Below are 144,179 nucleotides of genomic sequence, written 5' to 3' on the forward strand. Positions count from 1 at the left end.
TCATGGGGGTTCTCATGAGGATTCAATGAAATCAGTTGTGCCCAGCACACAGAGGCATGAGAATCTGCCAGACTCCCTTCCCTTCCTAGAACTCCTGTCTCTAAACTGGGGGCCCTGGTGAGAGCATGAAGGTGATGAAGGCAGAAGTGTGTGTGTATGTTAGGGGCCAGTGTCCAATGACTGAAACATCCCATCAGGTCCTGAATAACAGGACCAGAATCTGTGCAGACTAAGAGGGGTGATCTCAGAGCCACCTATGTGACCCACTGGACTGTGCACATTTCTCCCTACCAACCCTGGCAGGAAAAGGGGCACTGGGTCCTCCACCCTGCCTTTCTCAGCCTACTCCCAGCTGCCAGCCTACCAGGATCCTTGATGTCACCAGTAGCTACACTGTCACCAAGAAGGTGGTCCATAGTAAACAGAGCAGGATTAAGAAGCCTGCCTTTTCAGGCTACTGCCCTTGTCCCCTCTGGAGACTCAAGGTAATTGATTTTCCCTTGATGCCTCCCCAGCATAGAGTTTGGGGGAAGATTCTTTCCCAAAAGACACCAGGATGGAATCTAGAAAGTCTTCTTCCTTTCAGCCTTGGGTGCTTCAGAACCTTTTCAGAGCTTGTTCTGCACCAAGCATCAATCCCAAAAGACTTTGCCTTCATCATCTCCTTTTATTTCCTTTGTTGCATGGGACAAATGAGAATCAGAAGTTAGGCAGCCAGACACGGACCTGGTCAAGCTGGTCCTGCCTTCAAAGCCACTTCAACTTGCAAGTTTTGGCCACTCAGCCTTTCCTATCTTTCCTCCTTCCTAGTGGCCTTCCTGATTTTGCCTCTCAGGGTGTGAAAAAGAAATGAGCTAACTAGTGTGACCACCTCTGCCTAATAGCTTTGGGACTCATTTACTCACTCGCTGTTATGACTCATTTTTCTCTTCCATAAATAGGATCTCACCTCCTCAGCATTCTCGGTGGCCAGCGCCCACTTGTTTGACGCCAAATAATCTAGGTTTGAACCCCAACAAGGCCACAAATACCGCAGCAATAGGGCCCATCCTCAAAGCGGGAAAACAGAAATCTGAGCAGCTGGGACAGACGAATCAACTAATTCACCAAAAGCACTTACTGCCCCGCGAGCGGAAAGAAAAATGAAGCGTTAGATACGGCGCTGGTTGCTCAGGTGCAATGATTGGAACACAGGTTTGGAGAAGTGCAGCTGGCTGAGAATGAGAAGTTGCCCCCAGTCCCTTATGGAAACTTCTGAGGGTTTCTGACACCTCAGATCGCTAGTTATCTGGAATTCAGGGGCCCCCTCTAAAGGTGCAGGAGATTTCGGGGCTGCCACCCTTCCAACGCCTTATAGTCCTCCTTCTGGCCGGGCGGAGACACGGAGCTATTAAGAAAAGGAGGCGGGGAGAAAAGCGGGCCACACTCGAGCTGGGGCATGGTCTCTCCACGGTCCTGCTTTTCCAAAACGCAGAGTAGGCTCAGAGAGGGACCCAAGTGAAGGGACACGGTGGGACAAAAGTTGAGCCCAGGAGAAAGAATCCTTTGCCAGACAGGGAGGCAGTGACGCGGCCCCAGCGAGTGCGCACAGAAAGCGCTCTTACAAATAGTTGCGGTTCCAGTGACCTTCCTCCAAATAATACTCCGCACTAATCCGAGACATGCTTTATTTTTCTTTTCACATTAATATCCTAGTCTCCTGCTAGACGGTGAACTCCACCACAGCGGGACTTTTCTCCTGTGAAACCTTGGCAGAGAGTAGGTGTCCAAGAGATATTAATGAATATCCGAACAAATACACAAATGAGTGGGAAAGGATGAAGGAGAGAGGGGAGAGCGATTCCACAACAGAGATTCTCCCCCCCCCCCCCCGCCATTTAAAAGCATCTCTAGTTTTATGCTTCCCCTAGGAGCGAACAGTTTAGATTCTCCTAGGCCCGGCAGCTTCTGAAGACTCCAGCCAGCCTCCGCAGGCTCTGAGTCTCTTTCCCCGGCCGTGCTGGGGCTGGGCGCTCCACAGGACTGAACCTGGCAGGCGGGGCTCCGCTTTCCTCTAGCCAGAGGACCAGCATGGCCAGGAAGTGCCTAGCCACAGGCAGCCTTGTGTGGACGATTATTGTAAATCCAATAAATACAGACATCTTAAGAAATAACTAATTTTAAAGGAGTTCTGCAAATTCTTTTGAACAGACAGAATGCATTGGAAAGGGAAGTTCCCCTTCGATGCATTATATATATATGCCTGTATATATAGATAGGTATCTCTACACACACACACACACACACACACACACACACACAGAGAGAGAGAGAGAGAGAGAGAGAGAGAGAGAGAGAGAGAGTGTGTGTTCTCGCTATGGAAACCCAGAGCCTTGTGAATACACTCTTCCATTAAACTACACCTTCAGTCCCCTATTTAATTTTGTTTGTTTGTTTGTTTTTGTTGTGTGGGGGATTGAGCAATTGCACTTAATGAAATATACATATCCCTCACTTTTTTGTTTGATTTTTTGGTGCTGGCATAGAAACCAGGGCCTCCTCCTGAGTGCTAGGTTGTTTTTAAACCACAATTGCAAATGCAAAGGATGTGAGAAACTTGTTGCTTTGTAAAAGATTTCAAATGGAGGTTAGATTTTTTTTTTTTTGGTTGTTGCTGCAATCGCTCAGTGCTTCCTGTCCATTCTTTACCATCTCTATAAATTGTTTAAAGTGGCACCTATTCCTCATTTAGCTTTGCAAACTTATCAACTAGGCTATACTTATCTAGTAACACCAGTTACTCAAGGAGCATGTGATTCATTCACAGCACATCTTTGGGGTAATTATTTTCCCAAGAGAGTAGTGCTCCCTGAGGTTCCCTGAAAGCCTGGCTTCAAAGCCAGTAGTTGTGCACATGGGAATTTTCGGGATGAATAGCTCACTGCCTTCCCTCTGGAGGGCCAAGAAGACACCTGACCTGAATCTCTGGATTGTTTTTCCAAAGGATTGCTCCTAGCCAAGTCACCAGCTTCTTGGCTCCTGTGACCTCTCATGGAACCAGACCCACCTGTCTGGAGCTTAAAAGGAAGTGTAGAGGAGTTGGTTCTTGAAATGTAAAAAGATCTACTATGTAGATCTTCCATGTAAAAAAAAAATTGAGTCCTCAGTGTGTTCCAGGCCCTACACTGGGAATCCAGAAAGCATGGGCAGTTGCTGAAAAGCAGCTATCCCAATAAGGTGTTTTTTTGTTTGTTTGTTTGTTTGTTTGGTGGAAGAGACCTCCAGGGATGGAACCCAGCCTTTTTTATACTTTATTTAGAGACAAGGTCTTGCTTAATTACTGAGGTTGGCTTTGAATGTGAGATACTCCTGCTTCAGCCTCAAAATCACTGGAATTACAGGTGTGTGCCACCACACTCAGCTCCCAATAAGTCTTTTGGTCATGGCCCCTACCCAGCACTAGATATGAGCCATGTGAACCTGAAACAAAGGTGTCTGGACAAAGGTACTCTACTAGGACCCTCTAAAGTCTATGCTCCCTAAGGGTACTTCCCACCATCTGATTGACCACTGCTACCTCTCTCAAGGTGTCTTTATTCCCAGTCTCTGAACTCTGTTAGCTAACTGGCTCATACCACACTGGAGCATCTGTCTAATTTCAAAATTGGACTATTTTCCTCTATGACAGGGAAATGAATAGGTTTGTTTTTGTTTTTGTTTTGTTTTGTTTTTTCAGCCCTTAGTCTGATTTTCCAGCCCTTAGCTAGTTTGGAGAAGTTAATGTGCATTTCGATATGTCCAGGTATGAGATAGAGGATGGAATGTTCAGTCCAGTTTGCTGGGTGAAGCCTGATGACTAGACACCAAAAGAGTCTTAATTGCTGAGGCTGGAGCACTTGACCCTAAGGCAAGCCCAGCTCTCACACTAGGTTTTTGCCCTAGAACCCATGCCCAGCTGGCAGAAGGAACAAGAGGGAGGGTTGGGCCTGGCTTTGCAGAGCCCTCCTGGCCCTGCAACCCCCTTTGCCAGTCTCCCAGGCACTGAGAGTCTGAGGTGGGAAGAGTTGGTTTTCGTTTGCTTGCTTTGGTTTTTTCCGAGGACGAGGACCGACAAGGGGAAATCTGGAGGATCCTGGTTCTCATTCATGAGTCTTTTCAGTACCTCTTTGAAGCCAATGAGCCTCAGGCCCACTGGTAGACGCTAGAGCCACTCCAAAGGCCCTCCCAGTCTTGTCTTCCCAGAGGTCGGCCGCACAGCCACTCACAGATCATTTTATCCCTACGCCCAAGTGGTAAGAGCCCGGACTGTGGACCTACTCAGGAGGAAATTTGAATTCAAACTTGGTGTATGGGGGGACCCAGGGAAGATCTGAGAAAACCGCGAAGAACTTGAACTTAACCAGGCAGTCTTCTTTTCAACCCATGTCCCCGCAGGCTCTCTTTTCTTTCTCACTATCTTTGTATGCTGTGTTTTTATCTTCCTTTCCCACGGGCCAGGGGTCCAAAGGTACCTGGATGGGGGAAGCTTCCAACCCCTTTCCCACAGGTCAGTCGCCCAAATGGCAGGTGTTCCTGGCTGCCTCCTGACACTGTTAGGAATATGTGGGACACAAGCTGGAGTGGAGGTTTTACTATTTGGTTTTCGCATCCTCAAGAGGACCGATTCCTTTGAAGCCTTAAAAAAAAAAAAAAAAAAAAAAAAAAAACAAGCATAAAGTTAGAGTGGGCCCACAGATTCCTCAAAGCTAGGAGGACAATTTGGTACCACCCAAGCTCCTCGGCCACCTTTGAATCCGCGCGGACTTCTAACCTGCGGTCCACACAGAGCGAGGCTGGATGGATGCGGGACGGGGAAGTACGGAGTCGGCGCTGTGAACGACCCCAGCGGTTCCCACGAGACGAAGCCCCGCGGTACTGAGAGCCTGGCACCCGCTCGCTCACGTTTGTGGGTGTGGATGCGCAAAAATTCCAACGGCGCAACTCGCCGAGCCTCCCAGGGAGGCCTCGGCGCGCACAAGGGAAGGCATTCAAAAATGTTAATAAGCCCATTAAAATGAGCAGCTTTACTGGCTGTCGTTTTACAGGGAGCCGCCCACCCTCGCTTTCTGGCTGACCGAGAATGCAAAAGTACTTGTGACATTCTCCCCCGCTTAACGCATTTTCCATCCAAGGACAAGGTACTCTCCGCAGTCCAACGCGGTCCAGAGGTGGAATAGCCTCAAGTCTCCTCCCTCTCTGAGCGCGGTGGGTGGGGAAAAGGAAAAGCTGGACTTTTCCAAAACAGCTGACCACTCAGGCCATGAAAGGCAAAGCAGAGGAGGTCCAGATAATGACATTCCAGCGGAGGCCTGCAGGGCAGCAACTCAGAACACCTCAAATCCCTAAAACAAAACAAAACCTCCTTCCTAAACGAAAACCAAAATTGCTCTGGAAGGGAATGATTTATTATTTAAAGTAGAAAGGCGTTGTCCTTTTACCTTTTTTTTCCAGCCAGAGCTGATTGTGGATTCCAGTTACTTAAGGGCCTTTCAACTTAAAAAAAAAAAAAAAAAAAAAAAAAAAAATCTTTAAGATTCTGCAACTCAGCCGCAGGCCTGTAGAGTCCAGACCTCAGGAAGCCTTACTGTATGGACTAAGGGAGCCATTGCGACTCCACCTGCCTCCCACTCTCCTGTGTGCAGGACGCCTAGTAGTTCTTATCTCAAGCATCTTCCACCTGACATCAGGACACACGTCCAAGTCCTAGAGAGAGAGCTGAGGCCTTACTGGTGGGTGGAACCAGAAGAACTCATCTAGAAGCCCCGCACAGAACCTTGCACTAGATCTTCATTTCTGGGGGTTTAAACATGCAATTCCAGGGCTGGGGATGTGGCTCAAGCGGTAGCGCGCTCGCCTGGCGTGCGTGCGGCCCAGGTTGATCCTCAGCACCACATACCAACAAAGATGTTGTGTCCGCCGAAAATTTAAAAATAAATATTAAAAAAATTCTCTCTCTTAAAAAAAATAAAGATGCAATTACAGAAAGTACTGGGCTCACAGGAGCCCCTGAGGTCTTATGCAGAGATCACCATGCTGTTGTCCCTGGGGGCGCACAAACCGCTGGGCTTCGCCCCACTCCCGGACTACGGGTTGGGACAGGAAGGGGAGAACAGTGTGCTTGTGCGAAGGAGCGTGGAGAACCAAAGAGCTCACTATGCACACCCACTCAAGCTTGGAGGAAACGTTTTCAGTTGGGCATCTAGCTTACCAGAGGCTCCAAGGAAGGTGATGCCCTCGGTGTCAGGTGACGCCCCCGCAACTCACTTGCTTTCCCTCTGAACTCGACATTCAGACAGAACGAAGAGGTGCACAGATTCCAGCTGTGCGAGTCCAAAGTCCCCGCTGCTGCCTTTCCCTGATGGCCTCAAAGCAAAAAGTCTTCCTCTGGACGAGGGGCTAGGTGCCGGCCCGCAGGTCTATTTCCCAGTTCTCAAATAGCCAGTTGCCCTTAATATAGACTTTTCCCGTTTCCTTCACAGGAAGTGGAGCTAGCCTCACACATACACTCAACAAATTTATAAAAAGTTATTCAACTTAAACTTGTACCCTACACAGGACCACCCCTGCTTGCAGTCTTTTCTTATAAATGCTTTAATGATTTTACCAAGGCAATTTATTTGAATAATTCCTATGTGCCATTATAAGAAAAAAAAACAACTTATTATTAGATGATGTAACCGCTTATAATAAAACAATTTTTTTTTTTTTGCAATCCTGCCTTGGGATTTTTCCATTTTTAAAACATTTATATCAAGAGACCAAAACCTCTGACAGACCCTAAGTTCAGCAGACCACAGCGCACTTAGACTCCCACCCTGGAAGTATGTAGGAATTCAGATCAGCAATTCAGCATTGCACAGAGGTAGTAGTAGTAGTAGTAGTAATAGTAGTAGTAGTAGTAGTAAATGTCAATAATAAAAACGGTCCTACCAGTCGTACAGTACTTAATGGTTTTCAAAGTGCATCCACACTTCTGTGATCCAACCTCTAGAGCCAAACCAGGGGAATGCCAGTGCTAAAGAACAATTCATCTATTCGACTACCATAAATCCTAAAGCATGATTTGAATCCTATAATAAGGGCTTTGAATGACCTTGACTCCACCTCTTAGTGGCCTATGATGATAGAAAAGTCACATTGCCTCTTTGAGCCTCGATTTCCTCTTCTGTGAATGGAGGGCAGGTTCACTAGGCTACAGGCAGCTTCAGTGAACCAGAACAGGATACAATTTGGAGGCACTTCTTCATGTATAAAGACAAATGAATGGAGTTGTTGTTGTTTTGTTTGTTTGTTTTAGCTGTTATTGTCATTCTTCTAAACATTGTTAGGTTATTCCTTTATTCCTTGTGACTTCCTTGGATTAGAAGCTCTGCTGTTTTCTTCATCATGGCTTCTGCAGCAGCAGAGTGCCCTCCCTGAGTGCGTGCAAACACCCATGCTACAGCAGTTCTTTCTGACTTACAAAGTGCTTTCAAGCATTTGCTGCCTCTCACAGTTTCTGCATAGCTCTGTGCCATTCCCAATTAAAATAGTTGGCAGAGTGAGATTGGTGGACTACAAGGTTGAAGCCTTCGAGCCCCTTTAGCAGCAGACTGGGCCCCAGCACCAGTCTATTTTGCTTCCCCCTAAAGAGTGCTGCCCCATGCCCCCTGATTGTCCTTTGGAGCCCAGGGCCTCCTCCACCACTTTCCAGGTTTCCAGGAAATATCTGATTCTTCCTATAGCTTATGCTCTGTTGGTGATGGCTTTCTCTTGAGCAAAGCAAGAGGCTTTCTGTAAGTGGGCTGAATTCTGTGGACTTTGCAGGTGGAGGACAGATTCTACATTTCCCTCCATAACATCAACAGAAACTTGGGTAGAGAAGAGTGGATGTTCAGCTGGTGACTGGTCAGGAAATTAGAGTCACAGGACCCTTTCCTGGAGGGAGGTCTGCAGGTATGGGATGAGGTTCTCTTTCTCTGCAGTATTGGCCTGTCATTGCCAGGCTTTGCTCCAGAGGCCCCCTCCCTCTGACAGGAGGGGACCAGGAACTAGGACCAATACTTCATCCTTCACTCCTCAGAAACCCCAGCAGACCACTCCTCCAGCCAACCCAGTCTCTTTAGATTCAGGTCACAGACACTCCTGAGTCACTGCTTGGAGGTGTCAGGACATAGTGTTGGAGACCATTTCCCACTGTCTCCAATGACATTAGATTAGCCATCACCCTCTCCCCTTTCTCAGTGTGGAGGTCATGCAAGGATGCAGAGATTCACTACAGCCAGTAAGCCATTTGTTTTTGAAAACAGAATCCAACCTCAGCTCTGCCATATCCCTGTATAACCAAACATTCTATAGAGAGGCACAGAAACCTAAGCTCTTGGAATGGGACAAAGTTTGAGATAAATGAGGCCAGCAGACCCAAGTGCCTTCCTTTCTCTCCCCACCCCCCACACACCAGCAAACTTGCTGCCACAGTGAGATCTGTGGGTCAACCTTGATCCTTGGGACTCGTTTCAGCCCCAGTCATAGTGAATTCTGTCTCCTTTCCCAGCTATTCCCCTTACTTTGGTTTATCTATCTGTAAAGTGGGCAGGTGAGTCCTGAAGATCCCCCAAGGCCAGCTCTAATGCTCACTAAAAGGCAAATGGACAGAAGGATGAAAAAGAGGAAGAACTCAGGCTCAAGTTGCAACCCTGATTGCTCTAAGACAGGCCTCCAGAAGGAAAAGAGGGCTTGGAGCAGCATGTTAGAGAGTAGTGAAGAGTCCCTGGAGCAGTCAGCAGGGTGTCAGGAGCAGGGCTGTTTTCCAACTAAAAAGGGGAGTGGGTAGGAAAGGGTGGGAAAAAGTAATAAAGTAATGCCCCAACAGAAATCGCATCTGAAGCCTAAGACACGGGTAAAGACACCGGTCTTGTGTCTGGAAACGAGATAGGAAATCTTCCTAGATCTAGCAAGATTCAGAGGTTGCCTGGACTCCCGACCTCAGAGCAGTCCCGGGGCAACTGGAAGGGAAATTGCTACAATCCTGATCAAACTGAATTCTCTTGAGTCTTTCACCCGGCTGCTCCAGTTAGTCCAAAAGGGCCGGCCCAGGCGGGGAGTGCGGGAGTGGGAGAGGGAGAGAAGGGGCGCCGCCCCACCCGGGTGGGATGGGAAGGGAAGGCTGGTGCGCGGGCACGAGGGAGCTGGGGGGTGGGGGTGCGACCCTGGAACTTCGTTCGTTCCTTTTTCTCTTCGAAACTTCCCGATTGTTTCACCTACAAAATTTCCCTCTTGGCACGCAGCAACAAACTACTGCCATTTTCAGAGAGAGCGAGAAAAAAGAGAAAAATCAATCTCCCCTTCCTTAAAAACCCACATTAAACTGAGCTCTCTAGGGAAAGAAAAGGAGGAGATTGTAACGTTATCGGAAACGTTCCAACTTTCTACAAGGAAAATGCATTTATGATTAATTATAAAATTAAAGTGTAATTTTAAAATATTTCAAAAAGAAGCAAAATGATTGCAGGAACCATCTGGAAGGTCGTTGGGCTTGGAAGGGAGAGGGCGGGGTGTGCATTTTCCGAGGCCCTTTGCCTTTCACTTTTCGCTGTTCCCGGAAGGGAAATCTTTTGGTAAAGCACTGGTCGCCACGCTCCTCCTCCGCTGGTACGAAGGGTTGAGGGACTCTTTGCTGCGGCCTTCCCAATACACAGGGAGGCCGGGAGGCTGGGGAAGATTGTGGCTGGGGAATGGCGCAAATCAGCCTTTCCCCTCCAGGTGAAGTTGAAAGAAGCCGAGGCCTGGATTTCCGTGCTTCCGGACTCTGGAGCACCGGATCGAGGCCTGGGCGCCTGCAAAGTGGCATTAACTCTTCCTCGCTCGCCCGGGACCTTGCGGGAGGGCGGAGCTGAGACAAGCATTTTGCTGTGGTGAATTGGGTATTGGGGAGTCTGGAACGCCTGCGGGGCCTGTCCATCTGTAACGTGGAGTAATAAATAAACCTCGCCCAGCCCATCTTCTGCTCCCCCAATGGATTTCGGTACAGAGAAAAACGACGACATGTCATTGAAGGAGCAGAAGCGCTTTGAAACACCATTGAGCACTATTTGCTCCCAGCAGAGAAAAATGCCCAAGGTGCTCCTTCCCTGGAGAATTGGTTCAGACTTTCAAGCTGAAGTGTTTACTAGCCCGTTTTGGGAATGAAATAAAAACTGGATCACTTAAGAGAAATGCTCTGAAAATCGAAAGCAAACAGGATAGCGGAGGACTCGAAAATGTCCCCAGATTAGAGAAGGGCATGGAAATTGGCTGTGCGTTCAACTATGCCCTGGAGAAAATAAGGATTCCTAGAATTGGCTAGGGGATTCAGTGGGATTCACCCGTGACTCCTACAACCCCCCCTCCTCCAAAGTGGCGGTTCCCTGAGCTGTATGGATTCAAGCCCTTCCTGCACGATGGGGGCCGCTCCTGGGGAGGCAAGACGTCCCCAGTCCAAGAGGAAAAAGAGTCTGGGAACGTGAGCTCCAGCCACTTCCAACCCACATTGTTGGTTCCCCCAAAGCCAAAGCCGCACCGAGAGTTTCAGAGAAAACAAGGCGTCAAGGAGGGCAAGTTAAACTAAAAGTTTATAAATAAAAAAAAAATACAGCGAATAGTTTCCAAACTTCACAAATCTTTTTAAAGATAATATTCTAGTTGAGTGCACAGTGCCCTTAAGGAGGCGAAAAGCGGCGAGGTTGACCAGACAGGTAGGATCACCTGTCTTAGGAAGAGGTGAGGAGTAAAAAGGGGAGTCCTGAGCCAGAGCGCAGAAGTCCCGAGGGGGTCTGGTAGAAACCAAGGGCCAAGCGGCTGGGCTGCGGAGGACGCCATGGGAAGGCTGGCCAGGGATATTCACATTGAATACAAAAATAACCGTTATTTGATTACAAACAACTGAAAAGTGCTACGAGTCTTAACCTCCTTTGAAAAATAAAAAGAAATAAAGGCAAGTTTCTGCGAAAGGCAGCTCAGGGTGTGCTCTCCTCCCATTAGGGGCTCTCACGCACTCCCCATTTGGGCACGGCCCTGAACTTCGTTGGGAAAGGGAAAGTGTGGGGGCTTCCTGACCTGCCCCACGAGTAGAGGTTCCTTTTCTTACATTCAGCACCCTATAGGGCACCCCTGTCCGTGCTCTGGAGGGATGGGCGGAGGCCCCAAAACCAAACCCTTCACAGTTCAAATCACCCCCTGGCCTGGGGCAGCCAGGCTTCCGCACTCCTTTGTCACAAATGCAATTTTCAAAAATAAGAGTTATGTAGATACACATAGATCGGTAGCATGGATACCATGAACTAGTGTGGCCTAGCGCACGAAGCTCTTGGCAGGCCTGAATTTCTGGGGATTCAGGCTTTGTGGTCTCCAGGAGTCCTCTCTGCTCCAGGGAAACACCGTCCCCAGGGGAACACAATCCAAATCCGAATCCAAATCCACAGTCGTGGTAATAAATAGTGTCCCGGGGCTTACAGGCAGGTGAGGGGCAAGTAGGGCTCCTAGGCCAAGGGGTGACTCTGTTCAAATTAGAAAAAAAGGCGCCCCCTCTGGGCTTAGTTCAGGTCACACGTATTGACTGGCGGAGCCAGAGCTGGACTTGATCCTGCACTTGCCCCTTGGGTTGAGCGCCCCTGCACAGAGTACAACCTGCACAGAGGTCGGCGCTAGGGCGCAGGAATCATTGGGTGATTCCAGGCGGCTCACTGGGTGCCTGCAGCGGCGGCGCACGTGGACAGCGCCCAGCCCGGGAGGCAGTAGTAAGGATAATAGTAGGAGGGCTGAAGTGGCAGAAGCGAAGGTGGCCTCAGCACCTCGCCCGGCAAATACTGTCTCTGGTCGTCACGCACCAGCACCTTTACTGCCACCTTCTTGGCTGCGGGCGCCGAGGCCAGCAGGTCGGCGGCCATCTGCCGGCGCTTGGTCTTGTAGCGACGGTTCTGGAACCAAATCTTCACCTGAGTCTCGGTGAGCTTCAGTGACGCTGCCAGGTCAGCGCGTTCGGGCCCGGACAGGTAGCGCTGGTGGTTAAAACGACGTTCCAGCTCGAAGACTTGCGCGTGGGAGAAAGCGGCCCGGGAGCGCTTCTTTCGGGGTTTGGGCGCAGCGGGCTCTTCCTCCTCCTCTGCGCCGCCCGCCGGCCCGCCGCTGCCTCCGCCGCCCGCCCCACTGCACAGCCCTGGCAAGCGGGCACCTCCGGGGCCAACACCGTCATCCTCGGCTCTCGGGCTGCGGTCGCCTGCAGACCCCGAAGGAAACAAAAACAAGAGGCCGTCACATTGATGAGATTATGCCACTACGAATATGCCACTATGAACCACACTATTCTATTATGCACTAGTAAAAAAATTCAACAAGAGAATGACAGAGTCGCAGAGTGAGTCTGAGTCTCAACTGCAGGGGCCACCCAGACTAATTGGGGCCGGAAATACACTTTGATCCCACCAAAACGGAGGTGAAGTTCCGGAATCCGTAGGCTCCGGACCGTGTCTCAGAAGCCTATGCCATCCGCTTCTCGCATCTAGGCCTCTTCTGGTGAGGGTAAACGAATCAGCAACTGTGCCAGCGCTGTGTTTCCCGTGCACTCTGAGCTCCAGGTTCCCCTTAGTAACGTGTCCCCTTAATAACGTGGGACGCTGGGCCTGAGCATCCCTGCAAGACCTCGGCTCTCAGCAACGAGCCTTGGAGGTCTAGACTGAGTTTCTGTGTCCCTCCTCGGGCTCACCGCCGCCCCACACTCACACTCACAAATGTGTGTTGTCACAGCACACACGCATTGGCTACACGTAAAGGGAATGTCGGGGGAACAGATCTTGGAACCAGAGGTAAGTGGACTGTTCTTCCCCGATTGCCTTGGATTGCAGCGCCAAGGCTTTAGGTGGGTTTTCCGACTCTCTTCCCGAGAAAATGAGAAGAGGGATTGAGTGGTGCAGCGAGGTGTCTTTCCCTGGCTCCGGTCCTAAGTTTCTTCTCCTGCTCTCCCTGGAGCACCCCAGTACAGTGGTCTACTGTGCTTGCCTGCTTTGAGCCAGGCTAGGCCTACAGTAGCTTGCACCGGGGTCAACTTCACACCAAGAAATGTTTCAGCTTCTGGCTGAGGAGTCTCCTCTCCTGGGTGCCTTAGTTCTGACCTCAAACTCACCCTCTTCCTTCAGGTGGCTACTGAGTTTGCTCCCAGCTCCTGCTCTCCCATCCCTAGGGTTGAAAAACTAAATCAGCCTTCCCCACCCCCCCACCCCAAAGCCTCTCTTTCTTTATGTCCTGGGCTCTGGCCCACTTGGAGGTATCCTTCACAACTTATTCGGATTAGGAAAAGGTTGAGTCGTGGGATATCCAGACGTTAGGGTATTGGGCCACCGCCAGATCACTGTCTACCTGAGGTCTCTGGCCCCCTTTTGCTGACTTTGAGGATTTGTGGACAGACACAGCTAAGGCACTGACGATGAACTCCGCAGAGCTCTCCCAGGGCAGATTGCAACTGTTTACTTCCTACCCGGTCCAGGGCACACCGCCTCGAGGAAGCAGGGCTTTGAGGAGTTCCTCAACCTCTGGGGGTTCCAGTTCCCAGAGGGTCAGGGAAGTCCTCGCCAATGTGCAGAACCTTGGGACCTGGCCAGAAGCTGAGCCCCCAGGCTCAGTTTGCCGCCGCAGGCCCACCCTACTCCCCACAGTGACCTCCTTGTTCAGCCCCCTTCCCCCAAAGCCAGCAGACCTGAAACGCTGGCTGACATCTCGCTGTCGCTCCGGCCCGCGGCTTCCTCCTCCAGGTCCTTGGCGGCGTGCAACTCGCAGACCGGCTGGTCGAGGCCCAGGGTCCCCCCGGCCACGCCGGCCCCGCTGGCTGCCGGCACGTCCGCGCAGCGCCGCCTGTTCTCGTTGTCCTCGCTGAGAGCAGAGTCCGAGTCCCAGCCTCCCGGGGTCTCCGCAGTCTGCCCCGCAGCTGTTCTGGCCCGGGCAGGAGACGCTAGCAGTGAGTCCTCGGCGCCCCCCAGCGAACCCGCGTCCGTCTCCCCAAAGAGCCGCCAGCAACAGACAGCGGGCGCTGCGGCCACCGCCACCGCTGTGCTCCCAGGCGCCGAGCGCCCCTCCAGCACAGCCACCCCGCCGCGCTCCTCTTTCTTGTTGAGGATCGCCTGGATGGAGAAGGGCGTCAAGGTGTTGGCGCCGCGCACAGCCATCTGCGCCGCGGGCCGGAGCGGGCGGCCGGCCGGGCGGGCAGCTGGGGCGCGGGGCAGCTCCGAGCCAGACAGAGGACGCCAGCAACCCGAGCGCGAGTGAGCCGGGCGCGCCAGGCCCTCGCAGCCCACTACTGCGCAGCTCAGCAGCCCCCGCCTCCCTCTATCCAGGATCTGCTCCGACCCTCGCCCCCACCTCCGAGGCCCACCCCGCCTGGAGACCCCCGCCCCCTGAATCCAGCGCCAGACGCTCTCCTTTCCCCGCTCAGCTGGATTATCTCTTCGCCTATCGCCCTTAGGGGCGGGCCAGGGTTTGCCCCCTCCGGGGAAGTTGGGGAGAATTGGTGGGGCCCCCTCCGCAGCTTCAGTCCCTAGTTCCTCCGGGGCGCACGGCCCAAGTCACTTTTCCTTAGCGCCTCCGTCTCTTCCCCGCCTGCAGGATCGCACTCCTGGTCGGTCCTCCCTCTTCCCCGTTGGGCTGGCTCTTCCGGAGCCCACCCCCCTGGCGCGGCGGCGGCGGCGGCGGCGGCCTCTGGATTCCGAGAGGAGCGGGACACCTTTTTACCCTCCGCCCTGGTTTTATCTGTTTCTTCTCTCCTTCCCCAGCGTTCCACCGAATCCCCCTCCCGCCCGGGTGTCATTCCTCAACGCTGAGTGACAGCTTCAGGTCACACCCCTTCGCTGGGCTGTCCGGAGCACTCCGGGCCGTCGATTGGCTGGCTCCAGCAGAGAGACGTTGACTGGAAGAGGCAAAACTGGGCCCGTGGAGCTGCTACAGAGAGAGTCGGATTTAACCTCTTCTCTCCTGAGCCTGGTCCTCGAAGCATCCCCCAGTAACGAGGAGGCTCACCCATCCCGAAACTCACTTTGGCAGATGTGACCACCTACTCCAGGGCTCTTATGGAACACTGATATGAAGTTCAGTCAAAATCTGCGGCGAAAATCCAAGATAATGCAGTTTCATAAATGACTCGGAGTTTCTGTTCTTTAGGAAGGATCCCAAAGTCGGGGGAAAAAAAAGTATCCATAAAGTATCGCTGCTTCCTCTGTGCTAACGCTATTATCTGAAATAATCAGTTAAAATCGTTTTGGAAATATTTTCCTTTCCTTGTCGCCTTTGATTTGGCTTGACTTCTATGGAGGAATTGATTTTTTAAATCATATAGTTAGAACTAAAGTCAGGCGGGAAATTGGAAGGCATCTTTGGGAGAGTTTCTGGAATTGTCCAGTCACTTCTTTGGGCAGTGAACACTGAATTTAATTGGAGCTTAAGTTTTACACCAGGAAGAGAAGAAAACCTTCCAATTTGTTCTTTAAATATTTTGTTACTTGTGAATTTAATAGAAACAGATAAGTGTTTGTTTGAAGGAATATCTGGGAATTACCATAGTAATGATCCAGAAGTGACAAAATTTAATGCTGTTTAAAAAATAAGAAACACATTGTTTTTGGAGTAGAAGAAGCCAAGTAAGAAACAAAAATATTGTGGATATATTAAAACATGTTGTTTTTATTTTTAAATAAAAACTTGTTCAAGAAACATTTTACTGTCTTCTACAAATTATACCAGAGGTTTAAGAACATCAAATACACAAACTTGAACCATTAAATACATTTAAATAACTGTGATTTAATGATTTGCTGGGATTTATGTTTTAAAGCCATTAAAATAAAAATAAATTCCTGTTTATTTTTTTAATTGTCTTGTTCTGTTTTGCAGGAAGAGGTACATGTACAAGGCATAGTTTTCAGACCCAGAATGAGGTTTCACATTATCTGGACTTCAGCATTTTATGCACATGATTTTTTTTCTTTGTTCAGAATCTGTCATGTACCTTGGAAAAAATTCCCATTTGAAGAGACCATTGCCATCTATAACTTTTTACAATTATGTCAGTTTTGAAGGAAAGGTCTTTAAATTTGATGTCAGGAATTTGCATAAAAGCCAGGGACACTCTTCACCTCAGGGAGAGAACATAACAGAATGCTTGCAACGTTTCTAAAGAAAGTGACCTTTCCCTCCCTACAAACTTTCCCCATTTAAAAAAAAAAAAATGCCACCCCTACTGCCCACTCTAGTCAGGGGTATAGGGAGTACATAAAATTACTGTTATTCTTTCGGAGCAGACTGAGGACGAGGTTGACGTAGGTTTCCAAGACGGTAGGAGACGGGCAGGTGTAGACTTTGTACCCCATGGCGTTGTGAGTTTGTGGACTTACGTCTTGGTTGGACAAGGAGTAGAATGTGTTTCGGACATACAGGCGGGCCGAGATGTTTGGAAGGTGAATGTCCGTCTAATAGATAAAATTGAGAGCTATATACTTACTGGAAAATAAGAACTACTATTTAGTTGACCCCAAAAAAAATCTTTTAAAAAATCCATCAAATCTCGGTTGCCACAGATTTGGGAAGAGGTTTTCAAAGCATGAAAGATGCGTTCGGTGATCTTGAGTTGTAGGGGCATTTTGTGTGCCGGGAGTAGAAGAAAGTGCCTGCATTCCGCGTCTCAGCCGCCGCGACAGAGGCTGCCGGTGTCATCCAGGGCAACTGCGGCGGTGAGTCGATCTTTAGGTTTGGTAAGTGATTGCAGGCAGGCCAGGGAAGTGGGCGTTTGGCCGGGAATAAATACACAGATCTGGAGCTACAACCAGAAGCTGCTCCTAAAAGGGGGTTAGGTGGAAATGAAAGGCTTTTGGGGACCAAGAGTGGAGGTAGTCGGATACCCAGAGATACCCTGGGGTCTATCTACAGAGTCACAGAGTCGAGGCCGAGAGTGAGGTATGCGACTAGAGCTCAGGAAGTCAGCGCGCTTTTTAGGGCCGTAGATGCTGGGCACCGCCGAGCGTAAGAGCTGTTGCGCCGGGAATCCCGCTCCGAGCCCAAGGAAGGTGACTTCCTCCAGGAGCAGCTCTAAGCTCCGAGAACCCGCAGACGGCGGTGTTGCCTGCCGTTTTGTTAGCGCCGCGCTGCGGCCCGCGATGGCCGGGAGTCGGCGGAGCTGGGGAGCCGGGCTGGGCGGCCGGCGAGGCTTACAGGGGGCGTCCAGCTCGCTTGGCGCCCGCGCCTTCCTCCCGGGCCGCGCCCCCTCCTCGCCCCTGGCCCCGCTCTTCCCTAGTCTTCTCCTTCGCCTCCCTCTGCTTCCTCCTCCAGCGGCCTCCTCTCCTTCCAGTTCTTCCTCCTCCTTTGCCCTCCTCGGGTTCCCCCTCTGCAGTTCGGTTTCTGCGCGCCTCCTACGTGCTGCGCCCTCGGATCCTGGAGATGGCCCAGGCCTCGAGCGCCGCTGGGCGGTGACGCTTCCGCCTGCAGCGGTCAGAGTGGGATCAGGATGGGAAAGAGGTTGGGGCTGCCGAGCTGGGAAACCCGGCCTCCGGCGCGCGCTCAAGCTGCTGCGCACGCCTTCGCGCTCCCAGGAGCCTAAGTCCGCTGGGCATTTTCCTTCGGGGTCACAGTGCGACGCGTTCTTTCTGTCCGCCACCTGCATCCTCCCTTGGCCGCTTCGCTCAGGCGAATGGAGACCAACTTCTCCGCCACTAACGTCCGCAGGGCGCGCATCGGGAGCTACCCGGTTCTGCAGGCCTTGCAGGTCTCACCACTCAGTGCCGGCCTCCTTGACTGATGTCACTTGTCTTCCTTAGTTTTCACTCCTTTAAAACGAGGGTTTGGATATGGTGCCCTGGCCGCTGCAGAGCTGCTCCAATAAGGGGGAGTGGCGGGGGGCTGGCTGTAGACTTGCCAGAACTCCATCTAGGCAGAGGTCCTGCCCCGAATGTTTCGCCATCCCCAGACTCCTGAAGGCTCTCCAATCAGCCGGAGCATCTCAGGCGTCAAGCCACACGCTGCTTTCCCGCCAGCAGACACCGGCTCCTGCGTTCCTAAAATTATCAGCCTACGGCTGGGTTTTCGGTGTACATAGACCAGGTGTATTAGGGAGTCTGTAGGGAGAAGCGTTACTCTGACCTGCCACAGTAGTTTTTGACGGGCCAAGGTAAACAGTTACTGCTCGTCGACAATGCGCTAGAAGCCGAAGGCTATTCTGTTACGTCGAGTACACCAACCGCCCTGGGGATGCAATGAGTAGGAAATTATTCTCATTTTACAGACTTGGGAACTGTTTGGGTAGACGGCGGAATCAGAATTCAAATCTAGCCTCATCTAATGTCAAATCGAGTCGAATTTCCCCCTCTAACCGGTTTTTCTCATTAACGTCCAGGTGTATTCTCATTAAACGTTTTCCATCATCATTATTATCAGTTTCTAATTACTCGTTCATCAGAGAAAGAACTTTATTTGCATTTAAGGAAGTCAAAGAAAAAAAAAACGAAGCAGGCAAATTAACCATTTTTTCCCTATTCTGCGTATTTGAGAATAAAGCACTTTAAGGCCCGTGGATCGGAACCTAATTTCTCTCTAAGGAGAAACACCATTTTATTTTAGTCGATAAACAAAACCATGCGTTGAGGGAGGCAGCCAAGTGATGGAAGCTCATTGGGTTCAGAGGTCAGATTAAGTGTGTGAGTCCGAGATGTAGGGAAGCGACCTCAGGAAGACACTTTCCCTTCGGAGTTTAGGTTTCTTGCTTGTAGAAAGCCAGGGTGGGAGATCAGCTCTAAGGGTACTAAAATTAAAGCACCGGCTCGGGAACCCTCCCGGTACGTGGAGAACGGGCGCCACCTAGCGGAAACTCCTTCGGGATGCATGGTGGACCGATATAGAGAAGTACCGAACCTAAGTAGAGGAGAAAAAAAGAAGAGGTTGGTTCCCCAAAACAGAATATTTTTGCTCCCAGTTTTATGTTTCCACAGTCTTACGTGATCGGTTATCTAATAGCAGAGATGTTCGATTTTGAAAACTCGCCCAGACACAGAATTACACTTAAGACTGAGCTCATTCAAGGGTAGGGGGAAGGGATTGGGGGCAGGGTGCTCTTAGGTAGGAATCAGTTCCAACCCCGTGGGTGTTGTAGTGGGGCGAACCTAGAGACCTCTGGCCTCCTTTCTAACCCATCTTGGATTCATCTGTGCGAATCCCGCAGGCCTGCACAGCTGTGGGTGTTCACACCACTCTCCCTGGGTGATGATTTAGGGTACCTGCAGCTTCGGGTTTTATTGGCGCCATAGGGATTTTTTTTTCAGACTAATTTATTCGCAATACTAATGAGTTATTAACTCTAAATGGAGGAGTGTTCAGGCTCTACAAATCCCATCTTCTCTGCAGAGTATTATTTCTCATTTGGGTTGTCCATCAAAAGGTGGGTGGATGGAGATGCTATTTGGGCCAGGGGGAGGGAACTCCGAGGGGGAGCAGGTTTGAAACTATACAGAGAAAGATGTTTTGTACTGTTGGTTGTGCTGAGTTTGAGACGATTCATTGTGTTTCTGTCCCTCAGAAACTATCCTGGGGCCTCCCTGTGTTATACCAGGGTCTTCTTGGCAAGTCACCCAGCTCATGCCTACTCTCAGGCACTGTGTGTGTGTGTGTTTAGGTTCAAGGCCTTGGAAAACCCTACCTCGAACAGCTAGCATTCTCGTGGGGGGAATGCCATCCACAAACAAGTGTACTTAACACAATGGAGAAAACTTCAGGTGGTGAAAAATGCTATGGAAAAATTAAAACAGTGATGTGATAGAGACAGTAAATACTTTGTATGTAGTCAGATTCAAAGCAGAAATAGATACCTTGAAAAGACTGAGGAAGTGATTTTTCAGAGAGAGGGGAAACTAACATGGAATATTCAGGTGGGAACAATCTTATTGTGGTTTAGATGTGGTGTCCCCCAAAAGCTCACGTGTGAGACAATGCAAGAAGTTGGAGGAGAAATGATTGGGTGCTAGCCTTAACCTAATCAGTGAACTAATAACTGATGGGATTCATTAGTGGTAACTGGGGGAAGGTGGGGTGTGGCCAGAGGAAGTGGTTCATTGGGGGCTTGGCTATGGGGTATATATTTTGTATCTGGAGAGTCTCTTTGCTTTCTGATCACCATACGAGCTGCTTCCCTCCACGTTCTTTCTCCTTGATGTTCTTTCTGCCTCACCTGGGATCCTGGAGGAAAGGAGCTGGCCTGTGGATTAAGACCTCTGAAACTTTTCCTCCTTTACAATTGTTCTGGTTGGGTCTTTTAGTCACAGCAGTGAAAAAGCTGACTAAAACAAATCTGTGATGGTCTGAATTTTTGCATCACCCAGTTCATATGTTGAAACTGTACCCCACAATTGATGCTGTCAGGATGTGGGGTCTTTGGAAGGTAATTCAGTCATAAAGGTGGACCCCTCATGAATGGGATTAGTATCCCTGTGAATAGAGACAGGAGAGTGTTTGTTTCCTCTTTTGGTGAGTCTTTGTCTCTGTCTTTTTGCCATATGAAGATGTAAGAAGGCATCTGTCCCCAAACACTGGATCTGTTGGCATGTTGATCTTGAATTTCCCAGCCTTCAGAGCTGTGAGAAATAAATGTCTGCCATGTAAGCTACCCCGTATGTGAGATCCTTGTTAGAGCAGCCCTAACTGGTGGAGGCACTGTCCTAGTGTGCTCACAGACCCAACAGCATGCTCCTGTGGTCAGAGCACAGCAGAAGACAGGCAGAGTGCTGGGATCTCAGAGCCACCAGACCAAGCAGGGTTCTGTAAGCCACGTAGGGAGTGTGAACTTCACTGTAGATATGATGGGAAGCCATAGGAAGATTTTAAGCAGAGGTAACTGAATCTGTCTTACATTTTGAAAAAGAAGACATTGGCTGTTCCATGGCAAAAAGTTGGTAGGGGCAACCAAAGGAGAACCAGAGAGACCAACTAGAAGCTTGGGCAAGAATCTGAGCCTGGGTCAGGTAGCTCTCCTGGAGATGCAGGCGACCAACAGATCTGGTATCTGTCAGTCTTCTTAATTTTTAAAAAATAATTGTAGAATATACACAACAAAATTTACTATTTAAGTTATTTTAAAATACTCAGTTTAGGGCATTAAGATCCTCCACAGGGTTGTGACATCCTCACCACCATCCATCCCCAGAATGTTTTCACCTCATGAAACTGACAATCTGTCAAACAATAACTTCTCACTTCCACACCCCAACCCTCCATTCCACTTCCTCTGAATTGGCCTGCTCCATGTACTCCAGGGGTAGAATCATACAATATTTTTTTTTGTGATTGGCTTATTCTAATTAGTATAATATTCTTAAGGTTCATATATATAGTAGAATGTGCCAGGATTGTCTCCTGTTAAAAGCTAAATAATGTTCTATTGTATTTTCTTTATCAATCATCCATCCGTGGACATATGGGTGGCTCATACTTCTTGACTATCTAGAATAATGCTGCATTGAACATATGTGTATGCATATGTCTTCCAGATCCTGCTTCTAATTCTTTTGGATATAGACCCAGAAATGGAATTGCCAGATCATGTGATTATTTCATTTTTAATTTTTTTGAAGATCCTTCACTGTTTCCTGTAATGACTCCCAGCAATGAAGTAAAAGGATTCTAATTTCCCATATCCCTGCCAAACTTGTTTTTTTTTCTGTTTTTGTGATAGTAGCTATCTGCTGCAGTCCGGCTGCAGCAAAATAACGGGAGGGGGGGGGTGTGACAAGCAACTTGTGTACATTGATACAGTAGGAGTGGGAGCCATTTATTGTAGGACAGGAGGGGTATTTATACATTCCACACAGCTTATCTTAATTAACATAAACTAGATACAGCAGTCAACCAATAAGAAATCTCCACACTTAATGTCTCGCTGGCGTTACTTCACAAACCACTCCCTCTGGCAAAATGCCAGGTGCCATCTTGACTTGTTTATAGACCCTAACAGCTATCCTGATGGGTGTTGAATTGTTTTGCATTTCCTTAATGATTGGCGATGTCAGAGCATCTGGTCTTGTGCTTATTGGCCACTTGTATATCCTTGGAGAGATGTCTAAGTGTTTTGCCTATTTTTAGTTGTGTTACTATTTTGTAGTTGAGTTTTAGGAGTTCTCCATATATTCTAGATATTTATCACTTTTCAAATGTATGATTTGCAAATTTTTTCTTCCATTCTGTGGATTTTATATTCATAGTAGTTTTAGTCAGCTATATCATCGTTGTGACTGAAGGACGTGACCAGAACAACTGTAAAGGAGGAAAGGTTTGTTTAGGGGCTCATAGTTTCAGAGGTCTCAACTCATAGACAGCCGGATTTATTCCTAAGGTTTCCAGGTGAAGCAGAACAACACGGCGGAATAGTGTGGCAGAAATAAGGTGATCACATGGTGATCAGAAACACAGAGAGTCATCTAAGATATTTCCTGGATTTGCACTTTGGGAACAGAAGTATCCAGAGGTAAAATGGTTCTGGAGGCTGAGGCAGGAAGATACAAATTGTCAGATACAAATATATACCCCAATGCCACACCCCAATTCCCACTTCCTCCAGCCACACCCTGCCACTTCAGTTACCACTCAGTTAATCCCTACCAGGATATTAATTCACTGATTTGGTTAAGGCTCTTGTAACCCAATCATTTCTCCTCTGATCCTCTGTATTAGCTCACATGTGAGCTTTTGGGGGACACCTCACATCCAAACCATAATAATAATTTTCTTTTTTTTTCTTTTTTGCAGGGGGAGGAGAGTGCTGGGATTTAATCCAGGGTTTCATAATACTAGGCAGGAGCTCTACCACTGAGCTCCAGTTTTAAAATTTTCAAGACAGGATCTTGTTAAATTGCCCAGGCTGGTTCTAAACTTGTGATCCTCCTGCCTCAGCCTCCCAAGTAGCTAGATTACAAGCCTGTGCCACTGCACCTGGCTTGTGTGTCACCATTCTTAAGAGACCCAGTGGTGGTACAGAGGGGAGGAAAAGTGAGTCATCTAAGATATTTCCTGGATTTGCACTTTGGGAACTGAATGTTATGGTTTGGGAATGAGGTATTCCCCCAAAGCTCCTGAGCTAATGCAGAAGTATCCAGAGGTAAAATGACTAGATTAGACCATGTGTGGTGGCACAGGCCTGTCATACCAGTGGCTCTGGAGGCTGAGGCAGGAAGATTGCAAGTTCAAAGCCAGCCTCAGCAACTGTGAGGTGCAAAGCAACACTTTTATTTTGCAAAATAAAATACAAAAAAGGGCTGGGGATGTGATTCAGTGGTTGAGTGCTTCTGAATTCAATCCCCCACTCCAAAAAAGAAATGATTAGCTGATGAGAGCTGATCAGTCCATCCTGGTTGAAATGTACTAACTGGGTGATAACCGTGGGCAGGTGGGGCTTGGAGGAGGAGGTTGGTTGCTGGGGTTGCGCCTGGAGGATTATTTGTCTTGTCCCCTGCCCCCATCTCCTCCTGTTCTCTCTCAACTTCTTGGCCTCCCTGAGCAGAGCAGCCCTCCTCCTCCACACTTGTTGGCCTTGATGTTCTGCGTCACCTCAGGTTGGCTGACTGAGGACTGAACCTCTAAAACCAGGAGCCAAAAATGTTTTTTCCTTCCACTGAGTTATTCTTGTCAGGTATTTTGTTCGTAGGGATGAAAACCTAGGTAACACACTGAGTGAGTCGTGATGCCATCGATGTAGGTGGAAAAGACCTGGTGGGGAGAGGGAAGAAGGAAGTTGTTCTCTTTTGGAGGTATTATATCTGAGGTGGTTATTAAAGATCCATGTCAAGCAGACTGACTAATAACCCGCAGAATAGGAGAAAATACTTATAAATCATTATTGGTAAAGGAATAATGTGTGAGGTGTGAAGTAAGCAGTGAAGGTGGCATTTCTTTTTTTTAATAGTTACTTTTTTAGTTGTAGGTGGACACAATATCTTTATTTCATTTTTATGTGGTGCTGAGGATCAAACCCAGTGCCTCATGCATGCTAGGTGTGTTCTGCCTCTGAGCCACAACCCCAGCCCCTAAAGATGGCATTTCAAGATGTCAAGCCAGGGACAGAAATTTGGGAGCTATCAGCTGAAAGGAAGACCTGGATGGTCCTGTAGGAGAGACTGGGCTGATCCTAAAGAACTCCAGCTGCAGCCACCTGGGCCCCTCAACATCTGCAGACCTAATCACTGAGGGAGAGTTGCCAGAGCCGGAGGAGTCCCCAGTTCAGTAGGAAAAACCAGGAGAAGTTGGCACTTGAAACCAGGAGAAAAAAATGTCACACATAAGGAAGTGGTGAACTGTAAAGTGTGCTGCAGTTTCACAATATGAGACAGAGGTATGGCCCTTGCATTTAGCAACATGGATGTCATCGGTCGCGTTACAGGATCATTTTGCAGGGTAATGGAAAGAGAGCAGATTGGAATGCATGGAGCACATGTCAGGGGGAGGAGGTGGAACTGATGGATATGGGTCACTCTGTAAAGAAGTTTGATGTGGAGGAAGCAGAGCAATGAGGCAGAAGATGGAGGGGATCCTACATCCAAAGATCATTTTTAGGTAGAAGACAGTAGGGTAAGTGCATATCCTCTCGTAAGTACCCAGCAGAGAGCCAGGACAGAGGAGGAAACTGCAGTGGTGTGAAAGGTTTGGCCTCTAGTCTGGGGAGCCAGTCCAGTGCCTACCAACTGGTAATTGAGGTGACAGAGAGTGTGGTAATAACAGGGCTGGCTGGCATTTACTGAGTGATGACCAAGGGCTTTAGGCACATTAAATTCTCTTTGCAATTATCTCAAGGAATATGAGGTCAGCTGAGCCATAGTACAAAATGTTCTTTTATACATTGGGAAAGGACGAGATTGGGGAAGCACGGTAGCATAGCTGAACACTATTGAGGGTGCATTCAAGCTTTACATCCATGAATCAAAAGCATGAGCAGATAGCACAGGTGTGTGCTTTTCTCCAGTAAACCTCCACCCCTGTGGTGACAGGTGAGTTTTGCAAGGTTGAGGCACTGCTGGGCCTTAACAGAACCAGACCAGTAGGGATTTAAAGCCATTGGACAGGGTGGAGGGTTTATTGTCATGGGTCCTTGGGATCCGAGGTGGATCTGAGCAAAATATAATGACATGAGGAGGGGATTGAGAAGAAGTAGGTCCAAGGGATTAGAAGTCCTGGAACAGTGTAAAAACCAACAAAAATAACAAAAGAACCAACCAAACAAAAGCAACAAAACTCGCCAGAGCATGAACACCAGGGAGAGGAGTTGGAAGGAAGGTGTTCAGAGATGCTCGGGACATCAGTGACATTGAAGACAATGGTTGACAAAATGAACAGAGAAACTGATTCCTGAAGGTGCACCTCTCCTGCCTCCCGACTCCTACCCCAGCCAGGCGATTCTCTGGTGCTTATGTGCTCATTTTACAACCTGGGCTCCTGCTTGTGCTGTCCATCTTGTCCAGCTCCTGCATGAGCTGTCCATCTTGTTTCTCATGTGGGAATCTCTGATTCGCAAGGTCTGGCAAAGAACTTGGACAGGAGCATGTGGCAGGGTGTGCAGTGCTGTAAGGGGTGACATTGTAAAAAGGCTCTGTCCTCTACCTCAGACTGATCTCACCTATTTGCTTAGCTCAGGGTCCTTCTGAGACTCCCTGACCCTTCCTTACTGTAATCCTTCCTTGAGCACACCCAGAGCTGTCGAGTGAGCTGCAGTGTGCCCAACCTGGGCATCTTGCCTTTCAGCAGGTTGACCAGTGAGGCAGTTGCCGGCCACTGCACGATGACAAAAAAGATCCTTAATTCACAAGTGGAGCTTTTATAGAGTAACATGCCCTAAATTGCAGTCTTTGCACACCAACTTTCTACATTTTTGCCACCTGTATGTATCCACCTATCATCACAATGTATTTAATACCTTTATTTAAATGACTTAGTTTTTTAATGGTACAGAGGATCAAATCCAGGGGCACTTTATCAATGAGCTATATCCCAAGTGCTTTTTACTTTATTTTAAAAATTTTGAGGCAGGGTCTGGCTGAATTGCTGAGACTGGCCTTGAACTTGCCATCTTCCACCTTCAGCCCTGTTTTGCCCTGAGTGGCTGAGATCACAAGTGTGAGCTACCACATTGGTATGACTCTTGTTTTAAAACTGTGAAAAAACTTGTTTTTGAAAGAACCTCTGTATAAATTATGTGTAGACAATATAAATATGTTTATAAATATACAAATAAGTGGAACATTAGTAACCTTTTGCCATCTATAATCTTACCTATGTATTTTGCAGACAGAGCCATGTTTAGGAACTAGAGCCATGTTTAGGAACTCTAGCTAGATGCGGCAGGATGAGGTTGGCTCTCTGTTGTGAGGACACATTGACAAGGGCCAAAAGAGAGGTTACAGCATGCTAATGCAACCTAGGACTTTCTGGTTTAATCAGGAAGACTAAAGGGAATGGACCCCACAGAAAGGCAAATAAATCCACCAAGAGGTATACCGGAATGTTCATAGCCATTATATATATATATATATATATATATATATATATATATATATATATATATGTATGTATAGCAGCCATATGGATGAATCTCATAAACTCAGTGTTTTGAATGACTCACTGTAGTGCCCCTAGTGCGTGGAATGGTCCTGGAACGTGGTAGACTTGTAGAAAGTATTCACTGAACACAACCCTGTGAGATGAGCAGGGCAGGCATCAGAATTTCTCTTTCTAGATGAGGAAACTGAGACAGCGAAGCCTAATAATTTTTTCTGGGTCACTCAGAACACGGCTGCTCCCTAGGATGAGTGCTCCAACAGCCTGCTCCGCAGGACGTGTGCTGGCTCACCATCACTCCAAGTTGCATAGTGGTTCCCTTAGCCTTTTAGCACAAATAACATATTTTAGTTTCTTATGTTGGTGTTAAATCATCTTCTGAGACCTAACTTGGTGATGTTTGTTTCCATTATGGGATATTTTGGACTGGGTTCTGAAAGGGAAAGGGCCGGAGGGCTGTGGTTCCAGTGAAAGGGGCTTAAGGTAGGGGAGAAAGCTCTCTGGAGAGATTTATGTCAAGGAATTACAGCAAATGCTGTCATTCTGTCTGAATAAGTGTGGCTAGAAACAGGAAGGGGAAAACAGGATATTGTGGTAGCGAGCCGGCTTAATGGAATGTCAGAAGAACAGATGGGACTCGATGTCCTGGGAACTGTCAAAGGAAGTAGTTTGAGGAGGCTTCAGAGGGATCCCTGCACAAAGGCAGGTGAACTAGGGATGGAGACATGTGTTTCCTGTAAATTCCAAGTGGGTTGTTAGTGAAACATTAAAAAGACAAGCAGAGGCACCTTTTCTTCAGGTCATCTCTAGAATAAACCCATGTTCAGGTCAGAAGGAAGCGGGGGCCCAGAGTGAAGGGAGGCATATGTATCCAGGCATGGCTTTTGCTGAAAGGATAGATGTACTTTTTAATTTTAAGAATCTAAAGTGATCAATTACATCCTTTTAAACTCTTACAGTGTTTACTGGGGATTTTTTTTTTTTTTTGGAAGGGTCAGAGGACTCCAAATGACAGAGGTGAAATTAAGAATATTTGAGGTTTTTGGTTGAAAGAAGTTTCAGTTTGACTATTTAGAGCAAGACTTTTGGAAGATCAACAAATTGGTTTCCACAAACAAAAAAAAGTTCTATCTGTTGATAGTAAACTTGTTTTGAAAAGGTGCCATTTTATAACAAGATCATGGCATTTGCAGGGAAATGGATGGCATTAGAGCAGATCATGCTAAGTGAACTTAGCCAATCCCTAAAAAACAAAGGGCGAATGTCTTCTCTGATATAAGGGGGGTGACTCAAAATGGGGTAGGGAGGAAGAGCATGAGAAGAAAATTACCACTAAATAGGGAAGAGAGGTCAGAGGGAAAGGGAAGGAGAAGGGGAATTGCACAGAAGATGGAAGGAGACCCTCATCGTTATACAGAATACATGTATGACGATGTAGGGGAAAAAATAAAAGAAGTGTGTCACATTTGATTGGGTAGAGAGAAGTGATGGGAGGGGAGGGGAGGGGGGATGGGGAGGATAGGAAGGAGAGCAGAATAAAATAGACACTAGTATTGCTGTATGTATATACGTGACTGTATGACCAATGTGATTCTGCAACCTGTACACTCAGAAAAATGAGAAATTAGACCCCATCTGATTCAAATGTATGATATGTCAAGATCATTGTACTGTCAGGTGTAACTAATAAAACAAAACAAAACAAAAAAAATAAAATAGCAATAGTGAACAAATCAAGATGTTCTATAAATAATTTTATTGTAATATGACAGGAAGTCAAGATTAAAAGTCCAAGTTAAAAATAAAAAAAATATATATTCTAAAAAAAAAAAAAAGAAAGAAAAGGTGCCATTTAAAAAAAGGATTCTGCTGGTGGTCACAGGGGAATGCATTCATTAAAAACTGACTCAGCCTGATCCTTTAGGTAATGGAAACAGAAAATGAGAACATAAAATTTCTTCAAAGAATCTGAAAAATTGTGCTTAGTTTCTACTTTGGATAGTATGTCACACTAGGAATCTATAAAGGCCCTCCTGCAGGGTGACTCCCAAGTGCCAGGTTAACTACTTGTTTGGTCAGCCTGAAGAGCACTGCTGAGCTTTTCAGGGATGAAGGGAAACCCAGTAGCCATAGTGGTTCTTGTTTATTGAAGTTTAAATATCTAGAGGAGGTGAGATGGATGTAAGGGGTCAGAATGTGACTCATGCCAATTATGAAGCTATTATCTCTTGCTTCCAAGTCCATCTTTCTTCCTATATTCTGTTTTTCAGTGGCAGTTCAGGGTCTCTGGGTCCTTATGAAGGGTTTCTCCAGAGAAACGGAATGAATTGGATGTATATAGAAAGATGAGAGTTGCTACACGAGGGCATTAACTCATGTGGTGCTGAAGGCTGAGTCCCTTGACAGCCTGTGATGCAGGCTGAGGACCCAGGGATGGTAGCAAGGCTCAGTCCAGATCCAAAGGCTTCAGAACTAGGAAGGCCTGAGAACCTAGGGGGCTACTGGTGCAAGTCCCGGAGTCCAGAGACCAGGGAGCCAAGCACAAGAGATTACTTCCCAGCTTGTGGAAATCAATAGAGATAGCCACCTTTTCTGTTTTTATCCCCTACCCCAGTCAACTGGAGGGTGCCTTGCTCAGATGGAGGGTGGATTTTCCCCACCTAGTCCAATCAGACTGACATGCAAAACTCTTCTTAGATATACCTGAAAAGAATGCTTTGCCAAGTTTCAAAGTTTTACTTAATTCAGTGAAATTGTAGTACCACTGGTTATCCGTGACGATTTCTGCTCCCTCACATGTTGAAATCTGAGCATTAGAGAAGCACGCCGAAGGAAGCATATAAAGCAGGGTTTATTTAAAAAGGTGAAACATATACTTCTCCTGGGAGGGAAAAGGGGGCCTGTTGAGATGGGCAAAATATGACGTCTGCAGTCAAGGGGAGAGATAAAGAATGACCACATGCTTTTGCCCTTTTCAACGTTTTTTCACTCAAATCACTCAATACAAATTCACTCTGTAGGTTCATAATCAAGGAATGACAATCCTTAATGCTGGGCATTGCAATAAACATGATCAATTCAAAGCAAATGATCCTAAGTTAGGGTCCTAGGAGCCATGAACCTTGGCCACAGGACACGGTAATACTAAGCACTGCAAACACACTTAATCATGACAGACGTATTGCAGACATTCCCTCTGCATGCTAAGCTTAATTGCTAGATTTAAAGTCTCAGGTCTCAAGTCCAGCAGATGCACACTCACTCAGACCACAGTGATCAAGTCAGCAATGGCTGGAGGCGGCTTCTGGAGTGAGTTGATGGCTAGTTGAGGAGATGGTCATAAGGAGACACTGCTGTTCTCACCACAGTCAAGAGGCTGCTGTAGAGTTTGAGAGTGGTGAGGATGATGCAGAGGATCAAGCAGATGATGAGAAGTGTTGGGATGTCAGTCCAGGTCCTCATCAGGCTCTTCGGCATCTGGGCATCAGTGTCGGCTGGCTGAGTGTCTGTTCATTTGTTCCATTATTTATACTAAATTTTGGGAGCTTCTCCTCACCCTTTGGGTCCCTATCAGCTGTTACCCGGCTTCTCAGTGACCTTTTACATCTTAGAAAGGACTTATGGTCTGGTAGTCTCCACCCTGATACCCTTCTGGCTCTTGTCAGGGTTGTGGAAAGTGACTGACTTTTATCATGCTATGCCTGATTGACATATTGGAGGGCTCTGTGGCTTGCCTGGCGAGACTGCAGGTTTATCTTAAGATGGAGTTTTAAAATGGAGTTGCTTAGGCTAAGGCCTAGGGCCATCCTTACAGGACCACAGCTGGTATCCTGGTATCCCAAGAAGTGTGAGTGTTCTGCCTTTTTATAGGTCTTAGGCTTCCTTTGCTCTCCTGCCTCTTCCCCTTATTTCTCTCCTTCCTGCATATGTGACTAGGCCCAGAAATGCTTGCTGGGGTGGCCAAAAGGTGAGAAACAGGTGGGCTGAAGGGGAAAAGCAGGATGGAGCAGCCCAGGACACTTAATCAACAACCTGGGACAGGTTACCTTAGCAACAGGTTGGAGCAGGGGCAGGTTCTTGATAAGGGTGGAGGAAGGGATTAACATTTCAAACCCTCAGGGGACAGTCTCCAACTTCCAGGACTCAACTCAAAACTGGCCTCCTTGATCCGACCTGACTCGACTTACCTATTTATGTTGACCGCCTATCTAATTCTGGCTTCAGTTGCACCTCATCAACCACCATGGGTCCAGCTGTCCTCAACTTGGCACCTACGTGCATCTCCTTAACCCAGAGTTGACGTACAGATGAAGATGACAGTGGGCCTCAGTCTCACCTAACAGGACGTAGCCAAGTGCACTAATCCCTCCCCAAGAAGAGGAGGTGCAGCCCTGAGGCGATGTTCGCTCAGCTCTTCTGATGTCCCATCACTTAAATACTGCGAGGTCAAATTAATAAAACTGAAATACTGATATGAAGCCAATAAATCTTATGTTACATGTAAAAGTACCAGGAGAGGAATGGAAACAAAGATATTTGCTTAATAGATGTGTAATGCACTGACACAAATGAATTCTTAACAAACTAGGAAGAAAATACTCAGACGACGTAGTCCTCATTTCTGTAGCCCTTCGTGTTCTCCTAGGAGCAATGAACCCTGACCACAGGACATGGTAATACTGGACATGCCCTAAGAGATCTCCTGTATTCCAGACCTACTCTTCCTCACGTCCACTGTGGAGAAGCAGCCCAACTCCCCCTTGGGAGTCTGGATCAATCACCCAACCAGCACTCCTCCAACTTGGTCATGCTGGTCATCTTTTGATCCGTGATTCAAAAAACGAACCAAACTGTTGGTGTGCTTCCTTACTTCCCAAGCTGTAACATGAAATATGGAATCTCTGCTCCAGTGGTGAGCCAGTACTGAGAAATTTGGCCTGATACCACTTTATGTTCCTCCCACCACCATAATCCTACACCATTAATACCCATTTCTACACAATGTAGGTCTGCCAGGACTCAAATCTAGTTATAAGTTTGGAAGCGAACAAGGGTGTTGGGTGGGTCCTGAGGAGAATCAACATTGCCATGTCTGGCAATTGGCGGGGGGTGGTGGGCATTACCATGGTCTTAAGCAAGGTAGTATTAATCCCCTCAGATGGTGGAAAAGCCACCACTACTACGGGTGAGCAGCCTCTGGCGGTCAGTATGGGAGTGAAGAGGTCACTTCTAACAAACAAGACTCATCAGAATTTAGGAGCTCCATGCCCATGGCCTCATCAGGGTCTTCCCATCCTCACTTGCAGGATCCCATTCTTTCCCAACCCAGGGCTTTGCTTTAACAGAAGACCCTCCGTAGCCTGAGTTCCATTTTGGTTGTATGTGATTCAGCCACATGAGAGGGCTTGGGTGTAATTTTCAGCAGTGTTAGCTCTGTGGCTGCTGGAGAGAAGATTCTGCCTCAAGGCAGGCTCAGAAATGCTGAGGTGATTTGTACGACCATAGCTCTGGGCTTGTCCATTTCCTTCCTCACTTTGCCATGCTGACACTGGGAGCAACCAACCAGCGATGTCACATTCCTCAATCTCCCACACATATTCTAAATGATCGGGTGTAGATCACCAAATTCCTTGCCTCCAGTGAGTGGCAACTTAGGAGTGACAAATGCATTTATTTTGCATATTTCTATGTGAGGGAAATGGAAAACTTCTTAGAATCAAAATGGCCTCACTTGTGTAAACCCTAACAATAACAAAAGGTAAATAAAGTCAGAAGGTTTTGAAGAAAGGCTGCTATGGCGATTGCCTGCAGTAACTATCCCAAAAGATTCTGCTGGACTACAGGTTTGCACGGAGGCCACTGCAACCTTATGCATAAAGCTCTAGTACTATCACATCTGCCCAGCAACTGTCTGTCTGACCTTGCATTGATACCACCCTTGAATTGTGGCCAAGGATTATTTTCAAAATTTTGAAGTAATCTTCCTCACTTTTGCCTTTAGAACTTTCCCCTTGCTCACCCTCCTTGAAGTACACAGAGTTCCCCGTGGCACACACATTCCAATGAAGTGCTCTGCTCTGCTCTGCTCTGCCCATTGCAATGCTTTTTTGAAATACTATTATTCTTTGGAGAATCTCTGGTTGATTTTTCAATTAACAAGTATAAAGTTTGGGGGGCTGGGGAATGCAGTTCAGGGGTAAAGTACCTCTGAGTTTAATCCCACATGCCCCCCAAACAAAACCACCAATATCAACAACAAAGCAGGCAAATGATGTGAATCAACACTTCTCGAAAGAGTACATACAAGGGCTGGAGATGTGGTAGAGCCCTTCCTAGTGAGGCCCTGGGTTCAATCTGCAGTACTGGGTCAGGGAGACATACAAAAGTACTTGACAAAACTGCTCAATATCATGAAAATACAAATCAAAACCATAATAAAATATCCTCTCATTCTGGTTAGAATGGTGATTATCAAAGAGAAAAAAACAATAGATGCTGGCAAGTATGCAGAGAAGGGGGAGGTTTTATAAACTGTTGGTGGAAATATAAATCAGTGTGGCACTGTGGAAAACAGTAGGAGATTCTTCAAAAAACTTCCAAAAATAGAACTGCCATATGATCCAGCAATCCCACTGTTGGGTATATGTTGAAAGGAAATGAAATTGTATCAAGCAGACACTCTTGTTTGTCTTGTAGCACTGCTCACAATAGCCACGATAGGGGATCTATCAAGATGTCCTTGCATGGGAAAAATGATTAGATAATGCAAATATGGTGTGCATGCACAATGGAATATTAGTTAGCCATAAGGAGAATGACATCTGTGACAACATGGGTGGGCTTTATGCTAAGTGAAATAACTCCAACACACACAGACCAATCATTTATGATCTCACTTGTAGGTAGGTGCCCAGAAGTGGACAGTACAATGGGGATCACCAGTGGCTTGAGGGTGAAGGCGTGGGGAGATGACTGTCCAAGGGTATGAATTTCCAGTTGTAGGATGAATGAGTCCTGGAGATCTACTGTTCACATGGTGACTACAGTTAATATTATTGTAATCTGTACACATATATTAGCTGAGTGTAGATGTTAGCTGTTTCCACCACACAGACACAAAATGGTAACTCCATGAGGTGATAGATGTGTTAATTAGCTTGGTTTAGGACATTTTGCAATGTTTACTATGTATTATCATCACATCATACACCTCAAATACATATAATTTTTTATTTATCAATTATGCCTCTCTAAATTATATCATTTTTTTTCCTGGGGGCAGGGAATAAAGTGGCTAGACGGCCAGATCCTCTGGGGAACAGGGGATTTCCTCAAGCAGCAGCCAACCTTGCCCTGCTATTGTGTCTTTAGTGTGCCTTATCCTTAGTGTGCCTTTTCATGTCTCACACTGTATGTGAACCATGACTTGAGTAAGTTTTGAAAGCTCTGCCTTACAGAAATTTCACAGAAATGTTCATAAAATTGTTAACCTGAGAGCAAGGCAATGACCCAGCCACAGGTGAATGGCTCAGTCTATAAGGTGTGTATGTGGAATACTATGTGGCAGTAAAAATAACCTATCTGGAGCTATATATCACAGATTAATTTCAAAATATAATATAGAAGAAAAAAGCAAATATTAAATAATTTGTATAAACTGACTATATAAAGCACAATGCAAAACTTCATGTTTGGAGATGTATACATATGTAGTAAACTGACAAATGCCAATAAAAAAACCCCTGTATTTAGAATGATGGTGGCATTGTGGGGAAGATGAGTAATATGACCGGATGGGGGAATGGGCGTGTCAGAAGTTTCATGGTGTTGGTATGTTCTGTCTTAAGCTGAAGGGTAGTAAGTGGGACTTCTAACAATGTGTAATATTTATCTTTTGGATATTTCATAAAATTATACATTATTTTAAAAAACAATACAGAAGGGTAGATATGTTAAATCCCCTATTGTAAAAGAAATCTATCTACATATTATATTAATTCAGAGACACAACTCTAGAATAACTGTCACTTATTCAAAGGTGTCTTAGAATTGCTGTGGAGCAGGTAGCAGTCACCACATGGTGAACCATGTGGTTCACCATGTTTGCCATGATGTATGAACTTGTTCAAAATTATTCACACTGATGTCAATTTAAAAGGCATCATGAGTTCTACATAATTTGATTTAAAAAACCAGTTAAAAGAGTGTACTGGGATGATGCTAGGATTTCCTACCTGAAATCCCTGTAACTTGGGAGGCTGAAAAAGGAAGATTGCAAGTCCAAGGCCAGCCTCAGCAACTTAGCAAAACCCTGTCTCAAAATTCAAAATAATTAATGAAAAGGGCGAGGATGAAGCTTCATGGTAAAGCACCCCTGGGCCAATCCCTAGCAAAAACAGCAACAAAGTCCATTGTAGTTTGGCACCAAAACAAAATTACTGCACACTCAAAAGCACAGATACCTGGCCGTATCCGCCCCCAACCCTCCCCAATTCCTGGTCTTCTACTGGTCTACCTTCTCCTCATTTCTTCCCATGATTTCTTTTTTTCTTTTTTGTAGTTATAAATGGACAGAATGCCTTTATTTGTTTATCTCTTTTACATGGTGCTGAGGACAGAATCCAGTGCCTCACACATGCTAGGCAAGCACTCTGCCACTGAGCTATGGCCCCAACCTGATTTTTTTTTTTTTTTTTTTTTTTTTTTGTGTGTGTGTGTGTGTGTGATGCTGAGGATGGAACTCACGGCCTTATGCACGTGAGGCAAGCACTCTACCAACTGAGCTATATTCCCAGCCGCCATGATTTCTTAATGAGTCAATGTACACAAGTTTTGAGTGTGAAAGTGCATCTCTTGGGAGGGGTTTGCTACCTAGTTATTACTATCTGTAGAGTTCTCCTCCAGGTTTCTGAAAGGTTGACTTGGTGTGACTTGGTGGTAAACATGGCACTCATGGTCTTCAGTCTATCCTGCTCTTCAGCTTCTACGATGCTCTCTTCTCCAAGTTCCAACCTTGTTTGAAACTCTATACCTATAAATCAAACATCCCCCACCCATCTTGTGTGCCAGGAGTTAATCCTGTGTCCTAATTTCTCTCAAAAGGTTATTTTCTCTCCCTTGCCATTTTCTGTGACCAGACACCAATCTCTGCTGCCCAGTTCTTTGCTTCTGTGGCTGTCATCCCTTGACACTTGGGTTCATATTTATTCCTAGTGTTGGGCACAGGGCTCAATAAATATGCATCTTTATAGGACAGCACTTTCAGTGAAAAAACTGTGGTCTAAAGCCATTTTCTATTTTATTCCTGATAAAAAGTGTTCCTGTCATTGAAATATGAAAAAATCTTGTTCTTGATTTAGTTACACAAAGATGCAGTAGTAATTTTAGAAAAATGTAAGGTATTCTTGAACTTAGGAGGAATAATAAATTATAAAAAATTAAAAAAAAAACCAAAAATAAGAAAGTAAACTCCTTCAGCATTTCTTCCCATTAGAATCATCTCCCCTTATCTCCCATCAGTTAGGTTTTACAAGTTGGAGAGGTGCTGGGGGCAAGCACCTACCTGACCATGGTCCTAGGTCAGTGAGCATGCTGTGGAGGTAGAAGGATCAATGCCTCCCTCCCAGGGGTAGCGGACAAACCCTCTGGGCTGCGCTAGAGACAAGAAACAGCTCAGGCTCAGCTTTGCCATCAGCTCACTGTGAGACCTGGCGGAGAAGGGGAGTGTTACCTGCTGGTCATTCTGAATTGGGGTGGATGTAGTGAGCCTTAGTAGGTTCTAGAATTTAACTCCAGTGGTATAAACCTGAGAAAATGGCCTTTCTCTGGGAATGGGAGGATGATTGTGTCGATTACCAAGTGAAGAGGAATTAGCCACCTTGCCCTGGGGTGTGGGATGGTCTTCTACCTTCAGTATGTCTCACTGGATTGTGGCAGCTTTGTCTCAGCTCTGTGATGAGGAAAGCAGATGGCTAGGGTCCAGTGTGCCCATTGAGAAGTAGTGAGGCAGTGGCAGTGGTGATGTCAGGAAAATGACAAATGTGGAGAGATGTTTCTCGGTGGGTTAGTGGGGGAACTCTAGGTTTGTCCCATGAACTGTAGGAGGATGCACATTCCTGACCTGTTTTTCTTCTAAATGCTAGCAGTATCAAAACATCATGTCAACCAAGAATTGCCCCCACACATTCCCAAGGACCCTATGGGAGGGACCTGCTCTCTACTCAGGTTCAGAACCACTGGAAGCTGAGTGGTCTAGCTGACTTCCCCACTTGGAAATTCTTCATGCAGTTCTATTTAGTTTTGATTTAATTATGAGGCAGCCTTTCCTCAAAAACCAACTACTGAGTCCCAACAAGGTCATGCCCCACAACAGGCATCTCTAAACTGAGGACAGTTTCATACTGAGAATGTATTTTCAAGTCTGCACTTCTACTAAGCAATCTGAAAGTGAGCAGTGCCAAGACTGTACAGGATCGAGAGCCTTGGAACCTAGGCAGACTTCTAACCTTGGCTGACTTTAAGACAATTCACTAGATTTTTGAGATTTGGTTAAAATTCTCCCATATAAATAAATAAAAATGAGAAACTCTCATGTTTCTGGTCTGAAGATTCCTTCTAGGTCTAAAATTCAATTCTATCGGCCATTACTGACTCATCTTTGAATATGAAAATTCCAATTACTTGTAGAGAAGACATGGTTTGCACAAGAAAAAAAAAATTCAGACACAGGAAGAAAAATTCTTACCACTCAAGTTTTAGGGAAACATTTTATAATTTATATATAAAATCTCAGTAAGAAACCATGTAAAATGACAGAAATATCCACCTTACATTAAGCCAAAAAACAAAACAAAAAAAATAATAAAAATCCACACATACTGAATGTAAATTTTAATTATAAAATAAGAATATGAACAAAACACTTTAAAATAATCTCAATTATTTGGCAACTCATCACATCATTGCAAGAGACAAATTTGACCTTAAGAAAAGTTTATGAAAAACTTAAATTGGACAGTTTGTTCATATGGGAGTTAAAACATGTTTAAAAAAGAATCTGGCAATAAAACCAGTTTCTATCCTGAAATAATTGTATATAAAACATAAAATCCTGAAGCTGAATAGATAGGAGTGATCTAACATTCAACGCATTTCTCTTCACTGAAAAAGATAGGGAAAGAATATTGGTAGAAGCTTTGAGCAGCGGGAGAGTGGAATGGACACCCAGAGGACCCCACTGCAGGGGTTGGGGGGGCATGTCACTTCACCTGACCCAGGATCTCCAGCATCAGCGGGGCTGGTGGTAAAGTCACGGATGCAAATATAATCTAAAAACGAGTTAGGTTCTTAAAAACAGTCACGACTGTGAAAAGAAAAGCAGTGGAGACCCTTCTTCAGCTCAGCTACTTTACTTGGATACATGCGAGCGCCTGTGTTTCCTGCCAGGTCAGGTTCACACAGTCATGGGGCAGGCAGAGTCCTAAAAATTTTCTACTAATGACTGCATAGCATTTAAAACCCTTTTTTTATTAAAAAAAAAAAAATAAAATAAACAGATATAGTAAAGTTCACGGATAAGTTTTCTCTGTAAAATAAATAAAGTGTTCATTGATTAGCATCATACATAGAGTAAAATACAACCTATTTTTTTACATGTTCATATACTATACACAGATCACCAGTAGGCAGCCTGGTGTCTGATGGCTGGAAGGGTTTGCATTAGTGATGTGTCACATTGGGAAATCCCAATTTTGAATGTTAAAATATACAACTCCTTTGTTTTGAGTTCAGATACAAAGTAAACTTACTTTCCTTTATCTGAAATAAATGTACATAATATCTTCTATGAACAATAGTTTATAAAGCTGTTTAAAACATAACAAGAAAAAGCTTGCACCTAGGAACTTAGAGCACATGCATATCCTTTTCTTGGTTGGGGGAAAAAAGCCTTCGGCCCACAAGGATGATCATCACCTCTCCACTGTGCTCCTCAAGCCGCCAGGGGAGGGTCAGGTTACCGCTTCGCCTTTTTCACAGGAGCTTCTTCTACTCTTTGCTGGCCTCTTGTCCGGGCCCCAGGAGGACTGACTTCTCTCTTGCGTTTAGTAGAAGGGGAGAGCTGTGTCTTTGATCTGCATTAAATAAAAGTCAAGGCAATAGTGAGTTAAAAGCGCTGCTTCAAATAATTTGGGAGACCTTCAAAAAAGGGTTTTTAATTGGACTGCTGAGAAAAGCCCAGTGGAGTTTATATAAGAAAAAGAGCTTGAGATAACGGGACACACTAACTCAGAGTACTAGAGGAGTGTGGAAGCCTCTGGTTTCTGCTCTACCACCCCTAGGTGCTGACCTGGGCAGGCTGGCTTCCTTCTCTGGGCCTCACTTCTAGTTCTGAAACAAAGAAGTCAACTGCTACTCCTACCAATACATACCCTGTCCCAAATTGAAACAACTACCAAGAAGAGCAGGACTGAACCCAGGGTCTATCCTAGTGCAAAACCATGTTTCACAGTACAGCAGGCAAAGGAAGAGCAGGATGATTGGAAGAATATGTTGACACTCACAGCATGTCCTCTAGTCTGCCATCAGAACTGTTAGGACTCCCATTAATCATGTTATTGTCCTTAGATGTATAAAATCCTTGTTGGCTCTCTGAATTTTCAGGAAAAGTTAACCAGAGTACAGTACACAAAATCTTATAATCAGCCCTCTAATATTAACAAATGTTTTCTTTACATCTTCATGCTTTGACATGATTTTTTTTTTTTTTTAAATCACCTTCTACCTCCCATCTGATCAAATTCCGTGGCTAAGGTCCAGTTCAAAAGCCACTCCTCTGGGAAGCCTTCTGTATCACAGAACAAGCTGTGCCTTCCTAAGAAACCCCACAGTACTTTCTATCTTCATAGAGTATTTGCCATTATAATTTATCTGTGGTGTTTATTAAAATTTCACGTTACAGTCAGTATTGTAAAGCAGCACATTAGTAGAACATATTAGAAAATACCACTGATATTAAATCTATTTCGTTTTACTCATGCAAACTTGCCTCAGCTTCTACAGCAGGAATGTTAGCACCAGATATACTGCAAAATATATTCTTACTGTGGGTTGTTGTCAAAAAAGCATTCAAGGGGCTGGGGCTATAGCTCAGTGGTAGAGCACTTGCCTAGCATGAGTGAGGCACTGGGTTCGATCCTCAGCACCACTTAAGAAGCAAATAAATAAAGCTATAAAAGAAAGCATTCAAAGTCTTACATATATCTTTCCCAATAGATTAGATGTTTACCCAGGTTGGATGTTAAGATTTATTAATTTTTCTAACTCCAGTGCTTAGTGCAATGCTCCACACAAGGAATAAGCAACACATTTCTGCCAATGAATGAAAAGACTAGGAAAGCCAAAACTGCAGAATAGGGAAAACTGGAACTTTACTGGAATAAAAAACAGTTGCTTATAAACTTTAATACTGTCTCAGACAATATGGTTCTGGCATATTTCCTACCCATGCATAGAGAATAAGAAGCAGTGTTTGCTGATAACTACTTCAAACTGTGTCCAGGAAAGACAATGATCACATGTGATCAGAGAAGAGCTGTGAGTCAGACTGCATCTTCCTTCTGTGGGAGCTCAGTAGGTCACCCACACCCTTTCTTTCCATGGAGAGTGTGGTCTGTGACCAGTGGCACTGGTTACCTGGGAACCTGTTAGTCAGATAATCTTAGCCTACCCAAGACCTAGAGTATTGCAATCTGCATTTTCACCAGGTGATTCCTCTACAAATTCAATTTCAAGAAGTATGCATCCAGATCTTCCAGGGAATAATGAGAAAATCTGCTTTCCTTTGTAAGACACAGGGATAAGAGCATAAACATGTATTACAAGTATTCTATGAAGATCAAATTGTGGCAAGAGATCAAAACATAGCAACACATTTGAACCATCTTTTGTTCTTAAATGCTATAGAGCACACAAAGTAAGATCTCAAGGAAGAAACAGCCCCGAGGGGGGAAACAATGCCATGTCAGCAACTGCCCAGTACTGACTGAAAGTGCAATAGGAAGGAGAGAAGAGAACAGGCTGAAGCATGTGGGGAGGGCACTCTGCAGAAGAGGGACCTGAAGAAGGGGTTAGAACCTTCTTACTAGGGGGACCTACCTTATCAGCAGTGGGGACAAACCTGCCAAGGCACAAGCTAGGGCAAAAAGAGAGGACTTGGCACAACCTGTGAAGCTGGGAGATCAACCAGGCTGCAGTGGAAGGTGCACCTGGCAGGTGGCTGTGTCTGAAAGAAGATGCTTTGTCACCTCTTAACCTCTGCAAGGCTCTGGCTAAGCAAGATGTATGATGCTCCACCACACAGTGCGGATTTAACCAAGCACCCAGACCTGGGGCCACTTGGAGAAAATATGCCTTGCCTTTGGTGATGGTAGATGGGAATCTACAACAAGACTTACAAGTGTAAAGGATGAGCCTGTGTAGCATGGCCTGGTGGCAAAACCACTGAAGACACCTTCTGTAGCCGTTCTTATTCTTCTTGGAAACCAAGGATCCCCAAAGACAGTTATTTGGAGAGACAAAAATCTTAAAGCAAATTTGGAACAAAGTATTACTCTACCAAAAATAGTCTTCAATGCTTAAACATGACTTGAAGCGTAACCAGGGAATCACCTTCCTAATGGGGGAGGGTCACTATTTTGCTGGTAGGTAACTTCTCTTTTGATAATTTTTGGTGATTTCTAGGAGAAACTGTTTCTGGGCTGCCAAGTTTGGAGGTTGCTCGTGTAGATGGCTCCCTATGATGCTTTCTGAAACAGATTATAGAAACACTGGCAGCACTGAATACTTCCATCCTTGGGACTATCTAGAAAGGATGAGGCTCTTTGTGCACAGGAGAGTGGGGAGGCAAAATGGGGATCAAAAGCAGAAAAACTGTTGGCTTTCCTGACCATCGCTATTAAGTAGACCTTGATGTCACCCAGGACCAACACTACTTGCATGGCTCTATCCTGGCTTTTACTGTGCATGATATTTTGTCATGACTTATTTTAAGACGAATCTGTGAAAAATAGAAAATATATTGGTTGATAAAATAGAGATACCAAAACAGCTCACTGGAGTAGAATAAGGGGCCTAGATTAATGAAAGCACAATTGAGAGGGCTAAGTGTTCAGGTCCCCAAAAGTCAACAGCATAAGAAAGAAATCAGATAATGGAAGATGAATTACCAATAAAAACTCTAAGAAAAAGAACTTGTTTAGGGGGGGTATGGTTCAGTCTGAGGCAAGTAATTTGTATGCATACTGAAAAACAGAATCCACAAGATGGGACAATCCTCTTCTGAATTCACTAGACCCACTTGGTGTAGGACATTTGCTTTAAAGAGACTACAAGTGGAAAGAAGAAAACAGGGATAAGGAGGTTTAAAACAAGAAGACCTGGAAGTTGCCCTTAAATACTTAAGAGAAAATACTACAAGGCCCCCAAAGAACTAGAACAGTAGAAGCTACCAGAATACCAGCTTCTACTGAACACAAGGAAGAGAATGCTAAGAAGGAAGTGACTTCCCCTGCCTGAAGTATGTGCAAGAAAAGGAACACCAAGAACAGAGAACTGCTCAAACAGTGGTTCAGCCACTGATAGCCTAGGACTCGAGCACCATTGAGAGCCCATCCCACCTGATAATCTAAAATTATGAAGATGACGCCACAGCCTTGGAACCAATCAACTAATGCCAGGTAATCTAAGCCAACGAGAAAAGAATCCACTTATAAACTACAAGTTCCTTAAGTACATTGGGAAGAACAGTGATAATCCAGGTGGTTTATCCAGATTATATAAGTTAAGTATGAGTTTTAAAGAATTACTTTTGGTGAGGGGTACTGGGGATTGAACCCAGAGAGGCATTACCATTGACTATATCCCCAGCCTCTTAAAAAACCATAAATAAATAAATAAATATATATACATAAAGGGCTAGGGATATGGCTCAGCAGGGAAGCACTCTGGGTTTAATTCCCAGGACCAAGAAAAAAAGGAAATGGGTTCTTCAAGAAGGTGCAGAATGGCAGAAGGGTGAGAACATGCGCCCTCTGCTGAAGATAAAATGAAAGAAAACTAAGAACTCTTTCTGGGTGGAGACGCTGGTGAAAGTGCCTGGCAGCTCTTAGCTGCCCCCATCACCTCTGAGCCTCTGATCTCGTGGTAGATCTTGTGGTGGCTCCAGGGGGCTCATCCTCTTCCTCTTCTTCCTCTTCCTCATCAGACTCCTGATCTTTTTTGTCCTCAGTTGCTTCAGAAACTGATTTCTGGCGTTTTCTTTCTGGCTCTGAGAATTCTGTTAAGAGAGAAGGATAACACCTGGATTGTACAATTCCCAAAGACACTTCCAAAGGAGAGTCATGGAGTGTAGAAGTTAGGATATTGGGGACTTGGAGGCAAAAGAAGTGGTTTTCCACTTCCTTTTAGTCTTAGCACTTGCAATTCACAACTGTTTAACTTAATCTCAAACACATTTGGGATAGTTTACTTATGCAGCTCACAGCCAACATTCATGAAAAAAATCACATATTCTGAGAAAAGCATCTGGGATGTACCATTTCTGACATGGGATCAGAGCCATTTCACACATATTTACACAATATTAATACAAGCTGTACCCCACTGGATTTTCCTTGTTCAAGGAAAAACTCTTAAAAAAAGGTGATTCTGAAGTATAATTAGAGACATACCAGCATCATCTGACAGCGTGAGCGAACGCTTGGGCTTCCTTCCTCTCCGACGTGCACTTGCTACGGTTTTCTCATCACCATCATCCTAGGAGTAATAAAATTAAAGTTGAAAGGATGGTCAACTGATCATTTAGTAAGGTTTTTCCTAAAGGATGCATCTTGATAAGAAAACTAACACTTACATTGCTTATACCTCTTTCTTGTAGGTTAGCTGTTTCTTTATTGGATTCATCTTTAAAAAAAGGAAAATCTTTGCATTAGTATTTTATTACTAAAAATTAATTTTAATAGTCTAGTTATTATCTGTTAATGCACCAATGCTATTTAATGCACTGTTATACAATTTATCATTATTTTATATCAGTTAGACAAAGCATCAGAACACCTAGCAGAAAGCATGTCAGAATGTAAGTTAGGAAAGCAAAGTTTTCATTTCAGATTTGCAACCTATAAGTTGTGATCGTAGCCAATTATTTACAATTTATGAGCCTCAATGTTTTCATATGTAAGATTGGAGTTGGGTTAGACTATCTTTATGGTTCCTTACAGTAAACTCATATGCTCTGAACCCAGAAAGGCAGGAAAAAAAGGTGTATAGGGAACCCCTAAGACACACCAGGAAATGCATGCAATCCAGGATCACATACAGGATAGGCGTTCCTTATCTGAAATGCTTAGAACTAGAAGTGTTTTCAGATTTCAGATTTTGGAATATTTGCATATACATAATGAGATATCTTGGGGATAGGACCCAAGTCTAAACATGAAATTCATTTATATTTCAAATATACCTTATACATACGTATATCCAAAAAGTATAGAATTTCATGTTTCTTCAAATAGCATAATATAAAAATGACAACAGAGAACAAAAAGAAGCATTGTAATTTGAGGATGAATTCCTAAAAGAAATGCCATCTTAATGCACAAATTTCTCAAAATATTATTTATTATAACTGGGGAAGACAATTTTATTTGTGAAGGCCATATTGATAGACACAACTATGCTTGTGTGTGGGTTTTTATTTATTTATTTTTTTAAAGAGAGAGAGATGAGAGAGAGAGAGAAATTTTTAATATTTATTTATTTTAGTTCTCGGCGGACACAACATCTTTGTTTGTATGTGGTGCTGAGGATCGAACCTGGGCTGCACGCATGCCAGGCGAGCATGCTATCGCTTGAGCCACATCCCCAGCCCCTGTGTGTGGGTTTTTAAAAGTGATAACATCAGGTGTATATAAGAAGCTAGCTGGCAGCTTTACTGGTATTTCTTTAAGGTAAGTTTTCACACTCTTTCTCCTTCTAAAGGTAATTTTATGCAGCATTTTTAGTGCACCTGTGTTTTGATTGTGATCTGTCATGTGAAATTAGGTGTAGAATTGTCCACTTATAATGTCATGCCAGCACTTGAAAACTTTTGAATTTTGGAGCATTTCAGATTTCTGATTAAGGATGTTAAGCTTGTGCATCTTTTTTTTTTTTTTAATGTTTATTCTTAAGTTTTAGGTGGACACAATATCTTTATTTTACATTTATGTGGTGCTGAGGATGGAACCCAGTGACTCATGCATGCTAGGCGAGCGCTCTACCACTGAGCCACAACTCCAGCCCCAAACCTGTGCATCTTTTAAATTTCAATGTAACTCTGTAAATTACAATCCTGATATAAAGTTTGGAAAAATAAAGCTTGTGTAATTTGATTTCCATAATTTGTTCAGAGTCATACAACTAATAAGCAGAGTGATAGTTGGAAAAGTTTAATATATCACAGCAATAAAAAAGTTATGCATTACAAGCCTTTTTGTAGGTTGTGTATGCCTATTCATGATGCATTTGTTTTTGGTAGATGTTATGATTTTCTGAGAATGTACTTTGGTAAGAAAAATGAAGATTAGCTCATGTACATGCTTTGAAGCTACAAATAAGGCATGTTTTTAGATGACAAAAACTCAAAGGTACTTAGTAGTTATGAAGACTGTATTAATTGCCTTTCTCTGAAAGTTCAATATATTATATTACAAAGAAGAGAAAAAGTTAATCTGATAACAAGACCAACAAAGAAGTCTGTTTTAATTTGGTCATTACTACCCAGATTCAGAAAACTACTGTCAAATAACAACCTCACAAAGCTTAAGTTGGAGTCTTTAAAGAACGTTCAAGTTATGAAGATTTTTTGTATGGATTTAAAATATTATATTATTTATAAATTAAAATTGGTTAAAAACCAAGCATAGCTGGGTGTGGTGATACATGCTTGTTATTCCAGATACTCAGGAGGCTTAGGCAGGAGGATCACAAGTTTGAGGCCAGTATAGGAAATTTAATGAGACGATGTCTTGAAATAAAAAGAGCTGGGGATGCAGGTCAGTGCTATTATGCTTGCCAAGCATACAGGAGGAAGAAATGAACCTTAACTTACCAAGAGACAAGAAAAATTGAAGTATTACACAAGCTCACACACAGTTGAATGTGGAAAAACATTTTATACAGGTATTATACTTTATCTTGCTGATCAGAATATATACGTTCCTAAATTAGCTGATATAAAATAGCTGTCCCTCTTATCCTTTTTGCTTATGTCAATGCTTTAGAGCCCACCAGTGGCTCTTCTTGCATAAAAATACAAAATTTTAAACCATGAAATCAACGTATACTCATTTTAAAGAATCTGGAAAATGTATGCAGCAGTAAGGAATGTAAACAGTAAGGAATGCTCTCCTTATTCTACCGTGTGGAGCTAAAGATTGTCAAGATTTTGGAACATTTTTTCTTCTTGGAATGAGGGCAAAAATATTTCTAACATTTTATCTCTTGTGTCCTGGGCTCTGGAAATTGAACAGGCTGCTTCAAAATTATGATTCCTCTGAGATCAGCAGGCTCTTGAGCTGAATGTGTGCCTTTCTGGTAACTGCCCAATCCCAGGCAGCTGATCTATTTCTTCCCTATACAAATCCAACACATCTGGTAGGATCCTGCAGTACAGGCTCTTCCTGTGGATGCAGTGCCTCCAGTGTTTTGCCTTCAATTGCTTTTACCTTCCTCTAGGATGGCCCTCCAGGGTTCTTAACACAGAAAGATTCAGATCAAAGAAATAGACCATAAGTATATTCTCTCATGCTATACGAACAATTATTTTTACTAAGCAGCCCACTCATTTTACTGATGAACAGAACGAAAGTCTAAAGTCTTTTCCAAAAGCTAGCCTTCCTGCTCACCAAGGGAAAAACATTTACTTAGGAAATCAGTTTGAAACTTTCTGTGAAAGAGGGGCTGGGATTGTGGCTCAGTGGTAGAGTGCTCTCCTAGCATGGGCGGGACCCGGGTTCGATTCTCAGGACCACATAAAAATAAAGACATTGTATTGTGTCCATCTACACCTAAAAAAAATAAATAAATAAAAAAAATTAAAAAAAAAGAGTTAAAAAAATTTTTCTGTGAAAGAACTGAAAGCATACCAATTCCTTGCAGCATACACAGAGCTAGGTGCTCCAGGTACATACCTGTTTGTATCACTTTCAGTTTGCTGCTAGGTGGAGATTGTTCTACCTAAGTTTAAATGAACAAAAAACCGAAACCAGGAGTTTATCACATAGAAAGGCAATTTATAATGAAAAGAAGATTTAAACTTCTACTTATTACACAGATAGAATGTTTGGGACCCATTTTCTGCAGCTAGATGCCCATGCTTCCAAACAGTCTTGGCAACCAGTCCTTTCCCCAGCCACCCTGCTGCAAGCTGAAGAATGGGTACTGCGTGAAACCACAGTGGCCACTGTGGTTAATATTTCCTAGAGTCAGCAATTCATTTTCCATGTTGGTAAATACATTCACATTGGTTCTCTGGTTTCTTTTCATCTTATTATAATTCTATGAGAAGTATTGCAGGTATCATTGCATCACTTTACAGCCAAGGAACTGCATTTCCAGAGGGTCCCCTGACTGGTGTGAATCACAGGTCTGGTATGATAAGTGGTAAAGCTGAGCTGGGCATTCCAAGTGTTCATGTTAGGTCAGTGGCCATGTGTCTATCCTCCTAATAGTGCTGTCACTAAACTGCATACAGTGAGATCTTGACACCATGATTTCAGTGTGCATACACTTTAGGGTCAAAGATAAAAAAAAATTCAAAAAGATAAACTATTGCTGAGAATTCTTCTGCACTGGAACCAGTATACATTTTAGTATAAAAATAATTCCACAGAAAGCAGTAAGATGGCAAGACATGTCAGAGATCTTCATAAAAAGTTACCATCTCAAAATCATAAAACAGCAAATTTCTATATTTTAGCTAAGGGTAACCATAAGAAGCTAAGTTCCAATATATAATTTTCACATGACCAAACTCTTTAGGGAGGAAGGAATAAAACCAAAGAACAGCTAATAAAACCCCATTTATATGACTCTGCTACTAGCCCAAACATTTAAATGGTTGCCCATGTTTAAGAAAATCTTTTAAAGCTTTTCAAATACTTAAAAAAAAAAAAAAAAAGTAGTTCAAAATACTAGATATTGAAGTGTGCCCATTCAAGGCCAAGAGCCTTGAAAAGTTTGTTTTTATGTTTTGTAGGTACTTACAGTGGCAATGCCAGTATCTGTTTTGGAGTCGTCTTCTAAAGAAAACAAAACAAAAACCAAAAATAACCATTTAACAGATGTGTTTAAGAATTCACCTGTGTATGAACTTAAAACACTCCAAATACCTACTTGTTTTTAATGCTGTTTCTACAGGGTATTTACGAGGTCTTCCTCTTTTCCTTTTAATAATTATCGGCTGATCTTCCTAAGGGAGAATTAAAACAAAACAAAACAGCAACAAAAGAACAATTTTATCCTCTATTATACAGTTTGTTTTCTCAACCTGAGACTTACAGTTCCCTCCTAAGAGTGTTTAAATTTCAACTTTGTGATGTGAAAGAGATGTGTTGGGTGTAGTGTTTATTTCTCTCACTGTAATTCCCTCACTGGATTCTGCTAACTGCCTTGGGATCCAGAGAGAGGTGAGGATGTTGAGAGGATGAGGTAATGGAGATAAGTGCTGGTGTCACCTCTTCTGTAAAAACTATATAAATCCCATTTGAATTGTGGTTTAGTTCAAGTTACTTGTGAACAAATTTTATTTCATATAAAAAAGAAAGGGGTCCACTGAATTTCTTATACGAAAGTATGAAAAAACAAAAGGAACCATTAAAAATGAGCAAAGTCAGCAATGGTTATCTAGACCTGGCTAGTGTACAGACTGTGTCCTGGGCTTAAGGAGTTCGGTCTCATAGGCTCCCTGAAACCTGATGGGCCTATATAGAAGATAGGGCTGATGTGGTCTGTCTGCTCCTGTATCCTCCCAGGACATTGCCTCATGAAACTGGGTCCCCCTTGGCCCACCCTGATGCTGTTCCCATTTCCACCTGGCTGGATTCCATGGATTTGGAAACCTCCTGCTGCTGCCCTGTCACCTGGCCTGGTAGTGCTAAGCTTCAGGACCAGAAACTTTTCATTGCCACTGATGTAGTGCTGGACTGGCCCTATCTGACCATGACAAAAGTAGGTCTTACAAAAATGTTCTGATGAAACAAAGATGAACAAAATTAATCATAATGACACTGATAAAATGCATGCTATGTAATGGTATCTCACTGCACTAAAAAAGTAAAGCTCTTTCAAAAATACTTAGGAAAAACCCTTGGTAACACTATTCTGCACATTCAATCTGGTTTTAGTACTTAAACAATTCTGAGCAAATAAACATGAAAAGCATTTCTCACCTCCTGTGATTTGATGCTATCATCTTCATTCTGCTCTGTCTTTTCACTAGTAGCCTCACTGCTGCTAAGTTCATCTGCAGAAAAGGCAGGGCTCAGTATAAGAGTCAGCCTTTACCAATGCCCACAGGGGTACTCACCCAGGGGACCTGCACTGTTGTGGCTGCACGCACACACACTTCATTTACATGCTTCCACTATCAAAATCAATAAGCCTGAGTTTGGTTAAGAGCAAAGCATCACACTTTGAGTAGAGCAGGATCAATTTAAAAAAATAATTCCCAACCTTATTAACCTTAAGCATGAGGTACGGTATTACACAGAGAAAGCAAATGAGAAAAATAGACATTTTGAGGGGCAAAGCTCAGTGAGAAGATGCCGGTTGCTTTGGAGTCTTAATCTCTTAATTTATCCCAGTATATGTTATAACTCACCTTTTTCTTCCACGGCCCTTGACGCACTGCTGTTTGTCTTGAAACTTGTTCTGGATAATTCCTCCAAGTCTCCAGAGTTTTCTTCCTATAGAGAAGTTAAACAAGAGGATTCATCTTCAAACAACTCTGCCTCCACTCACCCTTTCCAAAGTTTTCCTTTCTATTTAAAAAATAATTTCCTTGATGTTTTTTAGGACAATTAGTTGGAAAATGGCTTTTAAAAAGCAACTATTATTGATGCTAGTGAGATTATTAAAAAAGAAATAGATTCTGAAGGCAGAAAAGCATGAGATCAGGCTCAACCATAAAATAGCAAGGTTGTACTTCTTTTCCCCTGCAGAATGGAAAATGCTGTTCTCTTTCCTTTGAGAGAAACTACAAAGAAAGAACACATAGAAATTGGCAACAGCTTTTTTTCTTTGTGAAGTGGTGGAGGAAAGGATTGTGGGGAAGGGACAAATTGTAAGGTGCCAAAGGGATTTCTGAGTATTTCAAGGTGCTAACGTAGAACAGTGATCTCTCAATGATTAAATGATATACCCTTAACCACAAAAGGTTTTGAGCATGAAATACCAAAGTGTTTCATTCAAATAAAACAAATATAGTATGCAAACAAAACTATATAAAATAGGATGAGATCAGGATAAATTTAAAAACTAAAGCCTTAATTTTATTTAATAGTCCTTATAAATAATTATAAATCCTCATTTCTATTTATTATTATTATTATTATTATTTACTTTTGGGACTCAAACTCAGGGCCTCACACATACCAGGCAAAGACTCTACCCTTGAGGTTTGCCCCTGGCCCTCAATTACTTTTAATACAGTTCAGCCATTTCTCTTATGTATTTGTACCTGCATTATAAATGTTATTTTTGTCTTATGGTTTGTCTTGCAGAAATCTTCATTCTGTGTCTATTTTGGAATGGTCGGTTCAATTAAAACTAATTTTTTTTTAAGGTGGACACAATATCTTTTTTTTTAATGTGGCGCTGAGGATGGAACCAAGTGCTGCATGCATGCTAGGTGAGCACTCTACCACTGAGACACAACCTCAGCCCCTCAATTAAAACTAATTTAACAGACTCTGCAAATTCCTTCAACTGAGCATCTGTAAACTATTCAATCATAAAATGTTGAAAGTGAATAAAGAACTGAAGAAATTATTCTCAAGTCCTTTGTATTATGGAGCTCCCACTTTCCTTATGGTACCTTGAAAGTAGTACATTGCCAGGACCAAGACATGCAATTATGGTGCATGACTGACATGTAATATCAGAGATAATGTTGCTGCCAGTGAGGACATCAGGTCCAATCTGTACAATAAATATTATTAGAGATTTGTTTGTTTTTGAATAAAAGGCTGATATAAATAGTGGTTCTACCATTTTATCATACACCTCAATGGTTCATTCTACACCCTCCTTGGAAGGATATAGTTTAGAGAAAGGAATATCAGTCCCTAGGGAAAGCCAGAACTTTACTATTTACACTAAATGTGATATGAAATAAATGCTATTACAGACAGCAAATTATTTTCTCTGATCTTATAAACACTGACTAAGGCACATTATGATTTTCAGTCTAGAATTTCTTTAAGCAAGAGAGCAGGGATGGGGAAGAGTGAGTTTGTGGGCTGGGGATATAGATTAGTTGGTAGACTGCTTGCCTCACATGCACAAAGCCCTGGGTTCAATCCCCAACACCAAAAAAAAAAAAAAAAAAAAAAAAAAAAAGTGAGTTTGTATGCTGGGGGTTGGAGCAAGCAGGAATTTGGGGGATTCCTGCTTTCAGTGTAGCAAGAACACCTACAGTATTTTTATGTCCTGGGTTGAAGAAGTTCTGCCCAGAAATTTTCAAACCATTGAATGAACTGCATTTCAGTCCTTGAGGTGGTCCTTTTAAGACCCAACCTCTGGCCCCTTAGGCACTTAATCAGATCCTGAGGACATGCAAACAACTCACCTTTATTCCCTATTATGACTTCTCCAATGCCTACATTTTTTTCACATATTCAATTTCAGTCTTCTTTTAGTCTTGGCATACACATTTTAGAGTAATGATGTTATTCCTTTTATAAAGAGATACATTCTGATTATGTGGAAAGCTATAACAGGAATGATAAAATCACTCCCAACCTAGTATATAAAAATTACTATTAACACTAAATGTGATATGAAATAAATGCTATTACAGACAGCTTTCCATGTAAGAAAACATTCTAATACTGAAAATATTATCTGTGTACACAATTTTTGATGAGACAAGCTGACTTATTTTGCTTAAATTTAAAATTAAAAAACATACGTGAAACTGAAGGAAAAATAAAGAGATACCCTTTCAATCTGCATCTCTTCAAATTTAGAAGTATTATCTCACAATTCCTGTTCTGGAAAGGGCAGTAAGGAATGGATTAAAAGTTGTTTATTCCTTTGACTATAATTCACCAGGATTTATGAGAATAGGACATTTTCCTTTTTTAGTTGGTAAGTATTTAATAGTGATCTGACTTAAATACTTTTGTAACAAGGTGGAAGAAAATAGAGAAAGAGAGAGGAAAGAGAGGAGGAGATGGAGCTAGTCTGAATACACAATATAAAGTTTCAGAGTAACAAGTCTCAGAAATGGAAAAATACCCTAAATAAAGATATTGTGTCTAGCAGGAAGAGGGGAAATCTGGGCAGGAGCAGAAATAAAAATTTGTGAACTTCTCTTGAGTCATAAGAGAAAAACAGGACCCTAGGAAAAGGCGGTAAGGAAGCTGACCTTGGGGAAATCCCTATATTTTAGGGGCAGGAGGTAAGCAAAGGGAAGGTATAATATTAACATTTAAAGTAATACACATCACTGTATTTCAATATTTTGGTACATCTGCAATGAAAGCACCTGGAAGCCTTAAGAAATCAATAATATTACTGAGCAAAACCCCAAACAACCATTATTCTGAACTTTGACATTAACATAATCTTGCAATTTAAGAATTATAAAGTATAACATCTGCTCTTTTTTTTGGTGGGGGATTATTGTTAGGTATACATAAAGTAAAAGGGATGCAAGAATGAAACAATACTACCATAAGTATTCACAGTGATTTAATTAGGCTATCCCTAACTTAAAATTAATATGTAGAAAAAATACCTTTGTGTCTTGTGGTTCCGCTCCAGAGCACTGTCTCTGTGCTGTTTCTATTCTGGAATCCAGGACATCTGAATTATCATCTGTAAATCAGTTTAGACAGAATCACAAAGGAATAAAAGCTAAATGAAAAATGACATGCACAGTTCTATTTTAAGTCAGTTCGAAAGTTCTTTTTTAGGCTTGGGACACAATGAAGTAAAAAATTATTCTGAATGTATTTACAATGTCATGTGATTTCAGCATCAAGCATTGGCCTTTGGCCCTGGCAAAGTAAAATAAATAAATAAATAAATAAATAAAGCATAACATAAAAAATTCCTAAATGCTCACAAGGTATCAACAAAGCAGCAGTTCTATGGAGAGGGTTAAGTGCACACACAGTTCCCAGAGATACCTTAACTTTAATTTCCTGGATGAGTTACCACCTAAGAGGCACAGCTTAGTGGTTGGGCTCTGGAATTGGATTTGGTTGGTAGAAGTAAAGTTAGATTCTCAGAACCTTAATTTCTTCTTTTATTAAACGGCAACAATACCTAACTCACTGAATTACTATGAAAAATGGGAAATGTACAGATAGTACCTGAATATGAACTGAATAAATCACTATAAAATAGCTAAAAAAGCACTTAATTATCATTTTTTCTTATAGTCACTGAATAAGTATTTATTGAATTTCTACTTTGTGGCAGGTATTTGAGTAGAAAGGTCCCTATACTGGCCAAAAAAGTTAGTCACATGTAGCTACTAAAATTTAAAATTAAAAATTCATTCTTTTATTCACACTGATCACAATGATGTGCTGAACAGCTACATGTGACTAGTAGCTCCTATACTGACAAAGTAAGCATGGAACATTTCCGTCACTGCAGGAAGTTCCAGCTGATGGCACTGTTATGGAAATGAAAAAATCAACAGTCTGAAGCAGAGGAGCTAAAGTGCTTCACCAGCCTGTAGAGATCCTGGCAGTGTAAAGACACCATTAGCCTCCAGAGTTGTGAAGTAAATAGCTGATACTCTCAAGGATTCTGTTATTGGCTTAACTCTTTTGACTGCCAAATAATGTGATTTTTTTAAAGATGTCTAAAAGAGGAATATATATATATGTATATATATTCTAAATACCCAGTTCATCTTCTGAGGAAGCATAATGCTTCTTTCTTTTTCTTTTAGGAATATGCCTTTCTTCCTCTTCGACCTGGAATTAAGAATGATTATATTAAAGGCAATAGCATCTTGACCAAATCAACTGACATGGGGACATATAATATTACCATTCTATCCTTTGGAATAAATTTCTATATTAATTTTAAGAAAAGAACCTCAAATAACATTTTTGGCATCTAGACTTGAATTACACTAATTTTCTAATCTTCAGTCTTTCTGGTTTTGAATATAAATCCATATAGAACATTCAAATATGGCTGTGGTAACATACTACATTATTCAACAATTCTAAAATAAATTTTTAAAATTTTCTTATTTTATCATTTATGAAGATAAGCTATCTCTTACATCAATGGCAGATCATAATTTAATTGACAGTTTTCCTACTTTCTTAGTGGCCCATTAAAAATGGGCTTCTTGTGGTTGATGAAAGACAGCATATGAAGACAGATTTTGACTATATAACATGGATGTGTCCAAATAATCCTGAGACCTGTGAAATTACCTAAACATTTTAACAGCACACAGATACAAGTGATATGCATAACTTGTATTACATCCATTTAATATTATAAATAATTAAAACCTTTCTAACACTTTTCTTTATGTACAGATGAAAATATTACATTTAAAACATGAGATGCTTGAGTTTATTATGAAAACATACCTCTTTAGAGTTTGCTTCTGTGTTATCTTTCCCGCCACTGGATATCCCTGAGTGATAAATACAACAATGAAGAAAATATGTTAAATTCTTATATATTTTTCATTCTAACACTTATTTTAGGGGTATATGTGGGGGATAGGGTGGGGAAAAAACTGACTTGGAAATTTTACAGAGTAACAGTAATGTTATGTAGCACTGCTATAGTTCACATATAATTTTTGATGGTGTCAGGTAAGTTCCAATTTCTGCCATTGTTAGACATCAGTAAACTGGGCTCAAGGAGGGAAGTAACATGTCCAGGGTCACAACACTGAATTTTAACATAGTCAATGTCAAGGCCTTTTCCTTTCAGTTTGTGTTGCAGCAGCGTAATATCAGTACACAACCTGGACACAATTTAGCATACTCAGTACACTAGAGAGCTGCCTATAAGAGAATAGTACCATGCTAGAGACAGAGGTGCACTGCATATATTCTGGGGATCAGGCCCAACAGTAAGCAAAGCAGCATTCTCTGTATTTAGAAAAATAACAGAGAAACTAAATGCTACCAGCAAAAGAAGCAATAAATAACAATGGCATATGCTGCCCACAATGGAATAGTAACTAGCAATTAAAATAACTAGTGTTACACAAGTAAACAGGAAAAAAATCTCAGAACATATTGCCAAGTGAGTAAATAACATGGAGATGGTTTATATAATACATTACCATTCAACTAAACAAGGCAACATATGCTGCATATTGTTTATGAAACTAGAAATTCTTTAAATGCAAATAGTGCTTCCTGTTAGAGTGGGATAACAGGGAAAGACACTGTAACTGGGAAGGGGTGGTAAGGGGATTTTACTACATTTGTAACATTTTTAAGAGATGTGGAAATCAAATATGCTAAATGTTAACATTGATTAAACTAGGCTCTGGACATAAAGTTGCTTATAACTATCACTGCATTATTTTTGTTTTAAATGATATGCTATAAAATTTGTGTATGATGAACAGACCCTTCCTTGTTCCCCATTCTCAGAATGGAGAACCAATAAAATTCTATCTTGTGGTTGAGAAGAAAATAATCTCTCTGGAGTTGGGGCCTCTACACATTGTCTGCAATGAGACCTCTGGGAGAAGACCCACATAAATGTGATGTCCTTGATCGGCTACTACATTTGAGACTACCTATTAGAAGTTAACAAATGTTCTGTTGATTATATAGCACAAAACTTCTAGATTTCTATGGTACAACCAGAGGGGACTATGCATTTTGTACCTTGAGTCCATTGTGAGATTACTGGCAAAATTCAAGTAGCTATTTAAGGCAAGATACCACACTTCTAAGCTGTGTGGCTTTGAACAAGTCAACAAGCCTTAGTTTACTCAATGATATATGCAATGCTTAACATTCACTTCAAATGATTATAAATTTCAGTGAGAAAATTAGTGAAGTAACTATTACAGAGCCTGTCACATAGAAGGCTCTCAAAAACTGGTAAATATAATTAATTTGAAAATGACCACGATAAGCTGGATATAACGGCATATGTCTATAATCACAACTACAGGAGGCAGAGGCAGGAGGATTTTAAGTTTGAGGTCAGCTTGAGCAATTCAACAAGACCCTGTCCCCCCGCCCCCCCGGGCCCCCCCCCCCCCCCGTCCCCCCGCCAAAAAGAAGAGCCAGATATGTAGCTCAGTGGGTTCAATCCTTAGTACTCAGGGTAAGGGAGGGGTTGGGATGACAACTGTGAAATTCATGAACTCACCTGCTTTTATGTAGGATTCATTTTGAACTTCTTCATTTGCTCTTGATCCTGAATTTTCAACCTAAATATACAATATAAATGGTTACTTATGGATAGTCTCAGTAAAAGCTTAAAAACAAGAAAAAAAAAAAAGGTGGGTGTGGGGGATATTTAAATAATCTGGCTGTTTGTGCAAAAAACAAAAGGAACTGGATGGAATATATGTTCTTTTTAATTTATTCCTAAACTGTTTCAATTTAAAAGCTCTCATCTCTCAGTGTTTATTCTCCTATCCTTAAAATGGCTTTGGCAAAAGAGTAAAAAATAAAACATTTTCTGAATTCCCTTCTCTTCCAAAGAACTCTCAAGGTATTCTTTTTTTCTTTATTTAAAAACTCTGAAGGATTTTTTCATAATTATTTGTCTAGGTAAATCATGCCAATACCACTTTATTTATTTTAAACTGAGAGGAAGGTCTCAAAATATCCTACAATATTCCAAGTTGTAGCTACAGAATTTTGTGCCTGTGTAGAAGTTTTGCTCACCTGGGGACAGGATGGTTGCTAGGTCATGGGGGATGGACGACACAGGAGGGAGCACACACTGGCGAGTTCTGTGGGTTTCAGCCTCATTTAGAATCTCTGTAACTCTTGGAGGGCAAACCTAAAGTGTGCTAAGTGGGGCTTTTCTGTCTGCCCTTCCTTTCCTTTTCAGCACATTGCGTCTGAATGTTCAGTCACAGAACAGGAACATGTTATGATCCTATGAGGACTGACGGTAAGTAAAGCTCTCCCAGCTCCTCTAAGAGCCTTGGGAAGAAGGTGGCTATCAACAATTTACTAGTGTTTTAGAAAATGCTCACCTCTGGAATGATAATAAGGTTTTCTATAAATATGTTAAGGCAAAAAATGAAAACAACAAATGACACTCTTTTAAGAATGAAAGGGGATTATGAGCCACATCTGGGAAAAAATATGTATATATGGCAATTATGGTTTAGTACCTTCAGACAAGCTTTCTAAAATCATAAAGTGAACTTTAATTCTCAAACTAAAAACTGTTTGTCTATAGCACCAGGATGAATTAAGACATTGTGATACAATTTTCATTCCACTATAATTTTAAAAACCAGTAAGTTCAGATTTCTTTATCAGTGGCTATAGGTGAACAGGGAAAAGAAAGTAAAAAGCAGCTGTCAGTAGGTTGAACTTTAGTGGTAAGCATGTTACCAAATGGCCTCCTAAGTCCTCAAAAAATGCACAGACAACCCCTCCACTTGGTATCTATTCCTCACTCTCAAACAAAATGGAATAACTACCACCATTAAAATCAAAACCATTAGTTACTTACATTTAGGGATTCATTCATCAATGTAGGCTCCTTCGGTAGTTCAGCTGTTCAAAAACAAAAATGAGACATAAGAAAAATAGTTTCTGAATTACAGAGAAACAAATTTAAAGATTTTCAGGGTAATTAAGATCGTAAAATGGCCTTCATGAATTATAAAACTTTGACAAATTATTTTCTAGTACTAGAAAAACAGTGGAAATTAATGTTGCCTGCCTTTTTGTAATGATGGCAATGGTCCTTTAAGTCACTACAGTGATTTAACTATCTTGGTGATCTGAAACTTAGGAAAAAGGTGGAGACTTAATGCAACTGTTAAGCTGCAGAATAACACTGGTTCATTTAAAAATAATGGCATCAAATGACAAGTTAGATCCTATCCCTTCAAATGGCAATGGTCTGTTTATATTTGGAGATTTGAAGTATAAGGTCTGCTGTTTCTACTCAACAATGACAGAACACACATTTTTCTTTTAAACAACTTCCTTTTACGTAAATACATCTCTTACTGAATTGTAACTAAACACAGAAAAGCAGTCAGAAATATAACTGTGGGAACAAAGGATTTCAGAATTCAAAAATGTTATCTTCTCGATGATTAATAAGAGATGTTAATTATCTGAACTATGAAACATCTATATACATTTTAACTAATGTGTCTGTCCAAATTTTGGATTAGACATCTTCAGCATTAATGATATACCAAGTCTTCATGTGGTCTTCCAGGACTGACTGATGTCACCATTATTTGGAGACATGAGATATAAGCAATTACTTTAAATAAAACTGATTGATATCTAAAGAAAAACAAAAGCATATATTAAAAGTGAAACAGTAAGACCTGGTGTGATGGCACATGCCTATACAACCAGGTACTCAGGAGGAAGAGGAAGTAGAATCAACAAGTTTAAAGCCAGCTTTGGCAGCTTAGCAAGATCCTATTTCAAAATGAAAAATAAAAAGGGTTACGGATGTGCCTTAGTGGTAAAGCACCACTGGTTCAAGTCCCAGTACCGAAGCAGGGGGTAGGGGAGTAAAGACTGCCTCTAGACTGTTTTAAAAAATGATAAGCAAATTCACATAGCCTGTCAGAGTTTTACTATGAATCAGCTATTGATTTTAAGATGCAATGAAAGTAAAAACATATGTAAGGAAAAGTCAATATGAACAACTGCTAAAAGGAGCTTACCCCTACACACAGTTCCTGGTGCTGCCAGAATGTCCTGATGTTTCTTTTTCCCTGAAGGCACAAATGTCTAAAAAATCCAAAGCACCATAAAAATAAGTTAACTGAGGTTTTTACAACAAGGAGGTAAAACTTGCCTCAAGTGAATTAGATAAAAAACAAAAAACAAAAACAAAAACAAAAAAACAAACAAAACCCCAGAATCTTTAAACAATATAAAAACCCACTTTCAAGTTCATATAAAACTGAAAAATGAATATTTCAGCCTTTACAAACAAAGCAAGAAAGAAAAATCAATCTAATTTCATTTTTCACCCATCGATGGTTTTCCTACTGCTTTAAAAGTAAAGCTCCAACTTAGCACAACACTCAGCCTTCCTGATCAGGTTTATACCTCTCCACAGCTCACCCCAAGCCACTGAGAGCCTGGGAGGCCAGAGGCTCCCCCTCTGAATCTAGAACATAAACTCCCTTTGCCTGGAAGGCTCTTCCTTTGCTTTCTCTTATGGTGAGCATCTATTATACTCTCAGAGTTCCCACTCAAATGTCCTCTTGTAAGCCCTTCTGTCTCTGGCCCACTGTTTCTTTTGGGTAGGTTATGCTCCCTCTGCCCTGGTAACCCCTACATTCACTGTTTTCTTGTCATAGAGTTGGAGGGTGCCACAGAATCAGACTGGAATGGGGCATGGAGACTAAATTGTATAAGGTATCCAGGCCACAATTAGGGAAAAAAAGAAAAAAGATTTTGTTCTAAGTGTGATGTGAAGCCACTGGATTTTAAGCAGAGTAACGATAGGATTTGATTTTTTGTTTTTTTTCTTTTTTGGTACCAGGGATTGAACTCAGAGGCATTCAACCACTGAGCCACATCCCCAGCCCTATTCTGCATTTTATAGTTAGGGGCAGGGTCTCACTGAGTTGCTTAGTACTTTGCTTTTGCTGAGGCTGGTTTTGAACTCGCAATCCACCTGTCTCAGCCTCCCAAGCTGCTGAGATTATAGGCATGTGCCACGGCACCTGACTAATTTGTTTTTTAAGACAACCCACATCGCAGGAAATAGTGATGTACACCTTTATTCCCAGCTACTCAGGAGGCTGAGGCAGGAAGATCTCAAGGTTGAGACTAGCCCTGGCAACGTGGGAGACCTTGTCTCAAAATAAAAAATAAAAAGGGCTAGGGTGTAGCTCAGTTGTAGAGCACCCTGGGTTCAAATCCCAGTAGCTAACTCTTTAAGTTTTAAATTTGGGTCTGCATGAATTACAGACTGGAGGAGGGGCTAGAGTAGAAGCATAATGAGTGGCTACTGAGGCAGTGGCTCAGATGAAGGCAATAGCTATAGAAATAAAAATAGATGGTTCATGTTCTATTTGGAAATGGAATTTGTAAGAATTGGCAATGGAGTAAACGTGGTCGACAGAAACTGAAACTGACTCCTTCCTGGGTTTCAAGCTTGAGAAAATGGACTTAATGATGGTAATATTTATTGAGATTCTTAGCCATCCTTCCCCATAGGATATGACAATAACGGTACTCAGTGTCAGAAATACAGGAAGAATAGGAGCAATATGCTGCTTAGGCATGTATATATTTGATATGTATGTGTATATATACACATGTATACACACACATGAATATATGATGAAATGGCACATAACCACTAACAGCTCAAGATAATCAAATTATCAGCCATACCTCAGTTTTCAAGTTGATTGCCAGTTCTGATCCTCCCAAAACTTTTGGTGGAGACTCTTCATTATCTAATGAAATGCAAACCATTAAAATAATTTAAGAATTTGATTGCAAAATACATTCTAAATAAAAAACAAACAACAATATTATCTGGCAGACCTTACTTTGCTGGTTTACTTTATAGTAAGTACAAAGCAATAGAAAAGAATATGTTGAATGAAAAGGATCTGGATGAAAGGCAGGGTCATTTATTCATTTTGAGGTAGTAAAGCTTTCCTGCTTATATGGTAAGATGGCTGCTCAGAAAAAATGAAAAATATTATTTGTGGAGACATCTCATTTCCCAGTACTTTTATGCAGTCATCTTTATTGTTTGTTCTACACACACACAGACACACGTTATAAACTTCTCAATAAAGAAGGTAGGATTTATGAATAGATTCACTTTACTTGTATCATGCTGACACAGCAAAACTGATGGTAAAGTTAAAAAACTGAGGGGATTAAGGGGGAGACAGAGACAGGATGGTAAAAGGAAGAAACTGTGAGATAAAACTTACTAAATTTTGATATGTCCATATATGAATATATCACAGTGATTCTACTTTTATGTTTATCTATAAAGCACCAATTAAAAAACAAAAAACAAAGACCAGCGGACTAGAGGAAGGGGAACGAGAAGAGCGAGAAGAGCAGAGAGAGGGACAGAAAGAGGAAGTGCTAGTGAATGAAGTAAATTTCATTCCATGCATGTATGATCAAGTCCAAATGAATCCTGCTATCATATATAAATATAATGCACTAATAAAAACATAAAAAAAAAAAAACCCTGCAAGGCAGACAAAAAACAAGGAAAAATTTCTCAGGTGGAAACTCAATTTGACTCTGGGTCTTGCCTCTTTCTTTTCTGTCCCTGTCCTTCTGTGCCTGTGGTTTCTTCAGTTTCCTTCTCCGGCCTCACACATAAACTGCCAGAGAAACCTTTCTCCAAGAGTTTGCAGACTTTTTCTTGCTAAAAGTGCTTCTACTTTTTCTCTTCGGGGGTGGGGGGAGGGGAGGACAGAACAACAGACTAGCAGAGACTGAGTCAAAAACTTCCAGAGTATTCAATTTTCTCCAAGCTAAATTCAATGAAAAATTTTAAAGTTACTTATTTCAGCCCTTAATATCGCCTGTCTGAGTCCTTATAATGAATAGGACTAAACCTACTGGTTTCAGTTTCCTGAGGTTACATTAGATGATAGCTAAGGTTGGTTCCAGTTTAAAAGTCTAGGATGCTACAATTTATACAGCCTGAGTGAAAAAGAAGTCAGTATGCCCCGAGCCTTCAAGTCTAGCCCATGTGCTTTCTTTGAGTTCTCAGAACTTCACCGTATTCTATGTACTTGTCATCTCAGTGTCACTGACAACTTGGTAATGATATATGGCTGAATTTGTAGCTGTCTTCCCAGATTCTCTATTTATCTTTGCACGCCCAGAACCTAGAAAGTAGTATTTTGTATAAAGTATCTGAAACTGGATAGTATGATGAATGTCATAGAAATTACCTCTGAAAGTTATCAACTATTTCTACAAGACCATCATTCTCTGAAATCTGTCAAGAGGGAACATGTTTCCTTTCTCTTTCAAACATATTCTAAACAAACTTGAAAAGCAAAATCAGTTAAAAAATAACAGGGGCTGGGTGGAAGAGTGCTTGTCTGGTATATGCAAAGCCTGGGGTTCCATTCCCAGGCTTTCCAAAAACAAGTGCTCCCTTAATTAGGAGTAGGCAATAACTGAATCATACTACAAAACCTATAATTACTGTTATAGATTATAACTATTTCTATTTCCATTTTACACAACAGAAAGGCTCAGAAGTTCACATTTCCCCCCCCTAAGGGACCCCCAAGTGCCACACAAATTGTTTAAATCTCTGACCATATTTCTTCATTTGTAAAATGGGGGTGGTAAAAACATACGGACCTCAGAGGGATCTGGTAAGGCATTCTTCATTTTGATTGACAAGAAACCTGAAGATAGGGAGCTGAAGGTGTATTGCTCAGTGGCAGAACATTTTACTAGCATGAATGAGTTCAATCCCCAATACTGCCAAGTAAAAACGACAACAAAAAAGAAATCTGGATATAGAGGATTAGCAGCTTGCAACAGTCATCACGCAAAGAACACAGTTAACTGACTTTCTATACTTCAGCCTCCTGCCTCTTCTCTCCTGATAACATGAGGTATGGGTCTGTGGTTTTAAATTTTTAAACCTGAGTATATTTTTAGAGAAGCTCAACCTTCAGGTCTGAGAATTATTTAGCAACATTCTCACATGAGGAAAAAATATATTGAATTATCCTTCTTTTGGAATGGAACCAAAACTATCTTTTGGAAAACTGATTTAAGTGAACTGTTATACAACCATCTTTGTAAAATGCTAAAATATGCAATTACAAACATATTCTCACCTATGTCACACACATTGGGTTCAACAGAAACAGTGTCCTCGAAGTTTCCTTCCCCTTGCAATGACCTCCTTGTGCCATTACCACGTCCTGTTTTCTCAGCAGAAGCTTCCACAGCTCGCTTGCTATTTCGATCACTCTTTGTGGTCAAGTCCTTCTCACATGTTGGAGCTGATGACTGAGCTACGTGCCAGGCAGCTGGAAGGCTCACTGAGTGGGAGGAAGCAATTTTTGACCCTAGGTCAGTAATACATTTAGTGGTGGTAGTTTTCAAGTTGTCCTTCCTCCCCTGTTGGTCGGGAGGATTAGAAGAATACTCTGGGGCAGTGTCTTTGACAGGTAGCATGTCATCAGCTTTTTTAGCACCGGTATTTACTGCTGACAAAGAGCAAATACTGACAGAGATGTCTCCAGCCGTCTGCTGTGGTCCTCTCGGATGGATGGAGGAATTGGCGCTTTTCTCCACACCCCTTTCTGCTGGAGAACAGCTGGCAGTGCTACTGCCTCCCACTGTCTGTGTCTCTGGGCTTCTGTCTTCTCTCTGAATGGAGCTCAACAATACCTTCTTCTCTTCTACATTTATGAGGTGCAAAGTACTCTCATTTTGTCCTCTTGCTGAAAATGAGCCCTGAACAGGGCAGTCCTTGTCAAGTCTGTCTTCCTCTTCTGTAGCCATAGTCTTTGGCTGGTCTTGCTCCTTGGCAGGCTCACAGATTGACAGCCCATTGTGCCCTTCCTGGGTGCTCACTGCCAATAGCGGGCCAGCTTCTTTGCCTCCTGTGAATGGCCCAGGACACTGACAGTTATTCTCAGCAATGAGGCTTGGCATGGGGATCTCACCCCTGCTTACCTTTGTAGCTGGCAGGTCATCATTACCTTCTGGTTTGCTTGCAGCCAGCTGACTCTCCTTGGGTCTGTCTAGGCTGGTGACCATCAGCACACACTCCGCTGTGCTGGTGGAGATGACGGCAGCATCACCTGAGTCTTCCACTCTTGCAATGGTGGCCTGGTCTTCATCTGGGGGGACAGCACCAATCATGACTGCCTCCCACCCTTCAGAAGTGCTTGTGGAAATCATGGCAGTATCACTTGACTCTTCCACTGGTGTGATTAAGGGGCGGATTTTCTCCTGAGGGATGGCACTCGACACTGGGCCTTCACAGTCTTCCACAGAGCTTGTTGAGATAATAGCACTCCCATCTGTAACAGATCGTGCATTTTCACTTACACCAGAAATAGAGGCCTCGCATTCTTCTGCTATGCTGGTGGAAATGAGAGCACATTCATCTTTGTCTTCCTTGCTGGTTGAGGCAAGAGGACATTCAACTTCCGTGGGAGCACTGGGCATAGGAAACTCAAAGTCCTCAGTGCTTACCAACACTGGACCTTTAGCTCCCTCTTCAACTACTGCAACCGGCTGCTGACTTTCTGCACATTTGATGGTGGTTGCACTAGAAATAGGCATTTCAAACTCTTCCCTTATACTTGTAGAAATCATGGCACACTCATCTTTCTCTTCACAATTCCTAGCTGTGAGTTGGCTCTCATCACCAGAAACTGCACTGGGCATGGGGGCCTCAAATTCTTCCAAGTTTACTCTGGTGCCTTCCAAATTTTCCTCAGTTTTCTGGGCACTTGAATGCCCTTCTCCCATGTCTACAATTGTGCTCACTTGAGGGGTGTAATCATTTGTTGTACTGGTGGAAATCATCAAGCCTTTGCCTGGACTTTTACCCCCAGCTAAACTACCTTGGTTGGAAATATGGTCACCAGCTGTACTAGCCATGAGGCCATTACATTCTTCATTTTCTACAGAGGTGATGATGCCCTCATCTTCTTTCTCACTTGGTGATGTATGTTCAACTTCATATTCTGGGACTACCCCAGATATAAGAATATCACGACTGCCTCCCACAAGGCCAGTGGAAATATTGATATCTTCAACCTTTTCCTTCCGGGGGAGTTGATCACAAGTTGCACTAGTCATGGGATCCTCACAACCTTCTGGAACTGGCACCACTTGACCCTTTCCAGCAACTGCACTGGTCACACTGCTTTCTACAATCCCTTTAGCACTGGAGCAGATCTCTGTGTCTTTGATTTCCTTTTCAGCACCACTCATGCTATCAACGTTACTTTCATTTGCATTCATGATGCCTGCCCTAGCCTCAGCGTCCACATGCTCTACCGTAGGACCAATCTGACTGTCCCCTTCTGCACTTTCACAAATCAAGACCCCTTCACTTTCTTCTCCTATTCCCGTGCAAGTTGAAGCATGTCCGATTTCATTTCCTCTTCCAGTACTCGTCACAATGCCTTCCCCCTCATCATCCTCCTCTTTTGCGCCTGTGCTGGTCACAATGCCTTCATCATCACAGGGACCAGTAGCAACTAATGGTACATTAGTGACTTCTTTAGCTACTGTGCTATCCATTGCACCCTCCCCATTTTCTTCTGTTTCAGAACTTATAGCACAGCCTTCACTGCTGTCTTCTGAGCCCATGCAGCTTGCTGGCCCTTCTCCATCTTCTTCAGTTATGCCAGTGCTGGTAACTGCACTCTCACCTTCAGCACCATCATTCACAGAACCATCTCCTTCTTGGTTGGCACTTGTTCCCGGGGGTGTGTCATTATCTACTAGGACCACATCTGCCCCTGTAACCATGCGCTCCTCCTGGGGCCCTGCCTCAGTTACTGAGCAGATAACAAAGTTATCACTTCTGCCTTCTGCTCCTGTACAAGTCACGGTGCCCTCTGTTTCTTTCTTGGGACCCATTCTTGTCCTATTTCCCTGGGACCCATCAATTTCTTCACTGCTCACAGATCCCATTCTTATTTCTGTTCCGGCACTTGTAACTGCTCCATCACTTTCAATTTCACTAATAAAAGTACCAGTTCCTTCAACTATTTCAGGGTCTCTACTTGAGGAACCGTCACATTTTTCTTCGGAACCTGCACTGGTTACGGCATCATCTTTTTCCTCTGTGACAACACTGTTCATGCTGGCTTCGCTTTGAACTGTATGAGCAGCCACAGGACCTGCTGCCCTGTCTTCTGATTCAGCCACAGAACACTCTCCACTTTCTCCTTCCTTAGTACTTGTGAGAAAAGTTTCACTTGCTGCAAATCCTTCTGTGACAACACCCCCACCCTCTTCAGCTGCAGCAAAAACTGTGCATTCGCTGGCTTCTACTTGGCCCAGGAGTGGATTGTTTCTGGGGTCTGCATCTACTATGAAACCTTCATCTGCCTCAATGCTGGTGCAGGGGAAAGCCATCCTACAGTCTCCCGCTTCTGAAGAAGTGGTGGTGGCATCTCCAGCCTTTACTGGATTTAAGGTAAAGCCTTTGTCCTTCTCCTCAGTACTAGTGGCAACCGAAGCCCTTTCTGCTCCTCTAGTCCTAGCTGCCACACTCTCAGGTTTTCCATTTCTCTGCTGTAAAGCAGATGATGCAGCATTGCCCCCAGCACTGGTGTCTACCTCACTGATTTCACTCCTTTCAACATCAACTGGTAGAGTTTTAATTTCATCTGGGACTCTATTATGCTTAAGTTCCACAGTTTTAGCATCTTTTCCTGTACTCATGTCTGCCACAAGACTGACAGCAATGCCATCCTTCTTGCCATTTTCTACTGTAGTTCTGTCTGCCTGCTTTAAACTGGGCTGTGTACTTAAACCACTTTCTTGCTTGGTTGTGTGTATCAATCCACTTTCTTTTCTGAGATTCTCATTTTCCACAATCATGTCTGATGACTTGCTAGAAAGAGATGTGTTCACTCTTCCTTGTTTGCTGCCTAACGAAGTGGCCTGGTAACCTTCTGGAATGTGTCTTTTGCTGGCCACATTTGCTTTTGCTGGTGTATCTACAGTGGAACTTTTACCACCTTCTTTGCTATCACCTACCCTGGGGGCTTCTGATTTTCTAATAGTCAAACTTTGGTTAGGGATATCAGAGCGATCCACAAGGGAAGTGCTGGCTATGCTACCTTCTAAACCAGCTCTGTCAATTACAGGAATTACAGCTGAAATAAGAGATTCTTTTTGAGGCTTGACAGTCATTGAACTTGAAGATAATGAGGAGTCTAAATCTGTGGAATGTTCAAAAACAGCATCTCCTTGAGCAACACATTCTTTGGTGGGTCTGGCTGTGCTTTTCAAATTCTTTTGTGGCCTCTCATTTTCTGATGGAACACTAGGGAACATTTTCTGACTTGTTTTGGAGTCCACATTCACTTCGTGAGTTCCTCGAGTAAGCTCTTTCTCCCCAGGATTCGGTTTGGATATAGCACTTTGGATATGCATTTTCTTAGTCAATGTGCTTTTATGGTCAGCATGCTTTTCAGAATTGCTAGTAACTCCTGTTCCACGCCCTGATTTGCAGGCTGTACCTGCTGGCTTTGAATCTACTATGGAAGTTCTTAACTCATCCTTTAGAACCGTGGTAGTCGTTTTTTGTTTTGTACCATTTTCAGAGTCAATGTCTTGTTGGGAACTACTATTGCTGCTGTCCTGGGTTTTAGACACTTCTGATACATTTTCAACAACTGCCTCAGAATCAATTTCCATTGGCTCTTGCTCAGGGATTGATGTGGTGTCACCACATTTTTTTGGTCTCTGAAGGGAGGAACTACTAGGAGTACCCAGTGTGTTTGCTGCTAATTTTTCTTCTCCTTTAGTCATTTCTTGTGATAAGCTTCCTCTTCGATTTTCACACAACCTTCTACTCAATTTCTTTTCCAGGACTGAACCATTTCCTCTGGCCTTTTCATGATTACTGTCAACTTCTTTACCATCCTTGTCATCTGATTTATTTTCTTCTCTTTTTTTCATGTCTTTGCTGCCATGCTTTAAGCTTTTGCTTTTGTGCCCATCTGATAGCTTCCTGTCAAGTCTGGAGGAGCTTGTGTCCCTCTCCCCCTTAGGCTTCTCTTTTGCTAATGGTAGCTTAGCTCGGTGACTAGGGTCTCTTTGTGAACTGTGTGCAGAAGCAGCAGCACTCTCTGATACAGGTTCAACACCAGTTTCTTCTACAGGTTTTTCTTCAACTTTAGACTTACGCTGTTTTTCTGAGTCATTTTCTTCTGTGTTCTTCTCCTTATCTGGTTTTGGAGTCGTCATCTGTTTTGTGATGTTTTCTTGTAATTCTGTTTCAGCAATTTTTAATTGTTTGCCCTGACCTTTTGATTTAGACTTCAACACAAGTTTCTCTTCCAACAAATTCTTTGTTCTTCGCCTCTCCTTGTGAACCACCTCTTCTGGTTTTACACTGCTATCTAAATTAGTCGTGTCTGTATCACACTTATCTTCTGAATAACTTTCACTTCTTCTCTGTAAAGTGATACCATGTTGCTTGGAACCTAGAGAATCTTTCTGAATTTTAGAATCACTTGATCTTCTTGACTTGTGTTCTGCCTTAGTTTTCTCGGTGGACAAGTGTCTCTCTTTTTTGTTGTTGTCTTTCCGTACATTTTCATCTGTTTTTATAATATATTCAGAAACTGGCTTTCCATCTTTGCCTAAAACTGATAATTTCCTTTCATTTCTATGTTTACTTTTTCGTTCAGCTTTGTCATCTGAAGAAAGCTTTATTTGTTGACTTTGCTTTTGAGTATTTTCCTCTACTTTTAAACTTTTCTCCAAAGAGTGAAGTTCAGTCTCATCACTTGTTTTATGCATACTGTCACCTTTATATTTATGTTTTGTAGATGACTTCTCTTCTGACAGAGTTTTCTCTTTTTCTGGCTTCTCCTTAGAGGATTTCATGTCTTTCTTAGGTAGACTTTTCAAATGTGGTGTTTCAGAATCATCTTTCTTCAAATGCTTTTCATTTTTAAGTGTGCTCTTCTGTTTCTGGGATTCTTCCATGGCAATTTCTGAGCGTTCTCCTTGTCTTTTTCCATCTCTTGTGTCAGTTTCTTCTGGTGCTCCTTCCATTACCACAGGGGTAGATGTCCGTCTTTTATGTTCTCTTTCAATTTTAGATTCATTCTTGTTTTCATCAGCTGAATGCAAAGACTCTGAAAGTCTTCGGGCAGGTTTACTTGGTTCACTTTTTGCGTAAGCATGCTTCGGCTCCTTTGAAGAAGATGCCTTTTCCTTTTCACAGTGCTGTAGAAAATAAAGGTTAAAATGTGAGAAGTACCACAACCAATCTTTAGACTCAAATTTAATATCTGAGCACACTATATTAATATGTTGAGTGCTGGCACATATGTGATACCTCATTTAATCCTTGAAACAGCCTGTGGTAGGTATTATTAATCTCGTTTATGCATCAGGAAGCCTAAGCTCAGCATGACTCAATAACTGGACACTGAGGCAATGAGTACTTGTGCTAGCAGTGAATTTATTTGGTTTTGCTGAGTCTTGCTCTTCTCTACTGCACTGTGGGCAGATTTGCAGAGACTAGTTACTTCTCCTGAAATCTGCAATGCACTTAGGAGGCCTTCTTCAACTCTAAATTGTTAGAACTCACTAATGCTCAATAGTGATTAATAAATGTGAACTGAATGAATGATATTCCAATTTTCTTTTCAGTCTAAAAATATAATGCATGCTGATGAAAATATTTTAAACACTTTTACACTGAAATAAAAGTTTCTTATATTTAGAAACCCAAATCATTTAGAGAAAAGCCCTTCAATTTAGATTACTTGTACAATATTCTACTTATGAAGTTTTATATATACACGCTAACTCATAGCAATAATACCAAACATATGTATGTTTATGTATTTAGGGGCAGATACTAAAAGATAATAACATCTAAACCTTCCTTCCTACTCCATGTCTTGGCACTGAGTAGATTATTAATATTAATCAGTAGATGTTGACCAAACCCACTTCAATAAAGACCTGCTTAATACCAGCTATAATTATTTTTGTTCAAATAATGGGGCCAAAGCCCTGTCTTCAGAAAGTCATTTGTGTCTCTGGGTTAGTTTAATATGACAACTCTGCATGTTTCAACATAAAGGTTTATGTACTTTAACTAATTCATGGACAAAGACATAGGAAGACCCTAAGAACAGGAGTCTGTTATTGATCTGATTGTACAATAAATAACTTTAAACAATGTGAATGAAATTTTATAATCCCCCCCAAAATACACAAAATAAAATTAAACACTTAAAGACATGCCAGTAAAATATCAGGATGTACTTCTATACATGCCTCTAATTTCTAGATAAAGAAATATAAAATACTTATTGTCTATGAACAAATAATTTCCCCCGGAAATGTTAAGATGTTTCAGCTAAAGAACTGTAAAAATGGCTGAGTAAAGAAGATCAACGAAAGCCAAAGTTTGTCCTGAGAAAATAATCCAAAAAGGGGAAGAAATGTATTCACTAAATATAATTTTACTACTTAAAATGATCAAATCTCAGATACAACCTAAGTGCTCAAATATAAAAAATGCTTAAATAAATTATGATGGATCCATTTATTATACCACAATGAAATCTTAAATAATTACAAAGTTTGCAAGGTAACATCAAATGACTAAAATGTGAAAAACAGATTACTTCTACCCTAAAATATTATGTGTACATGTGATAAGGAATGAAAGAGTAAAATGGATTGTTATTTTAGTTATCTTCCCTCTTTATTCTTTCTCATTATTATTACTGGCAATTTTGTTATTGCCAATATAAGAAATAGTGAGGGGAAGGAAGAGGAATAGCTATTACTTATATATAAGTTCATATAAATCAACTCACCAAAATGAAGAATTCAGGCCATAATAGAATGAGGGTTCAAGACTGCTTAATGTGAGGGATTTTAAAATTTAACATGGAAAATATCAAATTACAGTCAAATATTTACTACAAAAGACTAAATAATCTACATCTAACAAAAGAGCACTTGAAATGGGGTGTTATAAAGACACACCTCATTTGTTTTGAGGGTTTCTTTGGAATCTTCTTCAGACTGCTGTTTCTTTTTAGAATTCTCTTCAACATTCCTAAGGGGGAAGAAAAGTCAAACATTAACTTTGAATCTAAGGTCAAAATTTCTCAGGAAGGTAAGAAAAAAAGCTTTCCTTTACTATAAACACTTGATCTAGAAATGGGACTTGCTGTACTTTAATTTAAATCCTATTCTTAGTCAACAGAGAACACAATCTGAAATGTGACATGAAATTACTCTTGGTGCTAAAGAAAAGTACAGCTAAAACAAAAATTCCTGATTTGTTGCATAAAGAGAAATAATGTATAGGCCACATTTACATTTCGGAAGTCTTACCAACTTTTGAGTCAACAAAGCATTCTTTTTCATTTAGATGAGTAGAATGAGATATAGTAATAAATCTGACAGCTGACTCACGAGTTTTGCAAATTATTGATGTAGTTAGCTCCAAGTCCATGATTAAGTTACATAATTCTGACTTGATAGAGCAACAGAATTGTAGCCCAGGGCTCACATGTCCTTATGGCTACTCTCAGAAGTTTCTCTGGCTTTCTCATTCTTATAGAATTATAATGCAGTATTAGAAAATAAATAGCTGGGCAGAGCGGGGCTGACTATAATCTTAGCTACTTGGGAAGCTAAGGCAGGAGAACTAAAGTTTGAGGCCAGCCTGGGTAACTCAGCAAGACCCTGCCTCAAAATAAAAAAAAAAATAAAGAGCTTGAGATGTAGCTTAGTAGTAGAGCACTTATCTAACAAGCATGAGGCCTTGAGTTTGATCCCTAGCACCACCTCCCCAAAAAGTAAAAATAAAAACTAAAAAAAGAATCTGGTTCAGGGTTTGGGTTAGGGGGAGAAGCATGGACAATGGTAAAAAGAACTGAATGAGTGCAATTATTGTAAGTAAGTGGCTACCAAATGCCCAGAACATGGATACTTCTAGAGTATAGTCATGGTGTCCATAAACTCTCTCAAACTCCAGGGATAATAGTATGTTTACATATGTACACTATTTTTGAGAGAAGCTTTAAAGCTTCTATGAGATTAGAGTAAAAGTACTTAAGATTAAGATACATTACTCTAAGGGCTGGAGATTTATGTCAGTGGGAGAGTATTCGCCTAGCATGCATGAGGCCTTGAGTTCAATTCCCAGCATCACACAAACATACACAAAAGATTCATTACTTTGAAATATTATAGATCTTAACACAAAGAATCACTCCTGAAGACAAAAATGAACCTTTAAGGTACTTCAAAACATACAGTGACATACACTTTCAAGGCACAACTCTTTACTACATTTTCAATGTCTCTCTTCTGAAACTATGCCAAGCAAGTGTTTGAATGGAACATGGCCAGAAAAAATACGCACCTTGAATCCTTTCTTCTTTTTTTGCTTAAGGCTACTTTTTTCTCTAAAACTTTCCGTTCTTTAAGGACTTCTTTAATTCTGGGGGCTTTTGGTTCCAAACTCTTTGCTGATGATTCTTCTAAGTCCGCAGGACTTTTCCCTAGGGAAGAAGCAATCAATAAAACATTTCAGAAAAGAATTTTATAAACAGTGTTATATTTCTATTTCATTAAGGTTTAAAATTACTCCAAAAATGTAAAATGACTTTAATATTCTTAAATGGTGCTGAAATAACATAACAGAATTCAATTTTGTTTTAATCAACATTCCAGATAAACATTAACTTAAGGAGCTATGGGTATAGCTCATTGGTAGACCATGTGCTCATCATTTACAAGGTGGGTTTAATCACAGCACCAAGAAGAAGAAAAAAAAAAAAAAAACAGAAAAAAAGTTAACATAGAGAATAGGTTAACCTCATTATTATCTGCAGAAAGACTTGATTACTTATGTGTCAATGACCCATTTTCCAGTTTTAATTCAATCTACCATTACTAGAAAATAAATTGCTAACACACAGAGGGCAACCACTGGTATCCTATGGAATGTTTAATTTACATATAAAATATAATAAAAGAAAAATAATTAAACACATCACATTAAAAAGGAAGGAAATCTTCTACACTTGAGAATATATTTTACATTATTATGTCACAATTAATTGAGCAATTAGAAAATAAGAGAGTACATAAGAAAGCTTAAAATAAAAAAAGTAACATCTACTATACCTTGACTTTTGGCTTTGGAAGACTTTGTCTTTTCTGCTTTCTGTTTTCGCTTTTCTTCAAGTTTCTCTCTATTAATCTGCCTTCTTAAAAGTCTCTCTTCTTTTTCTTTAGCCTAAAACCACAAAATACCCTGACAGATTATCAGGCAAAAGCAAAAATTACTTTGAAATAAATAAGAAAAAGTCTTAGTTTGCCCTCAGATTTCTTACAGTTTAATGGGCTTTGCAAAAACACATATGTACTACACACATATATATTATATATTATACACACACATACAGTATATATGTATGTATACAGATAATATACATGCACACATTTGTGAATGTGTATGTGCACATATGTATGGATGTGTATGTTTCAATTTGGAAGTTATCAGAAGAGACAGATGTAAAGATTTTCCTTTACTCTTAGGATGCCACTCGTTTACAAAATGGGAAAAGTGTAATTAAGATTGTTTAGTTTTACCTGGCAGTTTTAATTAAAAAGATAGCAATGAAAATATCAATAATTTTCAAGTAAATATAGGTAGGAAAAAGTTGGAATGCTGAGTTAATGGGTTGGTCCTAAACCGAGGTGACCTGATGGTTATACCCTTGGGACATAGACTTTGGATTTGAAACTTTTTTCTTTCATATTTTTTTTGTGGTGCTTGGGATCGGACCCATGGCCTTGTGCATGCAAGGCAAGCACTCTACCAAACTGATCTATATTCCCAGCCTTCTTCTTTCATATTTTAAATGAACAATTCATAATCACATTACTCTCACCATGCCTTTCTGACCAGAGTTCAAAGCAAAACACCAAAAGTCCTAAGCAGGGACAACTCCTGACCATGTAACCTTTATGAGACAAGCCTAGCTGGTCGCAGCTTGAAATCCCAGGGGTGAGGCAGGAGGATGAGGCAGGAGGATCATGAGTTCAAAGTCAGCCTCAGCAAAAGTGAGGCACTAAGCAACTCAATGAGACCATGTCTCTAAATAAGATACAAAACAGGGTTGGGGATGTGGCTCAGTGGTTGAGTGTTCCTAGGTTCAATCCCTGGCACCCACATGCCACCCCCCGCCCCTCCAAAAAAAAAAAAAAAAAAAAAAAAGAGACAAACCTGGAAGGAAGGCTATCCATTAGTAACACTTTAGTGTACTAACTTTTCATATTTTAATGTTTCTCACACTCTAAGCCAACTTAACCTGAAGCACACATACAATGAGACAAGAATTTTCTTTAGAAACCTTTTGTTAACTCAGTAGCACAGCTCATATTTGAAAGCATTTTCAAATCCAGGAAATATGTTGACTACATTTTTCTCTTAGTATTATGGTAACAGCTGCATATCATATTTTTCTATGACTTTATCCATACTGATCCACATTCCACACTATGAAACATTTAGAGTGTTACCAGTGTTCACTTCTATTAACAACAATGGCACAAACACCTCTGTCATATGTATACGTCTATGCCACCTAGTTAAAGGCAGAGTCAGATGTCTCTGCTCTAGATGTGCACCAGTACTGTGCACACAGACTATTCAAGTTTGTCAACCTGAAGCAGCAAGCTAAAACACTAACAAACCAACCTGGACTTACAATAGACTGTCGGCGTTGTTCTACAGTAAGCTCATCATCAGAATCACTATAGTACTTTGAATAAAGGTATGGTTTGTGAACATAAGCATGCCGTACACTTTTTGGTTTTCCTTCATTAGAATCACTAGTTTGAGTTTTTGTTTTGTTCTGTTTGTTCTTCTCTTCATCTGGAAGAAAGTCAATAGAAAAAGAATGTGTCTATGAATTAGTAAGAAAATCAATTTGTACAAGCAGTAAAAGCAGTATCAATATAGTTCAAGTGTACCTGGTTGTGAAAATTCAGAAACTGAAAATTTTACAAGTTATTATTATTCATCTAATTTCGTAACAATCATATTCTCACCAATAAAGGAAGGAAAAGAAAAATTAATCATTACATTTGCTTATGTTGTTAAAAGAAAAACTTCAGACAGATTAAATTTAACAGAGCTTTTTGTTTTTTCTGTTGTGGGGATGGGATTGAGGGCCTCATGCCCACTAGACAAATACTCTACCATGGAGCCACACCTCCAGCTCTTCATTCTATTTTGGCAAAGAAATTTCCTGAATCTGGCAAATTCAGAACCAGAAGAGGTTCAGAGAACTTCACTTTAAGCTTAAGAAGGCTTTTATAGATTGAATGCAGAAGCAAATAACTTACTGGATTGGTGACGCCCTTTGCCTTACTTGGTATGGTCAGATGGCAGTCCCTGGTAGAGGTAAGTTGGTGGTTTCTGATGGATTAAGTTTAAGTTTCATTTTACGATTTACATTGTTTTGCTCCTGCAAGAACCCAGAAACCTGAGGCACTGGAGTCATCTTAGCCTAATGCTTCATTCTTTCCCCAAGTTTTTAAAACAATGTTTTTTTGACAAATGGTTAATTCTTATTTGTCAGTGAATTTGATATGAATGCTTACCACAGTTAAGTTGAACAAAGTCACTTGAAGCTGTATTTTAAAAGAAAACTTGAACATGTATAAATATGAAATAACAAATACCATCAATATGTACAATTAAAATGTACCAATAAAAAATGTGGATTAAAAAAATTTAATGACCACTTTAGATTTCAAGAAGAGGCAAGAATCAATAATGGTTCATACACCAAGTATACACTACTCTGTCTACACTAAGAAGGTGATTTGCTTCCTTTGGCAAGAAGGAAAAGAATAAACAAAGTTTTTACTTCTCACCTCTTAGCCAAAATAGCCATCTTCTTACCTTTTAGACACATAAAATCTTTCTGTTTAAAAAAAGAGACTCCAAACAGCATCATGTATTAGAATCTTAGTTAGGATAGAGTAAGTGAAGTGTTCACAGAGAGCGCGGCATTCTTTCAGAATGGGCACTTTAGAACTGGTCTCATGAACACAGGCATGACAACTAGGAACACTGTTGTTTTTTTTTTTTTTTTAGATATGAAGACATAAATAAATAATGGGAAAGACTGAGAAAAATATCTGTATGGTTAGAAGGTTCTACTTTGTTCTCCTGATTATCTCCATAGGTATCCTATCCAAAGCCAGCAACAAATTTACCAGATGCTATCTATAGGGAATGGCAGATTTACTTCAGTATTTTTTTTTTTTTAAATCAACGTCAGAAGACAGACTTTAATCATGGGGTGAAGAACAGAACAAGGTACTGGTTAGAAGCAGTTTCAGGTTTGAAATCTGCATTGATGCTCACTAGCCATGTGACTCTTGACAAGACACACTCTCCCAGTGACTTTGCTTCCTCCTATACATACTTTTCAGGGTTGTGGCAAGGACTCTGGGAGTTATTACATAGAAGTACTGCAGTCCCTGGAATAAACTGAGTACTTCGGAAGGGTTCACTGGAAAACAAATCATATAATAAGGAATTCAGCCTCACTCAGAGAAGTTTGGCCTTGGTTTCTGGGAAGTAACTCTAAGTCTTAGGAATGTTGTGATTGACTGGAAGGTTTTAGTTTGCATTGCATGTGAGTCAAACCAAATAGTCTAGGATGTGGTTGAGGGTAGAACTTTGGGTCATGGAGTTTTACCTTGGACAAGAGAGGTCAGAGTCTAAGATCAGCTTCATAGGCAGTCAACTATGACTATATACTAGAGTTCCATTAAAAACTTTGGAAACCAAGAATCTGATGAACTTCTCTGGTTGACTATACTCTGTGTGTAGTATCAGACATGGATGTCAAGAAAGTAAGGCTGTTCAGAACTCCAGAGGAGAGGGCACTTGGAAGCTTCCTGTTTAGAATTTTTCTAGACTCTGCCCTGTGTACCTACTCCCTTGGCTGATTTTAATCTGTGTCTCTTAGTTGTGGTAACTGGTAACCATGAGTATACCACTTTTTAGTGAGTTCTATAAGACCTGGTAGTGAATTACTGAATCTGAGGACAGTCTTGGGGACCTCTGAATTTGCAATCAGTACCAGAGAGAAGGATGGTCTTGTAGAATGTGCTTCCCTAAACATCACACACACATATACAAAAAGCATCTTTATATACATTATCTCATTTGAATCTAAAGACAGACCTAAAGGATGGAGTTCAGAAAAGGAGAACCAAGGCTTATTGAGGGCTGGTAACCTTACCAAGCTTGCTCAGACAGTCAACATTAAAAGCTGGAACTAAGAAACAAATTTTCCAACAACAAAATCCCACACCATTGCCACAACACCACATTATTTCCCAGGACAAAGCCATCAGAATATGCAAATAGTTCTGGATAGAAGCTTCCCAGAAACATTAATAAGTAAAATGCTTTACCATCTGATGTAATCTCTCCTTCTTCCATGCTATCAGACATTACCACTTCTTCCTCAGTGTCTTCTTCAAAAGACGAAAGGTCACTGGTATGGACAGAACTAACTGTGATGTCTGTAAGTCCATCCACGTCAGAATCTATCAAAAAGCAATCTCCAAGAAGAGAATAAAACAGAAAATAAATCACCTCATTACAAGAACATACTCAAAGCCCAATTCCTAAATTTCACTTAAAATTTGCTGCTTTAAATACATGTCAAAGAAATTAAACCTTCAAGTAGAGCTGTTTCCAGAAAATAAAAAGGCAAACTAGTACACTGTAAAAAATGACTGAATATTAATTTATAGTGTAAATGATAAACACAAAAGTAAATTTTAAGTAATTGTACTAGACACCTTACAGCAGTTAGGATGTATAACTATGAATTAAGTTGCTTGGAATAATGCATATGATGAAAGTACAAGACAAATTACAAAATTATAGTTTTTCTGATACTTTTCTGTAAATACATTAATATGAAAAAAATACATAAATGCTTATTGCTTTCTTTTAGCAAAGGGAATAAATATATTCATAGTTTTGAAACAAGTCTCGAAAAACTAAAATTTGGAGGCAAATTTGATACTCCCCTTCCCCAATCGATGCTGTGTCTATACACTGCTGCAGGTTTTTGCAAATTCTCAAGTACCTTCTCTTGCCCCTTCAACAGTGTTGGCTTTGTTACTGTTCTTTTCTGAAGGAAGTTTTGAACTCTCTACTTCTTTTTCTTTCGCTTGTTTTTCATCTTTTAGTTTTTGTGTATCTTCACTTTTTTTTGAGTAATCAAATTTCTTTTCGGTCTTTTCTTTCTTTTCTTTCTTTCTTTCTCCTTTCTCAATGATGTCTGATTTCTTTTCACCTTTGTCTGTTGATTTATTTTTTTGATCACCGTTTTCCTGCTGAACATCCTTATTGAGTAGAATTGAGCTACTGTTCTCTTTTGTAGAGTTTTTAATTTCATCAACTGCACAAGGGAGATCACTATGCTCTTCTGACTTTGGGGCCGCTTCCAGTCCTTCCCCTCCAGTGTCAGGTGTAGCTTTTTCTTTATCAGTCAAGTCCTCTGAAGTTCTCTCTTTGTCAGTACTAATGTCACTGCTTGGCTGAGATGAGAGTTTTTTTGATTGTCTCTCATTGGTCTTAGCATTGGACATTTCTGTTGAAGCCCTGGCAGCATTAGCTTCCTGGTTAAGAGAAGTTATAGTTTCCAAGATTGACATGGCATCCTTGGCTACATTAGCACTGGGACCAGGAGCAGGGACACCTTAAAGGAAAAAATAAGTTTTAGAGTACATTATGCAGACCATTTGCACTCCTTTAGGTTTTCAAATACCAGTGCTGGTACACATATTCAGAATATTCTACTTCCTTTAACATATTGGGAAAGGCACCAACAAATCCCAGAATAGTCTATTTCCCAGAAGAAGAGTATCTTCTCTATTTTAGTTACTCCCTCTATTATAATTTGCACACGCACTCACAATTGCTAAAATGCTTATCATTTTATATTAATCTCAAAAAATATTGCTTCAGTTGAGGAGTTTGGCTGATACTTAAAGTAAGTATAATTTCACTTGAGCAGCCAAGTAGGCAATATATTTTTTAAATTTTTAATTTGTTTTAATTAGTTATACATGACAGTAGAATGCATTTATGCACTTTGATATATCATACACAGATTGGATATAATTTCTCATTTTTTCTGAGTGTACATATTGCAGAATCATATTGATCATGTAGTCACATACATACATAGAGTAATAATGTCTGTTTCATTCTACTATCTTTCCTATCCCCACATCCCCTCCCATCACTTCCCGCTACGTAGTCTAAGGTAACACTATCCTTCCCTAGTGCCCCCTGCCTTATTGTGAATTAGCATCTACATATTAGAGAAGACATTCGGCCTTTGGTTTTGTGGGATTGGCTTATTTTGCTTAGTATGATATTCTCCAACTCTAACTGGCAAATGCCATAATTTCACTATTCTTTAAAGCTAAGTAATATTCCATTGAGTATATATACCACATTTTCTTTATCCATTCATCTATTCAGGGACACCTAGGTTGATTCCATAGTCTAGCTACTGTGAATTGAGCTGCTATGAACATTGATTGGCTGCGTCACTATAGTATACTGATTTTAGTTCCTTTGGATATAAACCTAGGAGTTTGATAGCAGAAATTAAAGGGATACAAATAGGTAAAAAAGAACTCAAACTGTCACTATTTGCTGATGACATGATTCTATACCTAGAAGATCCAAAAAAGTTCCACCAGGAAACTTCTAGAACTAATAAATGAATTTAGCAAAGTAGCAGGATATAGGGCAATATTTTAAAGAACCAAATATCCCTAATTTGATACTCAGTTCAAGAAGAAAAACAATGAGACTGACCAAGAGTAAAAGCAAAGCACCTTGTGTAACGATAGAGGAGTCTGGTTTCTCATCATCTGGAGCTGTGCTGCCACTTGCTTCCTCTTTGTGATTTAGTGTGGCCAAAAACTCATGCACGGCTTTTTCCACCTGAGGTCTGAATGTGTGGTTGATCTTTGGATCCACAACCTGAGAAATAATTCGGTCGATACCAGACTCCAGCATTCCTGATCTGAAATAACATAATTTAGAGTAGGGTAAAAAAAAAAAATCTTGTATTATTTGCACTAATTACTTTTATATAAAACTGTGTCTCTTGTAAATATGTTTTTAACCTTAAATTGTCCCAATCCATTTATCTGATTATATAGGAAGTGGAGAAGACAAAATAATTTCATGCTATAGTGATATTTTACTATACATACAAAAAAGTATGTAAACTGCTCGCCATTATACCACTGGTTGAAAACTAAAACAGAGAGAACAAAAACAAATATTTTTAGAACTAGCCACAGTACCAGAGCCTAGGTATATAGGTGATTCTTTTCTCGCTTCCACTCTGCTCATGGTACACAGGAATAAAGAATCACTAAAATTGAGTTTAGTGTCTTAAATCAATGAACTCTATAACTTTTATTTTTTTTTTATAGAAAAACATAAGCTTTTTCTAAGTCTCCAGGAAAACTGAAGAACACATGCAAAAAGTATTATTCCATCAAATTATTAAAAAAAAAAAAAGAAAAAAATACAAATAAAACTTAAGACTTTTGGCTTTTTATTATCTTCCTGATATAGAGACATGATAATTTATTCATTCAGTAATCATATTACAATTGTCTTCTCCATAACTGCTGCCATATGGCTATCCAGCAGTGACAAATCAGACCTGGCCTCTGTTCTGGTTGGGGAGCAGACACGAACAATTATAACACAAATGACAAGCATGTGTGTACATCAGGTACTGCAGGGAAAGAGGGGTGAGTAGTCATTTGATATGTCCAAGGTAACTTCAGAATGCTCCACAAAGGAGACATTTTGAGTTGAATGTTGATTTCTACAGAAGGGAAAATGAAGAAAGGAGCTTCAGGTTGAAGAGATATCATACACAACAGAAAGATGAGTGGGCAGACAATAGTATCTGACACAAGCACCTTGTGTAACGATGGAGTAGTTATCTGAGCAAAATAAGTGAACATGAAATTATTTTAAGAAACACACTTTCTTCATAAAACAGAACTGGAGAAGTGACTATGTTGGGAAATAGAGATGCGTGCAGGTCATTTCCAGGTTCTAGGCCTCAGTCTCCCTCTACAAAGTGGGTGAGAAGACGTTTCTCTTTACACTTGACAAGAGCTATTTTTGAGTATAGCTCTGTCTGGAGTGGAGGATGATTTTATTTTCATTTCCTGAGGCACACTGCTACCATGTGATACTATAATTCCACTTAAGTGGGCCACAGAGAAAAATGAGTCAACACAGCACAAAGTAGGTTACCCGCTTTTTAAAGTTCTAAGATTGAAAAAAAAGAGAGAGAGAGAGAAAAAAAAACCCAATGCAAATCTTGCAAACCCTGCTGAATTTAAGGTGTCTTGAAAATGCAGGAGGAAGAAGAGAAATATAGAGGCAATTTTAGGAATGTTTTAAGACATAAGTACAAAGGCATAAAATAAAAAATAAACTCTACCCATTCCAAAGCTATCACTTCTATGTCTGTTCGAGAACAAAGAAAACACATTTACATTAGTCCTCTCTCCCATGGATGTCAGCTTTGATCTTAAATAGGAATAGAGTCAGTGTTAACAATCACACTCTCAATGCTTTGAGCTGTGGCCACAGCTGCCTCACAAGAGTGCAAAGAAACCTCAGCCCAAGGTTCAAGGTCAAAGCCAAAATGTTGGCAGCTGGCATTTGCCTGGTTAAAGTTATTTCCTTGTCTTTCTTTGAGATTCAGTTCAGTTAAGATCATTATTCAAAGCTATCTGAGATTTTCAAATTCAGCAGTACAAATAAAAGCGTACATAGAATAAAAATTTCCTTCTGATAAAGTTGAGATGAGCAATCAAGTCAAGTCATCTGAGACTGCTGATATTAGAACATTCTGTAGAACAAAAATGATAATTGCAGATAGCTCAAACTTACTAAATAGTACCTTAATCTCTCAAAGTCCATGCATAAAAAACTGAAATTATATATATTTTTAGAAGCTAATCTATCCCTATACCATTAGTTTACACACAACTAAATCTCTCTCTTTAAGGAAACTTTAAAATGTTATTTTCACTATAACAGAAAATTTTACTAAGGATATTTGAATGAAAATAGTATAAATAAATAACATAACTAAGGGAAAATTTTTAGATGTCCTAGGAAGAGCAATGCCTAAATTATCCAAGAAAAGACAGCTGTTTTCTATCACTTAAAATGTCTAGGTCCTTACTCACAAGTAGTCTGCTCCAGATTTCCTCACAGTACACCTTACCCCCTCTCCAAATGCAATTTTGTGGTAACAATCTCTCATATTGGTACAAATATTTTAAGTGTCTGATTTTCACAAGCACAAGGTTCAGTTCCTTTAAATATAATGTAATAAAACATTGTTTCCTTATCTTACAGATTCTGTATGCTGAAAAGTAAGTGCAACTTCAGATACTGGGAAATGATATTAATCAAACTGTATTGCTATATAATGTGCACATATGAATATGTAACAGTGATTCTTGCTTAAGAAAGAAGTTTGCCTTCCATTTGATATTCTCAACATATAAGAAAAAGAATGCAAGAACATATAAAATATGCTTTAAAGAAGCAATGCAATCATTTGTGAAAAGGAAGGCAGCTAGTCAAAGTGTTAAATGAAAGCAGCATATAACTAGTACAGCTGTGCATGAATGTAGAGGAGACACTGCTGGGGGGACACTGTCCCCACTTGCCCAAGCCCCTTTCCTGCAGCTTATTTTGGTACTGTTCTGAAGGTCTTTTTGGAAATGAATAGCCCTCAAAGCCTGTCACCCAACAAATGTCTTCTGTCTCTTTTTCCTGCAACGACTCTGACTTTTTACCCCAACACGTATTATGATGCAGTCCTCTAATGAAATCTTTTGATCTCACCTGGACTCTCTTACAGGTTCCTCAAACATCCTTTAAAATGTAGACAACAAAGCTGTTGTTAATTTTCCTCTTCTCTATTCACCAAGAGACACAGTCCAAGCCCCCAGGCTCCTGGTTTCTAGTATTACCTGTGACTAAATGCATCCTTTAGTTAGGGTGTGAATTTTTTATTTCTGAGGCTTCCTGTGGCTTGGAACTATCACACTAGACAGGTTTGCAGTTCTTATTGAACTAGAGAGAATTAAGAGGTAGCAGGTGTAAAATGACTGTTTAATGGTTTAAAAGCCAGATTTAATTTTCAAAAATTAAATGTTTCTGTGTCTGAATATAACTGTCAAGGCAGGAAGACTAGAAACTATTTAAATAACTTACCCTTTTGGGGTGAAGAATAGGGATAAAAAGTATTCTTGTCTTCATAAATATTTAAATTCAAAAACAACTATGACACTGTAAATCAGGTTTATTTGTTTGTAGTAAATCATTTTTCAGGCCTACCTAAACATTCCAACTCGTATTCTCTTTATTTTGTGTTCACTCAAAACAGCTCTGACAGATCAATACTTTTTTCTCCCCTTCTATATCATTAAAAAATAGTAGAGTTAAAAGTCAATAAAATGATAAAGAAGACATGGTCTCAAATTATGTGGAAATATTTTAATTTCAGTGATCTTTAATATTTATTTATAAAATAAAAATAATAAAGACTACTTTTTCGGCGTCAAGAAAATATTTGTAAATGCTGCTCTATGACATTATGATATTTACCAGCCGTTAATATTATATGTAAAAGTTTTATTTAAAAATCATATATTATTTCCTTTCTTCACATATTTTCATATGTCAGAGGCAAAAAACAAACAAATAAATAAATAAAATAAAATTGTTAAAACTAATGGAGAAATGTGAAGCAATTGGACCATATTCCAAAATTATACTGCATCATATGGAATAGCCACACCAAACCTGATAAAAACTGCCAACAACATCAGGTGAACAAACTCCTATGCAATGTTTCAGCTCTCAGGCAGAGCAGGTTATTGCAGTTTAAAACCTGCCAAGAAATGCCAATTTTGAGACTTACTTAAGGACTTGTTGCCGAATATTGTTTCTTAGTTGGTTCTTATTGAGATGGGGACTCCATGTATGAGTGGCCAAGTGGTTTGCAACAAAGTTGTCAACACGCTGTCTCAAATTCTGATAGGCAGGCTAGAATGAGAAACAAACAAACATACATGTTAAGAAATCTCCAGGGTTATACAATATCAGTATCATATCAGACTCAGGAATTTGTGTATCTTTAGAAGTGTTAATAGTTCTTATAGTGTTAGTAATAAGGCAACAAAGTTTCACAACCTATGACAATCCTGCTTGTAACTTATACTTACTCAAATATTGCCTAATTTATCTAAGACAAGGTATTCTGAGAGGAGGAACACAAAGTAGAAAAACACCTTCTATACACAAAGGACTAGAAAATAAAACACAAATATATTTTAATTTAGATGATGTGAAACAAAGGGAGAAAGGTAGAGGAAATAAGCCCTCACTGAGAATGTGGCATTTGAGCTACAAAAAAATCAATTCCAAAGTTTCACAATGTAGCTAGGATAAGAACCACTCTCTTTGAAGACACAGCCCACAATATAAGCAAAGAGCAAGTAGATAAGAAATTGCAGGGTCAGGAGCATTTATTTGGGGGCCCCCCCAAATTAATGATCCAATTTGGATGGAGAAGAAAATACAAAAAGCAGAAGTGATACTGGAGATATAGATTGGGGTCTGATGCTAGAAGCCTTTGGGCACCTGGACAAGAAGTCTGAGGTTAGAAGGTTGAGAGCAGGAATGCACCATACAAAGGAGCACAGTGATGAGATAGTGGTCTTTGGATGATTATTCATTCTACAGTCAAAGAGTAAAAAGACACAAAATATATTTAGAAAAGCATGCAATAACTAGAGTGATGAAGATCTGAGCCAGGGTGGCAGAGATATGGCATCAAATGTGATATAAGGCAGTGGCTCTCAACTGTAAGTGATTTCAAACTTTCCCCACTCCCATGGTCAAGGATAAGTTTGGCAATGTCGAGACACTTCGTATTGCCACGATGGAGGGGGATGCTATTGGTACCTAGGGAAAAGGTGAGAATGCTATTGAACCTACCATGCACAGTTCTTGCCCCCAAGCAAGAACTATCCTGCCCAGAATGTCAAAAGTGCTAATAGAAGGGGAGCACAGAGAGAGAGGACACATACTAGGCCATCTTCTAGAAGGAATGTGCAACCACTCACTTAGTACTGCCCCCAGTCCCTAGAAGTTGCCTCTACCACTGAAAGTCTTTATTTTTCCTTCCTATGGCTCTTAACAGAGATGAGTTTGATTTTCCTTGAATGATATTAGGAAAAAACAGTACAGCCTCCCCTTCTGCCATTTGCTACCTTTACTTTTCAAAGTTTAAACTCCAGCAGTAAATCTCATGCACCTACCATTCCCCCTATTTGTCTGTGTGGGAAACTTCTCACCTTCAGAGCTCAGCCTAAACTGAGAAGTCATCACGACACCCAGGGTAGGCTTACGTTGCCTTTCTTCCATGTTCCTACTGTCTTCTATACATACAACATTTGAACAATCCTTCCATTGCACAGTATTTTGGGGAAGGGGAGCTATTTACCTCTCCACATGGGTGTAAGCTTACTCTCTCCTTCTCTTAATCTTTGTTTTCATATTGCTTAGCAGATAAACAATTAAAAGAGTTCTTAGATACTGGTTAACTATCTCCACCACAGAATGACAAAGATTCCATACCTATGAGATGTCCTTTCATCACTTCCAACACTCAGACTTTGGTTGATGCCTGTTTTCTACTCTACAGGAATGTCTCATAATCATTTCTCATGCTCCTCTCCACTTATTCTATGAATGTGAACTAAAACTAATATTTCTTCTGCCCAATGATTCTAAAGCATAATACTTTCCCCTAGTATTTCCAAATCCAGCAAACATCAGTCTCAGATATTCCAATGTATTTAGCATTATAGTATCTCCAAAATAAGTTCATTTTTTCCCCTCTTATTTCCAAGTCCTCCTTCCATGAGCAAATGCCAACAGAACTAGCAACAGCATACACTCAGATACTGACTACTTCCTACCATCTTTCTGCTACCACTCTGGCCTAAGGAATTCTCATCTCCTGTTATGAATTCCAGTAACTGATCTGCCTACCCTTGCATACCTAATGTCTATTTTCCAACAGAGTACAGTAGATCTTCTTTTTTTTTAGAGAGAGAGAGAGAGAGAGAGAGAGAGAGAGAATTTTAATATTTTATTTTTTAGTTATCGGCAGACATAACATCTTTGTTTGTATGTGGTGCTGAGGATAGAACCCGGGCCGCATGCATGCCAGGTGAGCGCGCTACCGCTTGAGCCACATCCCCAGCTCAGTAGATCTTCTAATAACCATATAATTCATTGTCTAAAGTAGAAAATGAATGAGCATAAAAGGGAATGTTATTAATAATTACCCATGGTCAACCTTCTTAAAATACAAGTTGATTATGTCCTTTTGCTCAAAACCTGCTAATGGCTTCTCAGTTCAAGAAAAAGGCAAACCAATTAGGTTGGTGTCTAAAGCTTGCAAATATGAGGAGGGAGGTGCACCTTTTCTCTCACCAGGTTCCAAGACCTCTGATCTTCTACACTTGCCATGTCTTTACTTGGAATGTATCAGTTCCTTCAGGGAGAGCTCGAATATCAACTAATTGAAACCTTCCCTGAATGACTTGATCAAAGTAAAATGGTAAGTCTTTTCTCCCCTAGTCTTGCTTTATTTATTTTTTTCCCATAGAAGCCTTCATGCATTATTTATTGTCCATTTTTCTCTGCTAGGATGTAAACTCCATAACAGGGGGACTTTTGGTTTACTGCTGTATCCTGGCACTGAAAATTATGCCTGGTATGTAGGTGTTGCTCAGTGAATGTTTCTCGGGTTAATAAATTGATCAGGAGCCATGTAAAACTAAGAAAAATCCCCAAAATCTGCCTATAGAACTTGGGGAGAGAGGAGACACACTTAACTGTTGGAGAGCTCGCTGCCTAGGTCACAGTGATGGGCCTCTAGATTGTTTCTCCTCACCCTCTTCAGTTGCTAATCAATATAAAGGAGGCATAATGGGCTCACAATCATGAGGCTTGCTCCAGAGATCTGGAAACTGGAGTCTACAATGAAGAAACCCTAGTAGTAGTTGGATCTTTGGGTAAATCAAGGCTTTAATTCCTTGCTTGGAAGAGTTGATTTGATCTGCCACAGTCAGATCTTCTTGGTTAGGGACCTTAGATGATGACCCCAGGATAGCTTTTTAGGGGTTGGGCAGTTTTCTTTTGGAGAGCCCCGGGCAATTGTCTTGATTCTTATGTATATATATGACTAACATATATTGCTGCAACCCTATATGCTAGTGGTAAGATTTTTTGACAAGAGGTCAGTCTCTCAGGGTCTGTCATCAAAAACACCATATTGTAAGTGGTAGATGACAATCAAGGAAGCTCCTTTGCTTGGATAGGCAATCTTATTTATATTCTGGCTTAGTCATCACATTATTATGAATATTAAGCTACAATGAAGAAAACTTTTTGGAGTATTTTTGATATCTTTAAACTTCCTTTTTTTCCAAATAAGAAAAGGAATGCAAAATGCTACTCAATATCATAAATAAAAATAAAATCAACAAAATTGCTAAGGAAAAGAAAGAATAGAAGGAGAGAGTATCTGCAGGAGAGTTTGTGACAGTATATCAGGAGCAAGGGAAGAACTACAACCATACCCAGAGAATTCCTGCTTTTTGCAAGTTCTACTCTTATTTTGTGATTCCCTGAACACCCACAGATTTGGTTGAACCACATGAAGTGACTATACCTGACCACTTTGAACTATTAAAGCAGTATCTTAATGTGTATATGTGTATTTTTCTTGGGAGAAGGCCCTAGCATTCATTATATTGTCAAAGCAACTGTGTCTCCCCCCACATCCAAGAAAGGTTTCAATAATCCACTTTCAAGGGTCTGGAAGGAATATTGTAGACACAATAATAACATTTAATGGGAATGGGATAAATAAAAATTGAATCTTAGATATTGCAGCTCTCTCCAATCCATGTATTAAAAATTTCCAGTTGCATACACAAGTAACAACACACAGATTTGTGGATTTCTGAGAATAGCAAAGTAAAATCTCTACTTACTGAATAATAATCAACTTTATGTGGGTATCATTTATCTGGATATGTCTAATATTTTTCCATTAAGTAATAATAAAAAAGCAACTGGTATCAGTTTTTTTAAAAAGTGTAGGTTGGCAAGATCTCGTCTCAAATAAAAAAATAAAAAGGGTTGGGGATATAGCTCAGCAGTACAGCAATTACCCAGAAGGTCCAAGTTCCTGGAGTTAACCCCCAGCACCACAAAAACAAAACAAAACAAAACAAACCACAAAGAAACAAAAAAGATGCCAGTGTAACTCTCCTGAATAAATCAAATTCTCTTTAGTTCTACATAGTGGTTCTTACAGGGAAAGATATAGCCAGATTTTCCAGAGAGCTTTTCCTAGAAGTGGTGGAACTGAGTGCATTTATCTCAAAGGCTGGGAAGAATCTGCAAATACTGCAAACACCTCCCCCCCCCCAAAGAAACAAGTTTTCTCAGACCAGCCAAATATTCTATGAACACACTCCAACATCACCAAAACACCAAAACACACCAGAATCGAAGCCAAAAATATAACAACAACAACAACAACAGTTTTCCAATATGCTTCCAGCTTCAACTGCCTCCAGTTCTAGGTTCTGTTTTTCCATCCGTCTCAGTAATTGCTCCTGCCTGTTGTTTTCTGTTCATTCTCTGCCAAACCCTGTAAGTTCACCCGTTCCTGCTAAATGCCCCCTTTACTCTGACATTTGGAACAAAGTCCCTTCCCTTCCCTACCCCATCTTTTTGGACAGAGAACATTTTGCTGATCTTTCCGCCTTTCCCTTTATTCTCCTAAACTCACTCTCTTCTGCTTTTCCTCTCCAGTATTTGCTGTCACCTCTTCTCCATCCTTTCCCCAATGAATGCCGCCGTTCTCTATACTTGCCCCTCACCTTAGAAAAATGACTTGGCCTACTCCTCTTTAGCCAGGCAGTCGTTGCTAGACATCAAACTAAAATCCCATCTCCTCACCCAACTTTTCGCTGCCTGGGTTTGCCTCCTTGCCCCCGCCCCCAGTGTTCAGCCAAACACACTGCAAGTAATTTTCTCAATTATCAGAGTGATTTCTCCAAAAGACAAAGACAAGGCCCTGACTGCCCAGGAACCTTCAAGAGAGAAGACGAATTAACTTGGATACCAAGGAACAAAATTGTCAAGAGACAAGAACGAACACAAAACGGCACTCCCGGCGGTAGTGCTCCCAAACCGCTCCCCCTAAGAACGACGACTCAGTCTGGCTCAGCACACCGGGGTGATTGCACAGCCCAGGTCGTGCCCGCCAAGGAGCAGGCACCTCATAAATACGGTCGGTCAAGGGAACAAGGACAGGTGAATGAATGAACACACCGCGCCTGGCGGAGCGAGCCACAGCTGCAGCTCACACAGGGAGCACTGCAAAAGGACTCGGTGAGAGGCGCACTCGGGGGAGCCGGGCTGGCCAAGCCGGGGCTCCCCGGCCCCCCGGGGGGGGGTGCGGGACAGCGCCCCGGAAGGCACCTCCAGGGCCCCGGCCCCGCCGACCCCAGCCCCCGCGCGCCCCGAACCTTGGTGTCCACGTCGGCGAGGCAGTCCCTGCGGAACTGGTCGAAGAGCCCCTGGCTCTTGAGGTGGTTCACGATCATTGCCACGAGCTGCGGGTCCCCGGCGCCGGCCCCCGCGCCTCCCGCCCCTCCCGCTCCCGGGCCAGCCCCAGGGCCCGGCGGCGGCGGCGGTGGCTGCGGCTGTGGCGGGGGAGGCGGCGGCGCCGGAGGTGGCGGCTGCGGCTGCGGGTTGGTGGCCATGGCGGCCTGGGCTGGGGAGCGTGCGGACCCGGGCGAGCGCTCCTGGAAGGCGGCGGCTACACAGGTCCCGCCGCCTGAGGGAAGCCAACGGGATGTTGTTACAGAACCAGCGGATCCAGAGCAACCCCGGAAGTGAAAGGGAACCGAGGGAAGGAAGGAAAAGGCGGTGATCAGAGTAGTGCAGCCTTGCTACGGGGGCCGCGAGGAGCCAGTTTCGGCCGCGTCCGGGAGCGAGCGCCCTCTGGAGGCTGGGCTGCGCCGGAAGCAGTGGCGGCGATGACCCAAAGGCCCAGCGGCGGCGGCGGGTCGCAAGTCTCTTGCAGAGACCCGAGTGTGGACTCCAGGAAGATCGCGAGCTCGACCTGCCGCCCTCCTAGGGACCCCAGGGGCCGACTGGGCACCTGGTGGCAGAGGGCCGGACCGCAGGGTGGGGCGCTGGCCGGTTCCGCCCACCAGGCGTTGCAACGGGCGCTCTTGCTCCGGTTGCTTGAAGCCACCGAGACCGTGGACGTTTTTGGAGCAAACGTGCGTCAGTCAGGCCGCTCATTTCAAACTCCGCGAGTCTCAGCCTGCGGTCCTGCCCCGCGCTCTGCCCTGGAGGTCTCAGCTGAGTCCCCCCAGTCCCTCCCACCCGAGATGTGTGCCTGCGACAGGACCCCTGCCCTCCAACCCTTTCCAGTCGGGGAAGACCCCCCGCCCCCCCCCTCGCTCTTAGGGTGAAGGGTTTTGCTCTTGATTACCAAAATAACAGGTAAAGCTCACGTAGCCTGCGCAGTAGGTTAACTCATCCAATCTTCAGAAAAATGCTAAGGGCTAGGTCACATTGCTATCCCCAATTCACAAACCAGGAAACTCAGGCCCAAAGAGGCTGAATTGCACAAGGTTTCACAGCCAGCAGATCACTTGATTTTGGGCTGAGTTATCTTTAAAATTATTATTAGAAATTTTCATAACTATTGAATAGAATGTAAATTTTACTAGAAAGTGTGCATCCATAAGATGGATATTGTTCCTTTTAAAATTCATGCATCTGTGGATGCGTATTTCTTCTTAGAGGGGAAAAAGGGTTGAGCATCAATTCTTTCCCTTTTTTTAATTGTTATAGTTGTATGGCCTGAGAAACCTTGTTCACATATGCAAGTTCTGAACTAGGAAATGGATGAATTTTGTTGTAGCAAGGTCATTTATTACAATCTTAACCTCAAAAAATTATTTTGGTTATTTATAAGGTGAATATTCAATTAGGTCCTCCCTCAATTTTATTGACAGCGACCAAATGAGAATCAACTGGCTTACCAAAGGATTTGTTTACCTAGTCCTTACTCTAGAAACTTTTTCAGTTTCTGGAAGCTTTATCCAATACCAAATAACTATAAATTAAACTTTTTAAATGAAATATGCCTTGTTTAACTGGATATAATTAAAGTTTGATGAAAATGTAAACATTGTTCATTTTTAAGAATAGTGTTGGATAAACGTTTTTCATTATTAGATGTTTAAGTTATGTTTTTGTCAAAACTTTTGCAGCATCGATTTTGTTCATTCAAGTTGGAAATGTTTATCATGTAACCTAATTAACAGGACCTATTTTCATGTAAAGCTGCCAAATCAGATTTTTTTCCCCATCAGAGACCTTTTGACTTCATCATTTCAACTTAAATATTGTCCTGTGTTTTAGGGAGCATAGTGAAGACTTGGGGCTGGGTGCTGGGGCGGTGGGGATGGGAAGGAGAGAGACACAGGAGAGGGAGGGAGCAAAAATCGCGCTCGCCTAGCATGCGTGCGGCCCGGGTTCGATCCTCAGCACCACATACAAAACGAAGATGTTGTGTCCGCCGAGAACTAAGAATAAATAAATGTTAAAAAAAAATCATGTAGTTGTCATTGTATAAGTCTTTCACCTCTTTTGTTAGGTTGATTCCCAAGTATTTTTGAACCAAAAGGGATGCTGTACTTTGTCGAATGCTTTTTCTGCATCTGTCGAGATGATCATATGGTTCTAAAGAGAGAAATAGAAGAAGATCTTAGAAGATGGAAAAATATACCCTGTTCATGGATAGGCAGAACTAACATCATCAAAATGGCGATATTACCAAAAGTTCTCTATAGGTTTAATGCAATGCCAATCAAAATCCCAATGGCATTTCTTGTAGAAATAGAGAAAGCAATCATGAAATTCATATGGAAAAATAAAAGACCCAGAATAGCAAAAACAATGCTAAGCAGGAAGTGTGAATCAGGTGGTATAGTGATACCAGACTTCAAACTATACTACAGAGCAATAGTAACAAAAACAGCATGGTATTGGTACCAAAACAGGTGGGTGGACCAATGGTACAGAATAGAGGATACAGAAACCAACCCACAAAACTACAACTTTCTTATATTTGATAAAGGGGCTAAAAGCATGCAATGGAGGAAGGACAGCATCTTCAACAAATGATGCTGGGAAAACTAGAAATCCATATGCAACAAAATGAAACTGAATCCCTTTCTCTCGCCATGCACAAAAGTTAACTCAAAATGGATCAAGGAGCTTGATATCAAACCAGAGACAAGGCATCTGATAGAAGAAAAAGTTGGCTACGACCTACACACTGTGGGGTCGGGCTCCAAATTCCTCAATAGGACACCCATAGCACAAGAATTAATATCTAGAATCAACAAATGGGACTTGCTCAAACTAAAAAGTTTTTTCTCAGCAAAAGAAACAATAAGAGAGGTAAATAGGGAGCCTACATCATGGGAACAAATCTTTACTCCTCACACTTCAGATAGAGCCCTAATATCCAGAGTATATAAAGAACTCAAAAAATTAGACAATAAGATAACAACCCAATCAACAAATGGGCCAAGGACCTAAACAGACACTTCTCAGAGGAGGACATACAATCAATCAACAAGTACATGAAAAAATGCTCAACATCGCTAGCAGTCAGAGAAATGCAAATCAAAACCACCCTAAGATATCATCTCACTCCAGTAAGATTGGCAGCCATTATGAAGTCAAACAACAAGTGCTGGCGAGGATGTGGGGAAAAGGGTACACTTGTACATTGTTGGTGGGACTGCAAATTGGTGCAACCAATTTGGAAAGCAGTATGGAGATTTCTTGGAAAGCTGGGAATGGAACCACCGTTTGATCCAGCTATTCCCCTTCTGGGTCTATTCCCTAAAGACCTAAAAACAGCATGCTACAGGGACACTGCTACATCGATGTTCATAGCAGTACAATTCACAATAGCAAGACTGTGGAAGCAACCTAGATGCCCTTCAATAGACGAATGGATAAAAAAAATGTGGCATTTATACACAATGGAGTATTACTCTGCATTAAGAAATGACAAAATTATAGAATTTGGAGGGAAATGGATGGCATTAGAGCAGATTATGCTAAGTGAAGCTAGCCAATCCCTAAAAAACAAATGCCAAATGTCTTCTTTGATATAAGGAGAGTAACTAAGAACAGAGTAGGGAAGAAGAGCATGAGAAGATGAATAACATTAAACAGGGATGAGAGGTGGGAGGGACAGGGAGAGAGAAGTGAAATTGCTTGGAAATGGAAGGAGACCCTTAGGGTTATACAAAATTACATACAAGAGGAAGTGAGGGGAAAGGGAAAAATAATACAAGGGGGAGAAATGAATTACAGTAGAGGGGGTAGAGAGAGAAGAGGGGAGGGGAGGGGAGGGGAGGGGGGATAGTAGAGGATAGGAAAGGCAGCAGAATACAACAGACATGAGTATGTCAACATGTAAATCAATGTAAGTGTAACTGATGTGACTCTGCAATCTGTATACGGGGTAAAAATGGGAGTTCATAACCCACCTGAATCAAAGTGTGAAATATGATATATCAAGAACTATGTAATGTTTTGAACAACCAATAAAAAAAAAAAGAAAACTTAAAAAAAATCATGAACGTAGCCTTTAAAGATTTCTAACTAAAAGTAGTCAAGGTTAAAGTAGTGTAAAATATTACACTATTTTCAAAATTAGTTTTGAAAATAAGATGAGAGTATAACATGATTCTCTTCACTTAATTGACCATCAATGGAGTACAATATGTTGCAAAACTTCTGTTATTTATCAAGTGTATACTATGGAAAAGGTATGGTATTTCTATGGTACATGTGGATGTGTATATCACGTTTATTCATCCTTTTGAGAATAACTAAGGATTGTCTGTAAGACTTATATAAAATTCCATAAATTTAATTAGGCATAATGAACAAACTTGGGGGAAAGACTGGGGAGTTATATTGGCCATATTATATTGTGTGCATGTACGAATATGTAACAAATCCCATCAATATGTACAATTATAATACACCATTAAAATAACAGAAAAAAAAGAAAATAGTCAAACAATAAGGGATTTGCTGCCAAAACCAGAACTTGTTTAGTAGCTAATAAGTATTATTATTTTGTGAATAGCCTATAGGAAAATTCTCAAAAGTTTTTCAAAATGTGTTAATATGAGAATGATTATAAACAGACAAGGGATACCTGGCTTGTGATAGTTGCTTTATTGAATAGCACAGCCTTAGGCTAAAATAAATAGCACATTTGTACCCATGAGTTCAAGTTACACTTGTTACTGGCAATATACTAAACACAGTGTAACCAGAACAATGTTGTAGCCTTGAAAAACATTCTGGATACATTGAAAAGAATCAAGGTCACTGATATGTACTTCTTTGGCTGTACAAAGTTTCTTTTTCTTTCCATTTGAATATGGGTCCTAGGGATGAGCATTGCAAAATACCTGGGGTGAGGGAGACACATATTTAATTATTATTATTATTATTTTTTGGTACTGGGGATTGAATATAGGGACACTTCATCCCTGAGCTATGTCCCCAGTCTTTTTTATATATTTATTTTAAAATTTATCCCTTTTACATTTTTTTTTTTTGAGGTTGGGTCTTGCTAAGTTACTTGAGGGTTTCACCAAATTTCTTGAGGCTGACCTTGAATTTGTAATCCTCTTGTCATAGCCTCTGGAGTCACTGAGATTACAGGCTAGCTCACTGCACCTGGCTAAAATAACTTTAAAAAAATTTAAATGTGCTGGATGCAGTGGTACATGCCTGTAATTTTAGTAATTCCAGAGGATGAGATAGGAGGATCCACATTTGAGCCCAGCATCAGCAACAAGGAGAAACTCTGTCTCAAAATTTAAAAATAAAAGGAGCTGGGGAGGTAACTCAGTGAGAAAGTTCCCTTGGGTTCAATCCGTAGGACCAAAAAATAAAATAAAATAAAAAGTAAAAATTTTTGAATATATTAGGTCCTGGAAGAGTGAGGTCTTCACACAACAAAATAATCTCCATCATACCTCTACCCATCTGTATGTATGTTCTGAATTTAGAACATCCCAACAAGTCCTAATACTTCTTCCTTGAACATGATAAACTCATTTGTTTCCCAAGTGAGATAAGGTCACAGTTAAACAAATTTTAGCAATACTTTGGGAATGGGGAGGCAAAGGTAGGTTTTTGTGATAGCCATTATTGGTAGCTGTCTGTGTCCTTATGCACCTAGCTCCTGCCATGTAGTTGGCTCCTGGGATTCCTCTTTGTCTTGCTGTCTAGTCGTCTCACCACCCCACTCAAGCCTCCCAACACTGTCTCTGGGAGTATATCTAGTGAAAGTCAAACGTTGGTAATTTCCCAACCCTGGGGAGCCTGTCTGGTTTCCAGGCAGAGTTATTTGTTTCCTTCCTTGTATCCTCACTCTGTGGCATGCCCATCTTGACTAAGTCTTTTGTTATAAAAAAGTGAATGACTATCATTTTCTAAGCAACTCTTTATCAGTCTAAAGCCTGGTAGAATCTTTTCAATGATATAGCACAGGCAGAGCTCAAAGGGGGAGAAAAAAGGTGTGTCATTTGCCTCTATGAGGCAAACTACATGGTCATAGCTGTTTTTCTATTTCTGTTGTGTGTTTTTGTATTTCACCAGCTCCACTTTCACAGAGATTGGGCAGAGCCTTACACACTGGTATGGGAGAAGAGGAGAGGCAACTGGAAGGGATGGTAAGGTAGGGAGGGAGAGAGGTGATTCTAAGACCTGTGACAGAGACTGTAAACCTCCTCACTACCTGTCATTCTGGAAGAGCCTGGGAGGAGGGTGCTTGTGAAATGGTGAATGTGTGTTAAGCGGTGTGAGCTTGTGTTACCTTAAGAGTTGCAGAATTCAAGATAGTGACTGAGTCCCAGCTGTTGAGAAAAAGGAAGATGGGTCTGCAGCTGCATGATAGCAGTCACAACCAAAATAGACTAGGATTTGGTTTTATAATCCCCAGCATATTGGGATAGGAGGGGGATCATAAAGAGGGAGGGGGAGGGAGGACTTCTTTTTGAGGTCAGACATATTAACCACTTTAGTTGTTAATATTTTAAGAAGGTTCTCTGTGGGTAATGAGAAAGTTATAGTGTTACTCAAATTTGAGCTTGCACCAGAATTTCCTAGAAGACTTGTTTAAAGACACAGGACCAGGCTCTTTACTTGAGACTCTGATTTGGTAGGTCTTGGGAAGGACCTGGGACTTTCCATCTTTAACAGTTTCTTTCTTTCTTTCTTTCTTTTTTTTTTTTTTAAAGAGAGAGAGAGATAGACAGCGATAGAGAATTTTTTAATATTTATTGTTTAGTTTTTGGTGGACACAACATCTTTGTTTGTATGTGGTGCTGAGGATCGAACCCAGGCCGCACGCATGCCAGGCAAGCGCGCTACCGCTTGAGCCACATCCCCAGCCCTTTAACAGTTTCTGATAGATTTTTATTTGAGGAACAATGAACTGGACAAATAATGGCCCACAGGCCTAGTCAAATCTACCTATTTTTATAATCAAAGTTTTACTGAGACAGCCAGCCCACTGGATTTGCTTATTATCTATAGCTGCCTTTGCTTCAATGCCAGGTTCAGGCAGGGACTGCATGGCTTGCAAAGCTAAGAATATTGACCACCTGGCCCTTTCAAGTTTGCCAACTGCTGGGCTCAAAGGAGGCAGCAAAGGTGTGGTTGTGAGAGTGATGAGTCAGAAAGTATGTGAGAACTTCTGCCTTTACTAGGTAAAAATTTGCCTCTCTGAAAAGTGGAGATTTGCCTAATTCCATTTTAGAAGATCTAGGTCAAGTCATATAAATGACAGTGTTGATAGTATGCCCACTAGATCAAATGAATGTTAACCCAGAAAGTCCCAAGTGTTAAGTTCTACAAATGTTTCAACAAACTTGAAACAGGTACATTAAAATAGCCTGGAAATAATAATCTAGAGTTTATATATGTATTATCATTAATTTAAAAATTGTTATAATATAATTTTATTATTGTTAAAATTATTATAATTATGTTACTATATATTATATATAATCACATAAAAATTTTATAGATATTTCATATCTAGAATGATGGGACAAAAATGAGTGAAATTTGGGCAAATAGAAAAAAGAGAAGATTTCCATGTTGAGGAAAGAACAAGGTTAAAGGAAAAGGGTGAGACCATTTGTTTTATGGTCTCTGGTCATGCTGTAAATGAGAACAGAAACAAAGTCCCTTGTATGTGTTGGGCACACATTATCTGCTCAGTAAATGAACATTTACTACAGTATATTTTATACTATTTGAATTGTTCTGGTTCAGCACAGAGGCACCCACCTGTAATCCCATCTATTGTGGGGGAAGGCTGAGACAGGAGGATCACAAGTTTGAAATCAGTCTAGGCAACTCAGACCCTGTCTCAAAAAAAAAAAAAAAAAAAAAAAAAAAAAAAGTAAAAAGGGCTAGAGATGTAGCTTAGTAGTAGAGTGCCCCTGGATTTAATTACCAGTACCACCACCACTAAAAAGGAAAAACAAAAAACTAGTCTGTGATCTTGCCCATTTATTAATAGTAAACTTAAACTTTCCATTAACACACATGCAAATTTACTATGTTGTGAAAAAATTATTTCTGGCTTTGGTGGCTTGGCGAGATCAACTTCTAAAATCTGAATTTTCTCATCAATATTTGGAGAACCCTGATTCCTGATGGCCACTTATGGTTCATTTCTGTCTTTTTGTAATATTTTTATTGTATTCTTTCAACTTTGAACATTTTTTTAATAAGAGGATATTTCTTTTATGGAGATAGTATTTCTCTTTTTCATATTTCTTTGGTTTTAGGATTAAAACTCCTAGTAACAATAGCAATAAGGTTTCCAAATTCGTCTTTATTGTGAATTTAGATAGCTGGTCCCTATTAATACTAGTCATTTGTGCTGGGAGTATAATTCAGTGGTCAAGCACTTGCCTATCTACCTAGTCCGTTCAAGGCCCTGGATTTGATCTCCAGCACTGGGTTGGAGGATGTTAAATATTATTGAATTGCTCACTAGTTTGAAAACTGGGATGGTACTATTGTAGATGTCATGAAAAAAAAAAGATATCCCTTTATATGCTTATTAGAAAGAAATTTTACATTTGGTTCTCAAGAAAAATATTTTTGTTTAAAAATAACCTTACTGTATATTTCCTGAATATTTTAGTTTAATAACAATTTAGTCTATAATTAAAATAGCTTTTATGTGTGTTTCCTGAATATTCTATATAGTACTGATGGCTTGAAAACTAAAGCCCTACCTCCAAGAATGAATTTAGGAAGAGTAGAAATTGAAGTAAGAGTTGTAGAAACAATATTATTTGAATACCCCAAATTCAATCCAGGGCATTCAAGAAGAAATTCTGAGAGGTATGACCAAATAGTGATTATAAATAAATAATTAGATATGTGAGTCAAAGTAGTTTGATATATTTGAAGAAAGAATCCTTTCAGAGGGGAGATTGCATCTATGAAAGGGAGGAATCCAAAGTGATAGAACTGGCATGGTCTCTACAGAGAATATGCATTAGCTGCTGGGTGCCAGCCATTAAGATCATCTAATTAGGGGCTGGGGATGTGGCTCAAGTGGTAGCGCACTCGCCTGGCATGCATGCGGCCCGGGTTCGATCCTCAGCACCACATACCAATAAAGATGTTGTGTCCGCCGAGAACTAAAAAATAAATATTAAAAAATTCTCTCTCTCTCTCTCTCTCCTCTCTCACTCTCTCTTTAAAAAAAAAAAAAGATCATCTAATTAATTCCTTCTCTGACTGTATGGTCATTAAGTACTTTTTGAATTACATTTGGTTTCACATTTGGAAATGCCTGTAGGAAGAAAAAGTTCTGATCATTAAATAAATGAAGCTGTCTACTTGGAGGTTATATCTTCCCATGAGTGATTTTTATGCATATGACTCTAAGGACTTGGAAACCAGCTGAGATTCAGATCCTCCCTTTGTGTAGACAATCATCTCTGACCTTTTAAGACTGAAAATTGAGCCCCATGTTGGTCAACAACTCCAAGTATTGCTGTGGGACCTGTTTGGGAGACCAACTATTCTATCTCAGGTAACAACTAATTGGATTGGCCATATTTTTTTTATTGAAATTGTTAATGGTTACACCAGTGACAAGTTCCTTGTAGAAAACAAAGTAAAGGCATACATTTATTGATATTGGTAAATAATCTGAAGATGAGCACAAGACCCAAACTGGACCAATCAGAACCCTTTCATGGGAGTTCTGAAGATAATTGGTATCCCACTGATGTCCATGCCATAAGTGGAAGTCTGGAGTAGTCAACAGCAGAGCCTTTGCTCTCTGAACAGAGCCAGTCTCAATAGAAGAAACATCTGTGGAGCCACTGGAAGTAGGGTGGACAGCAAAAGCCCTGCCTGCACTCCACGTGTTCCTGAAGCCCAGTTAGACTTGTTCCTACACTTCATTTGATTATGTGGAACAAATTCCAAAAATGACCCAAACTGATAGAGTGTTGTTGAATTGGAATGTGCACTGCTATGGTAACAGAAGGGTACTAAACGGCAAGGGATTGTGAGGAATGGTGCAGCATGCACAGGGACTAATGAATATCAACATTCCTCAATATTTACCCATTTGTAAACAAACCAAACCTTGGCACTTCCTGCTAATTGATGCCAGCATGCACCAGAATGCCAACACAGAGCTGATATTCCTCAAGCCAGATGGGTTGCTCTTTTCATAACAGTGCTTCAGTTACTCCAGGGAAGCCATGGATTGGGGAGTGGCATCTTACAAAAGCAAGAACTTATTGAAGAATGGTTTCTGTGGAATTTAGTGGCATGTCTCAGTGGAAGCAGTTATTTGGAAAAAGAGAAAATGGGGCCACTTCTTAAAAGAAATTTGAATAAAAAATCCCCTTTAGTAATTATTTTAGACAATGGACACCAAAATGACTATTGTACTTTCCTGGATCTAAATGAGGAACTTGTATTTAAATGTCACTACTCTGTGACAAGAGTATGAGATGATTACTAGGTGAAATTTAGATAAACATTAAAAAATCTGAGTAACTGCAAAGATTCTTTTTGATTGAACATACATTTGATATATTTTACTTTTTATCAAATTTTATTAGAATGAATGTATTTATTCTAATAGAGACTTAGCCCAATAAGTCTTTTCATAGAAAGTCCAGGGGGTAACTTTCCAGGCTTAGGATAAATCTTTACAAGAGGTGTTTCTAGGGTGGGCATAAAAGAGGCAGCCCCCTTGGTCTAAAAATTTTATTCCCAAAGAAAATTAAGGGAAAAAAAGTAGGTTGAAGCAAAGACAAAATCCTCAAGACCTAAACAGAGTGTTGCTTGGCACCTTCCTATCTTGAATTCTCAGCCGCTCACACTGGCTGCCTGCCCCACATTTGAAATCAAAGGTATCACTTTTAAATCTAAACTGCTATAAGATTTAGGTGATCGTATTTGTTACTTAGAGTAAGACATCAACTATAAATAGATTTTCTTTTATTGAAGTTTGTCTAACTCTGTCTTTAGTATCTCCAAATCCTCCTAAAATACTCTGTATAAAGTCTTTGTGTCCTATTTTAAAAAGTGTAAGTTTTCAGTTGCACCTAGATTACTTGAAACCTCACGAATATTCTTTTAATAAGGGACTAAGACTTCTATTTTGCTTTTGCTTGAAGAGTTCAAATTTGGGACTCGGCTTTTGGGGGCTCCAGGAATGCCTGGAAGCAGGAATAGATGTATCAGGAATGAGGATGCTCATACTGCCAATACTTTGGAGTAAATTGGCTCATAAAATACATCAAAGATACAACATGCGTCAGAATAAAAAGTCCCATCTTGGTGGAGACTCATAAGGTACCCTAAGATCTTTAATATCATAATTCTCTCTCTCTCTTTTTTTAAATTTTTAAAATAACAGAAGAAAGTCATTGGAGTACACAATTAAAGAAAAAAAGAAATTGATGTGGCTTGGTTCCAATATAAATTAGGGAATGGAGATTTACTCTATAAATGGGAAGAGAAATATACAAGATCTGATTATCTATTTAGCTTGTTTTCTCCCTGCTGCCTTTTCTGAGAAAACTGGTTATTCAAGTATTATTACCTCAAGCAATCCAAGGGCTAACTCTCAAACTCAGTTGGGACTAAAGGACAAAAAGGGATCTTGCCCTTTAGAAGTGGAAAATAAACAGTAGTGATGATCAAGGCAGATTTGCCTCATGAATGACAAGTGGCCACCTGAACCATTGATTCACTGTCAGTTATAGTTGGAAAACACGGCCCTGGATGTCCCCAACTGTACAGGCCTCCATGTGTCTGTGTTCCCTATGCTATAATCTATTTCTCACATGATAGACATTTGTGACAGGCTCTGCTATGGTTTCTGGAATTCTAAATCTGGTGCATGGTCTGTTTAGTAAGCAGACTAGATTCTAGTGTACCTAAGGGTATTTGATACCTGGTTTATGCAAATTTTAAAAACCAGATTTTTGTTTCTTTGTCTTTTTCCTTCTTCTGTTTCCTGAGAAACTTTCTTTCTTTCTTCTTTGTTAAAGGGGCTATCTGGTCCATTGGTGACTCTGGAAAGAAATGTTTCTGTGCCCTAGCATGGATTCTTGCTCTAGCCAATACATTAAGCACTAACAAAATGAGTCGTAAAAATATTATTGGGTAGAAATCTAATTCAAAAAGCTTTCAAAATATCAAAGGAGGCATTCCTGAGTTGGTGGACATAGTGCTCTTTGTCCTACTCATTTAAGTGCTACATTGGATTAGAAAGCAAGTAAATAGTTCTCTAAAATATAATTTTCTTAATTCTTTACAAATTTTTTTTTTCATTTGTAGGGTCTACTCTACTGAGTAGTTCTTAAAATAGGAAAATATATAAATTTGCATAAAAGTCTCCTTTTTAAACCTTCTGCTTTCACTGGGCTTTTGCCTATGCCTTTCTTAGTGATATTGAGATTTTGTATATGTAAAATTTCTACCTTGCTTCAACTGAATTATACCTTTGGAAGTACAGATATGATATTAAGGATTGCTTGGGGCTATGATAATCATCAATAATCTAACTTTTTGAAAACTGGCAAATGGTGAATCTAAATTCGAGCTATAAAATCTTTGTTTTGTCTTTTTACGTAAGTTTATGTATATATGTGTATACTGTATATTATGTGTACATGGCACCAAATTGGCTTATAAACAAAGGAGCACTCATAAATTTAAAAAGACATAACACCAAATGCCTTGTAGACCAAGTGACTTAAATATATCTTTGTTATATATCTTAAGTTAACTTAAATTCGTGGGCAAGATGAAAGTAAACTTGTCTTTAAAATTATTTAATACACATTTTTTTACTAAGTTATTAGGCAATTGAGACTGTATTTTTCTGTTAAGATGTTTAGATTACAATGTCCATTGCTTTTAGGGTTCTTCCTTGGCAGGAAAAATATGCTTAAAATGATAACTATACTTGTCTGATATCTTGTTTTTCATTGGTAAGCTAAAAATAGCTGTTTAAGTAGGTAAATCAGGTTTTATAGAAATGGGATAAGCATTGGTAAATGTATTGGAAAAAAACCTGAGTCATGTGTAAGTTAAAATTCTAAATTGTCAGTCATTAACTATAGATTCAAGTACTCTTGACATCTTAAATATTTTAAAATACATATTTGGGTCTATTAATAAATGTGTTTTTATAAATTGTTGGTGTATGAAAAAAAAGAAGTTTAGTATTGCTTTGTAAAGTCCCCTAAAATTAATTTCATCTAAAGTTCTGTTCAAAAGGATAAATTTTTGGTATAAACAATATTACAATTCCAAAATTGATATAATACAAAATTAAGTATTAATTTGGGTGAGTATAATAGGAATTTGAAAGTTGTAAAAGGATTTTTAAAAGGAAATAGAACTTGTAAAAGATTTTATGTGTGACTGAGTTGACAAATTATGGATTTTTGTATAGGCTAAACAGTCATATAAAGTACTTTAATGTTATAAAATTATGTTTTTTGGTTCAGAAATATTATACAAACTGAATATTTTTTCCTATTATTAATTTTATTTTGTATTTTCTTTGTGAAATTATTGCCTGGTAACATTTTGCAGAAGTAAAATTTCCAACAGAATAACCTGAGGTATTTTGAGACAGTGAGTCATCACCTACATGACACTGATATGAACTGACTCCCCAAACTAATACTGACCCTGAGGTAATGGGAGGTGTAACTGTAAAATGGCAAATGTTAAATTAAAACCTAGTACTCCCAGTTCATGACTGGTAGAACTGACCTCCCAGGTATTCAACAACTGAGACATGGAGCTGAAAGCCAAGAAAAACAACAGAGCTAAGAAAAAATAGCCAATATTTGGGTCTTCCTTTCCAAGGTCTTTTAGGACCTGAGGAACTATGGGACCCCCCTAAGGGCCTGTCACTTTGGTGAATCACCTGACCTACTGCACAGGGGGATTTGAGAACAGGAAGCCAACCAGTGTATGTTCTGCATAGAGGAGGGTCGTTGAAAAGGAAAATATCCCTAAAACTTCCAAGGTAAGCCACATGGTCAGCAGGTCCCTGACCCATACTGACAGATGGCCCAACTGGAAGAAGAAAAAGACTGAAGGAACCAGGAGACCTTCACATGTTCCTAAAAGTAACTCCCAGGGAGTCTCAGGTGACCTTAATAGTAGAACAGAAAATGATTAATTTTTGACCAACACAGGGGTCATGTATGTGATCTTGAATGCCCAACATGGAAGTATAACTGAAGACAAATATACTCACATAAGGGAAGAAGAAAAGTGAAAGGATGGTTATGTAGGCATGAACATTTAAAAGGAAAAAGACAAGGTCCTTGTAAATATAATGTAAGATGTACACTTATGCCAGCCCTACAAAAGCCAAAAAGGTTCTGATGTATGATATGTGATGATAACTATCAAAAGAGACTGTGTTGAAATTACAAGTTTATTCTGAGTTAGCTTGATTCCGATTTAATAGAACTGCTATTGAAAAATTCCAAATCTTGAGATGTATAAAGATGTAAAAGGTATAGGTTTACTTATCTAAATTCAGACGGTTGTCACCACTATTAGGACCTTTGGTTATTGCTTTAGTCAGCTTTTTCACTGCTGTGACCAAAAATCCAACAAGAAAATATTAAGGAGGAGAAGTTTATTTTGTGGCTCATGGTTTCAGAGGTCTCAGTCCATAGATAGGTGGCTCCATTCCTAGGGTCTCTAGGTGAGGTTCAACCTCATAGTGGAAGAGTGCAGTGGAGGAAAGCAGCTCAGGACATGATCAGGAAGCAGAAGGAAAAAGCTCTGCTCAACAAGGACAAAATACAAACCCCATAGGCGTGTCCCCAGGAACCTTCTTCCACACCCTTCCATCTTGATGTCCTGCCTCACCTCAGACACAGAGTGATGGAGTCAGCCATCTATGGACTGAGATCTCTGAAATTATGAGCGCCAAAGAAACCTTCCTCCTCCTCTAAAATTATTGTCAGGTCTTTTGATCACATCAGTCAAAAAACTGACTAAAATTTAAATTGGTATCAAGAAGTGGGGTTGTTGCTGGACTAACCTGACCATGTGGTTCAGAAGCTTTTGAAGCTTTTTAAAATTTGAGAAGAAATTCTGAAAAGTTTAGAGATTAAAGCTGGAAAAGTTTTAGATTGTCGTAAGCAGAGCTTCGTGGGTGACTGTAGTGAGAGCTGGGAAGACCAGAGTGCCAATAGGACTGTGAACGGTGAAGTCTGAGCTTATATGAATTTTCAGAGCAGGAGGAGGACTCTATTGGACATTGGACTAAAGGTCATTTGTGTTATGTTCTGGCTAAGGAGTTGTCTATAATTTGTACATGTCCTGAGACTTTCTGTTAGACTGAATTTAAAGGTGATGGAGTAATTAATATGGTGGAGGAAATTGTAAGACAATACAGCCTTCAGAACACCTCCTGAAGGTATCCTGGATGTTGCTGGCATCTTTTAGCCAAGTTTATTCTAATAATTAGGAGCAGAAAGCAAAGCAGAAAAATTTGAAGAACTTGTAGTTTGGCCAGAAAACTGTGAGTAACCACGGGCTAGGGAAGGTGTGGTAGTTAAAAGATATTACAGCCACTAAAGAAACATTAATTACTTTACCTAGGAACAATGGGAAAGATGGATTGAGGGGATTTCAGGAATCTGAAGAACCTTACCTATCTCAGGCTCAAAGGTGTAAAAATAAAAATTCCCTTAAGCAGAGACCAGAGAGGCATACTTACACAGAGGCGCTTAGGAAGTTGTTTCACCGTGCTCAGCCATCCAGGTACTCAGAGGTTGCTGCAATGAGGGCCCCAGGAGGCTTGACTACTGCTTGAGGAGGTGGCAGACCTTGGCATCAACCATGTGGTGTTGTTTCTGCAGGAATCCAGGACATTGGAATTAGGGGGTCATGGAGGCTTCCACCAAGATTTCAAAGCAAGTCCTGGGATGCCAGGCAAAGTGCAAGAGAGAGTCCCTGCAGGCAGCTCCTGAAAAGGCAATGTATGGAGCTGTGAGAAGGAAGCCAAAGATGCATTTGGGACTACCAAGATTAAGAAATGCCAGTAATGTGGAAATATGCAGGAATCAAGCAGAAACAAGTCGAGAGGCCATGTGGGCTGCAACCATCAAGGCCATAGGGGCAGAGCTACACAAGCCTTTGAAGAAAACCTCATGAATCCATGTGTTCCAGATAGGGAAGCTATAGAACTTGTTTGCCCAGCTGGATTTCAGTCTTGTTTTGGGCCTATCTCTTCTTTCTATGCTGCTGTTTCTTTCCGTGGAAATGTTTACCGTGTGCATTTTGATATTGCATATGTGTAACTTGCTTTTGGTTTTAATAGGGGCTCATGCTAAGAGTTTGCCTTGAGTCTCCGTGGAGACTTTGGATTTGGACTTTTGGGTGAATTTAGAACTGTTGATATTTTGGGACTCTTGAAAATGAACTAAAGATATTTTTGCGCTGTGAGATGAGCATGAGCTTTTGGGGCCCAAGAGTGTAATGTTATGATTTAGACGTTAGTGTTCCCCCAAAAGCTTAGATGTGAGAAAATACAAGAAAGTGTATATGTGAAATGATTGGGTTATGAGAGTCTTTAACCTAATAACACATTAATCCTCTGATAGGGATTAACTGGGTGGTAATTGTAAGGAAGTAGTATGGGCCTGGAGGAAGTGGTCACTGGGGGTGTGCCTTTGGAGTTTATATTTTGTCATGGCAAGGAGATCTCTCTCTCTGCTTCCTGGTATCCATGACCTGAGCTGTTTTATCCTCCACACCCTTCTATCAAGGCACAGAGCAATGGAGTTGGCCATCTATGGACTAAAACCTCTGAAACTGTGAGTGACAAATTTTTCCTTCTCTAAAATTGTTCTTGTCAGGTCTTTTGGTCACAGCACTAAAAAAGCTGACTGCAACAGTCTTTGACTGGAATTTGCTGAAATTTTTCTCCATTATATTTTTCAAGGACTCCACATATTCTAAGGCAAGTCCCCACTCCACTCTTGGAACTCCTTCAGACCCTCTTCCCAGTGACATGATCACTGAAGGATGCCAAAAGGATCTGGATTCTACTATGGATGGGGAAGGCTCTACTTCTAATTAAAAAAAAAAAAGCATTATTTTTTTTGTAGAATGGAATCAGTTCCAGAGGTGAACTAGGGCTGGCTAAATCAACTCAAATGCTAATTTTTTAGAAAATTTGTGAAGTAGGTAATGCCAATTTTGTACCTACAAGTTGACCATCACAGTAGTATTTATATCACAGAAATTGGCAAATGACACAAATTAGCCTTTCTATTCCCATAGGGCTAGTTTTTAAACACTTAGTAGTACAACACTGCAAGTGTCCCTCTGGTTCTTCCTATTTTATTCCTACTTATAAACCCAGGAAAGGACATAGAAAGACAGAGGGAAGCTACCAGGGCAGACTTTGGGCTGGTTTCAGTTTCCTGGCTGCATTTTTCCCTGTCACAAATTTCCATAAATTCAAAGTTAATCAGACCCCATATCCCTAGTAACAAATGAATTTCAGTATCATTTTTTCTCCTAAGATGGAACCCGAGCAGCTTCACGGCTTGCTGTGTGGGTTGGACTGTTCCGTTATACATGCCGCTAGGCCTCGGCAGCCTCATCACTGCCAGTCTCCTTGGGTGTGGACACAGGTGTAGGAGGCCAGTGAGAGGGTTACCATTAAAGTCTGTGCTTGGGACTTGGTGCATAGGGTCTCCATAAACAGGAGTTCTGATCATGTTGTGTTTTTACTTACTAAGTATTCAGAGATACTCGAAGGCTCTGGTAAAGCACTAGTTCATGGGGACCTCTTTGGTGAGGTCTGAAGCCCCAGAACAGCCATCTTACATGGTTTCCCCCACAATGTGTGTCTGTCTCACTCTTTGTCTGTCTCTGTCTGATCTATCTACCTCAAACTAGGCCTGTTCTTCACAACTTGGCTACACATTATAATTACTTGGGGAGCTTTTCAGCAATAGTGGATTCCTGGCTGTTCTCCAAAAGACTGATTCTATTGGACTGGATTTCAGCCCAAACATCAGTCTGTTTTAGAAGCTCCCCATGTAATTCTGTGTGCCGCAAATGTTAAGAACTTTAAGATCCTCTTATTAATTCTCTCTGAGTCTCAGTTGGCTCACATGCTCATAATCTGGAAGTCCCTGGACCCTAACAGCTCACATAAATATAAAAATGTGCCTTTACTAACAGACACTTTGTGACAAAAATCTTCCACTTGCTCAGATTAGTGGGTACCCTCCCTCTATGGCTTATTGTTAGAAGCCATTTCACAAAATGCCAAAGAATATTCCCTGGTGTTCTGCAGATGAATAACAATTCTTTGGATTTTCTTTTCTTTTCTCTTCTTTTTTTTTGGCCTTGCTGAAACTGAGAAGTCCCTCGTAGTCTGGACAAATGCCAGCCCTTCCAGAGCTTCCTCAGAGAACAGTGGACACTGGTCATTCTCTTGGGTTACCGTTGCTTAAGGATACCATTCTCCACAGTGGGCCTGGGTTTTCAGGGATACAGCCTGTAAGAGATCAGCTCCTCCACTTCACACAGGGCAGCCATGTTTCCCAAGGCAGAGCCCAGCACCCGACGAGCAGCCTCACAACAGGCTGTAACATTTCCCCTCCCCACCTAGTTCTAGCACTCTACTCCCACCACCTAAGCCTGGGTTACCAGCCCATGCTCCTGGAATGTTTCTGCTCAGTCATTCTTCCATTTCTTTTTGCCACTTGGCTTCAGGTAGGTCTTCTCTCATCTATAAGATGTGTCTTCGTAAATGTAACAATAAACACCAAACCCTCTTCTCTCAGAAGTTTCCTTTGTTTCTTCTTTATGTGTGTAAGGGTTCATATGTATAAAAAATAAGAGAATACCTATTATCATTTTACCTACCAGCTTTTTCTGAACCCAAGCTCTTTCAATGCTCTATTTCCAAGTCCCATAAAAGTGTTCCTATCCTTGAACCAATGGGTAGGAATGATCTTACTTTCTGTAACTTACAGAGGCTATTGGGACAAGTATTTCCAGAACAAAAGAACAACCTGCCCTAAAGCTAAGTTCAAATTTTCACTATGAATTTATAATACCCAAGTTTTCTTAGTTACAACCAATTTTAAGTTTTTTTTTAAATATTTATTTATTTTTTCTTAGTTCTCGGCGGACACAACATCTTCGTTTGTATGTGGTGCTGAGGATGGAACCCGGGCCCCACGCATGCTAGGCGAGCGCGCTACTGCTTGAGCCACACCCCCAGCCCCAATTTTAAGTTTTATTGCCCTAGTCAACTTACTACGTGAAAATTAGATCGGTATGAATGTTTTTCTCACAGGGTTGTTCAGAATAATAAATGAGATAAGATGTGTAAAGATCAATTCAAAAGGACTAATTATTGTCACTATCATTAATTAGTTATGCTAATTAACTTCTAATCAGAGTTGTTCCTTTGGGTTGTAAGAGCCCCAGGGCTTCTTCCTCCTGCCCCTGTATTGAATTCAGTGTGGTGGTCTGACACCCAGTCAATACAATCCAGTGGATTCCAGGTTGTCACCACATCATCAATCAGAGGAGTCACTCTGACTCAGTGATGAGGCCTGTGCATTGAAGCACAGGGCTATGTGCCCAGGAATGCTTCCTCACTCTCTTCTGTTCCTGTGAGAACAATTCAAGAGAACAGCTCTTGGTCAGGTGGTTTGGGGTCGCTTCTTGAGCTTCTGTTTCCTTCTAGGTAGACCTTTAGGTCTTCAAGGAATAGGACAAAACTGTGGTAAGTCTATATTAATCCATGCTTTCAACACAGTCATACCAAAGCACTAATATGGGAGTTGTTTGGTACTTGCCTGCCTTTAGGAATACTGTGTCTTGATTCTCTCACGGTTCTTTGGGTCTGCTCTTTATTAGTTAGGAATCTGGGAGGGTCGTGGCTTGATCTTAGCACCCCTAAACCTACAATAGTTGTCTCAGATAGAAAGCTATGACTCTTCCACCCTAGGGTTTTAACGACCATTGATGTTTTAAGAAATGTGTGCGTGTCCCCCAAAGGAAAGGACAGTTTTGGACTTTTCTTGGTTACAGCCATGGATGATTTGGGTAAGCTTACCTAACTCTGGCTTATTTCTACCATGGGCAGCCACAAAAAATATTTAGGAGGTGGTACTGGTGGTACTGACTTGGTGGTCAATGGATGAATCAGGAAAGGAGAGAGGTATTCAGGTTGACAACTTCCTCTAGAGCAAGGTTAGCCAACTACATCCACAAAGTCACATCTAGTCTGTCGCCAGTTTCAGCTTTTATTTTGAAATAATTTTAAGACTCTACCTGCACCCATTTTGTAAATACAATTTTATTAGAACATAACCATTCTTATTTGTTTATATATCATTTATGGCGTCTTTCATGCTTACAATGACAGAATTGAGCAATTGAAAATGAGAACATACAACCTGTAAAGTCTAAAATCAGTATTATTTGGCCCTTTACAGAATAAGTTTGCCAATTCCTGCTTTAGAGTCAAAGATTCTTCTCGGCCCAAATGCTTCTCCAAATGACCTCAGATTTCATAATTCTCCTCACTGTGAACCAAAGGCCACAAGAGCCCTGAAGAGGCAGAGAATGCCAAGGTTAGAAGTGTGCATTAGTGGTCATCTAATGCAATTCCTCATCTGTGTAGAATCTTCCAATGCCGCCTCTTCATGCCCTCCCCTCCTGGGTGAGGCACACTGTGCCTGAGGTACCATCACTACTATGAGCCAGAAAGTTCTGCCTGTTGGAAAATGATTTCTTGTAACAAGCTAAACTCTGGCAACATTTTTAATATTTATGACTCCCTCTCCAGCCTTTGAAGGAAGAAGACTTCATTCCTGGCAGGATGGTTTTCTCTGCCTGATAGGTGGATAGGTGGAGGAGACTATTTCTCAAGTAAGAAAGAGTAAGATACACCAACCCACAGATAGAATGGCTCTGTGGAGCAGCTCATTTCTTCTACATGGAAACAGATGCTGGGCTCCACTGGAGGGCAGATCCCAAGTAGGCTGCTGGGGGGTGTGGCTGGAAAGTGAAACAGGAGGAACTACAAGTGAGGAAGGAGTCAGAGGTGTGGAAGTCTCAGATTATTCTTCAGCACTTCTGGAGTGGCCCTTGAGTATGTGATTGTATTTCTAGATGCTGTCACTATTTGAAGTGTCCTTTAAGGGAGAACAAAGGGACTCCAATGATCCAGAGGCATTTGAGCTGTGAATTTGAGGTTCATTGATGCATTGGTACTATAGCTTCTGTTAAAAGATCTTTCAGTCATAATTGTCCAATTTCTGCTCACTGCCTTATTTTCTAACCCTAGGTTTCCTCTTCTCTGACCTCAAATGGTGCTTGAAACAAGCAGGTGTATGATATATGTATTGAATTATCACAATGTACTCCATAAATTTATACAATTATAATAATAAGAAAATAAATATAAAGTCATGAATCCAATGAACTTGATAGTATTTCTCAAGGTATGGTGCATGTCCCAGGAGAGCTATATAAACTGATACTGATACTCAGGTGGGCACTTTAGTATTCGTAGTTACCATTTTTTAATGTCTATTTGGGAAAAAGTATGAAAAATATCCAGTGTATGATTTCATTGATGTTACTCCCTAGGAAGAAACTAAACTCAATTAAATAATAGTAGTGATGGTATAGGAATAAGGAGCATGACTGGTATTTAGGAAAGTAGGCAAAAGGACCTTCTGATTGACTTTCTAGAATTCCTCCCCTCTTCCCTGTCTTTTCTCCTGTTTCCTCTCTGTGGCCATGTGCTGTCCAGGAGAGGTGGCACATCTATATTCAGATTCAAAACAGTGACCTTGACTGTTGAGGTCTGTGCTTAAAGGGTCCTCTCAGTTCTCTCAAGAGTCATCTCTTCTTTGTCAGGTGCAGCTCTGTTTTCCTAACTTCAAATTCTGATGAGGTACATGGAACTGTAGGGGGAAAACCAAAATGAAAGCAAGAAAACCAAAGTCCTGCAGAGAATATGCATCCACACTTTACTTGGGATTGCAGGAGGTGTTCTCTAACTACATCGTCAGAAGACCTAATGTGTTTGAAAAGCAAATCTGCAGAATTAACAGCCAGTAAACAGTCAATCTTGAAGATTGCAGATTTCTGTCTCACTTATTTTCAGTATAAGACCTTACTTATTTTTGTTCACTTCCTGGCATGAAGATATCTATAATCTGCTCTTTCTAACTCACTGCTAATGGGTTCATGCATGTCTGCTTCCTTGATCTGGATTCTGGATGATTTGTCCACAATAATGGAGGGAAGAAACCAGTCACTGCATGTTTCTTTTCTGATGTTAGAGATTACTGAGTGTCTGAAGTTGCTGAAGCATGGCATTCCAAGGTGGACAAACCTGGATTTGAACTTGTCTTAGCCATCCCATCTGTGGGTTGGTGTTTCTTACTTAAATGGGTCTCACTTTCTTTGATTGCTCTGCAAATTACATTTCCCGCCCCCCACAGGAGTTTTATTGTAGGGATTTAAGAAGTATGATACATATAAAAAAATTCTCAGCCTGAGTACTGTTGCGTTTTAGATGCTAAATAAATATCAGTTCATTTTTCAATTTTTTTATGAGCTTGACAAGTGCTAGAACTAGATGCTACAGACAAGGCAAAGATGAATACACACAAGTCAGAGTGGCAAATTAGTCTTCTTTCATGTGCCAGCTCTCAAGGAGTGATGCAGACTCAGGGAGAGCTGCTGTGAGAGGGATTTGAAGGGTGAGCAGAGAAGAGTGTCAGTTGCTTAGCTATGTCTTCCAAGGCTCAGGAAGGGGCATTTGGGAACATGAATGTCACATATGACACCATGGGCACAACCCTACTTTTGAGAAGTCAAAGCTAATACAGTGTGATATTTGTCTAAAACAAAAATAGCTATTGCACAAGAAGACGGAGGTAGGGGTGCCCACTGTGCCATGTCTCGAGGCCTGTTGGCAAACCAGAGAGGAACTCAGGTGGCTTTGGACCAAACCAGTTTTTCCTCCTTTCTTGCCTTCAGGTCTCAACAATAACCAGAGAATGTCCTGAGAACACAGCATCCTGAGATAAGGAGAGACAGGCTAGACAATCTGAGCTCTGTTCCAGTCGACCTCCCCAGAAACAGGTTGCCCTCTGCTATGGTTTCAACATGTCTCCCAAAGTTCCTGTGCTGGAAACTTGGCCTTCAAGGCAACAGTGTTGAGAGGTGCGTCCTTTAAGAGATGGTATTAATGGATTAATCCTGTTATCATGGGAAGGTGAGTTATGGTAGGAGTGGGCTCTTGGTAAGAGGATGAGTTTATCTGCCTTCTCTTCTCTCTCCCCATATGAGGAATAGGAAGAAGACCCTTTTCATGTGCCATCTTCTAGCTTCTAGAAATCCCAGTCTTCAAAACTGTGAGAAATAAATTTCTTTATACAGTATCCAGTCTGTGGATTCTGTAATAGCAACAAGACATGAACTTGGACACTGCAGTGATTCAGCACAGTGTTTCTGGTGGTTGGCTTGTTCAACACAACCCAGGGCTGCTTTCAGCATCCCTCAGCTGCTGTGCTACTGAGGCACACACAGTTGAGACTACTTGTCCAGGGCAGTTTTCCTGAGCATTGGGGAACGGGCTGGCATGAATCCAGAGTATCTGTTGTCTCTTAACTGCAAATATTAAATATGCTTCATGTAAAACATGCATGTGTGAAACTTCTTGTTCCTTCTGCCATGTGAGAACACACAGAAAGTGCCATCAGTAAGGAATGAGCCCTCACCAAGCATCAAATCTGCTGATGCCTTGACCTTGGACTTTCCACCCTCTAGAACTATGTTCAGTAAATTTCTGTTGTTTACACATTACCAATCTATGATATTGTGTGAGTGTGTGTGTGTGTGTGTGTGTGTGTGTGAGAGAGAGAGAGAGAGAGAGAGAGAGAGAGAGAGAGAGAGAGAGAGTGTGTGTGTGTGTGTAGCTGTGGGGTGGACTAAGACACAGGCTTTGTTTTATCCAGGAGAAACTCCATAAAGTCAGGAACTCAGTTCCTCTTATTCTCTCCTGTATCCCCAGAAGCCCTGGCAGTACCTGACTCAGAGTCAGTGCTAATAAGTCTTTTGGGAATAACAGAATATATTTGCAGAGTGTACGTCTTGGTCTTGGCTTCGTATTGAAGTTGTTAAATTTCAGCGAACAGAGCAGTTAGAACCTCTCTCAGAGTTTCTGTGCCCAGAGTTCCCCTTTTAAAACAAATATTTTATAATGCTTCTTGAAATGTCTTGCAATGATGTTCACAGATCATGTGATTTGTCCACAGATGTATTTTTTTTTAAAAGTCAATATGATATCTTTGCCATTCTTCAAGGGAGAAAATGAAAAGAAAGTAATTTACAGTAAGGCAATGAATATTTCAACACACAAATGCCTACTCCTACTTTTAAAGACCCAATGAAATACACAGGTATTTGTAACTATACACAAGGTAGACAGAAACATGGAGAAAAAGTTGACATATTCTGGTAAGTTGTATCATGTGTGGCATTTCCTAAATGGTGACCAATGCATGGCAAGATCTCTCATAAAGTACAAATCTCCTCTCTGTTGACTCCGGGAAATTCATTATATTAAATCTGCACAGAGCTGAGGATGTAACTCAGTGGCAAAATGCTTGCCTGGCATGTGTGAGGCCCTGTGTTCTATCTCTAGCACTGGGGGGAGGGGGGAGGCAACAAAACATAAAATACAGCAAAGAAATTATATAAAAATGCTCTGTTTTTAGGTGAAAAAAGGAGCTGGAGCCTAAGTTCTGACAACTTTTTCAACTACCTGAATACCTTTGGGTTATATGGGTGTGAAGCCTAGTCTTTATGGAGTGGATAGCTCTGCATTATTGTCATAGGGTACTCTGTTTGGCCCTCACCCATGAAATGCCAGTGAGTGCCCTCTTGTCATGGAGCCCAACATCCCCACACATTTCCAAAACATCCTCGAGGTTGGTACCACTCCTACAAAGCACTCATTTTTTATTCTGTGAAGGAGGGTGCACTACCTCCAGAAAGAAAGAATAACTCCCTAGAACACATATAGGGTTTTAAAGATAAAGTGTGGACCAGAGCAACAGTCTGCTGAATTCTTAGTCCAAACTGGGGTTCTGATTTGCAGTTGGAGCTGAGGTTTGGAGTCATGTACATATAGTTTCAAATTCTGACTTTGACCTTGGGCAAATGGCTTCCTCTGAGTCTCTGCCTTCTCATTTGCAAAACCGAGATTAAAAAATAGCATTAATCTTAAAGAGTTATTTTAAGGATTGAGAGAATGTGACTGAATTCTTAACAGAGAGTTCTCAGTGAATGATAGCTCTTATCACACCGTTTATTAACCTTTAAAACCTACTTACTTGTGTGCCAAGAGGAAGTTTTGTATCATAATCTTGGAAAACTTCTTCTCCATTTGAATCTTTCTCTGAACAGAAACACGTGTTGATCTTTGTTCTTTATTTCCAACTCTTCAGTCCCTTTCCAGAACAAAGAGTCCCTTCACTGAGCTCCTCCTCCTGCCAACCCTGGGCCACCTTCAAGGATAAAATGTCTTGGGTAGAACAGTTTCAATCACCTTATCAATTTGACTCTTAAGAAGTGGAGAAAGGAACTATGTGGCTGCAATTCGGTTTGCAAAGGTGGAAGGAAGATGACACTTTCTGAGTTTTTATTTTGTACCAGATGCCTTTTGGATGGTCAATTCCCCCCGCCGCCCATTCTCTCAACATCCTAAGGCATGTTTTATTTGTTATCTATCACCTGCATTTTACGGGTGAGAAAGTGAGGACTCCGGAATGTTGAGACCCTTCTTTTAGGTCACCCAGAGCCCGGACTGAAATCGGCTCTGTTAGGAGTTGTTCTGATTTGGAGCCTTTCAAAAGCAGGCTCTTGCAACCTAGATTTGAAAGTGGCCTATTCCGTAATTGCTGTCAATTTTTGGTCTCAGCTCTGAATGTACCCTTCAATATATGCTCTGTGGCAAACAAAAGGATTCCTTTTAGGCTTTTCTCCTTTAAAGTGAGCCCGATATTAAGCTTTATCAGTAGAGGGCGCTGTAGGACATTGCACCCGGAGCCGGGTCCCCGCTGTCTCCGCGCGCACAGGGGCTCGGAGGTGTGAGTGAAGGAGGAACGCTCCTTCTGGGACGGAGCAGCCTCCGCCTGCTGATAACCTTTGTGCATCCCCCTCGTCCCCGGGCATGGAAAGCAGAGCTCCCAGCAAGCCTGCGCTCCCTGAAGGGCTCCTGCGCTCCCCAGTGCTCGGACTCCCTACCTGGCTGCACTCAGGTGGGTGGCGGCCTCGCTCCGCAGGTTCCAGCATGACCTGTGCAGGAACTCTCGGGGTAGTGGGTCGCTCATAGAGTTGCCGCTCCTACAACGTCCTGCGTCCAGCGCCCTCGGAAGGCCTCATGCTCTGACCTGCTCCGGGATCTCATCCTGATGGCACCCCAGCCTGCACTCCGGAGGCTGGCCTAGTCCCACTGGTTCCAGGCCACCTGCGGCCCAGCCAAAGCAGCTTCTCTGCTATCCAGTGGGCTGAACCAAACCTTCCCCTAGAAGTCTGGGTCCTTCTCAAGTTTGCTTTTTTCCTGGGTGCTCTCCCTCAGCCCAAGGGTGCTTCCTAGTTAAAGATTCTTTGTTTTAAATAATGATAATAAATAAATAATGAATAACAGGAGACCAGTTACCTTACTGTGAGGCCTCTGTCTTCTAAGGACCAAGATTATTGTAGGAAACTATCCCAGGAAGAAGACAATAAGCAGTATGCGAACAGGGGAGTCTCTACTGTGCATATGTAGGGCTCAGACCCACCAGAGTTCCTCTGGAAGTCTGCATGCCATGCCCTTTAGCCTTGCCCTAGTAGGGGCAAACAGAAGTAGCTCATGGAGGGTTGCTCTTGGGGACAACTCCCTGTCCTGCCCTGCATGCCTGGACTGTGAAGAACATACTTCTGAGGCCAGAAAAAGCCCCAGGAAGAGAGAAGTAATTTCTTGCTGGTAAGATGTCTATGTGCTTGGGAACTGCTCACTAAAGCTGCTGTGACCTCTGGGATGGGGGTCAAAAGGATGTGGGTGGACAAGGACCAGTCTCTGCAGACATGTTGCAGGATGCTGGGTGACTGAAGGAACTGGTCAGCTGGGTGCTGATGAGTGGCTCTGATTGATTTGAGGGTGAATTTTCTGGAAAAGATAGTTGCAGAAGATCAAATGTTTTCCTGACTGGTGTAATTTAATTGTACAGTTGGTGTTTGCTGTGTATAATTGGATTTTTCTTTGACCTTGACAGTCTTGCTGGCTCACTACCTGCATTGGAAGACAGTTTTCTAACTCTCTCAAATACAGCAAGCCAAACCTGGCTTCCATGGAGGGCTGGCAGGCCTGCCACTGTCACAGGTGCCAATGGCTATGGCAACCAGCCAATAAAGCCAGTGGTGTCTGTATTTTCCATTTTGCCCTTTATAGGAACATTTCAGCTGGAAAAAAAAAAGAGTGATTTTTTTCCTTCACTTTGGGCTTCTGAAGAGAAATCTTGGTGACATTCAGTCCTTTAATTCTGTGCACTCTGAAGTTCAGTAACGTTGAAGCTCTGTTCTTCTATGGAGCACAGTGGGTACCAAGGTGGGAGGTTCTAATCAGAAGGTCATCAGAAAACAAACTAGGCAGGGGTTATAGGGAGTGTCTATCTGTGCGCCCAAGGAGGTCACTTCTACCTTAAAATGTATAAGTCATTCACTTTTTGCAGTAAACAACTCACATGGCTTCCCAATTGAAGATGTGTTCTTTTCACATATAACAAGCTCATAAAAGAAAGAATAAGGATGCTTACTCTGTACTGAAATGGAAAAAGACTCTGAACTCTGTTGTTAAGTGACAAGAGCAAAATAAAGAACAGTGTCCTAAATAAGTGTTGTATGAGGGATGGGGGGACTACATAGTTAACATTTGCTTGTATATGCCATAATAATGTGATAAAAGTATCTGGATGTGGAAAAGGAAGGCAAAACCAAGATTTTCCAATTCATAACTTGTGTATCATTTTGATTTTAAAAATCCCATCAATGTATTTCCTGTTCAAATAAAGACATAAGTACTGAAATACCCAGTGAAGAGCATAATCATTGCAATAATGTCCTATTATCATTCTTTTTTTTAAAAGAGAGAGTGAGAGAGGAGAGAGAGAGAGAATTTTTTTTTTAATATTTATTTTTTTTTAGTTCTCGGCGGACACAACATCTTTGTTGGTATGTGGTGCTGAGGCTCGAACCCGGGCTGCACGCATGCCAGGCGCGCGCGCTACCGCTTGAGCCACATCCCCAGCCCCCTATTATCATTCTTACAACCTTTGAAGGAAGCTTTAGATGGGAAAATGCATCCCACAACATTCAAATGTCTGCACCTGGTGAATCCTTTGCAAATATTCGGGGTGGGGGCGAGAGTTTTCAGAGGATCATGGAATTTGTTTTTACATCAATGTTGCTATTTGCCATCCAGGCAGCAGGGGGAGGTGTTTCTCTGTTTTTCTTTGCACCTTTCTCCACCTCTCCAACTTGGTATGCAAAATGGACCAAGAATTCTTTAATTCAAATCTATGCACAAAATGCACCACATTTGCTAGATTCATGTTGTTACCCTCTCATCCCCCAAATCTTGAGGGGACTTGGAGCTTCCAGCAGGCTGCTAATGATTATTCAAAAGGGGCTGATTGTCGGGTTTGCTTGTATAAAGTCCTTCTTCTCTCTTCTTTCTGCCCCTCCTTATCATTCCACTCAGCTCCCATACAGCACTTGCCATAATCAAGTCACAGAAAACAAAACTTAAATTATGGAAATTCACAGCTTATTTTTTCATTGTGCAGATGAGACTCAGGATTTGGAAGGCAAAACAAACAATCAAACAAATAAAAAGAGGGTTGATTTTGGACCTCTGTGGAGGGTGCCAAAGTTTAAAAAAGAAAAGAAAAGAAAAAAAAAAAGGTAAAAGGGGAGGAGACTGAGTTCATTTGGAATGTTTATCTGTGTCCTGGCACTGTGCCTGCCACAACTTCTTACATTCTAATACACCATGGTGCACCAAGGTCACTAAAGCCATTCTGTTAAGGAGGAGATTAAAGCTCAGATGGACTGAGGCACTTGCCCAACTTTATCTTGCTGGAAAATGGTAGAATGGAAATGGGAAGGCAGACCATGTTAAAAGCTGAAACATTTAAATACTTTATCCCTACACACTACTAAACAAGTGGAAGGCAGTACCTCCCTTGTGGGTCTGTCTCCTGTCTGTCTTCCTCTGGCAGTCTCTGTACTGACTTTCTCATAAGGGTGTTCCACCTGCTCCCTGCTCCACAGAGCATCTAGAGAGAGTGAAAAGGAAGACAGGGAAACCAGCTCAGAGCTCCCCAAATGCTCAATGGAAACTGCCCCCTGTTGTACGTGGGCAGAAGTTCCTTTAGGAAAGGGAATAACATAGAACTGCCCAAGTTCAGAGATTCCTAGAGCTATGGACTTGGGGAAATGCCAGGGAAAGGACTATGTTGTTCAAAACATTGTTTGAGAGCACGTTGTACTCTTGAGTGTGCCTGCTTCTGAGCACTTTCCGATCCAAGTTTCCTGGCAATGCCTGCAGGGAAAGTACTGTGTCAGTTTGTGAGCACTGGATGAACCTAGATCCCAACAGTGAACCCAGAGAACCATAGTGACCACATTGTATCAAAGAGAAGTTCTTGGGGGTGATCTCTGGTGATATTGGGTTTCTGTATTAAATAATATCAACACCCTTGGGGAGAGAGCGTGGCTCTTTCTGATTCTGATTAGGATAAGAAACAAGTCTCCTTCAGTGCTAGTGTGACTGTGACTTCAGTACCTTTTTTTTTTTTTCCAAAGAGAGAGAGAGAGAGAGAGAATTTTTTAATATTTATTTTTTAGTTTTCGGCAGACACAACATCTTTGTATGTGGTGCTGAGGGTCGAACTCGGGCTGCACGCATGCCAGGCGAGCGCGCTACCGCTTGAACCACATCCCCAGCCCCGACTACAGCACCTTTTAACACTTGCTGTGTCAAAACAAAGTCTGTCATTTCAACAGAGAAGACAGGCAGCCAGTGGGGGTCTTCTGGCAGTCTGATATTCCTACTAGAACTTTCCTACACTGTTTTATTGTTCTTTATGCATTATTGCATTTGTGGTAAATGATTATGGTTTTCTGTTTGTAACAGTGATAAAATGTCCCATCTAAATACATGAATTTAAGTAAAAATAAATAATTTAAAGGATAATAGTTGAATGAATGATAGGATAGTGGTATGTAAATATGGCAAGAATGATGAAGATGGCACTAAAATGATTGGAATGTGGGAATATTGTGGTGGATTGTTTCTAAACATGTCTTTTATCTCTGGCATTTTTTAAAAAATTCTAACATCATCATTTGGGAATTAAGGGAAAATTGGAATTTGAAAAGAAATTGGAGGTTGAGAAGAATGTGACTGGCCTGAGGCCATACAGTGTCTCGTTGGCTCACATTCTGTGTGTGCATGCGTGTGTGTGGGTGTGAGAGCACATGTATGCAAATGTACGTGCATGTCCCGGTGGGATGGAACTGGAGCAGGGCAGCACATTGGCCCAGATGTCAAGCTGCTGGGGCCTGTAAATAGTCAGGTTATCTTGGCCCTGTGGAGGGAAGGAAGGGACAGGAGGAGTAGGGAAAGAGGGAAACAAACTTTTGTCCAAAATAAGCACTCAGAGATAATGAGGAGGGGAAAATCATCTAAGCTTCAGTTTCCAGGCTTACTGCAGCAGCCAGGGCAAGAGCTGACTGGTTCCCCCAATAAATGCATCAGCAGACTTCTGTTGAGGAACGTGACGTGAAGCACAGTAGGCCAGCATCAAGCTTGAACAAATTTGATGACTGATTAGGAAGTGAATGGCAAGTCGGGGACAATGCATCCCAGTTGTGCTGATTTTCAACACCCCTGCTGGACTAGCAAAGCTGCAAGCTGTACTTGCAGACTGTCAAAACTAGACCCAGATGTCCTGGTCCTGAGGCAATTTAATTCTGGCCTGGATAGTCAACCATGAGAAAATCTGGAGTCAAAGGGAGAAAGGACCCATCCACACTCAGAGCCTGCTCTTGGGGAGCCTCACTCAGCCTCCTGCCTCCTCCTTGCTGTGATGCCTGCTATGAGTCTTGCTTTCCTATAGACACAGTGTGATCACAAAAGTGGGGTATAGCACAAGGTTTTGGACAGCACGTCTTTGGGTGGGACAGTGGAGCCCAATGAATGGCCCAGAGCAGGGATTTTAATGCATATTTGTGAAATGAATGATGAGAATCCTGGGCAGATCATTAGATCTTGCATGATGGTTGGTATAGAATTAGGATACTAGAAGCATTAGTCTCTGGTTAACCTTTATCCCTGTGTTGTCAAGTCACTAAACTTTCTCAATGTCAAAATTTCTTCATTCCTTGGAAGCTAATTTTTACCACACACACATGAGATAGAGCACTAACGTCTAGGATATATAAAGAACTCAAAAAATCTTAACACCAAAAAAACAAATAACCCAATAAATAAATGGGCCAAGGGACTGAACAGACACTTCTCAGAAGATGATATACAATCAACAAGTATATAAAGAAATGTTCAACATCTCTAGCAATCAGAGAAATGCAAATCAAAACTACTTTCAGATTTCATCTCACTCCAGTCAGAATAGCAGCTATTAAGAATATAAACAACAATAAATCTTGGTGAGGGTGTGGGGAGAAAGGCACACTCATACATTGCTGGTGGGACTGCAAATTGATGAAACCACTATGGAAAACAGTATGGAGATACCTTAGAAAACTGGGAAAGGAACTACCATTTGACCCAGCTATCCCACTCCTCAGTTTATACCCAAAGGATTTTAAAAAAGCATATTACTGTGATGCAGCCACATCAATGTTCATAGCAGCTCAATTCACAATAGCTAAACTGTGGATCCAACCTAGATGCCCTTCAGTAGATGAATGGATAAAGAAACTGTGGTATATACACACAATGGAATATTACTCAGCGTTAAAAGAGAATAAAATCATGGCATTTGCAGGTAAATGAATGGAGTTGGAGAATATTATGTTAAGTAAGCCAATCCTAAAACACCAAATGCCAAATGTTTTCTCTGATATGAGGATGCTGATCTATAATGGGGATGGCGGCGGGGAGACATGGGAGGAATTGAGGAACTCTGGATAGGGCAAAGGGGAGGAAGGGGAAGGGAGGGGGCAGAGGGGAAGGATAGACCATGGAATGAGATGGACATCATTAACTCAAGTACATATATAAAGACACGAATGGTACGACTCTACTTAGTGCACAACCAGAGACATGAAAAATTATGCTCTATATGTGTACTATGAATTGAAATGCATTCTGCTGTCATATGTGACAAATTAGAATAAATAAATTAAATTTTTTTTTCATTCCTCAAATTCATAATAGAAGTTGTGTCTTACATATATTCTTGGGATAAAGATATATGGGAGAAATGTGATTGTTTTGGTAGTTTACTTATTAAGATATTGACTAATTGAATCATTTATTTAATTTTTAATAAGTACTTCTTAAGTACTTACTGAGAAGGTATTGATTTAACTGACTTCAAGGAGTCTACACTTCCTGAGTACCTCTAAAATCCATGTTTTCTTGTCCATGTCCCCTGTTGTTGGGTGAAGGCCACCATGTTGCTCATTGGGTGCGCTTCCAGCAGGCAGAGTGGCACGACAGCACCTGGAAAAGACAGTCAGGTTGGTTAAATGCATTCTTCCTTGTTGACTTTTTCTAGATGTGGTTTATTGGTGTCCTCTGAATATGAAGACACAGGCTCAGATCTCCAGATGACAGTGCAAGGGATATAAACTTGCCACTATGAATTCACCCATGGAAGGGTAGGCTGGCTATCTCTTATGTTCCCTTAAACACTATCATGCTGCTTACTGTTGGAATGGGGCAAAAATAACCCCATGTTGGCAGCAGAAATGAGAATAATCTCATCTATTTACACAGCACAGTAAGTTTCATAGCCTTTTACCTCCAATCTCCCACCTGGTTCTCCAACAACCTTGTAAAATGGAGCTTTTTATGCACGATTGAGAAATCAGAGAAGCAAAGGCTGAGCTGCTTCAGAAGTTTAGCCAAGGTCATACAGCCACTTAAGACAAAGTCAGTACTGGAGCTTTTCATAATGAAAGGCCTATTCTTCATTTGACTGTAAGCTATAGGGATGTCTTTCTTAACTCGGAAAAGAATCACCATCCTAACAACTATTTAATTGTATAATTTACCCTGAACCAGTGTCTGGGTCTGTTATGGCTGCTATAATAAAATACTGTAGCCTAGGTGGCTTATAAATAACAGAAACTTATTTCTCATGGTCTGGAGGCCAGGAAGTTTAAGATTGAGGAGCTTGCTGATTTGGTCTCTGGTGAGGAACTCTTCTCAGATGGAATCTTCTCATCATATACTCACATGATGAGAGAGGTGAAAGATCCCTCTTGAACCCCTTGAGATTAAAGGCACTAATTTCACTAATGAGAACTCTGTCCTCACTAGTTAATCACCTCTCAAAGGTACCTACTCTGAAATACCATCACTTTGGCAGGGGTGAATAGGATTTCGATACATGAATTTTAGTGGAACACAAATCTTTAAATCATAGCAATCTGCCCTGGGTTCCCCCAAGTTTATACCTTTCTCACATACAAAATACCAAACAGTCCCCAAAGTCTTCACTCATCCCAGCACCAACTTTAAAGTTTAAGTTCAAATTCTCATCTAAATATGATTATATTTAGATTTGGATATGGGTGAGAGTCATGATATAATTCACTTTGAGACAAATTTCCCTCTAGTTATGAACCTGTGAAAGCAAACAAGTTATGTGCTTCCAAAATACAATGGTGGGATGACATAGAGCTGGTGTTCCTATCCCAGAAGAAACAGGGAAGAAGAAAGGAGCCACAGGTCTGAACTAGTCCAAAGCCTTTGGATTTGAGAATAATCTTTCACTCATAGTGTCCCTGCTCCCATGGCTTGGAAGTTCTGCCTATGGCTTGGCTAAGAATTGCCCTCATAGGGGCTCTGCAGTGTCCTCACCCATACAGCAGCCCTCTGCCTGGGTCAGTGCCTAAAGCCCTAAGCAACTCTCTCCTTCTAAATCCAGATGGAAGTAGCCAGGCACCCATGGCTCATGCACTCTGTGCTGGTAAAGATGGCAGCTCCAGAGCGCTTTGAGGTTTATCATCTGTGCCTTCTGGAGGCGTGCCACATGGCCCATGCTGCACTCGAGCCTGGTGACTGAGGAGGGTTGCCTTTGAGTGTGGGAAGAACAGCACTGAGGAGGTGCCAGGTAGCCAGTGCTAAGGTCCCATGGGAGTCTCTGTGTGCCTGTCTTTGACCTTACTTTGTGCTCCAGGCCTTGGAACTCTGGATATCAGAAAGGGTAGCCCTGATGATCTTTCAAATATCTTGGGTCACTCTTCCATTGTCTTAGACAATAGGTCTTGGATGATTCAAACTAATCTTTTTATCAAAAGGTTGCTTGGCCTGAATTTTGTTCTCTCCTGAAAACTTTTTTTTTTTTTTCAGTATGGACAGGTTGTGAATTTTTTAAACCTGTAAGTTTTGCTTCTCTTTTGATTAAAAATTCTGTCTCTAAGTCATTTTTCTCTTCTCATATTTTATTATAATAAGTCAAGAGAAGCCAAGCTGCACATTCAACACTGCTTAAATATTTCTTCTGTCAAATATCCTAGTTCATTATTTGTAAGCTCTACCTTCAACAAAATGCCAGGACATGAACCCAACTCAGTTAAGTTCATTGCCACTTGCAACCAGGAGTGGCCCCTCCTCTGATTTCCATTAACAGACGACTCATTTCTGTTTGTAACCTCATCAGAATGGCCTTTACCATCCATATTTCTGCCGACATTCTGTTTGTGGCCACTTAACTATTCCCTAAGGAGGTTGAGGCTCTCTCTAGAGTTTTCTTCTTTTCATCCCGGGTCCTCAAGACAATCCCCTATGACAGCAGTCTGTTCATAGCACCATGAACCTTACCCAGCATGAAACTTTCAGCCTCTTCCCATTAACCAGTCCCAAAGCTCCACCCATGTTTTTAGGTATTTGTTACAGCAGCACTCCCACCTCTCAGTACCAATTCTGTCATAGTCTATTTGAGCTGCTATAAAAATACCATAAATCCAGTAGCTTAAAAAATTAAAAGTTATTTTTTTTAAAGTTCAGAAGACTGGGAGATCTAAGATCATGGTGTTGGCCAATTCTGCATCTGGTGAGGATCTGCTCTCTGGTTCATGGATGGTGACTCCTTTCTGTGTTCTCAACTGGTAGAAGAGGCAAGGGATCTCTCTTGGTCCTCTTTATAATACTGTGCAGGTGATTTGTCCCATGATCTAATCATCTCCTCAAGCCCCCAACTTCTAATACTGTCACTTCGGAGACTAGGATTTCTACATGTGGATTTCAGGGGGACAAAAACATTCAGACCACCTGTTCCTGTTCAATCCTGTTACATGCTGCATTTGTCACAACGTTCAGCTGATGGTAATGACTTCATTAATGTTAACTTATAAATCTACTTTTCTTTTGGATAAGAGGAAACTGAGGACCAAAAAGGTGAAGTAACCTGTCCAGAGTTGCACAGAAAGGAAGAGATGGGGCTGAGATTTGGGTGCAGACCATGTGGTTATGGGTCTAGCTCTTGTCCATGGTGCACAGTGCCCACTTACATCATGTTTGGGTCCTTAATGCCTCAGTGTATGTTTTAGGCAGTGCATTCTGAATTTTAGACTTTTGCAACTTGTTTTGGCAGCACGTAGAGTTTCTTAAGTTTTCATTTGAATTGCTATTTGAAGACATTTCAACTGTGCATCTTGTGCTCTGTAGAGACTGCTGGGGCTGAGGCCCACACTGTGTTTCTTTCTAGACTAGCCCATCTCCTTTTCACTGAGGAGGAGCTGAGGATCTGGGGCACAGGAGGAGCCTTTCCCCTGTGGTGCCTGAGGGATGCACATCTCTTAAAAGAATTGGTAGAATTCCATCCCTGTGAACACAATAAGATTTGTCATCAAAGTTGTAGAGTTTACTTTTATATTTTGCCAAGTTTTCAAACATAAAGCCATTTCCTAAGTAGACAATGTCTTGGCATTTCCCCATTTCTACTCCAGGAGGCAACCTCTTTGCTTTATTCCACTAAGATTTTATCTTTCAGGCTCTGGGCTCAGCAACACAGGGAGAGTCAATTGGGTGCGCGCGCGCGCGCGCGTGTGTGTGTGTGTGTGTGTGTGTGTCTGGATTTCATTTCCACATCTCTCAGATGTTGCAGAGAAAGGGCAGAGGATTTCCAGTGGAAGTTTCATCAAGAAAGCAGAACTTTAGCCAGGCCTCAAAAGATGTTGGGATTTTGACAGAAAGACAAGGAAATGCATCTATGAAAGCCAGAGGCACCTGAACTCAGGCAAGGGGATGAGGAAGGTCAAGGTGAGGCAAAGGACGATTTCAGACAAGCTTGAAGTCTGTATTTGTAACTGAGGAAAGGACGACTCTGATGCTCTTCCCTCATGGGAGTTGTCTTCCTCATGGGACACTCCTTTTGTTCTTTCTGTTGGAGATCACTTTGGGGAAGCTACACCTGCTGCATCCACACAGAGGTTGGCTATTTGTGTCTCATGAGGTCAGCAATGGGAGCCAACATTTATTGTGCACTGCAGTGGCCTGTTCAGGCTGCTATGAGAAAGAACTCCAGAATGAGAGGCTTATACACAATGGGAGATTATCCTTCATGGTTGTGAGAAGTCCAAGGTCAAGGTGCTGGCAGATTTTGTGTCTAGGGAGGGCCACTTCTTGATTTATAGAGGGTACCTTCTCACTAATTTCATCTGGCATAGGGTGGGTCTTTTTTTTTTTCATTTCTAGCATTTTAATTTTTTTAAATTTTTTTTTATTGTTGGTCGTTCAAAACATTATATAGTTCTTAATATATCATATTTCACAATTTGATTCAAGTGGGTTATGAACTCCCATTTTTACCCCGTATACAAATTGCTGTATCACATCAGTTACATTTCCATTGATTTACATATTGCCATTTTAGTGTCTGATGTATTCTGCTGTCTATCCTATCCTCTACTATCCCCCTTCCCCTTCCCTCCCCTCCCCTCCCCTCTTCTCTCTCTACCCCCTCTACTGTAAATCATTTCTTCCACTTGTATTATTCTTCTCTTACCCCTCATTTCCTCTTATATGTAATTGTGTATAACCCTGAGGATCACCTTCCATTTCCATGCAATTTCACTTCTCTCTCCCTTTCCCTCCCACCTCTCATCCCTGTTTAATGTTAATCTTCTTCTCAAGCTCTTGGTCCCTACCCTGTCCTTGGTTACTCCCCTTATATCAAAGAAGTCATTTGGCATTTGTTTTTTAAGGATTGACTAGGTTCGCTTAGCATAATCTGCTCTAATGCCATCCATTTCCCTCCAAATTCTATGATTTTGTCATTTCTTAATGCAGAGTAATACTCCATTGTGTATAAATGCCACATTTTTTTATCCATTCATCTATTGAAGGGCATCTAGGTTGGTTCCACAATCTTGCTATCGTGAATTGTGCTGCTATGAACATCGATGTAGCAGTGTCCCTGTAGCATGCTCTTATTAGGTCTTTAGGGAATAGACCGAGAAGGGGAATAGCTGGGTCAAATGGTGGTTCCATTCCCAGATTTCCAAGAAATCTCCATACTGCTTTCCAAATTGGCTGCACCAATTTGCAGTCCCACCAACAATGAACAAGTGTACCCTTTTCCCCACATCCTCGCCAGCACTTGTTGTTGTTTGACTTCATAATGGCTGCCAATCTTATTGGAGTGAGATGGTATCTTAGGGTGGTTTTGATTTGCATTTCTCTGACTGCTAGCGATGGTGAGCATTTTTTCATGTACTTATTGATTGATTGTATGTCTTCCTCTGAGAAGTGTCTGTTCAGGTCCTTGGCCCATTTGTTGATTGGGTTATTCGTTATCTTATTGTCTAATTTTTTGAGTTCTTTGTATACTCTGGATATTAGGGCTCTATCTGAAGTGTGTGGAGTAAAGATTTGTTCTCAGGATGTAGGCTCCATGTTTACCTCTCTTATTGTTTCTTTTGCTGAGAAAAAACTTTTTAGTTTGAGTAAGTCCCATTTGTTGATTCTAGTTGTTAACTCTTGCACTATGGGTGTCCTATTGAGGAATTTGGAGCCCGACCCCACAGTATGTAGATCATAGCCAACTTTTTCTTCTATCAGATGCCGTGTCTCTGATTTAATATCAAGCTCCTTGATCCATTTTGAGTTAACTTTTGTGCATGGCGAGAGAAAGGGATTCAGTTTCATTTTGATGCAAATGGATTTCCAATTTTCCCAGCACCATTTGTTGAAGATGCTATCCTTCCTCCATTGCATGCTTTTAGCCGCTTTATCAAATGTAAGATAGTTGTAGTTTTGTGGATTGGTTACTGTGTCCTCTATTCTGTACCACTGGTCCACCCGCCTGTTTTGGTACCAGTACCATGCTGTTTTTGTTACTATTGCTCTGTAGTATAGTTTGAAGTCTGGTATCGCTATACCGCCTGATTCACACTTCCTGTTTAGCATTGTTTTTGCTATTCTGGGTCTTTTATTATTCCATATAAATTTCATGATTGTTTTATCTATTTCTACAAGAAATGCTGTTGGGATTTTGATTGGCATTGCATTGAACTTATAGAGGACTTTTGGTAATATCGCCATTTTGATGATGTTAGTTCTGCCTATCCATGAACAGGGTATATTCTTCCATCTTCTAAGGTCTTCTTCTATATCTCTCTTTAGGGTTCTGTAGTTTTCATTGTACAAGTCTTTCACCTCTTTTGTTAGGTTGATTCCCAAGTATTTTATTTTTTGGGGGGATATTGTGAATGGAGTAGTTGTCCTCATTTCCGTTTCAGAGGATTTGTTGCTGATATACAGGAATGCATTTGATTTATGCGTGTTGATTTTATATCCTGCCACTTTGCTGAATTCCTTTATTAGCTCTAATAGTTTCTTTGTAGACCCTTTTGGGTCTGCTAGGTATAGAATCATGTCATCTGCAAATAATGATAATTTAAGTTCTTCTTTTCCTATTTTTATGCCTTTAATTTCTTTCGTCTGTCTAATTGCTCTGGCCAGTGTTTCGAGGACTATGTTGAACAGAAGTGGTGAGAGAGGGCATCCCTGTCTTGTTCCAGATTTTAGAGGGAATGCCTTCAATTTTTCTCCATTTAGGATGATGCTGGCCTGTGGCTTATCATAGATTGCTTTTACAATGTTGAGGTATGATCCTGTTATCCCTAATTTTTCTAGAGCTTTGAACATAAGGGGATGCTGTACTTTGTCGAATGCTTTTTCTGCATCTATTGAGATGATCATATGGTTCTTATTTTTAAGTCTGTTGATGTGGTGAATAACATTTATTGATTTCCGTATATTGAACCAGCCTTGCATCCCAGGGATGAATCCTACTTGATCATGGTGTATAATTTTTTTGATATGTTTTTGAATCCGATTCGCCAGAATTTTATTGAGGATTTTTGCATCTAGGTTCATTAGAGATATTGGTCTGTAGTTTTCTTTCTTTGAAGTGTCTTTGTCTGGTTTAGGCATCAGGGTGATGTTGGCCTCGTATAATGTATTTGGAAGTTCTCCCTCTTTTTCTATTTCCTGAAATAGCTTGAAAAGTATTGGTGTTAGTTCCTCTTTAAAGGTTTTGTAAAACTCTGCTGTATACCCATCCGGTCCTGGGCTTTTCTTAGTTGGTAGTCTTTTGATGGTTTCTTCTATTTCCTCTATTGTTATTGGTCTCTTTAGGTTGTCTATATCCTCCTGACTCAATCTGGGCAGATCATATGACTTAAGAAATTTATCGATGCCTTCACTATCTTCTATTTTATTGGAGTATAAGGATTCAAAATAATTTCTGATTATCTTCTGTATTTCTGAAGTGTCTGTTGTGATATTGCCTTTTTCATCCTGTATGCTAGTAATTTGAGTTCTCTCTCTTCTTCTCTTCGTTAGCATGGCTAAGGGTCTGTCGATTTTATTTATTTTTTCGAAGAACCAACTTTTAGTTTTGTCATTTTTTTCAATTGTTTCTTTTGTTTCAATTTCATTAATTTCAGCTCTGATTTTAATTATTTCTTGCCTTCTACTTCTTTTGCTGTTGTTTTGCTCTTCTTTTTCTAGGATTTTGAGATGAAGTATGAGATCGTTTATTTGTTGGTTTTTTCTTTTTTTAAGGAATGAACTCCAAGCAATGAATTTTCCTCTTAGAACTGCTTTCAATGTGTCCCATAGATTCTGATATGTTGTGTCTGTGTTTTCATTTAACTCTAAGAAGTTTTTAATTTCCTCCTTAATGTCTTCTATAACCCATTGATCATTCAGTAACCTATTGTTCATTCTCCAAGTGATGCATGATTTTTCCTTCCTTCTTTTATCGTTGATTTTCAGTTTCATTCCATTATGATCAGATAAGATGCATGGTATTATCTATACTCCTATATATTGTCTAAGAGTTGCCATGTGACATAATATATGATATATTTTTGAGAAGGATCCACGTGCTGCTGAGAAAAAAGTGTAACTGCTTGATGTTGGGTGGTATATTCTATATATGTCAATTAAGTCTAGGTTATTAATTGTGTTATTGAGTTCTATAGTTTCCTTATTTAACTTTTGTTTGGAAGATCTGTCCAGTGGTGAGAGAGGTGTGTTGAAGTCTCCCATGATTATTGTATGGTGGTCTATTAGACTCTTGAACTTGAGAAGAGTTTGCTTGATGAACATAGCTGCACCATTGTTTGGGGCATATATATTTATGATTGTTATGTCTTGTTGGTATATGGTTCCCTTGAGCAGTCTGTAGTGTCCCTCTTTATCCCTTTTGATTAACTTTGGCTTGAAATCTATTTTATTAGATATGAGTATGGACACTCCTGCTTGTTTCCGCAGTCCATATGAGTGATATGATTTTTCCCAACCTTTCACCTTCAGTCTATGTATATCTTTTCCTATCAAATGCGTCTCCTGTAGGCAGCATATTGTTGGGTCTTGTTTTGTGATCCTTTCAACTAGTCTGTGTCTCTTAATTGGTGAGTTTAAGCCATTAACATTTAGGGTTATTATTGAGATATGGTTTGTTCTTCCAGCCATATTTGTTTATTAATGTTACTAAACCTGATTTGTTTTCCTCTTTGATTATTTTCCCCCCTTTACTGTCCTACCTCCCACTGTTGGTTTTCATTGTTATTTTCCATTTCCTCTTCCTGTAATGTTTTGCCAAGGATTTTTTGAAGAGATGGTTTTCTAGCTGCAAATTCTTTTAACTTTTGTTTATCGTGGAAGGTTTTAATTTCATCTTCCATCCTGAAGCTTAATTTTGCCAGATACACAATTCTTGGTTGGAACCCATTTTCTTTTAGTGTTTGAAATATGTTATTCCAGGATCTTCTAGCTTTCAGAGTCTGTGTTGAAAGATCAGCTGTTATCCTGATTGGTTTACCCCTAAATGTAATCTGCTTCCTTTCTCTTGTAGCTTTTAAAATTCTCTCCTTATTCTGTATGTTGGGCATCTTCATTATAATGTGTCTAGGTGTGGATCTCTTATGATTTTGCACATTCGGCGTCCTGTAGGCTTCTAGGATTTGGGATTCTGTCTCATTCTTCAAGTCTGGGAAGTATTCTCATATTATTTCATTGAATAGATTGTTTATTCCTTTGGTTTGGAGCTCTGTGCCTTCCTGTATCCCAATGACTCTTAAGTTTGGTCTTTTTTTTTTTTTAATTATTTTATTGTTGGTTGTTCATAACATTACATAGTTCTTAACATACCATATTTCACAGATTGATTCAAGTGGGTTATGAACTCCCATTTTTACCCCGTATACAGATTGCTGTGTCACATCAGTTACATTTCCATTGTGGTCTTTTAATGTTATCCCATATTTCTTGGATGTTCTGCTCATGGTTTCTTAGCAGTCTTGCTGAGCTGTCTATGTTCTTTTCAAGTTGAAATACTTTGTCTTCATTGTCTGATGTTCTATCTTCTAAGTGATCTATTCTGCTGATAGTATTCTCAATTGAGTTTTTAAGTTGGTTTATTGCTTCCTGCATTTCTAGGATTTCTATTTGTTTGTTTTTTATTACGTCTATCTCCCTGTGTAATTGATCTTTTACTTCCTGGATTTGTTTATGTAGTTCCTTGTCAAAGTGATCTTTCATTGTCTGATTTTGCTGTCTCATGTCTTCCTTGAGACTCCAGATCATCTGAAGCATGTATATCCTGAACTCTTTATCTGACATTCCATCTGTTGCAGCTATTACCTCTTCTAAAGTTGAGTTGACCTGCATTGCTTGTGGTCCTTTCTTTCCTTGTCTTTTCATACTGCTCGCGTTTCTTTCTGCTTGGTGAAACTGTTGTGTTTTTGAAATTTTCCCTCTATTTATTTATATTGCTCTTGTATAGTTGAAAAATCTCCCTTGCAGGGCAGGTAGTGGCTGTGATCCTCCTCTAATTGGGGTGATCTGTCTACCACGATGGTGGGCCGCTAGGTCTGCTCTGCCGGTCGGTCGCAGGTCCGCCTACCCTGCAGGAGCGTGGAGCAGCTCTGCCACTCCGCAGGTTGCTGGGCCTGACCTGCTGGTGGGTCGCAGGTCTGCCTACCTTGCAGGTGCAGGGGGAGGGGGTGGCTCCGCCCCTCAGCAGGCCGCTGGGCCTGATCTGCCGGTGGTCACAGTTCTGCCTACCTTGCAGGCACTGGGGGAGGGGGCGGGCCTGCCCCTCAGCAGGCCGCTGGACCTGTTCTGCTGGTGGGTCGCAGGTCCGCCTACCTTTCAGGTGCAGGGGGAGGGGGAGGCCAGGGTGGGTCTTTTATATGGGCACTAATCCCATCCTTGGGTTAACACCCCTTTAACTTAATCACTTTCCAAAAGCACATCTCCAAATACCATCACATTGGGGTTGGGAATTCTACAGAAATTTGGGGGCAGATGAACTTGCAGTCTGTAACATGCATCTACTGTGTGCCAAAGACAACGCTAATGTCACTTCCTTTTATTAGTGTTCATTACTCTCAGTTTGGTGAGGAGGGGACCCAGAGTCTCAGAGAAGCTTTGTCCCTGGTCACAGGCCTAGCCAAGCACTGGGGGTGGGTTGCAGCTCCAGACTCGTTGGACTTCAGCGTTTGGGCCCCCTTCACTATGCCTTGGCTCTAGAGGGGGATTTTCCAAGTGGTGGCTTCAAAGGCAAGAAGGGGGCTGTGGTCATCACTTCTAGTTGAAGGCTTGAGAGCAGCCCGATTTGGCTAAAAATATGACACCAGCCACATAATAGTCCTGTTAAAAAGGAAAGAAGACATATGTGGAATTCAACTTATAATGCATTTGATTTGTCTGAGTATATCCAAAAATATCATCTTTCCACAGCAATCAAAATGAAGAATTTCTAAGGAGATGTGTACATGTATGTACTTTTTGTGTCAAATCCTTGAAATCTTGTGTGTATCTTACACTTCAGGTGCATCTCATTTTGATTAACCATGTTGCAAGTGCTTAGAACACACGAGGCCGTGGCTGCCATCCCACATGGCTCAGGTTTAGAGGAAGCCAGAACCATCTTGACAGTGACAGCTAAGGACCCTCCAGCACTTAAAAACTGCTGGCTCTTGCATTGGTTTTTGGGCTGCCACAGCAGAAGACAGCAGGTGGGCACAGCCAAAACAACAGCAGATCTGCTCAGAGTTCTGAAGGTGGCAAAACCAGGACCCAGGAGGAGGCAGGTCTGGCTCCCCACAGTCTCCCTGCCCACCTTGCAGAGAGCTGTCCTCTCTCTCTCCCTGAGTCTCATGTCTTCCCTCTGTGGCAGCCCATCCCAGGTTTTTCTCTCTGTGTCCAAATTTCCTCCTTTTATAAAGGTAACGGTCAGATAGAATCAGGTCCTACTTCAATGGTCCTGTTTAAACTTAGCCTCTTCCTCTGTCTCTAAATACAGTCACATTCAGAGGCTCTGGGGTTAGGACTTCAATGTATAAATGTGGGGGAGGGGACACAATTCAAAAGACACCAAACTGAACTTTTTCTTTCTCCTTGTTAAATTTTTTTTCTTTTTTCTTTTCTTTATTTATTTGGTGGTACTTTCTCACTGATATATATCCCTATACTTTTTTTTTTTTTAATTTTTTAAGACAGGGCCTTGCTAAGTTGCTGAGGCCATCCTCCATCTTTTGATCTTCCTGCCTTTGCCTCCTAAGTCTCGGGATTACTGGTATGTGTCACTGCACTTGGCGAAGCTAAACATTTTACATGATCATTTTTAATTTTCACTGAAATCCCAAGACTAGTACTACTAATAACTTCATTTACAAATGTAAAGTCAGAGGCGAAAAGAAATCAGGCATCTTTTTTTAAGGTGACATTGCTGGTGACACAGAGCCATGATTGCTCTGCCCCCAGGCCCATCTGACGAGTCTTCATTCTCACCACCTAACCTACCTAATATTTGGGGAATCCAAGAGCCTGTTCCACTGCTATGGTTGAGGTTTGTCCTCAGACCCACGTGCAGGAGGTTTTAATTCTCAGTGCTACAGTGTTGGGAGGTGGGTTCTCATGGGAGGTGTTTGGTTCACGAGGACTCACTGCTATAAATGGACTAAGTCCTTTCTCATGGGACTGGGTTAGTTCTGATGTGAGCAGCTGTTACAAAAGCAACCTTTCTCACATCTGCTTGCCTGCCCATCTGCTTTTCCACGGTGTTTTGTCGCAGTACGAAAACTCTCATCAAAAGCTGGTGCTGTAAACTTGGACTTGTCAGCTTTCAGAACTAGGAAACAAGTAAACTTTTTCTCTTTGTAAATAATCTGGCCTGTGGTATTCTGTTACAGAAACAGAAAACAAACTACGACATGCACATTATTATTATCAGGTTCTTCTAATTACACATGGAAGACACCACCAACAGGGAAGGATCTACAGAGGCAGGAGAACTTTTGACCACAGGCAGGTGTTCATTGTTTCTTCTAATAGTGTGATCTTGGAATGGAGATCAGGTCTGGGAGGTGTGGAGCTGGTTCCATACATGAGGTTGAACCATGGGATCTGGCATCATGGGACAAGGTAGAGGGTGGAAAGGGTGGTGGCTTCTCAGGCTGGCTTCATCCCCGAGGACGGATGAGTTACTTTTTATGAAATGCAGCTGTCCCAAAATGCAGGAATCTAAAGGGAATCTGGATGGTATTGTGGGTTGAATTGTGAAGATATGACAGAATCCTAACCCTGGTACTTGTACATATGACTTTCTTTGGAAATAGGGTCTTTGCATATGAGATTAACTAAGAAGGGGTCATACTTAGTTAGGGTAGCCCTAAGTGCTTTGATGGAAGTCTTTATAAGTCTGAGGATACAGAGACACACCATGGGAGGGCATGCAGAGATCTGATTGATTTACATGCAAGGAACACCGAGCATTTCTAGCGACCACCAGAAGCTGGCTGAGCAGCCTGGAACAGATTATCCTGCTGAGCCTGCAGGAGGGGAGCAGAGCTTGCTGATGCCTTGATTTTGCACTTCCAGTCTCCAGGCCTTAGATTCTCAGATTTTCACCATTTTAAGCTACAAGGTTTGTGGAATTTTTTTTAAACAAAAAACCTTAGAAAACTAATACAGATGGGAAGGGAAAATGATTCATGAAAATAATTGCTTTTGCTAATACGTGTGACTCAGAGAAAGCAATGGATGTTAGCAAGTATCTGGGGACTTATAGCAAAGAAAGATTTCAGAGGAGGATGGGAATTATGGTCTTGGAATCTCCATACAAATGGACAGCCCAAGAAATAAAAGAAACGGATGGCAAAGGTGGTAGCTGTGATATTTTCTAGTAGTCAAGAGTTGGCTGGAATTCAGCGTGGCTCTGAACTGAAACAGGCAGTACAGCCGATCTCTAGACCCACAGTATCTACATCTGCAGCATCAACCAGCCATGGATTGGAAATACATTAAAGAAACTGTTTCTGTAACCGAACATGTACAGGCTTTTTTTCTTATCATTAATCTCTTAAACAATACAGCGTAACGGCTGTTTACATAGCGTTTACTTTGTATTGGTGATTGTGAGTAATCTAGAGATGACTTAAGGTATGAGAGAGGATGTGGGTGGGTTAGATGTGAATCTTCACCATTTTACATTTTACATGGTGGGTTTTCATATGGGGAGCGGTTCCTGGAGCCGGTTCTCTGTGGATATCAAGGAATAACCATACAGATAATAAGTGGGAAAATATTTTGACATTAACAAACAAACTCAGACAGACACATGGTCACCTGAGGTCTTGAGGGTGGGAAACAGGCAACAGAGCTCAGGGTGAAGATATATAAACATATATAAAGATTCATGGGAGAGACATTCTTAAAGGCATAGAAAGGATTCTTGTGAATCTCCAAGAGAACTGATGTCCTTCTTACTGAGGCCACAACTGGCTCACAGGTAGGATTCAGTAGTAAAGGAGCTGCCAACTTTCTAGATACCTGCTCCACACTTCTCTAACTGAAAGTGTTTGGTGTTTGTTGCGCTTTACTGGTCACTTTACTTCCTGGAGGTAGTGACTAAAGAATTTCCACTCGGAACCTAATAATGAGCTGCTAATTGGTTGGTGAAGTGGAAATCACAGGGGTGTTAACATGAAGCCAGATGGGATTTATCCTCTGGGGATGACCACAGCTTCATGGAGTTTATGAGTGCCAGGGAGAAGAAAAGAAATGCAGTCAGAGTTGTACCCTGGACTTTGGAAGGACAGATTTAAAAAACGGGTTGGGGGACGGTGGGATACCAGCTCAGTGACACGGGTACGTACTTGTCTAACATACACGAGGCTCTGGGTTCCATACCCTGCACCACCACCAACAAGAAAAAAAATATATTTAAAAAAAATTCACAGAGTATCCCTTTTGTAATTCCTATCGATGAATTATGCAAACTTGCATAGGCTGTCTGTTTCAGCCAACTATTTTGTTGTTGGGATTAAAAGACCAGACAAGAATAATTTTAGAGGAGGAAAAGTTTATTTGGCACTCAGGATTTCAGAGGTCTCATTCTATAGACAGCAGCTCCATTGCTCTGGGTCTGTGATGAGGCAGGACATCATGGCAGAAAGGTGTGGTACAGAAAAACAGCCCAGAACATAGTGCCAGGAAGCAGAGAGAGAGACTCCACTCACTAGGGACAAAATATACTTCAAAGTCACACCCCCAGTGTCCTACATCCTCCAGCCATACCCTATCACCCAGTTAATCCCTATCAGGGAATTAATGCACTGATTAGGTTAAGGCTCTCCTAACCCAATCATTTCACCTGTAAACCTTCTTCCTTCTTGCATTATCTCACACATCAGCTTTTAGGGGACACCTAATATCTAAACCATAGCACTCTCCTTCTTTCCTTCCTTCTATCTTTCTCCTACTTTCCACAATTGAACACCATGTATGTCTACTTTTGTGCGAATCACTGCGGGGTTAAGTTTGCATTTAAAAATTGAAATTCCCCAGGACTGGAGTTTGCGAAGGGGTAAACTTGGTGCCCAGGCAGACATCCCAGGCACGGCTGTCTGCAGGCATCAGGCTCTCCCTCTGTCTTCTGGAAGGACTCAGCACATGCCATCAGGGCAGTCTGTTAGTTGTGCTTTTCACAAGCTGCTATTCATACTTATTAAATATAAATGACAGTCTGTTTTGTTTCATCATTAGTTTCAATAGTTGCACATTCTCAGATAAACCTTATGGTATTTTGTTAGCATCATTGCAGGCAATGAAAATATTGGCATCACTTACATTTTGAAACTATTGTTTTGTTTTAGTCAGCTGTTTTGTTGCTGTGACCAACAGACCCAGCAAGAACAATGTCAAGGAGGAGAAGTTTACTTGGGGCTGATGGGTTCAGGTCGCACTAGACAGAGGACTGACTCCGCAGCTCTGAGTCCAAGCTGAGCTGAACATGAAGGTGGAAGGGCTTGGAGGACGAAAGCAGCTCAGAACATAGCAATAAGGAGCAGAGCAAGAGAGAGCTCTACTCACCAGGGACCAAATGTATCCCACAAAAGCACCTCCCCAGGACCTACCTCTGCTAGCCACACCCTACCTCTTTATAGTTACCACTCAGTTAATCCATTCAAGTGAATCAATGCACTGATTAAGTTATGGTTCTCACAACTCAATCATTTCACCTCTAAATGTCTGTGCATTGTATCACACATTCTTTTTTTGGGAGACACCTCTTATCTAAACCATAACAGTTCTTCGATATCTATAGTTTAAGACATGTAATTCTGAGAGTTAAAATGAGCAATAACAACTGGTTATGGTAAAGCAAAGATATACATTAGCCTCATCAACCCCAAATGTTGTATGGTACATGGTTTGGTGCTAACCTTAGAAACAAATGACCAGTATGGATCATGGTATTGCCCAAGACATTTAAACCTCATTTTTTTCCCTATAAAATGAGAATGATAATACCTACTTTAGTGAAGATTAAATGGCATCATGCATATACTGTTTAGACAATGCCAAAAAATAGTTCATATTTACTAATAGTTCAGGAGTGCTTATAGTTTTCTGTGCACAATATAAAGTACCTTATATATGCTGACTGTTTTTTCAGAAAAACCCATAAAGAAGATGCTACTATCATCCATGTTTAATTAATTTATTTTTTTGTACTGGGGAATGAACTCAGGGATGCTTTACCACTGATCTACACTCCTAGATCTTTTTAAATTTTTTTTTTTTTTAGTTTTAAACAGTGTCTAGCTAAGTTGCTGCAAGGTTCACCAAGTTGTGTAGGCTGGCCTCAAACTTGTGATCCTCCTCCATCACCCTCCAGAATTGCTGGGATTATAGGAGAGTACCACTGTGCCTGGCTATCATCCTCATTTTATCGATAAAGAAAGCAAGAGGCATAGAGCATTTAGGAAACTCTCAAAATTACATAGATAGTGACGTCACGAGAATTGAAACCCAGTAAGCCTGGTTGTAGATATCTTGTTGGTAGCTGCCACACTGATAATATAGTAAGTCACCTGCTTCTTACCTAAAGGGGTCATAGAATAAGATCTAGGCCAAGTGTGTGGTCTTCATTCATTTGCAAACTACCTCTCTGCTCACCTCCTGTGCACATCAGGAAGGGCTGTGTCTTGCTCACCCTGATTCCCAGCATTCAGCTCAGCCCTTGCTTAATGAGTGATATAGGGACAGCGATCCATCTCCCCCTTGACCTTTTCAATACTCATAGTCTTTCCAGATGATTTAATAAAGCCTTGTTCTGTCTGGGAGCATCACCTGGAGCGAAATCTTTCTAGATTCCACTTTGAATCCAGTGCTTCTCACTTGATCTGAGGTGAATCTTATTGAGATTCCATGAGCTTAGGCTGAACACATCAAAATGTTGTTTCCACCTGTGCTTAAAATTCACACAGCTCACTGACTATAGATTTTTAGTCTTGAAATGAACCTTACATGAGAAAAAATAGGTATCCAAAAATATGAGGTTACTTTCTGAACTTATGCAGATGGTTGGGGCTTGATTCAGCAAAAGTTCGGCACAACTTGGGTTTTATTTTGCACATCAAACATCAAATAAGTATTTTATGAAAGATTTAAGGCATTCAAAATATTCAGAAGTGTATCATTTGTGGGAGTCTCTAACCATCTATGAACCAAACTAGACAGCACTTTGGAAAAACTCAAATTATTCCACTAATGGAAACATTAGAAAAGAAGGTTCAAGTCAAGGGCTCTGTTTGAATCAAGATCCATTAAAATATTACTTTAATAGATGAGACATTTGTGGAATTATATTTTCAAAGCAATGGCTGGTCCATTTTTCAAAATGAGTAGGTTTTGGTTGTACTTGAAAAGGAAGAAATTTGTGAACTTAGGGGATAGATACAGGGCTGGAGGTTGTTGGCCGGGAATGTTGGTTTTGGTCCTCAGTTGGAGTCAAAGACAAGAATCAGTTAGGCTTTCAGTTATTAATCAAGTCTTGAGTGTTTTGGGATGATGGTAGGGGGGCATTGTTGGTTGGCTTCCTGGACCAATTGCTGGGACAGTTGTTTGACTTCCTGCGATAGCCTCAATCACAGACAGCAGGCTGGGTTCCTGGGCGGATTTTAAAGACACTGGACGGGTTTTCTGGGTCGGCTGCTCCAGATTGTGGTTCAGAGTTCTTATGGGTCCATGAAGGTCAGTTTGATTTCCCATCTGTCCATTGTGTGTGCATTCAGTCTGTCAGTCTGTCTTGTTCCTTCCAGATCAGGCCTCAGCAGGCATTCTGTAAAGAGCCAGAGAGAAAGTATTCTCAGCTTTGCAAGCTGTGCAGTCTCTGTGGCCATCACTCAACTCTGGCATTTAGCATGAAAGCAGACGCAGGCAATAGGTAGAGAATGGGTTTTGGCTGTGTTCCACTAAAACTTTGTTCTCAAAAATAAGCTGTAGGTCTGATTTGGCCCTACTGCCCTAGTTCATTGACCCTGTTCTAAAATAATTTCCACAAAATTTACAAATGTGTGAGTAACAGCTGTCTCTTGTGTTGTGACTCACGCTCTCCTGACCTGTCTCAGTGCTATGAAAGCTATGATCATTGTGGCCTAATTTCTGAGAGGTGACACATTCAAGAAGCATAATTCAAAAATCCAAAAAAATTTTAGAATTTCATTATTTTTTCCTTTTTCTCAAAAGATATTGATGTTACTCATTTTATGACTAAAAGGACAGTTCGTATCCTGCTGTTACACACCCCCATTTTCCTAACCTTGGATACCAAACTCTTCTTCAGTCCCCTCGATGCCCAGTGACTCAGCACCATCTTCCCCTCAACACATACCAGGCAAGAGCAATACCGTCAGGTATTGCAACATGGCTGCATGTCTCCAGGTATCCCATGCAGAGAGAATGGTATCCAGAGGAAGCAGAGGCCATTTCTTTTCCTGTATCCCCTTGAGAGTGAAGAGCCTTCTCCCACGTGCCTCCCAGCATACTCACCCTCAAGTCTCATGGGCTCGATAGCTTCACACCTAAGTTAACCCTGTTTAGAGCAAGGGGGCCTCCATGACTGGCTTAGGTCAGGCCAGGGTCACCTGCTGAGGCTGGGAACACATCTTGTGGGGGAGGATTAACGTGAATGAATTTGAGGTTCCACAGGAAGGATGGAGAGGGGATTGATATGAAGAAGCCAACCAGCTGTGCATTCAGCAAGAGGCAAAGGGGTAGGCAGAGCAGCTGCTGTACAGAAAAGGCAGCAGGAGAGAAGAGAGGGCTGTGAGGAACCCATCTCCAGGTTTTTAGCACTCCTTAAAGTAGCAACGGTCAAGATTCCTCGTAGCAGATGGAAGGCTTGGATTTGTGGGTAAATCGTTGGCGCTGAACTTCCTATCAGCATATTGCATGCTAGGCAGGAGCAGGTACCAGCAAACTTGCCAAGATGGTCTGTCTTCCTTATCTTCAGTCTGATTTTGATGTCTACTTTTACACTTTCCACAAATCTCACCCTCTTGTGCATGGAGGGTCTTGCACACCCCACCATGAGTTCTTTGAGCAGGAGTGCAGGAGTTCTTTGAAGAGGGAAACACAGGCATGAACCCTGTCTTGCCTGTTCTGCTTGCAGAATTGGATAAGTTACCTGGCCATGAAGGACAGTATCTACCCCACCTATGAAGAGGGATGCCGGCTGCCTTCCTAGCTCAGGTAGTTGTTGCGAGGATTCATGTCTAAAATAGATTTTCAGGAAGTACCTGGCCCTGGTTTTTCCTTTGGATGAATCAAACCTATTGATACTTATTGTTCCCTGAATCACTTCCTTCTTTTGTGAGTTTCTATCTTCACATGTAACTTCATGCTATTTCTTCTTCCTACACTGCCATCCCCGACAGCTACGATGACTCTCACTGTCATCTCCACCTGGGATCTTATCTACTGAAGCAGAGCTCATATTTATTTTATTTATGAATTTACCAATTACCACCAGCTCATAGCATATAACCTGGAACAATAAATACTTGCTGAAAAATGAATGAGCAGAAAACAAGAGAACATATGTGCAAATGTTTGTAAACTTAGGGAATGATGCGAATGCAAAATACTCCGTTCTCTCCACCTCCAAAAGCTTAGCATAGATCTCTCTGGAGAGTAGGCATGCAGCTGTGGTAGTCCATGTGTCCTGGGTGCAAAGTAGAGCAGAACTATGAGGCTGTTTTAATCAAAATGTGGAATGTTTTAGAGCATGAGAAGACTTGTCTTGTGTCTGACCATTATCTATCTTGCCTTGAGGTTGTCCAATGTCTAATGGCAAACAAATAATGTCCTGCCTCGACTTGCCTCCTTCAAACTAAGATGAACACTGTCAATTGACCATGATGCTGTTTCACAGAGCCTGGGCATGGATTCCACATTTTTTTAGAGCTGTTTTTACAGGTGGCTAGTACCAACTGATCAGAACTGGCCCTTAAATTGAAAGTTAAACTCTATTAATTCCAGAGTATTTTTGTGGGGCGGGGGCAGGTTCCCGGGGATTGAACCCAGGTTGCTTATTGCTTAGGGCCTCACTCTCACTAAATTGCTGAGGCTGGCCTTGAACTCATAGGCCTCATGCTTCAGCCTCCCCAGCCATTGGGATTGCAGGCATGAGCCACTGCACCTGGCCAGAGTATTCTTCTTTTGCTTGCTTGTTAGTTTTCTACCAGTAGAGACACTCTCCTGCTGATCACTTCTTCATTCTCCTCCTTTGGCTATTAGAAAGTTCTTATTTCCAAATACAACCTCTCCTGTGGTAAAATGTGGCTGCTTTTGCCTTTCAGCCAGAACAAGTATCTCAAAGAAATATGATTTGTTTTTGTTTCTACAACGTAAGAGAAATATCAAAGGAGAAGTGAATCAATCCACCTCAGTGAGGTCTCTGTGAAATGTAAGCCCCCATGCACCGGGCCGCACCTGGAACACCAGATTCACTTTTAAGTGCACCGCTGTTTCCACAATATACTGCTCTTATGCACCCTTCTTATCACTTAAAACACTTTACAAACGTTTCCTAATTGATTTATTACCCTGGAACTGGCTCAGAACCCAGCAAGAAGAGTTATTAAAAAGCTAGAGGAACTGATTTATGATGAAAGATTAAGAACTGAATAGGATCTGAACTCTGACCAAACAAGGGTCTACGGCAGATACCTTAGCTACCTGTAATTGCCTGGCAGTGTCTGAACTCCGGAGAAAGACAGGGGTCATTTCACTTGACCGTTAGAGGTTTCAAAGCAGAAAGATTATTTATTTATTTTTTAAGTGAAGAAAAATTCAGTGAGGCAGATTGATTCCCTAGGGAAGTGGGCAGTCTCAGAAAGCTTCACACTAAAGGTCGCACTCAAGGTCGATCAAGGTCAGAGTAGGGAGTGCTGCTCTTGTATAGTCAGGAAAACACAAGCACCTCTTCTAACCCATTTTCTTGTCCTCCTCTCTCTAACAGCCTATCTGTTTTGAATATATGATTTTGGGAGACTTTATTATCTTTGTGTCTCCGGAAATAAATGGAGAATCTGCAACACTAAACCAAAGACAAATGACTCTCTAATCCACTGTGGAGAATGCTCTCTGCCAAAAAGATTGTGTCTGTGCTTATAGGCACCAAAATGGGCACTGACATAGTTAGTCCCTCCAGGTAGCTGACTTAGAAAATCTCGAGTTTGTGGAAAATGTATAATGATAATATCAACAAAAACTGTTCATAGGTTCTTTGTGTTTCAAAAAACCCTTTGAATTTTATTGTTTTAAAGATGCATGTCTTTCAAAGATAAATATTGTTTCTTTGCTCCACATAATTAAATTATAAACACACTCACTCCCAAAGCTTACATGACTCTTTATGATGCACACCATATGAACTAGCTAATTTGGGGACAAAGAAGAGTTTTGAGGAAATTGAAAGCATCACTCCTCTCTGAAGGGTGATAATGATGGGGACAGCTTTGCTTCTCTGTGGCTGAATTCTTCTCAGGGGGGACAGGAGGCCTGGGACTTTAGTCACCCATAGGGTCTGTGTTTCAGTCCTAGTCAGATACGGCACCAGTGGAAATCAGTGCACTGCCCCAGGCGAGGCTGAACTTCAGAGTTAATGGAAAGACCAAACTTTAATATTCCAGAGCCCAGGGTTCACAGAAGGAATGAGTTTAATGCAGTAAATTTGTTCAAAAAGATGGGCAGATCCAGAAGAGAGTTTGATGACTGTCCATGAGTGAAAGGATTGCAGGAGGGGGCTTAAAGAGGGTGGGAGAGAAAGTTAAGCAAATGATTC

General features: G+C 41.3%; 2 protein-coding genes and 1 long non-coding RNA gene across 4 annotated transcripts; 1 reads left to right on the forward strand and 2 right to left on the reverse strand.

Moving 5' to 3' along the window:
* Window positions 1-11,714: 11,714 nt before the first annotated feature.
* NKX3-2 (NK3 homeobox 2) lies at window positions 11,715-14,687 on the reverse strand (the record flags this gene model as incomplete). Its single annotated transcript, XM_081304418.1, has 2 exons — window positions 13,724-14,687; window positions 11,715-12,250 (listed from the first exon to the last, which is right to left on the reverse strand). Exons 1-2 carry the CDS (start codon window positions 14,187-14,189, stop codon window positions 11,715-11,717), a joined length of 1,002 nt encoding a protein of 333 aa, XP_081160544.1. The 5' UTR covers window positions 14,190-14,687.
* Window positions 14,688-37,346: 22,659 nt separating this feature from the next.
* BOD1L1 (biorientation of chromosomes in cell division 1 like 1) lies at window positions 37,347-89,936 on the reverse strand. The gene is made up of 26 exons (XM_081304596.1): window positions 89,565-89,936; window positions 83,864-83,988; window positions 79,716-79,906; window positions 77,948-78,562; window positions 77,262-77,411; window positions 74,531-74,697; window positions 72,942-73,053; window positions 72,175-72,313; window positions 70,785-70,857; window positions 62,894-68,999; window positions 60,441-60,505; window positions 58,751-58,817; window positions 57,565-57,608; window positions 56,236-56,296; window positions 54,477-54,523; window positions 53,768-53,840; window positions 52,646-52,725; window positions 49,505-49,589; window positions 49,074-49,147; window positions 48,019-48,094; window positions 47,890-47,924; window positions 46,815-46,860; window positions 43,496-43,545; window positions 43,314-43,398; window positions 42,766-42,919; window positions 37,347-38,717 (listed from the first exon to the last, which is right to left on the reverse strand). Exons 1-26 carry the CDS (start codon window positions 89,799-89,801, stop codon window positions 38,600-38,602), a joined length of 9,075 nt encoding a protein of 3,024 aa, XP_081160722.1. The 5' UTR covers window positions 89,802-89,936; the 3' UTR covers window positions 37,347-38,599.
* Window positions 89,937-90,408: 472 nt separating this feature from the next.
* Window positions 90,409-113,380, forward strand: LOC308654893. Of its 2 annotated transcripts, none has more exons than XR_014023337.1 (3): window positions 90,409-90,552; window positions 112,756-112,941; window positions 113,068-113,380. It is a non-coding gene; the product is annotated as an uncharacterized lncRNA (long non-coding RNA). The 2 variants fall into 2 exon arrangements; XR_014023338.1 differs by having other exon boundaries at window positions 113,074-113,380.
* Window positions 113,381-144,179: the final 30,799 nt, after the last annotated feature.

Source organism: Spermophilus citellus (genome assembly GCF_964194105.1).
Source record: "Spermophilus citellus genome assembly, chromosome: 8".
NCBI classification, from domain to species: domain Eukaryota; kingdom Metazoa; phylum Chordata; class Mammalia; order Rodentia; family Sciuridae; genus Spermophilus; species Spermophilus citellus.

Bases quoted from the DNA above. Each gene is read 5' to 3' on its own strand.
- BOD1L1 (XM_081304596.1), bottom strand. From the start codon at position 89,801: ATGGCCACCAACCCGCAGCCGCAGCCGCCACCTCCGGCGCCGCCGCCT. The intron at 78,563-79,715 runs GTGCTTTGCTTT...TTTTCCTTTAAG, and splicing joins CTCCTCTATCGTTACACAAG to GTGTCCCTGCTCCTGGTCCC. The intron at 54,524-56,235 runs GTGAGTTCATGA...TTTATCACTCAG, and splicing joins TGAATCCTACATAAAAGCAG to GGATATCCAGTGGCGGGAAA.